This window comes from Fistularia commersonii, chromosome 10 (genome assembly GCF_037954325.1).
Source record: "Fistularia commersonii isolate RoL2024-O1a breed Wild chromosome 10, RoL_Fcom_v1.0, whole genome shotgun sequence".
Taxonomy (NCBI): Eukaryota; Metazoa; Chordata; class Actinopteri; order Syngnathiformes; family Fistulariidae; genus Fistularia; species Fistularia commersonii.
This window is the reverse complement of record NC_141293.1, coordinates 985,107-1,129,285: the sequence shown is the minus strand read 5'-3', so window position 1 is coordinate 1,129,285 and position 144,179 is coordinate 985,107. Positions and strand designations below refer to the sequence as shown.

Genomic DNA, 144,179 nt, shown 5'->3' with positions numbered 1-144,179 from the left:
AGCACTTATTACATGCCCAGATGAAAAAGTGGCGTGTATTTAACACCTCGTCAAAAGCCGCACGCTCGGACGCTGAAAAACAACACCTGCTGTCATAACCAGATCTGATCCGTGATCATTTCCACGTCGTTCGCTCGTTTATCCCTCGGCAGTCGGAGGCTCGTTTCATTTCCTGTTTATTGGATCTGGATCGTATACGAAGGCGGGGAAACGGCGATGCTCCGGCAAACGTCCGGCTGTCGTAGCGTCAACAAGCTGCATCGCCATCCGACACTTTATCTGCTTCGGGCGACGATTCCCGCCCTCTTAAGATGGTTATTTCATTTTTCTCCCGTAGCTCGGAGCCAAAATTTCACTCCGGTCTAACATAAGACTTCTGGAACATTTCATTTTGTTTACGTCCGGGCGTGTAGCATCCCTAATTGCATATCGGCCTCAGTGTGGGAGGAAACCAGACAGGAAGCGTCTTTGGACGAGGAAGAAGGCCGAGTCGTAAGCACATTTCATCACACCTTAGGCCAGATGGCCTATCGCTCGGTTTAAATGCGGGCCGTGTCTTTGCTGTTAATTTTACACACATCCAAGCTTCGGGGCGTTGGATATCAGGAATGGCAATGAGGTCTTTTTTTTTTTGCAATCACTTATTCCTTTGATGTTGCTTTTATGCTTCCACCGTCCAAAAACAGGCCAAGTTTGCTTGCGAGAAATAGTTGAAATAAATTGGGATTCATATGTATGTAAATGTAAATTTGAACTTATCTTGGCAAATCCAAAAAGTCCATCTGGGAACTGAGCTAAGTCATGTGAAAAAAAAAAAAAAAAAAAAAAAGGCAAATCTACAAGACTTCCCGGAGTTCAACCGCCGCCCGGATGCTCCTGCAATACCTCGAATGAGGAAACACCTGACGCATTAAACGCAGTAAAAGGAGAATTTGCGCAGACTTGCAGGTAAAACTGCGACTGAACATGAAAGTGAAGGCAGGCGAATGATGCTGTGCAGTCCATCCGAAAACACACGGGAAGACCAGTTTAAACCGTGACATTTGAGACGAATAGAGATGAAGAAATGTTTGGAAAGATATTCCTGAAGATCAGGTGGGAATCGATAAATGATTCGATTCAGGTGAATTAAAAAGAACCAGGATGACAAAAGTGTTTGTCGTTGTTGTGAAAATGACAAAGTTCATTACAGCTTCTTTTTTTGGACACAGAAGAGAAAAAACGTGGTCAGTCCATTCTATCCATCCATCCTTTTAGTTATCCATCCCTCCCTCCCTCCATATATTCATCCCTCCATCCATCCATCCATCTGTTCATCCATCCATCCATCCATCTAGCTGTTCATCCATCCCTCATCCATCCATCCATCCGTGCATCCATCCATCTTCTATCTATCCATCCATCCATTTAATTATCCATCCATCCATCTGTCCATCCGTCCATCCATCCATCCATCCACCCATCCATTTAGTTATCCCTCCCTCCCTCCCTCCATCCATCCATCAATACATCCATCCATATATTCATCCATCCATCCCTCCATCCGTCCATCCATCCATCTTAATATTCATCCATCCCTCCATCCATCCATCTGTTCATCCGTCCATCCATCCATCCATCCATCCATCTTGATATTCATCCATCCCTCCATCCCTCCATCCCTCCATCCATCCATGCATCTGTTCATCCGTCCATCCATCCATCCATCCATCCATCCATCTGTTCATCCATATATTCATCCATATATTCATCCATCCCTCCATCCATCCGTCCATCCATCCATCTTAATATTCATCCATCCCTCCATCCATCCATCTGTTCATCCATCCATCCATCCATATATTCATCCATCCATCCATCCATCCATCCATCCATGCATCTGTTCATCCGTCCATCCATCCATCCATCCATGCATCTGTTCATCCATCCATCCATCCATCCGTCCATCCATCCATCTTAATATTCATCCATCCCTCCCTCCATCCATCCATCCATCCATCTGTTCATCCATCCGTCCATCCATCCATCTTAATATTCATCCATCCCTCCATCCATCTTAATATTCATCCATCCATCCATCCATCCACTGCTTGCTTATAGTTCATCTAAGGTCAGCTCGGTCTCCAGCCTGGATCCTCCCTGGACCTCCATCCCCTCCAGGTCTCACTGTGGTTGCAGACGAGAACCCGACAGAACCAAGAATAACCTCTACAATTTCCCTCCAAGTAAAAAAAAAAATCCAGATTCAAAACAAGAAAATTACTGAATTTGCATTTTTACATACATCAGGAAAAGCCTTTCACATGCAATTTTATAACTGAATTAATGGTTTGTGTTTTCTGATTTTATAAACTGGGAATATTTTGCCACTAAGCAGTTAAATGTCAGCGACGGATCATTTTACCTTTAGTTAAGAAGTTGCATGACATTTTCTCCAGATATTAAAATAGTTTTGTGGAAAATAGCTGGAGGAATGACTTTAGAAGTCGATTGTCTATTCTGGTCACCTAACAGGCATTTCAAACTTTTCACTTCCCGTGTGGAAAAAAAAATGTGTCTTAACTAATATTTGATGGATTAACAACAGGAGACGATATCGCTTCCGAATCCCACTCGATCTGATCCGACGGCTTTTTTACCAAAAACAAGGAGATCCTTAGCGTCTTTGAATATTAATCATTTGTGTGCATTTGGGCTTTAAATGTTTATCCTTCCTTCCAGCAGTTAGGAAGCTGACTTTGACAAGAATCATGCAAGCTGTGCATCGCTATCGTGACCGTGAAGATTATCTATCTATCTATCGTCAATATTTGACCCCAATCACGGCGATCGATCGTTTTGCGACTCGACATGGTTCGCCCTGCATGACGTCGGGTGTTTCCGATGTTTCCGAAAACGTTTTCGCCGGCCGATCCCAGATCCGATCACGTTTAACCCGACGTTGCCGTGCTACGTTTCTTTGCTCGCCACTTTCGCACATGGGTTTCAATCGTTCAATCGAAAGTTAGCATGAATCTGTAGCAGCTTCAGGTCAGATCCAACTTTCTTAGCGGTGAAGAACAACTGCAGGGACGAAGCCTAAAAGTACTTTCCCAAATTCGGCATAATATATTCCCACTGGAAAGCGAACCATCCCCTGAAAGACAGATTTGAGCAGTTTCTTGCAGAACGTCTCCCGGACATCCAATTCATTTTGGTGAAAACCACAGGAAAGTTAAGAAATGTGTGTTAAATTTCCAAAACAATTGGTTCTGTCTGGCTCATTTCAGCAATTTTCCTCAGTCCGTGCTGGAATATGTGAATCATTTTATAACGTGTTAAATCATGCTGTGCATTCTGAATGAACGGGCCTCCGTGTATTTGTTTTTATTTCGTTTTCCCTCGTGCCTTTTTTCGACGTCGCGTCAGAATCTTTGCGCCGGATTGGTTGCGGTTGAGCATTTCCCACCATAATATCGGTTGATCTGAGCGAGCAGGCTTTGGCAAATCAAATGATAATTCAACCATGATTTCCCCGTTGCCCGGCTTGTTGCCTCTGGCTCCGAAGCTTCCTCTTAACTCGACTCGCAGCCAAAACGTGCCTTTCCATCTCATGCCAAAATCTTAACTAATCTCTCCAAACAAACAGAGCATCATATACTTAAACAAGTCTCCATTCAAACTCTGCCAGAATGGCAATATATTCTTCCCTATATTGAGATATCTCAAGTATCTTCTGTAAATTGGCCCTCGTGCTTGTGGATCCACTGGGAATCTTTTTCGATCTGCGACAAGGTTTTAGGAGATGTGAATCGGGCCGTGACGTACCGTTCCTGCCCGAGGTGTCACCAGTCCGGTGATCGGGATGCTTTGTTGAACAGAAATATTGAGAAGTTCTTCATTAAGTTAGTAAGTAAGGCCAAAACACAGCTGTTCCTCCAATCATGAGGTTCAAAGTCATTCTGAAATTATAAAATTGGACTAAAAGCTTCAATTATGGCTGCTTTAAAAGTCCTTGCAGACTGCTACTGGTACCATTTTCAATACATATTAGATTATAGATGATTTTAATCTACGTCTATCCTGTCCCTGAATAAAATTTGCACAAAAACACACCAGGTCCAAATTGATAAAAGCGTCTGCCACGATTTTTAGTCGGTACTTCACGTTCGTATTAATGGACAGGACATGAGCTACATCGGAATAATTTTCTTGCTGTATTATTGGGATTAGATCTCATTAAATGTACTATAACCTCTATCTGTCAAAGACTAATCCTCAATATGCTGGCATGACAGTACATGCTAGTACATTTAAGCTGGTTTTCTAATTCTCCACCCAGAAATCTAAACAGTAATATCTGTTTATTTAACTTCACTTCTCCTGAAGCGTTCTCCAATTTATCCAGATGATGTAAGTGAAGGCAACTCAAACGATATATTTGTTGGGGTGAAAAGGTGGAAGAATCATTTTCATTCTTCACTTGCTTGTTTTTGTTAACAAGTCAACGTATTTTGTAAGTAGTTGTACATCCATTCTTCTCTGAGTGCATCGATTTATTTCAGCCTTTTCTATTCAGGACAACATCCCCGAATTTGGTTCCTATGTTCTCATCAATAAGCCGAGAGCGTAAGTTTCGCACGGGTCCGATTTCATCCATTAGTTATGGCCTAAACAATCATTTTCATGTGAACCACAACTGCTAACCCGTTCCTACGACAACGGACTGTTTGTCAAACCCGACCCATTCATAAATTCAAATACCTTTGAAACGGCACGATAATACCCTCATATCTATGCAACATCAGCCGGCAGAGATTTCAGAACTAAATATCTCTTGGTATTTGTTGGATCTTCTACACCGATGATATTCCATGAATGTGCCCGCCTGCATAAATCTGCATATTTACATACTTCGCCGTAAGCCCTACCTTGCATATTTACCAAGACAAGTATATCTACTCTAATTTTTGCACTGTTGAATTAAAACCTGTGTCAAATCCCTTGCCAATTCAACGAGAGAAATGTAAACCCAATATTATAATACAATGTTCCGACAATGGCAAGACTTAAAAGTGAACAAGAAACTCCTCCCTATTCCCATCCCACTTTTCATTCTCCATTAATTTATCGTTCCCAAGGTTGCTCTTTTAGAAGAAGCTTTGTCTTGTCAAGTTCCACATTTGCAGAACACGACGCAATCGGGACCTCAAAGCACTTCGTTGTCCCAGCATCTGCCTTATCAATAAACAACGAGTAATGGCTTGCGCTTAGATTACAATGTTAATCATGATAATGACAATAAATGTCAGTCAGATACAAATCAGTTACAGCTGAAATACGTCTCTGCCCAAACTGGATTTGTAAAAAGTCCGCCTTTACGAATCTGCCTGCACAAAAGCTAATTTGAACTCTGTTGATCAGTCTCTTTTTACCTTCATGTCCATTTGTTCATAAGCACCATGTTGATGTTTATCATGGAACACCAGACTTTTTACCCACTTCTTTGACTCGTACTCATTGAAATGACGGCAGTGGAGCTGCTTCTGCTGCTGCTTCTGGGCTTTGGTGATTAGCTCTGCGAACGTCAAAGCTCACCTTGCAATCTTTCCAAGAAAAACATCGCAGCTTGGTATGCCAGCGTGAGGCACGAATCCGTCTTACTTATCATCTTCCTGATGGTTGTTAGTTATCGTCCGTTCTCCGCCTCCTCTATCGTCATATTAGGGAACAACAAACAAACCTGCATCGACACATTTTCTCCCGACCCTCTCTTCTTCGACATACGGTATATGCCAAACAGTTTATACATCGATTCCTGTCAAAATCTTCTCGTCGTGGTAACCGGATTTGACTTTCTTCACTCGAAGCCGTTTCACCCCTCATCCGAGAGGCTTCTTCGGTTCAAACGACTTGTAGGAAGTTTACAGTTCGAGAGAGAAGTCAAAGATCAGGAAAAACATCTCTGAACAGAGGAGGCCTCAGGCACAACGATTCACAAATGCCGTACTGGGATCGATACCAAGACCAGGACCATCTGCACCCTCCAAACAAGATTCACCACCAGAACCAGACCGCGTCCACATGAGCCTCCGTCCATGGGATCAGAAACTTACACTCCTTTGTTTCACTTTACCTTTTCACATTCCAATCCGGGTCATCCCACAAGAGTTGCTCTTTCAACAAATGAACAAACGACCCCTTTAGACCTAGTTTCTACATTTACATAACCAGCCACCGTTAACCTAGACACGCCCAAAACCCTGGCGGTTCTATCGGGAAACTCCCCACGGGTCATCAGAACTCAAGAAGCCTCTCAGCTGAGGGGCTGAAACGTCTCCAATTGAAGACATACAAGTCCAGTTCCTACGACAAGAACATTTCAACTAGAATTCACCGTGACCTGGATGACTGAGAACCTCAACAGACACGTAACACGCATTGGTGGGTGACCCTTTTATTGGGATGCAAAGAGCCAATCGAATCTCACAAGCTCTGTCTGGGCCCCGATTTCTATTTTCTCTCTACCAGCCACCAATAAGAACCACCGCTGTACGTGGGCAGCATCTTGCAGGTCCCTTGTGGGCCCTTTGCATTTTTATTCTTTGTATGTAAGACAGCTGCAGGTTGTCTATATTCACCTCCATGATTCACAAGTCAGCTTGATCAAGGCTTTCATAGATGGTGATACCGTTCATTTTAACCTCACACAACTTGATTGATGAAATATCAAGCGGCAGGTCCTTCAGGATCATGTAGCCTCGGAACAATTCATGCATTGCCTCTTGAAGAATGGCTTTAACCTCTGTTGCATTTGCAGCGATGGCGGGGTGGCCGTGTTCATTTGTAGAAGCGGGAAGCCAATTGCCAGTACACGGTTGCCGGGAAAATGCCTTTTCACTCTTGCACGAGCCCCGAAGTGGGTTCGTTTTCCATCAGTTTCGCTGAAATCATGGATATCTGAAGAGCTGGACTTTTCATCTGCCATATATGTCTTTTAATATGAAACTCACTGCGCTACGCTAATGGTAAACTCCGCAGCAGAATATGACCCGTGTGCTAATGACTGATAGATCGTGTTCTGTCTAGAGAATGAAGATGTTTGAAGTAAATCGATGCACTTCTTATCTGTATATTTGGAAATTAAACTACATTCCTGTGTCTTCTAGTTTTAAGTCATCAGAATCAAAAAAAAAAAGTATTTGTCCCCAACGGGCAATTGGGGGACGGATGGGGTGGCAGCATCAAATTGTGAACATCGAAAAATATATGAGTGAAAATGGGTATAATAAATAACCGTACAGAACTGTGCAAATGGTACAATTTGTAAGAGAATTTAATATGTGTTCTTTTGTACCTAGTCTGGTGTTTCTTTTGCAAAAATGAATTTAACTATAGCTTTATTAATAGATGGCCACCAAACATCCTCTTCACGGAAGGACTGCATCTCCCACTTTTCAAATCATTTCCTGGATTCCGCATCTTTTTCAACGGGATATGTGAGAGGGGAAACACATATTGACATCGCACCGCCTCGAAAATTACAAGATATGCTCAAAAGATAAATCTTTTAAGTATAAAAAATGTAAAAAAAAATCTAGCACATGCGCCGCTTAATGATTTCCTATAAAGACTGTCAGCCAGTGAAGACTCAGCTCTGAATGAAGACCCACTGTTGCACTTGACACTTCATTGAAAATGAACTCTCTTCTCACTCACTGTTTGGAGAGACAAGCAACTAAATGAAAAGTGTCCCCTGACATTTCAGCTCCTATATTTTCTCCACGAAGGTTGGAACAACATTCAAACTGGTCCAGCGGTCGGCAACCATCGTTCCATCTTTACACTGCGGCGCCGAGCGGCTTGGGAAGATAAATTATACATATTTACATTTGTGTTAATTCCTTTTTTTTTTTTTTACTTTTAGTTCTAAGTTTGAAGATAATTGTGGTCTTGAAATATTAAATAAAATCATATTTGTTATTTTTTGCCGCTCAAAATAAGCCGGTATACCCGCCAGCAGGTAAAGTCCCGATGTGCAGATGCTGTGCGCAGAAGTTCAGGAGCAGAAGCCCCATAAACCAGGTAAAATAAATATTTATGAAGATATTTTGCAAATATTTATTTTTTATTGTTTATTGACACAGTGATTTTTTTTCCCGATTTATTTTTAAAATTCAGGTCAAGGCTCCGCTACACACTCTGAAAGCCCAAAGCTCAAAATGGGTTCATTACATAAATAAAATGTAATTTTCTCCGTAATACTTTGTGAATTTCAGAAGCAACACACTTGTTTATACAAAGTGTAAAGGTAATAAAAAGCAATATACAAGATCTACAGCCTTTCCCAATAATCGTGTGTATGTCCTATGTCTTCTGTTAAAGCGTCGAGTACCTTGAAAAGCGCTATACAAATCTTATGTATTATTATTATTATTATTATATATACAGTGGTTCCTTTATTTTAGACATCAAAAAGTAATTGCGGCTCCCAGTGTTTTCTTCTCCGAGGAAACCGGGTCCAAATGGCTCTTTGGGTGTTACGGGTTGCCGACCCCTGGACTAGATAGTAGTATATCTCGCCACGTGGCGACTCAAAGCGCTTCGCTAAAAACACCGAGTTAACTAAAACATGGCGAGTACAGTGCAAGAAATGCATCATTTCTTGCTTTTGCACGGCCAGTCGGTGCTTGGAGGTACAGCAGCAGCAACATGAATCTCTATGGAAAGGAAGCCGGTGTCAAAAAGCCTCTTTGTGCTGAATCATCCTTGTTTGCGCAACATTGCTTGCTCATTATTCCATATCATCCAGAGTAAGTGAAACGTTTAATCTCACAGGTTTCTCCACAGCCTGATATCTTTTCAGTTCTTTTCTTTTTTCTTAGACTTCATCGAGTTCTCGGCGCCTTGGACTCCGGGCTGATCTCTCATTCAGCATCTCCACAGAGCTGTCATGATGTACTGTTTAATATGTCAGCCAAGACCACAAGTCCACTCCCACTCAGTCTTTATTAAGCGTCTCTCCGTCGCAGCAAACACTCGCTGCTTGTAATTAGAGCCCTATTTGGCAAAATGACGAGGAGAAGATCTTTCAGGCCTGATGTAAACGGTCCTAATGATGTGTAATACACAATTAATTAAGTTAAATGAGGTTCAGAGGAGGTTGGACTTTTGAAATGATGAAAGATGTTTTCCCATCTTTGGCAGTGGGGGTTGTGAATTCTTTGCAATTTTAGAGGTAAAAAAACTGGAGTTTTGAGATCACACACACACACACACACACGCAAAAGCTAAAACGCACACTGAAATCAATACAAGGGAAAAAAAAAAAGAAAGGAATATGTTACATATTTTTGAGGTAGGACCCAAACATCGGGAGCCACACAACCCTTTTTAAATTTAAAATAAATGAAAACAGATTTTTTTTATCTTTATGCTACAGTATGTAGAATCAAAATGTGATGTTTTTTTTTTTGTTTTTTAATCAATGAACAACTGCAGAGAAAACCAAATGACATTTCTACATGCAACAAAACATTTTGAACTCCGAAAAAAAAAAAGACACTGGGTTGAAGGTTACTTTTAAGCAAAATACTCAATGTCTATTTGAATCCATCTTGTATTTATAACAAAAATGGGATGGATGGATGGATGGATGGATGGATGGATGGATAGATGGATAGATGGATAGATAGATAGATAGATAGATAGATAGATAGATAGATAGATAGATAGATAGATAGATAGATAGATAGATAGATAGATAGATAGATAGATAGATAGATAGATAGATAGATAGATAGATAGATAGATAGATAGATAGATAGAAGCCCAGCTTAAATGATCCACCGTCAGAAAACCAAAAATGCCGTCCTCTCTCTGCCTGCTGTCATACTTTTACCGGCATGTGCAGAAAGAGTGTCAAAAATATTGTATTTAGATGTTACAAGATTATCATAATCTTACATTTTAAAAATGAACAAACTAAAATAAAATACAATCTAATTAAATACTCTATACGCTAGCATATACCAACAAGGCAGGAAGCGCCGGCGTACAAGGACAAGGGGAGGAACAGGCGACCCGATATAAACAACCCTATGACTTCTTTTCCTGCTTATTCAATTATATTTATACTTTATGACTGAAAGCATTTTCTCAGCCATCCAAATCATGGGGATCAGGTGTTCCATCACTTCCACGGCCACAGGCGTATCAAATATCAACAAGTGTCGGACAACGTAAACTGACACTTTGCTCAGCAGAAGCCGAGGCATTTGGTGCCGAGAGGCCGCCATCTTTCTGCAGTCGATCGCTACAGACCTCCAAAGTTCACGTGGCCTTCAGATGAGCTGAAGAACAGCAAAGAATGGGTTTTCACTGCATCCAAAGTGCAAAGCAAAGCGTGGGATGCGGCGCCGCAAAGCACTCCGAACGCGGTGGAGACGCTTCTCTGGAGTGACCAATCGGGTTTCGGTCGCCAGGAGAACGCTACTTGTCCGACCGCATTGTACCAAGTGTGAAGTTCGGTGGAGGGGGATTATGGTGTGGGCTTGTTTTTGGCCCCTTAGTTCCGGTGAAAGGAACCCCGAAAGCGTCAGCGTACCAAGACATTTTGGACAATTCCGTGGGAACAGTTTGGATTTGGACCCTTCCTGTGCACCAGCGTACAAAGCAAGATCCATAACAGAGTCCGACTGTCCTGCAAAGAGTCCTGACCTCAAACCCATAGAACACCTTTGGGAGCAATCATACGCCTTCTTGTCCAACCTCAGAGGAACCTCAGAAATGTTCATAAAGTCACTCCTGGATCTTCTGGACAGCCTTTCTAGAAGAAGCTGAAGCTGTTCTCGCTGCAAAGGCTGGACCCACGACATGTTGAACCCTACGGATCAGGAATGGGACGTCACTTCAGTTCATACGCGAGTCAAGGCTGGCGAGCCAATACTTTTGGCCGATACTTGTAGTGTATATACATTGTATTTGGCATTATGTATATATTAGAAATACTTTTAAATTTATTTAGAGACAAATGTCCGGATAGATGGGCAACTGGTGATCATTCAGTTGTGAAGAGAGAAGTTGTAAAACGAAACATTATCATAATGACGATTGATATCGTTTATTTATGCAGTATGTCAAATATTCTTCGACGCATCCATTAACAACGGAGCCAGTTTTGTGTTTTTACATTGGCTAATATTACTCAAGTTATATTTTGACATTATATTTTAAAATTGTTGCTTTGTATACAACTTGTTTCTTGATTCTGGCTTTCTGAACACCTTTTTATGTTGCAAAAGGCAACTTATTTTATCTTTGAGCTCTGCTAAAGATACGGTACGAAGCCTTGTTTACTCACCTCATGGCGTTTTATTTGCGGGAAGGTTTCTGATTTAAAAAAATCTACTTGTTTTATTGAATTTTTCAAAGAGAAAATGGATCGCAAATTGTCAGTCTGACCCGGCATCTCCAGCTCGGCTCAGCGTGCGGTTAAGATTCATGTTCTGACTTTTGAAACCCGTGTTAAATTTCAAGAGACAATCATATCAGTGCCTTCCCATCAACTGATTACACCGACCGCAGAGACGCTTTGCAGGCTCTGACTGCAAATGAATGAGAACTGCTTGAAGATAATCAATTCTGGAGATTGTTTATTTTCTACAGCTCTTTTGTCTCGGCGGTTTGGGTCACAACACTAATAATTCTATAACAAGGCCTGTTTTCTCGGGTCAAGAATTAAAAACCGGAGTCAGCTGTGATACAAACATCTTTGTAAGTTACTAGTTCCGATTCGAACAGCTTTCTTTCTCGCCTCTGACTCACTTAAACAGTCATGACACACTTTGTTACTCTTCTTTTTCATCCGTCAGGCGGTCGGCAAGTAAATCCAAGATGTGCATTTCCATCACAGTGACTGCAGCGCATTTTCAGACTGTATAAATGTGAATACCGGAGGAATCTCCCGCCTATCGCCGTGACAGGCTGTTGTTTTCTATCATTAGCCTGTAAATCAGAAGAAGAAGAAGAAAAAGGGAAATATCTGCACTTGAAGTGAAAACGCTCCGATCTCGCTCGGCCAATCCGAGGAGGTTTGGTCACCGGAGAACGTAAAGGCACTTAAGATCGATTAGTCAAGCCGAAGTGTAACGGGCGAGTGAGGAAGGACATGTAAAATTAAACAGTTGCCGTGAGAGGCGAACGCATGAATTAGCCTTTAAATGTAGGTCAAAACGGAAAGATTTCACATAGATAGCAGATCTGATACGGTTCTATTTAATATTACACATCGTTATAGCATCTACCTCGCTATTCGGTTCTCGCAATTTTTTTTTTTTTGCAGTATTTGGAAAAAAAATCAGTGATTGAAATAGCCACAAAAAAACAGTAAAAAAATATAGTAAAATTAAACTAAAATTCATTTTGGAAAATAAATCAAACGCAAGATCTGAAGATTTAAATAAAATCATTATAAAAATTGAAAATATTTTGGCCGCCGTTAAGAGAGGTGCAGTTCTCACTGAGTACAAGGCGATTTATTAAACATATCAAATCTGATTGCTTTCCATCAATCACTTTGTATGTAATATGATTTTTAATTTACTCATTCGCTGCACATTTTGTATTATATTTCAATGTCTATTGTATGTTATAATTATCCCAAAGTGTTTAGTATAAGAGTGTGGGAAGCAAAATCCACTGGATACCAGTTGATTGAGGGTTAAAATATCTGAAAATACCATTAAATTATCACGTCTCTATTATTTTACATTTAAACCAAAACCTGGATTTTTCTGATCCGACTGATCCGCCGGCATTTATATTCCATCAGTATAATAATATTCAAGCAGAATTAAGTTTACATCCCGCGCGCTAACCTGGAGATCAGATAACCGTCCGATGTTTGCCCTGCAGCCACTTTTCAATTTTTATAACAATCGCATCCTTGTTCATGGCAGGTTGTCAGCGGAGATCTTTGGTGAACTTAAAGGTGGGGACGTTCCCTGAACCCAAACACCCGCTGCAAGCAAACAGGAACTTCTCTTCATCCATTTACTCAATGCGCTAATTTATCGACTAAAGACAATTAATTCATACGTTCAGTCATTGCAGCTTCCTGGTTGTCACAACCGACAACGTGACTCTTTGGCTCTCTTATCGCGCCAATGTAGGGTTTTCTTATCAACACTTTCAGGGATTAAGGATTTATATTTCTTTTCTAGTGATTGATCATTTGGCTAATTAAGTAGTACCTACGAGCAGTACCTTCTGCTCGCTCTCAGCGATCTCAGGCAAAACTGTTCTCAGTTCTACTACCTCAGCGGTGGAACAAACTTCCGGAAGCAACAAGACGAGCATCATCTCTCTCAACCTTCAAGAAACAGGTAAAAACGTTTCTCTTTCAGGACTTTTTACTGCGCTGATGCCCCAGATCAGGTTAGGCAGCAAGTTAGGCTATGCAGTGTGTGTGTGTGTACGTTTGTGTATGTCTTTGTCAAAAAAACAAAACAAAAAAAAAACCTCACTAACCCAGCTTACTGTTCTGTATATTTCCTGTGCATCTTGTATTTGCAAGTGTATTTGCAGTCCCTATGTCCTCTATTGTAAGTCGCTTTGGATAGAAGCGTCTGCCAAATGCAAAGTAATATCTTAATTCTTGTCAAAATTTTCAGTTTCACCGCTCATCCGAAAGGCTTTTTCAGTTTGGAGAAGAAGATTTTGTGCGTGACCTGGATGACTGACAGCCTTCACACACATAGGTAATAAAATATTCCATTTTTTTCTTTTATCCAGATTTTTTTTTTTTTTTTTTTAATGGCTGAAAACCCTGTTTGCTTATCTGTTTTATTTAATCGCATTTTTATGAATACTATTGCACGGCAGTAACAAGCTGTGATGACGATCATCTGCACTGTGAAAACGTTTCCAGTTTGGCTTTTCTTCCCAAACTTATCATCACAGAACGTTGAACATGTTGCCTGTTGGGTTTGATCTCCCAATTTTCCTGTTGGCATCTTATAAATCATAAATCATTGTAATTAATACTCGTTGGCAGCGCCGCGTGGAATCTGCGCCTCGGGCCGAATGTCAAAACTAGACGGGAATTTGAAACAATCTGGGACGCGTTCCATGGCTACGCTGGGGTCAGCAGAGGGCCGGAGACGTCTATTAAACATCCGCATGTACGCGTACGGCTTGTTAAAAATCAAATCTCACTTGTTTTTTTTCTGACGTTTCCTCTGGCTGATGAGCGATTGTACGTGAGCAACACCAAAGAAATGCTTTTTTCAGGTTTCTGTGAGTTTCGATTAAATTCTCGCCACGCCAAAAATGTGATTAGGGGAATTAGCTTGAAAATATTTACTCAAAAGTGTAAACAACAGAAATTATATTATGGTACAATCCTGATGCTAATCTATTCTTAATGACAACAATTTCATGAACCAATAAAATCACATCTAAATTAAAACTCATATGAATATTGAGTATAATTTATACCAGTATATTATAAATATATAAGATAAGATAAGAACAACTTTATTTATCCCGAAGGAAATTGTTGTGCCAGAGTTTCAAGCAAAACATAACAATAATAGATAATAGCAGGAACGAGAGAGAAGAAAGAAATATTGTAAGAAATACAATAAAATATAAAGTGTCAAAGTTAAGGCTATCAAGTGTTTTAAGGTCTTTATATGTTATATTATATATAATATTGATGGAAAAAAATGAATCAATAAAAATATAATACAAATATTTATGACATCTAATTGTCTCTCTATTCATATTTATTGACATAACTGTTATTCTGCTGTGACAAAAGAATGTCCCCTATGGGACCAATAGCGTTTATCTTGTTACGTCTTATCTTCATAGGGCTGTAAAATCATTTCAGAGCGTGATAACATGTGGACCTGCTCCAGATGGAAAGTGTCACGACACAACAGTTTTGTTGGGAAATGATATGAAATTAAATCTAAAATCACGAAAAAGTATGACCTTCCTGCACAGTGTTCCTGTACTTACAACATTACAGAGTGACTTAAGGCCTTCTCCACTTTTATTTTTCAAAACTGTTGTTTTGTTTTGAATAATCTTCCCGTCCTCACAGGTTAACTGAAAAAAAAAAATCTTTGCATCAACAACAAAAAAAAAAAGCAGTAAACCCATTAAAATACTGTCATCGGTGCTCCTGATGAAATCCTGATACTTTGGTCTCCGCGACAGGAAGCTGTGTAAACAAGTCACATCTTGAATCACTTCAAAAGACTCGCCTTAATATTTCTCAAACAACTTATCTTCACAGTCTGAAGGCGTCCTACATCTCGTCTCTATTGTCAGTCAAAATATTGATACGCGCCGCGACGCCGCTATCATCGCGCCATCTTTGACGGAAACCAATCTTTGCCGTATCCGTCGTGTTTTCTCGACCTCCTTCGTCGGCGTTTTTGTCCAAAGCCGGTGTTTTCGGCCGCTCTGCATTTTCATTGCAACGCCGTGCATGTGGAGATCGGGATGTTAGTTGCTAATTCGTAAAAGTCGCTTCCGATCTGTGCTTCGTTTACTGCAGGTTTACTGCAGATCCTAAATTGTGGTTGCACGTCTCAGTATGCAGCCCTGTGATTGGCTCGTCCGGGATTTATGATTTCGTATGATTCTGTAAATATGTAAACTTCATCCATGAAACATGCAAACACATACAATACATACTGAAAATGTATGGAGTTGCATGAACAGTAGAATTCCAACATACTAGTTTGTACTGAAGCTGGTGACTAACATTAAATTGCACGTTTTCGCTAGCAATTAGCTAGCTGGCTTTTACCGCTGCTTCACTGATTTCTCAGCTATGGGTGAAAGTAGATGCTGTTTGGTTGATCTTATCTCTTCTCAGTTTCTTTGCAAGCTGTCACATTTTTCGCTCTGATGAGTCTCGTAGCCGCGCCGTATATTATATTCCTTAAATACCGAAACTTCTTGCAAACTCGCCGAGCACAAAGGTTTCTGTAGAATATTGACTGTGGACACAGTAATATTGAACAGTTAACCATATATGTTTACTTGCAATCTGCACATGCGCAGACTCTCTGTAGGCGGGGCTCATGTCTGTTGGTACGAATTGCTATCATAACCTGAGCTCTGCTCTTCAGTAAAATAACTAAGTGCTACTCTAATATCTCCGGTCGCCTCTTTTACGCAAAACACAACATGGTGTCAGAAGTTACGGACGCACATTTTTCACAGGAAACCTGTGTGTTGTAAGCGGCTTGTTCCTTATCGAGCGGGACCATCGCGCTACCACGCTACGTTTTTTTTTTTCCACCAACATGGCGGAGGGTTTCAGGCGACCCGACCCGCTGTTGTTTGAAGGCAACTCGGCAGAAAACCGGCGCATATTCGAGCAGGAGTATGACATTTTTATCGCTGCGGCGCACTCGGACAAGCCAGCGCGGACTCGAGCCTACATTCTCTTGAACCTAGCCGGACCCGAAGCCATCGAGCGGGAAAGGTCTTTCGTATACGCAGCGGAGGTGCGCGAAGGCGGCGCCGACGATGGACGTGTCCTCGTTCCCGCGGAGTCGAAGGAGGATCCTGAATGCCTCAAAAGAAAGTTGGGGAAATGTGCAATCCTCAGACAAACGTGACGATGGAACGGCACGAGTTTAACACGCGCAACCAAAAGGCTGTTGAGACTATTGAATCTTACATAAGTGATTTGAAAATGAAAGCTAGGAGCTGCAACTTTGGGGAGCTGAGCGAGGAACTTATCAGAGAAAGACTGGTGTGTGGTATAAATAACGACCATCTCAGGAAAAGTCTTTTGCGTGACAGTGGCTTAACTTTAGCCAAGGCAATTTCTGTGTGTCAAATACACGAAGTTACAGAGGAGCACAACATGATGCTAATGGCCCCAAGTAGCTCAGTTACATACGTGGATGCTGTGCAAAACAAATATAAGAGAAGAGTATGTGACAAGGCGAGGTTTAATGCTAAACCAGCTGCTTCTCAGCACATCTCTAACTGTAATATCGCAAAAAGAAATAAATGCCCAGCTTTTGGCCAGCAGTGTGATGCATGCAAGATGAACCACTTCAGAAAGTGCTGTAAATCCAGACCTCAGTTTGAGAGGCATAAACACAAGAAGGCAGTCCACCAGGTTGACATGGACCATAAGGAGGACAGTGACGGTGATACTTACTATGTAAATGGAATTACATTGGACAGCGTAGATTCGGATTATGCACAGACGCTGGAGAGGGAAGAAGCTCAAACCACATTACAGATTAATGGCAATCCGGTTTAAATGAAGGTGGACACTGGTGCTAAATGCAATGTTCTCTCAGTGAAGACTTTTGAGAAGATAAAAAGGAAGGAACAAATAAAGCCATGCAGTAAACCCACCAACCTCGTTGCATACGGTGGTAGTAAGATACAAACTCTAGGACTCGTTGAGATATGTTGCCATCTAGGAGTCAAACCTTATACTTTACCTTTCTTTGTTATAAATGAGAACGTGCTACCATTGCTAGGACTCAGTGCTTCACTCCAAATGGGACTTGTGTCTCTCAGCAGAGAAGTCCACCAAGTAAGTATTTCAACGGTTCAAGATTTTACGGGACAATTCGAAGGTGAATACAGTGACCTTTTTTCTAATGAGCTTGGAAAATTACCCGTCACATATTCAATGACCCTCGACCCAGAGATAAGACCCGTAGTTCGACCAGCACACCGCATTCCAGTTGCGATGAAGGACCAAGTCAAAGCTGAACTGGACAGAATGCAGGAGCTAGGTGTGATCACACCTGTCTCGGAGCCCACTGACTGGGTTTCCTCAATGGTCGCTACCAGAAAAAAGGACAATAAGGAAATTAGGATCTGTATCAATCCTAAAGACTTGAACGTTGCTTTGAAAAGACCACATCACCCAATGAGAACAGTAGATGAGGTTGCATCTCAAATGTCGAACGCGACAGTGTTCTCGGTCTTAGATGCAAAGAACTCGTTCTGGCAGATATCCCTCGACCAGAAATCCTCAATGTTAACCACTTTCAGTACTTGTTTTGGCCGTTACAGGTTCCTGCGGATGCCGTTTGGAATCAGCTCTGCCAGTGAGGTGTTCCAGCGCTCCATGGAGCAGATTTTCGCTGGTTATCCCTGCGCAATCATTGTGGACGATATACTGATTGGAGGCAAGGACATCGAGGAACATGATGCACATCTGAGAAAAGTACTCGACCGAGCTAGAGAGGTGAAGTTGAGACTCGACCCCCTCAAATGCAAGTTCAGGCTGAACCAGGTCAGTTACGTTGGTCATGTTTTCACTGCTCAGGGTCTAAAAGCTGACCCAGCTAAGACTAAAGCGATTAGAGACATGCCTGTGCCAACCGATGTAGCGGCCGTGCAACGATTTCTTGGTATGGTGAACTACCTTGGGAAATTTATCCCCAACTTCAGCCAAATCGCTGCTCCACTTCGACAACTCACCCACAAAGATACTGAGTGGTCATGGTATGAATAGCAGCAATGTGCTTTCGAAACTCTAAAGAAACACATGTCTAAGCCCCCTGTACTGTCATATTACGATGTTCATAAACCTGTGACACTGACATGTGACGCTTCGCAATTTGGACTTGGTGCAGCATGCCTGCAGGAAGGCAAACCTGTAGCTTATGCCTCGCGTACCCTCACGGACACAGAAACTCGATACGCACAGATAGAAAAAGAGCTGCTAGCAGTTGTCTTTGCATGCTCAGAATTTCATGATTATATTTATGGCAAACCAGTCACTATAGAGACTGACCATCAACCTCTGGTTACAATCATCAAAAAGCCTATTCATGCAACACCGGCAAGATTACAACGCATGATGTTGAGGCTCCAGAAGTATAACATCAAGCTCGTGTATAAAAGTGGAAAGCAAATGCACTTGGCTGATGCTTTATCACCGGCTCCCAGTAACACCAAAACTCAGCTGGCGGACGAAGTTGATGATTTTGATGTGATGTCAGTGAGTTACGTGTCTTCTGCTCGTTTACGGGAACTAAGAGAACACACTGCCACTGATCGACTCTCCAGATGCTCAGCAACTTTATAAGACATGGCTGGCCAGACAAGTTTCATAATCTCCCAGATGCGGTGCGTCCCTACTTTATTTTCAGGGACGAACTGGTCATTGAGGATGGCATCGTCATGAAAGGACAGAAAGCGGTTATTCCTCTAAGCTTACAAAAGCCGTACACTGGCATTTTACACAGAGGGCATCCAGGTACAGAGGCCACAAAACGGAGAGCCAGAGGAATAGTGTTTTGGCCGACAACGACTAGAGACATTGATGAGGAAGTGCGAGCATGCTCGGTGTGCAACAGCACAAAACCACACCAACAAAAAGAGCCGCTTCTTCTCCGCCCTATTCCGGAGATACCTTGGTCGACTATGGCGGCGGACATCTTTGACTGGCATAACCAACAATACTTGGTGCTTGTAGATTCCTTTTCAGGCTGGTTCAAGATTGACCTGCTGCGTAATCTCACATCAACAACAGTCATTGGTAAGTTGAAACGTCATTTCTCTGTCCACGGTACACCTCACACTCTCATCACCGACAACGGACGACAGTTCACGAGTCAGCGTTTCAAAGACTTTGCAAGGCAGTGGGACTTCACTCATGTGACAAGCAGCCCTGAGTATCCCCAATCAAATGGATTGGCGGAGAGAGCTGTCCGAAGTGCTAAAAGCCTCATGGAGACAAAACTGACATCTTTCTCACCCGACTCAATTTAAGAAACATTCCTCGTGACACTAAGCTTGGGTCTCCTGCACAAAGACTAATGTCGTGACAGACGAGCACTACTCTCCCTGTCTCCAAAAAGCTCCTTGAACCCGACACGTGCAAGCTAGAGGACGTACGTGCTCAACTTCTCAATAAAAGACTCGCGCAAAAAAGCTACTATGACAAAACGAGCCGACCTCTGAAACCTCTAACAGAAGGACAGGTAGTCAGGCTTCAAACGCCAAAAGGATTTGAACGCACAGGAGTTGCGAAAGAACCATGCAATGAGCCCAGATCATACCTGATTCAGTCGGAAGGACAAACATACAGGAGAAACAGAAAGCACATCTTAACTGTTCCTGAACCCGCACCGACTCAGGTCGACCCGAGAGACTCTTATCAGGACACTGGACCTGATCCGACAAGGCGTATGACAGTTACCGGACGTGGACATGCAGAACAGAATGCGGACTCTGAGAGCCCGGCGGATCGAGCCTCTGCTTCTGAACCGTCTGTAAACGTGGATGTTTATAGAACGCGCTCAGGTCGCATCAGTAAACCGAACCCCAAGTACAAAGAGCTATACTGCTAAGAGGGTATTTTGTTAATGTCTGACTAAGTTACATGATGACTTGTTGAATGGTTATCACAGTTATTTGCACACTTCTTTTCATTGTTTGGATATGTCATATTTCATGATTCAGTCACATAAGTATGGAATAAGTTTAACACTGTATTACTATTAAGATGTTGAGACTGTGTTCATGGTTAGAGGTTCCAACTAAGAAAAGGGGATGTAGAATATTGACTGTGGACACAGTAATATTGAACAGTTAACAGTTAACCATAAATGTTTACTTGCAATCTGCACATGCGCAGACTCTCTGTAGGCGGAGCTCATGTCTGTTGGTACGAATTGCTATCATCACCTGAGCTCTGCTCTTCAGTAAAATAACTAAGTGCTACTCTAATATCTCCGGTCGCCTCTTTTACGCAAAACACAACAGTTTCCCATCCGTCTCCATAAATAAATAGGACGTGGTCAATTTTTCTTTGAAAATTCTACACTTTTTAACTACTTTTCTCTATTTTGATAACGACATTTTGGCTAATGAGGGCGTAGCAGGAGGTGGAGAACAGGGTGGAAACAACATCATAACAAGCAGCAGGTGGTGCATTGATACCGTCTGCTGATTGGTCCGTCTCAGTGATGCGGATTGTCGTCTACTGTGATCAAAATAGAGCGCCTCCTAGCGGAAAATTCTCGAATTGCACTTCATTGAAAAAAATAAATCCTGGTCTTTTATGCATTTTTTCACTTTCAAATTATCCTGCGGGCCGGTTCTGGCCCGCGGGCCGTATGTTTGACACCCCCGGTTTACCAACACACAATGACTTCATAAAAAACTTGTTTCTGCGGGAGAAAAAAAAAAAAAAAAAAGTTACATGTTTATGTATGATAAAGCTTGACCTTCTGCCGGTGCATCTGTTTGTTTTCATAGCGGCGTTCGGAGCTATCTAGCGGTCCGACAAATCGGACGTCCCTTTTTAAAAGGGGGAGTTTTGTGTGTTGTTTGTGTGCATGATGAATGGGCAAAGTGCAGACATGCATCTCTAATCTGATTGCTGTGACCTTGCTGCTCCTCGCTAACCTGTAATGGATCACCTCCACGCTCAGAAAGCCATGAAAGAGAAATTAGACTCCAAGATCCAAGGCGTTTTAACTCCGCCATCTGCATAATGAACTTTAAGCTGTTGAACTTATCGGTGACTTTCCGCGTGACACTTTTCTGTTTTCTCTTTGTGATCCAAGGCGGCAGCTGGTTGATAGCGGGCCTTCAGTCAAAGCTAAAAAAAAAAAAGAATAGTTTCCTCCTCCTCTGCTATCTACCCTTCCCGACAACTTTGCTCTCAGACATTGTTTACTTTTTTGTGTATCGCTTCCCCCTGCTCTTATACGCCCTCCTGGCGGCACCTTGTCTCTTATTCCTGCAACCCACAATGTCAATGATGTGTTTATGCAAGCGTGAAACATTTACATTCACGTCGAGGCGGATCATTCGTCGCAGGTAGCGGCTTCTGGACGCGCGATACTGTTTGTATTCCGGCTGCGCTCGAGCACAGCGACGCTTCTGGGTGAAGCCGTGACTGTCGGGAAACTACTCGGCCGATAAATTACCTCTGTCTTTGCTTTGCGCAGAAAACGGCGGCGTTAAAAATATACAAATTTGCGTTAAACGACGGCATACCTGATGAAAAAATAATCCCTGATGAATTTGTTCATTTTTGCAGACAATATTTGCACTCGCTGGCCTTTAAGGTGCGGCGGTATTTAATATTCATATATAAAAATTCCCCTTTTTTTCTTTCCAAATACTCCAACGGCTTGTTATTTCATGCTCGGCGTCAAAGTGGCAAAGCCCTGTTGAGCCACATTTTGTAACAACGGTGCATTTTGTAATAAACGTCCAAAATGTAATCACTTTTTCATTTCATTTTGTAATAAAGCCGCATTTTGTAATAAACTGCCGCATATTGTAATAAACTGCCCCAACGCAATTTGTAATAAATTTTGCTAATAATAGGCCTAGCTTTTACAAGTACTTTTAAGTAAAATAAGATACAATTAACAAACTTATGCTTTAGAATTGTTATTACATAATGCACCAGGCTATTACATTTCCTAGAAAATAAAAAAGTTGCAAGTGCATTTTGTAATAATCTTCTCAATATGTAATAACTTATTACATAATGCGGCAAAATTTATTACAAAATGCGTTGGGGCAGTTTATTACAAAATGCGGCAGTTTATTAGAAAATGAAATTAAAAAATTATTCCATTTTGGACGTTTATTACAAAATGCACTGTTATTACAAAATGCGGCTCAACAGCCCTTTTCAAGGTTTCATTGACTCATGGGAAAGCGTGGGAATCACCTGTCGCCATAAATCCACATTTCAAGTGGTTTTCCTGTATTATCTGTTAAATGCAGCTTTCTTTTTCTGTCTCCTCGCCGGGAAACTGTCTGTTTTTTACTCATTTTGCGAGCTCGTGGGTTCAATAATAGCGTTAATGTATCACGTGACCGAAACAAGCATCTTGACATGCGTCATAAAAGGATCGAACGCAGAGAATTCGGTCATTTTTCAAAATAAAACATTGATCGGACTGGGATAATCAATAAAATGGAAATAAAGTAAGTTGCCGGTACCAAACCGCCCGGATACCAAACGCTAGCTACCTTCAAGCTATCAAAGCTCGCTAGCTTTCACAACTGCAATGATGAAAAATAAAGGAATAAATCAGCTACTCATCAGTTACTGATGTGGAGACTAAAAACTTTACAACTATTAAACAGATGAAATTGACTCCTGACAGCAAAGGTCATGGGCGTCTAAGATTTTCAAATTGTTTGGGATCAATTTAAGAATAAAATTAGAAGCAGTAATAATTGTTTCTTTCAAAAAGGAAAAGGTTACGTCCGGTTTGACTTTAAAATGTTAAGTTGAAGGCACTGTAGTGTGATGGGTCCAGAGATAAAGTGATTATTTTACATACTAAGAAATATAACTTCTTTTTTACTTGAAACCTTTTTTTGGAAGTTGAAGGTACAATTGTGTGGTGAATAAACCGTCACACACTGTTGAGACGCATTTTGTAATAACGGTGCATTTTGTAATAAACGTCCAAAATGTAATAACTTTTTCATTTCATTTTGTAATAAAGCCGCATTTTGTAATAAATTTTGCCGCATTATGTGATAAGTTATTACATTCTAAGAAGATTATTACAAAATGCACTTGCAACTTTTTTATTCACTAGGAAATGACCGGTAAACATGAAGCCGTGCTTTCCGGCAGAAGCTCCATATTCGCCACAAGACACCCGACGCAGTGACGTCTTCAGTGCCGCCGTCGGACCGATCCGTCACATTTTATGCTCCATCTTACTTTCACTTGTGAAAACGACCCCGAGACACAGGCCCTTACGGTGACCTTCACACCTGGTCCTTAAAAAGTCGAGATGAGATCCCGGGGACCCCGAAGTGGAGCCTCTTTCCGCCAACCCAGCCCACAAATCAAGTTCTTTAAGATCACGGAGGGAATCGTTGACAAAGAAGAGCACGTTGGAAGTGAGTGAGATATGTGGAGAAAATCTAAAGCAGTGGGTGTTTCTTAGCCTTGTTGGAGGTTCTGAACCCCAACGGTATCATACGCGCCTTCACCGAACCCTTATTTATTGGAAAAATAAAATGATTTTTTCAAATTCAAGACATAGGTATGTATCAGAACAAAACCAGCAAAACATGATTTTCACACAAAAACAAAAACATTATAATGAAACGCAAGGAATAAGGAAGCGTTTCCTTAGTTTTGCCGGAATCGCTCAACTTGGCATTGCAAATGATGCGGTTAGGACGCCGACTCCCATCACGTTCCAAATCCATAGTGTACGTGTTCGTCCGACCTCTTTCTGTTTTTGCACCAAGGGATTAAAATAATAAGAAAGAAATCACGGAGAGTCCGAGCTATGTAGCTTGATCACCGCCAGCCAGCGACAGCCAAGCGATTCATCACCGATTCTACGAGTCCTGGGGTTGGATCGAACCCGGGTTACGAGCCGCCGGTCTGGAGCGTCCCTCTGCGGACGGAGACCAGACGCCTCGTAAGAATAACTCCGCACCCCTCCGTCACACCCTGCTGCAGAAAAACCAGCGGGATCGAGGCTGTGCAACTTCTAGAAGTCCGTAAAGAACATGTAGACGGGACGAGTGTCATCCAGGACCGCTTTCACACGGCCCGGATGGAATCTGCGTTGTTCTTCGAGGACGAAAGGTTTGCAAATTCGTTCCTCCGATACAAACCTACTAGCAGTACCTTCTGCTCGCTCTCAGCGATCTCAGGCAAAACTGTTCTCAGTTCTACTACCTCAGTGGTGGAACAAACTTCCGGAAGCAACAAGACGAGCATCATCTCTCTCAACCTTCAAGAAACAGGTAAAAACTTTTCTCTTTCAGGACTTTTTACTGCGCTGGTGCCCCAGATCAGGTTAGGCAGCAAGTTAGGCTATGCAGTGTGTGTGTGTGTGTACGTTTGTGTATGTCTTTGTCAAAAAAAAAAAAAAAAAAAAACTCACTAACCCAAACTTACTGTTCTGTATATTTCCTGTGCATCTTGTATTTGCAAGTGTATTTGCAGTCCTTATGTCCTCTATTGTAAGTCGCTTTGGATAAAAGCGTCTGCCAAATGTAATGTAATGTAAATTCATCATAGTTTGTATTTTGGCCTCCTCGGTGATGGAAGCCGCCGTTACTTTGATTAACGTTGGGTTCTGCTGCCGACAGTGAGGACAAAAACATCCCCCGAGGAGAAGGAAATATAAGGCACGCAGAAGTCGAAATGTCACGTCCTCATACGAGGACCAGACGACCCTGCATTTTTATATAAAATTTGCTGTTTATGATAAAAGGGAGACAAAAGTAAAATTTAATTTTCTATCACGATTAGACAAAAGCGCGACTGGGAGAGGGTCATAGAACCCAAATGGCCAAGCAGGGTCTGGTGGAAATAGTAAAAGACTCAAAAACAGCACAGAGGAAAATATGTCAACAATGAATATGGCATAATAGTCCGGAATCAAAACGCAACAAGCCGAGACCATCCACCGCCTGGGAGAAACAGGACGTTACTTCCACCAACTCGCCAACTGATGGCTGCGTTTGCTCAAAATATCATTTTGATCCGCAAAAGTGCAGTATCTTATTCGGATCACTGTTTATTTCGAATGGCGTAACGGTGGCGGAGAGGATGTAGTGATGGGAATTAAAAGTAAGCAAGTGGTGTTGATGGAGGGAATTGTACTTTAGAGACAGAGGGAGGGGAAAAGCTTGCAGAAGTCTGGAAAATACCGTCAACACGAGCGAGGGGGAAAGGTTTCACTCTTTCTTTGTGAGATTCCCCTGAGGAGCTCCGTTTATCTCCCTTGCTAGCTCTCTTTTCTGTGCATCAAATAAAGATTCCCAGGTTTGGTCTGCAACTCCCGATTCCCTCCCTGTCGCGTGGCTTTCATTTCAAGCGAAGGAAATACTAGAAAGCGATGGATGCGCTAGCGTGTCCTTTCTGTTTGTCTTTCCTGTCATTATCTCTTCTCCCTTTGCTTTAAATCCCCCCCGTCTCTTTCAGGCATGTTCTTTTGACGTCCCCCGCTTGGTTTCCATCCAATCACGGGCACCAATCGGCAAATTTTAGCTCGATACGTCCACCTTCGGATCCACGGATGTTCTTTTCCTTTGCTTTTTTTTTTTTCTATGATCCAAATCTCTGGTGGTTTAAGAGCTACAAACAGTTTCCCCCTGCGAAACAGAAACGTCCTCAAGCTGTGTGACTTACCTGTCCATCATGGCAGACAGACAACTCTCCGACGTAAGAAATATAAAAAAAATGGTTTTGCTTGAGGGCAACAGATAAATGTACAAATCCTACACTATTTTTTTCAAACTCTCACCCCAAAGTTTAAAGTTTACTTCCCACTCCAAAACACAGAGGTGAAGCAAACTGAAAAACAAACAGAGGAAAAAGGTAAACTAACGGAGCTAACAATGCTAACGCGAAACCCCAAACAGGAAGTCATGGCACTTGGCAGGGCAACTTGTTGGGGTTTGGACTTGCTTTTGTCTCAGATGGAGGCGTGAGAATGAGCAAAGTAGAGTCTATAAGGCAAGTATAAAATATAGATGGTTTTACGTGTCCGGTCGAACTCATGTTTGTCATGTTTTAGCTTCCTGTTGTCTCTTTCTTGTGAGCTAAATCGCAGAAACGAAATCCCAAGGTTTAACCAGGAAGATACGGGGTTGCGCCTTCCTGAATAATAAGGCTGTTCGCAGAATTTCGGCTCCAGAGGCTTTGAGTTTCTGCACAGCGAGTTCAGTTGGCTGCAAACTAATTTGCTTGTTTGTAAGGTACACCTTGGACTCCTCCTTCTGAGGTTCTGCTCCTGACACCAGCGCTGCAGATGATGGATGTGGACATCAAGTGGGGTGAAATATTTATGACATAGACAAAGTGTGAGATGAATTGTCTTGAACCCCGGTGAAGCCCGGGATGCAAAAACACGCTTTCGGAACAGGGTGAACCCCCGCCTCCCCCCAAAAAAATAAATAAAAACAAACAGGATATTTACAATCATACGGACGTGTTGTGGATTATTTGTGAGGAGAAAGACATGGACGGTTTCTAATGGATGTAGACTTTTTGAGCCAAACCCTAAATATTGACCATTTATAACATTAATATTGTTACAGACAACAATCTTTTTTTTTTTTTTTTCCCATCAGCCCAATGTTACTCTGTATATCTAAATATCAAGTCAGGATTCCACAATACAAATCTTTCTGTTTGATCCGGTCACCGAAATATAGGTGTGATCACATTTTATGTTTAAAACTTTTTGTGCGCAATTAAATGGGTTTTTGAGCAATTCAACCACTCAAAGCAGAGAGTGTGTGAAGGTTCTCACACAGGTTTAAGTCACACAGCTTGAATTAACGGATCTAGACGTGCAAGAGACAGGAAGAAGGTAAAAGTTGCTTTGGATCATTCAGAGCAGACGTCTGCAGCCAATCCTTCATCTATTCTGATGAAAACATGCATGAAAGGACATTTATAACCTGCAAGATGAATATTTCTATTTTCTTTCCCATCAGCACGACTGCATTACTTTCATCAAGTGAGTCAACAGGCAATGGGTTGCAGAAAATAATAAAGAAAAAACAATCTTATAAGGTTATCATGGATTAGGGATCAGTGTCATTTTTTTCTTATTGTAATATTATATATACCGAACAACTTCCAAACTATAAATGTAGGGAAAGTATTAACAGATTTGATTGGGAGTTGAAAACACATATTTCTTCTTGACTAAATGTTGCCTGTCGGCAGGAAGCATTAATGTCTCAACAGTGTTTGAAACCCGCCATTAATGTCAGGACGAGACACAGTTTTTACATGAATAATTTATCCTTCAAGGCGAATCCTTCACGCTAACTCTCGATTCAACGGTCTGTCTGATACACTACGAAATAAAGAACTTAAAACATCCGTTGAGCTGATAATGTCCATTCATTGGCATAAAAATGGTCTCTGTCTGCCCCCTGACAGCAATATAATGGACCGCTGTTGCCATGGAAACATCACTGTGACATCTAGTAAGTGATCTTTGGACTACAAGACGCACTCGCTGCCTCGACGGGTCGGCAAGAAAGCCTCGATGTAACTTTCGCCGTTTCCACTCGTGGATATTTGTGATAGGACGCGCCGATAAGCAGGAAAACAGCGAAGATACAAGCGCGCTCCGTCGGAAAGGGTTTTACCGGCTTTTCGGGCGTAAGAGGGTCGAGAGGTCGTACGCCTGCTTCCGTTCGGACAATGCAACACACTCGGGGTAATCTTTGCCAAAGGTACGTTTCAAAGAGGTCATTTTAGACGACCTCCTCTCCCGGTGAGAAGCTCAAATCCGCTCGATTGGTAATTTGGCTGCGATCCGTCGCCGTGATTTGTTGTGCATTCAAATTAAGTCATTAAATAGAAAAGGTGCTTTTCGGTGGATGATGAACCACAACACGAAGCCCTCCCGCCGACACGGACAAAGACGCACCGGCGGCTGATTTCAAAAGACAAATATCCCACAGCACGACCTCTGTGACCGACCCACCTGACAGGGGTCGCTTGAAGAGATTTTTCATGTGTAAAACAGAATAAAATTAAAACCGGTTGTGCTTCCGGGGCCAAAGGCTGGATCCGGAGCCTGGTTGAAGATTCAGCCGACGGCTTCTTTCCATAGAAAACAGTCTTGTCAAGAATGTTCGTCGTCTAAATCGGGGGTGTCGCACTCGTTTCGGTCCAGGGGCCAAACAATTCGATGCCAAGGGGGCCGAACCAGTAAAATCATAGCCTCATTGCCTAGAAGTAAGTCCAATTTTTTCCTCAGTTTGAACTGTTCCTTTAAATACAACCTGCGATTCATGAAGAAAAGTAAGTGCAACGCCAACAACCCTTTGCCTCATTTTTTTTTATATTTTTGCCATGGCGATGCACGGCCATGCAAACACACCAAGCATACGGGTTTCTCATTAACCTCGACAAACAAAGGTGAACAAAGAGGTAAATTTTTCTTGGAAAGCCCGACCAACGTCCACTTTTCTCTTTTTCAACATCTTGCTGATGAGCGTGTGGGGTCCAACGGAAAAGCGGGTCCATTTCTAATCATAAATAAAAATGTTATTTACAGACATCTGCTGTAAGAGATGAAGATGTTGAGGTTCTCTTTGGGAGTGACCAGGATGGAGAGGATCAGGAATGAGTCTATCAGAGGAACAGCACATGTTAGATGTTTTGGAGAGAAGGTCAGAGAAGCCAGACTGAGATGGTTGGGTCATGGACAGAGGAGGGATAGTGAATATATTGGTAGACGGATGCTGGAATTGGAGCTGCCAGGCAAGAGGTCTGGAGGAAGACCAGAGAGAAGATTTATGGACGTAGTGAGAGAAGATATGAAGGTAGTTGGTGTGAGAGAGGAGGATCCAGAGAATAGGGTTAGATGGAGAAAGTGGACTCGCTGTGGCGACACCTGAAGGGAAAAGCCCAAAGGAGAAGAAGAATCTGTCAAAGGGGTGCAGGACATGTATGACCGAGACAAAGTGATGATTGAGATGTTTTGGACATGAACAAAGGAGTCTTCATGTCCAAACCATGGTGAAGATCTGGGTAGAAGGTTGCTGAAGGTGAAGCTGCCAGGCATGAGGTCTGGAGGAAGACCAAAGAGAAGATTTATGGACGTAGTGAGAGAAAATATGAAGGTAGTTGGTATGAGAGAGGAGGATCCAGAGAATAGGGTTAGATGGAGATAGTTGACTCGCTGTGGCGACACCTGAAGGGAAAAGCCCAAAGAAGAAGATTTACAGCTGTAAGTTGTGAGTCGCATCGCTAACACTGACAGCAGAAAATATAGGAACTGCATCTTCATTTTAAAAAAGTAGTTCATGGTTTTTATGTAATTTTTCAAATTTTAGATTTATCATAGGGACCGCATGGGATCCCCTGGCGGGCCGGTACTGGCCCGCGGGCCGTGCGTTTGCCACCTCTGGTCTAAATAGAGAAAAACATGGCGTTGCTGTGGCTCAGTTGGTAGCGCAAGTAGCCTCGGATCACAAGGTTGACGGTTTGATCCCTAATTCCTTCTGTCTGCATGAACAAGCGACCTCCGGTTGCTCACGAAGGCCCGGTTCGCGCCGTGCATTGCAGATCTGCCCGGTGGACGGGCGTAGATTATAACGGACCGAAGGTTCGGGCCGGTGGATATTTGTCGTATCCTCAATAAGGAGGAAAAGATTACTTGAGGAAAACAAATCCACGGCGTCCTGTCGTTCGTACACTGCAGCTTGAATAACAAAAAAACAAGGCCTCCAGGAGAGACATAAAAATCTCATTATGATGAATATAATGGAAAATCCCTTATAAGTAGTGTCAAAGTGAATTTGTAGACTTGTTTTAAATACAAAATCCACACATCCGGTCCTGTTTTTACTTTGCAGAACAAGCAAAGGCTTCGGCATTAAAGCGGTTCGCATCGTCTCAAAGCCCCGGGACTGTATTTTCTGTGTACATTTAGAGGAATCGTATACTTTTACCGATTTATCCTATTAGTCAGGCGAGCTTTACGACCTTTGAATAAGGAAAAACAACGCATTTTTTTTTAATACATATTTTTCAAGCTCTTTGAACGAACCTGCCGTGGAATGTAAAGTGCAAGGAAATGCTCGTGTTCCCGGTGAAATTCACCGCTTCCGCTTACCGAACGACCGATAACTTAAAATACATTAATATGTATGACAATAAAAGCTTCACTTTTCCCAAAGTTAGTTCCCCTTTCTGCCAAAATTAAATGCAGAAAAAATGATTGGGGGATTAAAAATGATTAATGCGGCACGCTACTTCCCAGAATTGCTATTATATATACTGAATATAAAGTGTTGTCACTTGAGTAATTGGAACGGGAGGCTGGTGATTAAAAGAGCACCAGAGTGTTCAACAACTAAAGTAATTAGCATAACCATATTTGTCTATGGCCACAGGGCAGACAGTAAAACACTTAAAAGTATACCTGCAGAAAATAAAATGTCAAAAAGGGAGAAATAAAATAAATAAAAAGCAGTTTATACGCCATCGGGGAAAATGCAATCTACCGACGATGAATGTTAAGTTGTATTTTAAATGTATTTTGCACCAATTTTTTTAAGATACGAAGCGCGATTCAAGCAAATTTTTCAGTCAAAATTTGAATTTTGCACCAAGCAAGCTCCGAAAACTCGAACGCGCTTCACGACATTGCCGAATCTTCTGAATCGGCGCCGCTCGCCGCGCTCACCTCGAAGAACGTCTCGGACACGTGGTTCTTACAGTGTTTCTTGTGTTGCTTAGATTAATGCTTATTTTGTGCATCTTTTTTAATAATCATGAGCTCTGAGCGAGCAAGCGCTGAACCAGGAAGGAAGATGCTTTCTATGGACATTAAGCACGAAATAATAGCGCGATTAATATACACTGCTCAAAAAAATAAAGGGAACACTTAAATAACACATCCTAGATCTAAATGAATGAAATATTCTTATGAAATACTTTGCTCTTTACACAGTTGAATGTGCTGACGACAAAATCACACAAAAATGATCCATGGAAATCAATTGTATCAACCCATGGAGGTCTGGATTAGGAATCACACTCCAAATTAAAGTGTAAAAACAAACTCCAGGCTGATCCAACTTTAATGTAATGTCCTTAAAACAAGTCCAAATGAATGTGTGTTGCTTCCTGAGTGGACACTATGATTTCACACAAGTGGGATTGACTTGGAGTTACATTGTGTTGTTCAAGTGTTCCCTTTATTTTTTTGAGCAGTATATTAAAAGCGGAAAATTCAGTTAAGATACGAAAAAAACCAACATACGAAGCCACTTCTGGAACAAATTAATTTCGCATGTCAATACAAACGGCGCCAACCGGAACGTTAGATTTCCAGTCGTAAGCGGTCGTCGGAAAAACGTCATCACGGAGAACCGAGCGACTTTACTTTCCGTTTTCTATTTTGTTTTTAACATTCAATATAGACGGAGTCCATCCTGACGGGAGGCTTTTCCGTGCGCATTTTCGGCGGAGGCTGGAAACTGCCCGGAACAAATGAAGCGATAAAGTCGACACTTTCCATGTGCTGAATTTGGAATCCATTACTGTTAATTAAATACACTCCTGATTTATTTATCTGGCTCGGAGAGGTCGCCGGGCCTCGGGCATCGGCCCGCGCTGCGCTTCGGGTTTTAGTATTTCAGCTCCGATACCGTCCGTGGCCATGCGGTGGTGTTCACTTTTAGACAGACAACAAGAAAAGCGTCACATCCCTCGCTTCTACGCCGCCGCCGCCGGTGAAAAAGCGTCCGGGATTATCCCAGCGAGCGGTTCTTCCTCTCTTGTTTCCTCTCACCTCGGGGCGACGTTGTAATATTCAACACAAAAAACCCAAACTTTGCCTCTGGTTACAAGACACACGCCATGTATGTTAATAATTTTAAAAAGTCAGCCGTTTCGGTAAAAGTTGTAAAACAGTTCCGTGCCGCATTTAATTTAATTCCAAATCGGTTTGGCAAACATCGGCGCGGGACATATTTACTCACAGCTGAAAAAAAGGGTCCGTGAATGAACGTCTGATAGTGTTTCACCGCAATGGATGCTGACGCTGCAGAGGTTACTCAGCGATACTTTATTGAACTGGAAGTCGGTCCACTAAAGAAAATGGGAGGCTCTCATTAAAATGGTAAGGAGGGAAGAGGAGTGGGAGGACATGAGGAAATGGAGGGAGGCGGCGAGTAAATGGAGGATAAAGAGAAAAGATTAGGGAGCTTAGAAGTACTGCTACAAATGGACTGTAACATAAGATAATTGCATCTCAGCTCAAGGTACCAGCTATGGGAAATTAATTTACATCTTCATCTGCTGATTCTCATCACATCTGGGGGGTTTTTATCATCAATGTAACAATGTGAAAAATTGAAATTGCTCGATAATCATACACTAAAAAGTGCGCCAGGCCATGTATATACTAACGTCCGGTCGTTTTTGCACGCAAAATTTATAAAAGCCATCATTTCCATATCTTCACAGCGGCTGCAGGATCACCTGGATAGCTTTCACGGGCCGGACAGTTAAGCAGAAGATGGCGGCGTTAAAAGCATTGAAGATATGTTATAGTTTTGCACAAGCTGCAACTCCGTTTCCACGGTGACAACCAAGAATGTAAACACATCGTCGGCATCCCATAGTGTCGCCACGCCTATGAAATGTCTATGAAATGTAAGCTAACGTCGTAGCACGCTTAAAAATCTCGGTTTCTTCTTCTTTTCCTCCTCGCTCCCAAAAAGAGCCGAAACATTTGCGAAGGTCTCTGGATCCGTCACCCGTTGTTGGAAGGCTGGCGGATTATATTATTTAAAAAAAAGCATGGTTGAATTTTGTTGTTTTTCGCCATCCTTGGTTTACTTAAGAAGACGTTAATGGAAACCAATGAAAAGCGTTTCATTGGTCGCTCTGGATTATAAGTGGCCAAAATGCATATTAAGAACGAAAAAAAAACTTATATAAGTCGCACTGGAGTATAAGTCGCATTTTTGGGGGGGAATTTATTTGATAAAATCCAACACCAAGAATAGACATTTCATCTTGAAAGGCAATTTAAAATGAAAATAGAATAGAGAACAACAGGCCAAACAAGTATAGCCAACATGACGCATAAACAACAAACTGAGAACGTGCCTGCTAGGCTATGCCAACGTAACATATTACGGTAAGAGTCATTTGAATAACGATAGCATGTAGCACATGCTACAACTAAACAATCGGCGTCACTCTTAATCACGAAATCCAACAAAATCTTCGTCTTCGGTGTCACTTCTGAACAACTCTGCCAACTCAGAAGGTAGATAATACACGCTTACGCATCTACCGGTACGTCGCTACGTCAGAGTCATCGTCACTTGCAGTTCCAATTATTCCAGCCTTTCTGGATCCCGACAGGACGGCGTCCTTGCTCTGATGGAGAGGCGATGGCGTCGCACGAAGCCGTAACACCAGGAAGGTCCTTCTGTAAACTCACTTATATTCATCTCCTTGGCAACTTCCTGGGTGTGAAGTCGCAACTGTCCTGTTGACAAGCCTCTCCCGGCAGCACCTTGTTCAAACACCGAGTATGAACTCGTTCCTCTCGCCGTGGCCAGCTAGCTTTTAGCACGCGATTAGCTTTTAGCCTGCGATTAGCTTTTTTAGCTTCCTTCATTTCAGTAAGAGTAACCTCCGCTTTTCTCCAGTCCCTTACAAGTTTCTCACTAACTTCAAACTTTCTTTCTGCTGCTCGATCCCCGTTTTCGGCTGCATATTTCACTCCTTCCGGCTTGTAACCTGCAGAATATGATTTTCTTTTCGTTGCCATTTTTGTTCAGCCCTTCTCAGTTGTTTTTATAAGTTAGCGCGAATGTTGAAATGATCCATTTTCATAAGTAAAGAAGTAGCATGTAGCATCTTTTTTCACCACGCACTTCTGCCATGACCCGCCCCCCCTGAATTTTGATTGGTTGGCGTGTGTGTGTGTGTGACGATCACTGTTATATTAAACACACACACACACATCAGAGCAAGAGCTCAATTATTTCACACATAAGTCGCATCCCCGGCCAAACTATGAAAAAAACTGCAACATATAGTCCGAAAAATACAGTAACTTACAGTGACTACTGCTTTGCCGAAAGCTGTAAAATGCCGGATGATCTGAACCACCAGGAGTGCTAAAAAAGTAATCAGACTACTTTTCAGGTAGGAAAGTGCCGCACATTAACATCAGCTTTCGTTTACTTCCAACAACATCGAACTACCACGCGGTGTTTTCTGCTTTCAATGCCTGTATAATGAACTTGCTTGCATATTCTGGCGTCACTCGTTTCCATCTTTTTCCCTTTTGGGTCGAAAGATGCTTCTATATTTGGTGATATTTGGTGGAACGCTTGATATTTCACCAAATGGCGGTTCCTCCGTGGAGCCATGTTTCCTTCTCAACATCTATTTGTTTAAGAACAAGCTTGAAACCCGTCTTTCTGAGCGAGCTCATAGTTAGCGCCAGGTTTTTTCTGCTACTTTTGCTTAGTTTTGACTTGATCGACCGCAGTGGTTTTGCCCGAACCAACCGTTGTCATTTCTTTCAGCGATATTGAAACAATGACAAGTCAGCTACAGCTACTTGGTTATTTGTGCTCTTCTGTCTTTCTTTCCCTTTTGCTTTCGAGTTTTCTTGCCTGGTAAAAGTCAGCATTTCCTCGCCACAATGGCGAAACTAGACCAGAATTTGAAACAGAGATGTTTATTAAACATGCGTCTGGCTTGTTCAAAATGAAATATCTTGCATGTGAGCAACTAAAGGCCTCTTTCAGGTTCCTGTGAGTTTCAATGAAATTCTCGCCACGCCAAAAAATGCGATTAGGCACATTAGTTTGAAAATATTTACTCAAAAGTGTATCAGCAGAAACGACAGTACGGTAGAATCCTGATGCTAATCTATTTTTAATGACTGAAGGAATGAAGGCCCGCTGGAAAAAATTTCATAAAGCAATGAAATCACATTGAAATAGAATCTAATATGAATATTAATTATAATATGTAGTATATGACTACATATGTGTAAAATATTCATCAATAAAAATATAAATATTTTTATTATATGTCAGCAATTATCCTATAACTTTACACTTGTCATTGTCAGAAATTTCCAAAAGCAATTCAATCACATTGAAATTGAATCTGAGTATTAAATATAATATATATTATATATGACTATATATGTGTAAAATATTCATAAATAAAATTATTAATATATCTATTATATGTCAGCTATTATTATCGGTGTCAGATCACTTTCAGAGAGTGTGTTAGCCTGTCGACCCGCTCGAGATGAAAAGTGTAATAAAACAACCGTGTTATGATTTAGCGCTATTTAAATAAAATGTGACTTTTACAACTTCCTGTTTCTTCACGCAAACACGGAGACCCGACCACGCTTGTTGTGAATAATAGTCGATAATAAAGTTGGATTCGTCACGTTTTCCGTTATGTGGCCACAACCCGCTATCACATTTCACCCAGACGCGACCTATTTAATGTTTTAATGTTAAAACCTGGAGGGAATTGATTTGAAATACACCGGTGCCATTTTTTTAAATTTTATTTTTTTTTAAAGGATGTCTCACTTCTCTCCTGGTAAATCCGTCCGCCTCTATTTTCCTATTTATTTACGGTTTCCCCGACTACTCCTAACTTGACGCTTCGATATTTCATCGAGCCTCACGGGAACCCGTTCATATACGTTATAAACTCCAAATATATCCCCGGATTATTCCTGATGACGGAGCCGCCTCTATCAAAGATCCGTCTCCTTCCCTTTTGAAATCCCCTCTTTTTCATCCCCGATGCATTCCTTCGCTAAAAATACAGAAAATGCCGTTTTTCACGGCACGTACGAACAGAACTCATATTTAACCTTCCTCCCGTGTTAGCTTTCTGGTAGCATCCCCGGTGCTAACGGGTCGGTTTCGACCCGTGTCTTAAATCAGCTTTAAAAAACACTAAATATAAAATTAAATTCCAATTCTTTTTCTCATCTCTTGGTTACCTCGTTAGGCTTCCTTATCCATGAAAATATTGGGTTTAAAAATTTTTGTTGTGGTTCTCTGGGCCTTTTTATCATTAGTATACCTCCCGGTTTCAATAAAAAATAGAAAAATTAACCTCGAGAGAATAATATAAATACGTGTCAGACGTGTCTGGACATGCTCAGTTTTGTTTTTTTTGCATCAATCCTGGACAAATGAGCATCTCCAGAAGCTCACATGAGTCGGGGAGGAGTTAGTTGTCATTGTGTTTGCTGACAATGCATTTAAGATTTAAATTTTGGCTCTAATTATTGCTTTGTAATCTTATTTTTATACCCGGGTCGAAACCGACCCTAACACTATAAAGGACATAATTTCAACCAGAGCATTTTATAATGCAGTGGAAAAAAAATGTTTTTGTTGAATTTTGTTTAAATCAAGGTTCCTGACAAAGTCAAGAAGCCTTGATGCAATAGAAAAAAAATTAAGTGATTATTTTATGCATTTAAAAACCAAAACGGGTCGGTAGCGACCCGAACACAAGAGGAAGGTTAAAGATGATTTAAGTCCCGTTCAGACATGACTTTCTCCCTTTAACTGTGCTAATAACCAGGCCAATCCTTCACAAAGGTAGCAGAAATACTTCAACGGTGAGTTTTGAAAAGACAAACCGACGCTGGCGTGATATTCCCGTATTTGCAGAGCTGCAGTTTTCGTCCGTCAACGATTGTTTCCCCGCCTGGAACGGGAGGAAAAAGCCGAAACGGCGCGTGTTTGTATAAAACGCTCCGCCGCTGATTTCATTTTGCGAAAAAAATCAGTTAACGCGACCGAACAATCGGGAGGTTGATGAGCTCGCCACAAAAAGAGACCGGCTTCTCGATCGCATCTCGTTTTGGAAAACGTGGATCGAGGGATTTTCCAGCGGAGGGGAAATAAGTCTGGACCGGCCCGTCATACGAGCCGGAAACAAAAAGTCTGGCCCTTTCTGATAACGCCGAATAACATTCATATGAATTAGCAGCGGCGGCGAAGATGCAAAGAAGCCGGCGTGTAAAACAACACCGGCTCGGGGAAAGCGGTGGATGTTATGATCACGTGACGCGGAGACTTTACTATCTACCGATTTGAATTGTGACTCTGGAAAGCACGCGGGAAATTTATACAGCAGCTTCCTGGCTTCCCTGCCAGAATGATTCATGGCAGTTGTAGAATGTTGTATTGTCTCGTGTCCTTTCGCTCCGGCAAAGGCCTAATAAATCAACGCTTTCCCTCGCTAGGATCCATATTCTTGTTGGCTGAGACGTGTCACTAGTTCGCACCGTCAGAGAATACCTGAAAAATGATATATTGTGGTTATATAATGCTTTACATTACGGGGTTACATTACGTGAGTTACTGCTTTTCAAATAATGATAAAAAATAATGTCTGTATGATTCGAAATATGTATATTTTGCATTCTTCTTTCACAAAAATTGCAGAGGCGCAATGACATGTTATCTGACTTTGCTTTTACGCACCGCCACTGTTTAAAAGGAGCACAAAAAAGGACACTTGGATAAATAAATCCCAGATTATTTAACTCACTTTGTTCAGGTACAGAAAAATGAACTTAAAATCTATAGAATATTCCCTTTCTATATAAGACCAGAGACAAACGTTGTGCATTGGACATTTTATTTGCACTTAAATATCGATACGCAACTCGTCTTGACCTTCTGAGCGGTCGGGAGGAAACGTGGCATCAAGGTTGGTCGGATGAATCAAAGAAAACACTTCTTCAGACATCAGCCGTTTGAATTTTGTTTAACATCCTCTTTCCTTCTACCTCCTTCTACCTCCTTCTACCTCCTTCTACCTCCTTCTACCTCGGGCCGGACCGGCTCGTTTTCTTGCTCATGGGACGATGTCGCGTTTCGGGATCAGGATGCATCTCGCTGCCCTGAGGCCTCGTGATTGAACCGGATTTGACGGGAGGGTCGGTACAGGGAGCGATTAAAGTACAGAAATATGATATACTCGCTGTTTATTATTTCTTTATTGTCTGCGTGCACACAAAAAAAAAATATTTTCAGTTTCAGTGAAGAATTCTCTTTGCAAATCATCTGAAAAATGTGTATTTCTGCGTGAGAAAAAGGGAATGGCGCTAAACGGGGCTGGACGTGATGGGTTTCTCCTGGTTTTCTCCCCACAATCAGTCACAAGATGAATGAATGAACATTCATATACCATAATTTCTGGAGTATAGAGCGCACCTCCATATAAGCCGCACCGGCTAGCTGCTAGCCGCTAGCCGCTAGCCGATCGCTATCTCGGTCTTCCTCCTGCACGCTAAAACCGTCAAAGTCGTCTTCTTCGGTGTCGGAGTTGAACAGACTCAGAATTTCCCGCTCATTTCATCGCTCCGATGTGACGAGCTAAACGTTTTAGCGGCGTGAAGCTCGTTAGCGTCCCCCACCCAAAAGAGTCCATATATTATTAGCCGCAGCGTTGTTTACGTGAAAAAAGTCTTCCGTAAATGACTGTAAATACAACCATTCGTTCACACATCCATATATAACGCAGACATTATTGGAGAAATCGCTGAACAAATAAAACGCAAGCATCAACCGGCAATATCTGATTTTCTTTGCCGACAACTGATCCTATTTTTTTAAAGGCTAACTTTTTTGACTTTCCGTTCAACCTTGCTTAGCAATCCATTAACTTCATCCAATTGTCACGACCTCCAACGGTCCCAACATAGCAATTAAACCCCCGCTCGTCATTCCGGGAGACAAATAGGCGTTGACATAATCCGACACTTTAAACCACTCGGCCGGGCGAAATAAATCATCCTATCAGTCGACGGTATGACAACAGATTGGAAGCGACGGCGCCGACTCATTTCACCCAAATACCACATTGGACTTGGATTTAAACAAAAAAAAAAAAAAAAAAACACCCCTCGGCTCTCAATATTCAAAATGATTCTGAAAATAAATGGAAAGGAAAAAAAATCCTTGCTCTCTTATATAACAAAGTAAGTTTTAAATATCCCGTGAGAAAAGTCTTTCCCTTTCCGTGCAAATCCTCGGAGCCCAAATGTAGATGGAGAGATTCTGTCTGGCCGGTGACGGCGACCGGAGAGACCGGACGAAGACAAATACAGACTGATATCGACACGGCAACCGGAGGAGGTGTTGAGCCGCATTTTGTAATAAACGTCCAAAATGTAATAACTTTTTCATTTCATTTTGTAGTAAAGCCGCATTTTGTAATAAACTGCCCCGACGCATTTTGTAATAAATTTTGCCGCATTGTGTAATAAGTTATTACATTTTGAGAAGATTATTACAAAATGCACTTGCAACTTTTTTATTCTCTAGGAAATGTAATAACATGGAATTTATAGAATATTCTCTGTTAATGCAACCTTTGAATAGTGTACTGATAGTAATTGCTAAGTGCTGCTACTAGGCTAATACAGTGATGCTAATAATAGGCCTAGCTTTTACAAATACTGTAAAGTAAAATAAAATACAATTAACAAACAAATAAACTATGCTTTAGAATTGTTATTACATAATGCACCATGTTATTACATTTCCTAGAGAATGTAATAACAAAATGTAATAACATATTACATAATGCGGCAAAATTTATTACAAAATGCGTTGGGGCAGTTTATTACAAAATGCGGCAGTTTATTACAAAATGCGGGTTTTTTACAAAATGAAATGAAAAATTTATTACATATTGAGAAGAGTATTTCAAAAATGCACTTGCAACTTTTTTATTCTCCAGGAAATGTAATATCATGGTGCATTATGTAATAACAATCCTAAAGCATAGTTTATTTGTTTGTTAATTGTCGTTTTGTCGTTTTACCGAAGCTAAAGGTCTGTTGAGCCGCATTTTGTAATAAACGTCCAAAATGTAATAACTTTTTCATTTCATCTTGTAAGAAAGACGAATTTTGTAATCAACTGCCCATTGATTACGCATAGTTTATTTGTTGAATTTATAGAATATTCTCTGTTCATGCAACCTTTGAGTAGTGTACTGATAGTAATTGCTAAGTACCGCTACTAGGCTAATACAGTGATACTAATAATAGGCCTGGCTTTTACAGATACTTTAAAGTAAAATGAAATACAATTAACAAACTTATGCTTTAGAATTGTTATTACATAATGCACCATGTTATTACATTTCCTAGAAAATAAAAAAGTTGCAAGTGCATTTTGTAATAATCTTCTCAATATGTAATAACTTATTACACAATGCGGCAAAATTTATTACAAAATGCGTCGGGGCAGTTTATTACAAAATGCGGCTTTATTACAACATGAAATGAAAAAGTTATTACATTTTGGACGTTTATTACAAAATGCACCGTTATTACAAAATGCGGCTCAACAGGAAGCCTGAACTTTGCCAGCGGCCGGCGCTTCCTCCTGCTTGGCTGCTTTAACAGCCGCCGCAAACTCATTCAGCCGGACAAACAAATCATTGCGAGTGTTTGCCGTTGCGCACGCTAACACTGCTCCCTGCTGGAAAAGTGCATTTTAATAAAAACAAAAAAAAAGGGGGGAACGCTTTCTTAAACCAAAAAGGATTGTCCATTTCTTAACACTTGTTGAAAGGTTTATTGGAGAAAAACAGAAAGTTGGGCCGCTCAACACAGTTTTCGCTCGGGGAAAAGATCCACTTTTTACGGTTGACGGAAGCCGATGGTGTTTTTTACCGACGCATTCTGTGTGAACCTGCTCGATATTTATCACGTTTTGTGTGGAGTCGGTTGTAATTACAGTGTACTTGTTAAGTTTTTGTCGTTCAAAAGCCGTGGTTTTGGTGAAGGTCAATCCTTTTGTCGCATATTGATTAAAAAAAAAAAAAAAATGCTATTTTAAAGTTGGAAAGAAATAAAATTTGTATGATTCGATGCTTCTTTCACATGAACTTTGACAGTTGCAAACATTCAAAGTCTTTTGAAGGCTATGAAAACATCTATTTTTGGCCTCTCACATGTTAATATTTTGCACTTTCAGCTCAAGTTTAATGAAATAAAGTCATCGCCTTGACGTAAACTGCGGTTATGTAAAATATAACGGGATCGTATTTGGTGAAATGAGGAAAAAAAGGGCTGCCGATTTAAGTACGACAAGGAATAATTTCATCAATTGATATCCAATATTCAGATTCTTTAGTGCTAATTTGGATGTCATTTTTGTTTTGCATCATTTAGGTATTTTCTATGAAATGTGGGAAAGGTAGGACAGGGATTTTCATTATTTCATGCTGTTTTTGATCATCTGATTAGATACAAGATATTACTTTAGGAAATCCTAGGAATATTCAATTTATTTCTGCAATTTCTTTTTTGGGGGGTGATTTTCTGCAGATTTAGGTGTGTTTTGTGTCAGAGATCACAGTTTTGAACATTTATTTCTGGCTGAATTTCTTATTCTGCACATTTTTTTCCATTCTCATATAATGTAGGGGCTATTTCAGGTATTTACTTACTCAAATACCGAAGAAAATCCGTTGGTCTTGCATCATTTTAAGGTAATTATTTGTCATATTTACACACAATTCTCTTTTTGTAACGGAAAGGAAATTTATCAGTAATTTACTCGAGGCTCTATATCCTAATTTCCTGCAAACAATTGTGTAATTACTTGTGAGAAGCCAATTAGCAATTTGCTAATTTAGTGTGGAAATGATAAAATTGAGATCCATAACAAGCGACCGGATAAGTCGTCCGCGACAAACACAAATATGGTCGACTCCGAGTGGATCGTCCATTTGGATAAGCAGTGTAATCACAGACGTTTTCATATTTAGGAAGTTATTTTCCCGTGTAACTGGCCTTGAAATGGACTGAATGGTTACATCCTGATTATTCATGATGCTCAAAGTTATGAATATTCATAAGAATAGATGAAAGAGCGCAGATGCCCAACACGTTTAATTTCAGGTTTTATTTTGCACTTGCTTGTTAAAGCAGCTGTGAGAAAACGCTACGTGTAATATTTCGCCGACTAATGACAGTAAAAAAAAAAAAAAAAGTATGAGTGAAGATGAACGAGTTGCCGGTCGTCTCCGCTGGTGTCATTGCCTCTCCCACCCCCCTCAGACTCATCTCCAGTTTTGGCTGTAATTACACATAATTAGTTTTCAGCACCAAAAATCATTCATGCAAATAATCTCTCATTTGTCTCTGAGAGAGGGGGGAAAAAAAAAAAATCATGTTATGATTAGATAGATTACAATTCAATGGAGCTTAAAAACGCTCATCGGGGTTGCCATCCTGCAAAATCGGTTTCAGTTTTGAAACGTGATCCCGCACACAAACGTGTGATAATACAGCGTACAAGGAAGTTACGTTCCAAGACGTTTGGACGAAAAGTTAATTCCCGCCAAGTAAAGACGTGATCGTTTCGATGTTATTTCCAGAGATATCAACCCTCAATCGACCCTTTACCAAACTCCCGCAAACCGTTAGCAACCCACCATCCCACGCTCTTCTACAGCACGCCAAACTCTTTCGGACGATTGCAACATGTAGTGTAACGTCTTTAGCAGACTTTTGTGGAGATGCTGGGCGTGAAGAAGGAATCGTCGAAAAATTCGACACTTTCACTCAATCGCACAAAGGGGACAGTAGTCACGCTTATGCGAAGTGGAGCAGGACATGTATGCTCGGGAGAAACCTACCAGGAGATTAAGCTGCTTCTCTCCATCAACCAATCAGCATGAGGAACAAAACAACAAGCTCAATCAGCCAATAGCATGCCAAGTACAGATCTACGTAGCCAATGATATTCCACGTGAGATCTGGAGTGGGTACGGCGGTAGGAGCCAGAGTTGCCCATGCTGGGTATCATAGTTTAGCAAAGGAGATCTCCTATTTTGGTTATTTTAGAAAATGAAGTTTACTCTATTTTCTACTGTATTTTACTCTATTTTTTTTTCTCCTGAGGATACAATATGGCCATTCCATTGTGAAAAAAAAAAATTCAAATACTGCAAAAAAACACTAAATTGCGAAATACAAAAAAAAAAAAATCACCAAGTAGCTATGGCGTGAAAGGTGAACCTTGAAGTAGCGAGGGTCCAAGCATGCGTCACGCTTTGTATATTTTGGATCGTTTATAGGTTTAATAACGACAACAACTGTATTTACGTTGTTCAAAAAATACATGCATGGAAGCCTGAAAAATAAGAGCCTGTACGCAGCAAAAATATTTAGAAAAAAATGGATGAAAAATCATTTACGAGGCTTGACCATGAGATAAGAGGAAAAATCACATAAAAGGTTTCAAGGGAAAAAAAAAAAAAGACAATTTTTAACAGCAACTATAACGCACTCCTATATGTGATGATAATTATTTCAATATCATCTGCAGCTTTAGCTTTAATTTAATGTGAGGAATAAGTTGGCGTTTACAATTTAGCAAATTCTTGGCTAATTAATTCTTTAGAAAATATGTGCATTTATTTGTCATATCTGAGGAGTGTGAGGAGGAAAAAATAAATAAATTTAAAAAAGTCAGCAGAGCGAGACGGCAAAGAGATGCATCGAATATCGGTTGAACTGCCGAGTCGAGTCACTCGAGTATAAAAGCGAGGAAAAGCGCTGTCAATCAGCCGAGGCGGTTAAAGCGACACGGCGGGTCACGGCGCCGCCGCCGCCGCCGGCCTCCACGGGCGCCGCCATCATGTATAATCGGTCTTCCGGTCTGTTTTTAACTTCCCAACATAACATCCCCGCCGGCGTCCCTGCCACCGCCAGGACGCACTCCTATGAGAGCTTTCTGAACACTGTCATGACCAAAAATGTCTAATTCATAAAGAGTTTTAGAGTCGGCGTATTCTTAAAAATGATTTATTCCTCAAACTGTCGGCGTGCTTCCTCTGGCTGGGACTCGCTGAGGGACGCCACATTCGTTACCAAGAAAAATGTCCGTTTGCTTTTCATCTCTATTTATACTGAATGTGGGGTGTCGTTTCTGTCAAGGTTTAAGGAAATTCCTGAAAAAAATGGTTGTAAAAATCAGAATAAATGTGTATGAATAATAACCGATGCATCGGGTCTGGAAAATATTGAGTTACTTCCTTCTTGATTTCAAGGGAATTTTTTTTTTTTTTTTAAGACCTTTAAAAACGGTGGCGCTGAAGAAAGATTGCAAAGTAATTTTATACAATTGTCTATAATAGACAATGACTGTGCAATATTTCATTTCGTAACAGCTACACTACAATTTTTCCTTTTATCATACTATTGTGCACTCCTTGCCTCACTCGTTACTAAGACACTTATAGTTTTATCACCTGTTTACTAAGACACTTTATAGTTTCACTGAGACACTTTATAGTTTATAGTTTATTTTTATTTCTAATTCTGCCATTTCTTTATATTATTTACTACTGTTGTATTTTCTGTAACTGTGGCACAACAATTTCCTTCGGGATTAATAAAGTTGTTCTTAGCTTATCTTATCTTATCTTATAATAGGATTTTTATTTTTAATCTATTTCTTTTAAATGTGTGGCTACCTTTTTTTTTTTTTTTTAAACAATATTTTTTCGGCCCCTTTTTAAAATTGGAATTCTGCATTTCTTCACCATTTATAAAATCTCCCGACACCTTTTTCCCTTCCAATCCCTTCAAAAGCAACGTAAACCCAGATTTCCTCCTGCAACCTCCAAACCACCCGGGATGAGTTATTCTTTCAGTATATCCGGCTCCGACTTTTTAAGATGACAGTTAGTTTACACAAAGATATGGTCTCTAAACTTTTAATCCCCGGTAAACTCCGTCCGTGGAACTTCACATGGTTTATTTGTGTGAAGCTCAAATGAGGAATTCTGGAAGAAATATGCGAGTGTCTTTGGAGCTATAAAGGGTTCAACTCCGGCGTATATCAGCGGCGTGAAACTGCCCGATAAGACTCTCCCGTTTCTCGCTCTCCCTCCCGACCAGTTGCAGGATGAAGGTCATGGCGGTTTTCCACTTTTGCATCACCGGGTTCTTCGGCCTTCGCCGTCTCATGTTTTAAATCAAGGCTTAAAACCTCACATATATTATCGGCGGCGAGGTTGTGGAATACAGCGTTTCTGCGACGCCCCTTGCAGCATTTTCAAGTATTTACAGCCGTGGTGATTTTTTTTAACTCCGGGGGGAAGTTTAAAGGGTAATTCTTCACGCCGTGCGCGGGCGGACCGTAATTCGTTGCGTTATTACGGCGCCGCTGATGCGTTCATTATTTTTGGGAGTAACGGCGAGCGCGACGCGGGGCTTAAGAGCGGGAGGGTTCGTCAAATTACAGAGAAGCGACGTAGATTCATCGTTTAGCTGCTCAGGATTATTATTTCACGGCGGTTATGACTTACCGCCTGCCGTTTCAGGGGGAGGGGGGTAAATATTCATTATTTTGTCTTTATTATAAAACCACTGCGTACCTACTGTGTTGTTACCAGGCGCGTAAGATTCAGACAAGAGTTTTTCTTCGTTTTAATCACGAGTCACGATTTCCTCGTCGCACGTCGAATCTTTCATCAGTTCATTAACGGCGATGAGGCGGTTTTCTCGTATCGGATTTTCTTTTTAAGTACTTCGCATATTCGCATTTGATAGCTTGCGGGAGCCGGATTGCAAAACGTTACACTCGTCGTCACGATTCCGAGCGTCGTCGCCGGGTTCACCCGCTCATTCACGCAAGATTTCCCCGTCTCAGATTGACCTTCCGAATATTTTTGGAAGCCGAAGGAAGCCAAGAACGTGCAAAGCCGAGAAAATCCAACCGCCTTCTCGCTGTGCCGTCCTGACCGATAAAACCAGGCCGTTTCGTGTCCAAATGAGACGTCCAACTGAAATAATTCTCTCACCAGGAACGTCAAAAAGTGAAGCAAAAAATGATTCGCCGAAACAAACCGGATCGTAACGTCCAAAACAACAGATTCGCAATTTCCACGACACCTTGGAGGTAAAAGCGAAGTTTATCGGTATCTCTTTATTTATAAACTAAACCGGTGTCGATAAATATAAACGACATGTTGTCCATTTCGATTTCTCTGTTTTTCTTGATGGTTCACTTTTTCTCCGGTCCGGTCTTGTCCTCTCCTTTTAAATCTTCTCCGGATCGTCCTTATTCACTTTGCATTTATTTAAAACGAGATACAAAACGCTCACTATTTATTTCTGTGTTTTGTGCTTTGGTGTAACTTCCTGCGAGAAGTGGAATAAAGGTTAAAAGTGAACGGGACGTATCGTACGACTTGAAACGTTAAAACAAATGAACAAACAGATTTTATTCATAACTGATTGCGCTGACCTTTGTCTGTTTTGTGATGATTAGTTATTTATTCATGCGCATTTTTAATTGCTTTTGGGTTTTAGAGGCTCAGCCCTTTTTTTTTTGAATGATGAGGTTTGGAAGTGTGTGGTGTTTTCTTGCTGTATGATGAACTTGAAAAATGAAGAAAACAATTATTCAGAAGCAGCCGCTTTTCTTATTCTGTTTGTATCCGACCTCCACAAAAATCCCTGCGTCCGCAACTTGAAAACAACACGTCGGCTTTCGGTCAAATTCAAATTCTTTCGCCAGCCTCCGTCAAAAATGACATTATTGATTATTGGCGGCAAAGAGATGATTGCTCAACCTCAGTTTGCTGAACTTCTCATACAAAATGATCCTGTGGCGATGCTTAACGCTATTCTGAACTAAACCATCTCTGCTTGATCCGGTCAAAACGGAAGCGGCGTGCAAACTTCGTCTAAAACTGTCCGATAGAGAGCTCAATGATGTTTATACTATTATTAATATGCCATAAAATCGTTGAAGATATTATCTCTATTTGACTGAGTTAGATGGTTTTTTTTTTGTTTTTTTTTTTATATGATTTATTTTTTTTATTTTTTTTTTTTTTCGCTTGCTAGTGAGGAAATAAGTGACCTATAAAGAATATTGTATAATGTGTCTCTTATTATGAGGTTTTGTAAGAATGTGTGTGACTCTGTCAAGGAACCTGTTCTAATAAATGTTCAAAAAGAAAAAATGCCATAAAGTCACCGGGGGAATCGAACAAAAATGTGCGTATGGCAGGATTGAGGACGAAAGCTCTAAATTGTGAGTATTTACTTTATCACAGCTGAATTGCCCCCATCATCTATATAACCCTAGACTTTAACTCGAGTCACATCGAGTATTTATACCCCATGAAAAAGTTATTATAGAAACAGCATGCGGAACGGAAAAGAAAAGTGAAATAACATTTCAAACTGTGAGAAAAAAAAAAAATAAACGTTTATTTTCTGGCTCAACAAGACTTTCAACTGGCACAGTTGGGAAATATCAAATTGTGACAGCAGGTCTAAGATGCATAGTTAGTAAGAGTAAACAATAGACTGTAAACAGAACCAAAGAAAAAAAACTCCACAGTGAGTGAAAACACATTACCTACCAGAGATTAATCCAAAAAAAAAAAAAAAGTCTGTAAAAGCTCTAAAACAAAGATTTAACTATCAGAAATACTTAACGACCTCAAACGTAAATTTCGTTTAACAGCTTGTGTGCAGATCTCTTTCTCCCCCCCGCTACCTGATGGACAAAAACAGATGAAAACAACAACTTTAGTCCAAAAACCAAAACCTTCCCAGCACACTGAAAATGACCCGTATTGACGAATCTTCTCTTAAACGTCATCGGAGTTCGCGAATTGATCGGAAACTTTCAAATTTGGTTCACGACGGCCTCGAGACAAAGAACGCGAGGTGCTATTTCATGCAGCTACACATGCGTTCATGCAACTCTTAGACTTCAGCGAACAGCTGCAAAGATCGATTCATTCAACCTCACAAATAAAGAACAGCAGGTTTTTTTCCCCGTCGCTGCGTCACCGTGCAAGCAGGGAACTGATTTTAAAACATCGGAAAAAGAAATATGGAGTCTATGAGCGTTCGATAAGAAGTTTTCTTCAGTCTCAGACTGAAGTCTACCCAACACACACACACACACACACACACACACACAGGAATGCAACCATGGTGTCCTCAGCTGTTCTAAGGAACGCTGATCGTACTGAAGCAAAATGGAAGGAATAATCCAAATGTTTTTGCGATGCCATTTGAAAGGAATTGAAGTCCTTGATCGGATTCCCGAACATTCGATGATCGGAGGTTCGAGGAAAAATTGTAAAGGCTTTGCGGTTCGTGTCAGCGGGAGGCGCCGTAGAGCCCAAGTTGTACAATTTACAATAACAACTCTCATTGTGAACCCGTTGTTTTCACACCGAAGGTCGAGCTGGAGTCAAAACACGACGCCTCGAGTTTTCCTTAAGAAATTTGCTAAGAATATTCCAGAAAAGTGCAAGCGCAACCGTCACAACCTGCCGGCTGGAAAAGGGGTAAAAGGGCTACATTTAAAGCGTGGCTCCCCTCGGACACCCCGAGCGCGGCGATATTTTCCAGAGGACATTTCAGATCTGCATAAACGCCCAGAAGAAGTGACGTCTCCTTTCATGGGTTCACTTCCAGAAATGATTTACCGAGATTCATTCACACAGACGGACGGACGGACGGGCAAAAGAAATGACAAATTGCGGCAGGATAAAAGAAGTAAACCGGCGACGGACTTGACTTAAAGGTCTCAACTTACCGTGTAGAAGAACGAGGACGACAACGTCAAAATATACATTTCTAGAATATATGGTTTTGACGAAGAGCTACGGAACTTGAAGTGATAAACGGAGTTCCTGTTCGGTGGCTGAGCGAACACACCAACCCTCGCGAGACACACCAGGAAGTGGAAAACACAAGGAGCGACTTCTGGACTCACCCCAGATCTAATCAGACACCGTCTTCTTTTTGGAGTTCTTCTTTTTCTGGAAAAATTGAATTCGCAAAACGTCAGGCGAGACACTCAGGAGCGGCTGGAACGTGGAATCAAATTGCTTTTTTTTCCCGTCCAATTTCCATCCCAATTACTGGATGGAGATGAAAAAAAAAACATGTTTACCTTGAATTAATTAGCTTTTTTTTTTGTTTTTTTTTTAGTTTCGTTTTTTCGTTCTGTCAAGGTAAAGATCATTCCTGGGTGTGGTTCCTCCTCACCTTGGCAGAAATATCTGGAGCAGCTTCCGTCTCTTCCAGCTTCTTCTCTTCTAGTTTGCTCTTTTCTGCAAACAGAAGATCAGCATGTTGAGATAAACTCTTTTCAAACGAGGTCCATATTTTCATCGGAGCTAAAACGTTTCATTAATTACCATCAACAAGATGTTTATCGCATTGAAAGTTGAGGTCCGTTGCTCAAGACCTCAACATCTCATTAAGTTTCCTCCTGGTGGAAGTTAGATGACGTTTTCCTCATCAGGGGAAAATCTCAAATCAACCACATCCTCTAGTTTCCACAAAGAAAAGTAAAAACGAGCAAGAAATCACCTCCGGAAAAGAAAGACATTCACCGCAAAACCAGGTATTTCCAAGAAGAAATTCCGTCTGATGCGGGTTTGCAAGAACGTCAAGAAGCTAATGCTCCAAACTTCGGACGACATTCACACAATTACTTGGCTCGTTTCTCCGATAACAGCGAAAACGTATCCAAACTTGATTTATTGTCATCGTCCGCCGCTGTTTTAGACGAAACGCCGCTCGCCGGACGACCGTTGAGGAGTCACGTTTCACAAAACCTCCCGAGAGTCTTCGCTAGCTTCTTTTAGCGCGACAAAACGTCGAGCTACCGCTAAGAGCGCGTTCAAACCATCCATCGGATACCCGATGATATAAATAAATCTAACTTGTAAAATATACATATTTAAAGCGCCTTACTGTTTTTCTTGGCTGCTACATCAAGCTGACAGCTTTCCGTCACCTCTCCGTCTTCGGCAGCCGTCGCTTTTTTCCGTTTTTTCTTCTCCTTTGAAAGCGAAGTCGGCGCCGCGACGGGAGGCCCGGCGTTCCGGAGGCTCTCGGTGATTTCCTCCCTCTGCTCTGCAGCGACGCTCTTCTTTTTCTTTTTCGCTTTCTTGGTCTGCGGTGGTTGGTTTTCTTTTGAGGAATTCTCTTCTTGATCAGGGTTGGCTCTTCTTATCTTTTTCTTCTTCTTCTTCTTCTTCGGCTCCTCGTCCCCTCGGGCGTCAGAACCGGTTCTTTTGGAGGGTTTTTGCGGAGAAATCACCGACGGTCTCGGCTTTTGTCTGAAAAATGTTAAAAAAAATGGTGATACTTTCAGAAAAAAAGAAAAATACAAGTATCGTGTTTGATACGGCAAGTACAGTTTTCGCTGATACTCTGTATCTTTTATTGGTTTCACTCAATTCTAAGAATTCCAGATGGTATTTTGTGATCTCTTAATGATTTCCATGAGATAAGAGTTGAAATGGTGGTTTAACCTTTAACCCATTTCATTTCTTTTGACTCTAAATCAGAAAAACAAGTCGCTAGCGACACCGGCGCCGCGTCCATTTATTCCCCGCTCCAGTCAACGACGACATTCTTTCCGAAAACATAATCCGGTAATTTCGTTTCGCCGTCCGAACCGAATCACACTCTTAACCTGAGAATTAACAAACCGTAAAACGCGTCTCTGTCGCCGGCGGTCTAATCGACCGAGGACGATTCGTGACGGAATGAGTCGCCGTCCCTCGTTCGGCGGGTTATCCACGGACGCCAATATTACTCGCCGCTCGCTAACGGCGAATCCTTCACACTGTCACGGTCGCTCCTTTTTTTTCGTCGAGTGACGGCGGAATGCCGACGTCTACTTTTACGGCAGCGAGGAATTAAGCGCTTGGTGTCGCCGTGAGTGCGAGAAACACCCTTGCGGTTTCCGGCGTGCGGCCGCTAAATGCTTAAAAGCTCTCTTGGACCAACATTCAGTCACTTTCTACACACTTAGAACACACACCGGCGGCGACGGAAGTACATTTCCGTCTTTGTCGCTCGTATTTTATTTGAAATTCGATTCAAGGCGACGTCAAAATGAGCCGTCACACCTTGAACCAGAGGAAATGCGGCTTTTTAAGAATTCTTACGCCGATCAACAAAAATGTCTTTTTCATTATTTGATCTAATGACTGCCCGGGTCTGGGAATATATGCTATTTTCCAGTCGATGAATTCCACTCCCTTTCGAACGCTCCCGACCGGCGGCAATTCAGCTGCCGAAGAAATTTGGAGGTGTCCAAGAAATGGTCCGATTCGGTAACTTTTGTGACGTGGAACTAAAAGCCAAAAAGGTGGTCGAGGTCGATCCCGTCGTCACGCAACATCCTGACTTTTTATTCTTTGAGCGCGTCAGGTTTAATTGACTTCATCTTTGCAGCGGGTCGACCGTGCATAGAAAGTAAGAAGGGGAAACGCACAAAGTGTTTAAAAAGGGACTTGAATATTAGCCGTTTGGCGACGAGTATTCCTGGTCGCTGTTAAATGTCAAGTAGGGATTCGAGTTTTAAACAAACAAATGACAAAAGAAAAACTCCACTGACGTTTTCCTTCCTGAGAGCTCTTTCTTCTTCAGCTGGAATCTCTTCTTGATGCTGAGTTTCCTCCTGGGACGCCGTTTCTTCTTGGCTGAGGAAGGCAGAGAAGAGTCGCCGTCCTTTTTTTTGAAGATCTGACATTTTCCATGAAAGAGGCGGCGGAGAAACAAAACGGCCAGAACTTGAAGTGGAAGCGAAAGTCTTACCTGGATTCTCCGGCTCTTTCTCCGGGTCTCCGTCACCCCCTGCTGGCGGATCCTCAGACTGCGACCCGACGTCCACCTTCTTCTTTTTCTTCTTCTTCTTCTTCTTCGTCTCCGCCGCCGCCGCCGGACTCTCGGGTTCTTGAAGCGTCTCCTCCTCGTCGGCGCCTCCGAGCCTCTTCTTCTTCTTGCTTAAAGGCGGCGTCGCCGGTGTTTCCTCATCTTCCTCTTCCGTTTCTCCTTTTTCTCGCTTTCTCTTTTTGGCTTTCTTCTTCTTGGATGGCGTTGCAGAAACGCCTTCGCCCTCCTCGATCTTCTGCTCCTCCACCACCTCCCCCTTTCTTTTCTTATCTTTCTTCTTTTTAAAAGAGGCCTGAGAGGAGGCCGGACTTTCGCCGGATGTTTCCGCGACCGTCGATCCCGGCGTTTCCGAGTCTCTTCTGCTTTTCTTTTTCTTCCTCTTGGGAGTTTTGTCTTCGCCGTCGCGCGACTCACCGGTTTCCTGATCGTTCTTCGTGAGGTTGAGGACGATGGCGGCGTCGCACTCGAGCGCTTCCCCTCCAGCTCCCAACGCCGTCTCTGCTTTAACAGATGATATAAAACGAATGCGTGAATAAGGTTCGGTGTCGCCGGTCCACTACGGAGCAAACACACGGATCATGAAAACAAGCAGCGGAAATAGCCGGATGTATCAATCCAACCATAAACAAGTGCAGATATTTTCGTTTTTTAACCTTCCTCCCGTGTTAGCTTTCTGGTAGCATCCCCGGTGCTAACGGGTCGGTTTCGACCCGTGTCTTAAATCGGCTTTAAAAAACACTGAATATAAAATTAAATTCCAATTCTTTTTCTCATCTCTTGGTTACCTCGTTAGGCTTCCTTATCCATGAAAATATTGGGTTTAAAAATTTTTGTTGTGGTTCTCCGGGCCTTTTTATCATTAGTATACCTCTCGATTTCAATAAAAAATAGAAAAATTAACCTCGAGAGAATAATATAAATACGTGTCAGACGTGTCTGGACATGCTCATTTTTGTTTTTTTTGCATCAATCCTGGACAAATGAGCATCTCCAGAAGCTCACATGAGTCGGGGAGGAGTTGGTTGTCATTGTGTTTGCTGACAATGCATTTAAGATTTAAATTTTGGCTCTAATTATTGCTTTGTAATCTTATCTTTATACCCGGGTCGAAACCGACCCTAACACTACAAACGACATAATTTCAACTAGAGCATTTTATAATGCAGTGGAAAAAAATGTTTTTGTTGAATTTTGTTGAAATCAAGGTTCCTGACAAAGTCAAGAAGAAGCCTTGATGCAATAAAAAAAAATTTAAGTGATTATTTTATGCATTTAAAAACTAAAACGGGTCAGTGGCGACCCGAACACAAGAGGAAAGTTAAACTAAATTAGACATTTTGGCTGATCTGGGAGTTTCGGAGCAAGAACGGAGCCTCGATTAAATGTTCTCGACCAAACCGTTGAACCGGCAACGCTGTTTTTACGATCAGCTGCCCTCGCGTGAAAGAGAAAACAAGATATTTTCGTTTGGATTGATGAAGACAAATACGTGTACCGTAGAAGCCTTTCATTTTCTCTAAAACCGACAGTGCGCCTTATAATCCAATGCGCCTTATATAAGGATCAATATTGGTTAATTATGACTACCATAGTCGGGGGACGACGGTTGGAGGACAAACTGGAGCAGTGGGTTGTTGAACCGAGAGCAGCAAGTAGAAGCGTCACTAGTCACTATTCTAACTAAGGCAAGAGCGCTAGCTAGTTAGCAACATGAACATCTGTCTCAGAAAATTAGAATATTGTGATAAATTTCTTTACACAAAACAAAAATGTCATACATTCTGGATTCATTACAAATCCGCTGAAATACTGCAAGCCTTTTATTATTTTAATATTGCTGATTATGGCTTACGTCTTAAGAAAACTCAAAAATCCTATCTCAAAATATTAGTTTATCATGAAAAAGTATTTTTTGTTTTTTTTGTTGCTTCTGAGCGCAGTGGAGGGTGTTTTATGTAAAGGCAAAAGAAAGTGCTGGGTTTGATTGTTTCCTGCAGAAGAACTAAAAGCAGATTTCAATACAAGCACATTGAAATGAGGTTAAGTTGTACAGAAGCCAATTCCATCTAATGAATAATAAAGGAGCAAGACAAACAGCCAATCAATTACCAAGTGTGTTGACAACACAAAAAGTATTCGGGTGAGACAGCGAGTGAAGAAGATAACAAGTGACCATTAAAAAGTAGAAAAGGCCAGCTAAGCCAAAAAAATGTTTTTTTTTGTCTTTTTTAGATAGAACACGGCATCCAAATTAAAACGGTGGTTGGAACAAATAAGAACCAGAGCAAAATCTGCTTTCATGAGGTATTTATGATCAGATCAATTGGCGTCACTGTCCATCCCACCTTAATAACCGAGTGTCTTCAAGCGTCTTTGTGTACCTTGAAAAGCGCTGTACAAATCGTATGTATTATTATTATTATTATCATACCGTTAAGTCTTTTCTTTGGACGAGAACAAACCAATCGCACGACGGGAAAACAAACCAGTTATTCACACGATATTTCAATGCCTTTTCTGATGTTACTGGTTTTTAGTCCTTGGTTCCTCTGACCTGCGTTCCTCCGACCAGAAGACAAATTGAAGAAACCACAATTACAGAAAATTAACTCTGAAAACACGAAACCAGGGGTCGGAAACCTTTAACACCCAAAGAGCCATTCGGATCCGGTTTCCACGGAAAAGAAAACGCCTGGAGTCGCAATTACTTTTTGACGTCTAAAATAAAGGCACAGCTGTTCATACAGGACTGTCTCAGAAAATTAGAATATTGTGATAAAGTTCTTTATTTTCTGTAATGCAATTACAAAAACAAAATCACTTTTCATGATATTCTAATATTTTGAGATAGGATTTTTGAGTTTTCTTAAGATGTAAGCCATAATCAGCAATATTAAAATAATAAAAGGCTTGCAATATTTCAGTTGATCTGTAATGAATCCAGAAAGTAGGACATTTTTGTTTTTTTAATTGCATTACAGAAGATAAATAACTTTATCACAATATTCTAATTTTCTGAGACAGTCCTGTACTGCTTTTTCTTATCGTTACACATTATGACATTTTATTAATATAATGAACACATTTTGAACATTTTGGGCTTTCAGAGTGTGTAGCAGAGCTTTGATCTGAATTTTAGAAATAAATTGGGGGAAAAAAAAAAAAAAATACTGTGTCAGTAAACAATGAAAAATAAATATTTGCACAATATCTTCATAAATATTTATTTTACCTGGTTAATGGGACTTCTGCTCCTGAACTTCGGCGCACAGCATCTGCAAATCAGGACTTTACCAGCTTCCGCGAGTGAAACGTTTATTTTGAGCGTCGAAAAGCAATAAATATAATTCTATTTTAATATTTCAAGATCACAACAACCTTCCAATTTAGAACTAAAATTTTAAAAAAGCAACTAACAAAAATAAAGTACATGTCAATTAAATCATAATTATAATAAATAATAATTTAACAGAAATAATATTTTAGATTTATTAATAATTAAGAAAAATAAATAAAATACACTTCAATTAAATCATAATTATAATAAATAATAATTTAACAGAAATAATATTTTAGATTTATTAATAATTAAGAAATAATTAAATTAATTAATGATTAACTTTCAAAAGCCGCGGGTTTCCGACCCCTGATCTAAACGAATAGTTCAGTTCTGATCCATCAGGTCCCCTGCAATCATCCAAAAACATGGAGATGCATCTGAACTTAGCAGGAAACCAATCTGGAGAAACAACCACATCTCCAGGAGTTTGCATTTTCACGACAGGAAGAAAAAAAACGCAGACGACGGCAAGAAAACTTGATCAGGCCGAATGATCAAACATCAAGTCGAAGCGATGACCTTCTCATTAGCACGAAAGACACGGAAGAAAACACCACAACTGGACTTTAAATTAACAAACAAACAGTGGGAAACTTAATATATTCATTAGCAGAGGGGAAAAAAAACAGCCAGAGGACATAGCTCAACTATAAAGTGATTATTAATGCAAACTTATAATTCAGGACACTGACACTTCACTCCCTGTAGGTGCAGGAAAAAAAGATAAATCTACAAGGGGGAGATGAATTTGCATAAACAATAAATAAACAATGTTTTTGTCAATAACCTCTTATTCAAAGTGAACACAGATGACAAAGCTGAACTTGTAGACGGATTTATTCCAAATTAGCTCCAATACAGTCGAATTTAGTTCAACTTTAACTTCTAATTTCACTGCGAATAAAGATTCACTGAAAATACAGATAGAGGGTTTTGATATAAAAAAAAAAACAGCAGCCTGGAGACGAAACTATTTAATCATGTTAAATTACATGTGCTCAAGTAACAAGGTAGATTATCTTCCCCTGAACACCACTGAGGTTTTTAGTTGCTGGTTTAAACTGACCTTCCTCAGCAGCTTCCTGATCTTCTGCACTCGTCTGCATCTCCACTGCATCTTCAGCCTTCAGGTCTCCGTCCTCCATCTTTCAATTCAACATTCAGTCATTTTGTTTACAACGGTGTTACTACTGATTACGGGAGGGTTCTTTTTCCTTTGTTTTGCCAAAAAAACAGGCTGGGAAGTAAACAAAATCTGTTTGTACCTTGGAATTTTCCTCTCTTTCTGCTTCTTCCTCTTCATTTTGAGACGCGACGTCTCCATCAGGTTCTCCGCAAAAATGAAAAAAAAAAAGAGGTGATTCATTCTGGGAGATCGAATCGAATTCTGAGATACGTCATCATCTGCCGTGTCAGCAAACATGAGGCCATTAAAACGCTTCTTCACCACACGTTGCACGACGAAATGTCCACGTCTTTTCCTCAACAGGCATTAATGCGTATTTAAACACTTTGAAATAAGGTTACATTCGTGTTGTTAGCTTAGCGTGTAGAAAGTTATGTGGACTTGCAATACTTTCAAAAGCAAAACTGCCAGAATTGCTTTCACGGGTCACATGGAACGCCGCATTTATGGATTAAAACATCATCTCAGTTTGTTTTTTCCATCACTAGAAATGGATCGTGAATAATTTTGAATTAACAGCGAGTCGACGCCGATCCCCGTAAAGGACGAATCCCTGCTTTATCACAAACGATGACATTTGTTTGCTTGTTTTCTGAATGGAGTTTGTTTACTTTCAGCAGAGCTTCGTTCCAAAATATCTTGAAACGTTTCCTTATTAAAGCCAAATAATTGTATCATTATAATTGTATAATAACTGTAGCGACAAAGGCTGTACAAAATGAATTGAACAATTAAAAAAAAAAAAAAAAGGGAAAAATACCTGCAGAAGTCGGGTTGTGGCTCTCCGGCTGCTCATCGGTCTCCTGAGCGGTTTGGGGGGTTTCGGGTAAAACGCCCAAATCTGCCTGGCTGATTTTCTAAAGTAAAGCAACATAAACCCACATTAAGTTTGGAAGTTGATCGTTTCGGGGTAAATCGGGGTTTTTTGTTTGTCTTGCTTTTTAAACGATACCTCGGCGTCGTCTTCGCGCTCCGAGTCTCCGCCGGGTTCTTCAGTTGGACAAGACGTTGCGTTTACTTGACTGACAGTCGTGTTTTCTGGTTCAGGGGTTTCATGTGGTTTCACTGGAGCCTCCAGGGAAGAGTTTGGGTCCTGGAAAGAAAAAGCAGACGTTGCGCGGGAAAAAAAATGGAGGTAATGGATCATGCAAACATTTTTCTTGTTTTTCCCCCTGAGTGTGTCACAGAATGGCAGCCGAATGGGAAGAATGTCAAAAATCTGGCCAGTCGTCCGTTTAGCCGCCATTTGCTAAAGACCGACAACTACAAAAGCTGCCAAAAAAATACAACTTTAATTCACAAAAATCAAATGTCAGTTATTCAATCTAACCAGCCAACAAATCTCTTCTATATCACAATCCAACTTGGGTACGGTAATGTACAACAGCGCAACTTGACTCATTATTCAACCGAGCTATCAAATAAACAATATTCATTGTATTTTAATTATATTACTTCAAAGTAAAAATAAAAAATAAAAAAAATAAATATATATATATATATATAGGGGCAAATATAACTTTATTGATCCCCATTGGGGAAAATCCATAAAACTTGTGTCAGAGAAAAAAAAAAGAAATAATATCAATAAAATGATATATATATATATAAGGGCAGAAGACAGGATATAGCAAGACAACCAACAACAACAACATCTGGGATGGCAAACATCTCTGCAGGGGTTCTCAGACAAAATCTTCTTGTCTCAGCAAGTGGACTTGAATTCCTTCCCTTGCAGACGTTTCACCCGTCATCCAAGAGGCAAACGTTTGAAAAATAAAAAGCGCGAACACTGAAACTTCCAGAAGTCGATTCTGGCCTTTTAATGTCACTAAAAAACATTTATCTCAATTAGAAGCCTCTCATTTTCGGACTGTTTTAAAGCTGTTTGAACGCCTTGTCATTCACTGCTCATGGCACGTGGTCTATAAAAAAAAAATAGTATTAAAACACTGCAGTGATTTTGTTAACTTGACTGACAGTCTGATCTTTTAAAAGGTTATGACTTTGCATTGAAAAATAATGTTCTTAGCGCAGCCTTATGGAAATAAAAAGAGCACAAACATCCAACTCAGCCAGTGACTTAATACGATTCAGATGTGTTGTAGTCAAAGGGAGAAAGAAGAAAAATATGGAGATACTTGGGTTTTTATAGCTTAAAAACGGACAAATAAATGATCTAAATTATGATGTGAGTACATCAATGATATCCTTATTTATGAAAAAGCTCAGTGTTAATACAGAAACCCAGTAAAAGTAGAGACACTTTTGCACATCTATTTTGGTGACTTAATTATTGATCTAAAATGCAATATTATATGATTTATTGTAATTTATCACTGTATTCATCTTTTGTTTTTCTTTTATTGCTGTTGCTGAAATATTAACCTTCCTTTATTTTTATTCATTTGTATGTGAGAGTAATAAACAGCACTCATTCTCCAGTAAATGTGTCAATTCTGTTGTTCCAGCCAATGAAATGTCTCATTTCATACATAAACATTAAGATAGAAAGAGAACGATAAAAGCAAACAGTAAGAAACCAAAAAAAATAATAATAAAACCTGAGAACATGTGGCTGTTGTTTTTTATTATTATTTTTTTTTTTTTTTATTTTATGTGACGTGAGGATGGAACTTATAAAAATGTGATATTTGGGATTAAGCCTGGGATCACTGACCGCCTCCGTCTCTTCGGACGCTTCGGGCAGATGCTCCTCCTGGTCGGGTTGACCTTTGACCTCCGGGTCCTCCTTCTCAGAAGGGGAGCTTTCTACCTTGTTGGACTCCTCAGTGGAGACTTCAGCTCCAGCTGTCTGCAAAACACAAGTCGGAGGTTAACAGCTAATAATATTTTGCTAACCACGTGAAAATTGGACGATCCAGACTATATTCCATAGATTTGATAAAAAGTAAACAACACGTGTCTTAGGAGGTTAACTCACCCTGTGTGATGTCCTCCTGCCTCCTACTAAACATGACACTTGTATAGAGTGTCTATTGCATGAATCAGAGCAGCGGTGACTAGAAACATGACATCATTATAATGTGTCTAATTTATGGCACAAAAGCACATAGGTGTTAAAAAAATGATAATTTGGAAGGTGTTTTTAATTTTCTCCTTGAGGACTGAAGGATAAATCAAGATATCAAGATAAATCAAGTGTCAGATAATTATCTCTGCTCACAAACACACAAGGTTATTCAGGAACCTACTCATTTGCTATTATCATTATTCTTTTCACATATAAATAATCCAAACATCCGTTTTTATTCAGAATATCTCTGGGATGTTTTGTTTCTTAGAACAACAATAGACATGGTTGCCATAAAAAGGTCAATGTGCAGAAAATGTTGCATGCTTAAGTATTTTAATCAGCTCAGGTCAAATTATTTTGTCTTGATTTGTTGTTAGAGCCCTGCAAAGTAATTTAAAATAAATCTATACTAGTATTAAATGTATGTAAAATATCCCCAATATAGTAACATAGGACCGTTTAAAAAAAAAAAAAAACATTGTGAAAATACAGAAAATGGAAACGTAGATCTTGTTTGGTCTGAATAAACAAAAATAAAATAAAATAAAAATAGATAAAAAACAGCTTCTCCCAATGTACACCAGACATTACAAAGACAGCAATTTAAATTCAGAATAATGTTTGACAAGTCAACGGAGAAATTTTATTCTTTTATTTTTTTTGATAAAAATGAGGCTGACTTCATAAACACCTCATCTGACGTTCTTAAAAAAAAAAAAAAAAAAAAAAAGTAATATAAATAAGAATGTGAGGACAAGCCTGGCAGTTTCATCCTGAATGAGCACCATTTCTTCCAAGGATATCCATTTATTCTTTGCCATGGCCCGGAGCCTTTTTTCTTTCCCGTTTCTGCATAAGCTCACTATTATAAATTAGCGCTGCATTAAAAAAACTATTACAGTAGGTTATCAAAGCATTCAGGGAGAAAACTGGACACTTGGAAAGAACTCTTCAGCGGAATAACAGAGGTCACGGATCAATGTGATTAATGTACCTTGAAATACGGCAGGGACGACATGTTTGCTGCTAAATGCTCCGTTCTAAATCAAGATTCATCTTGACGTGATGAGCTACATTCAACCAAATAAGAGACGCTGCGATAGAACTCGACAATTACCACGAGCCATCCAAAAATGGAAAAAGCGGCTTAATTTATTTACAAAAAAAATGAGAGGCCAAATTGATCCATTTGTATTTCTCAAATAGTTTTCTCGATAGCTTACGTCAAGTCTTGGGGAATAATTCGGGATCTTATTTTTCATCATTTTCCCATTGGATTATCTTTCAATTCAGACGCAAAAATTGCTGAAGTAAGCAACGGCTAACTGAAGTGTTAAATTAACTGTATCTCTTCATCAGTCACAAAAAAAAAAAAAACAAACCTCGCCTGGCGTGTGGTGACTCAACGTACCATCGATTAAATACGGCACAAAACTAGTTTCACAAAGTTGAGACGTTTTTAACAGTTGGAGGCATTTCAGAGTGGTTACCTGCAGGCCACCGCAGGTCTTACACTATGAAAACTAAATTCTGGAGCGGCGTGGCTCGGATGCTAATAGCGGCTGACCCTGGAACCAAACTCTCCCTGATTTCCCCCGAATCCCGAGCTCCTCCCGGCCGGACCAGGTGACGCTGAGCTGGACGTTCGGCAACGAGCCGCTTTCCAGGCGCCGCTTAGCGTTAGCCTCTTCCAGAGTGAGCTAAACACAAGAGGACAAGTTTAGCAGATGTTTTGTTGGTTGTTGCTGCATCGAGGGAGTCTTTCAGATGAGCTTTTTCCAACTTTGAACCAACGGGACAATAAATCTAAAGAAATATATCCGAAAGGGTGCATGAATAACGGCCTTTGCAGATGTACGTCGACTCGCTGGAGCTTGAAAATAACAAAAAAAAAAAAAAAACAGCGATGCAGTCTGTTTTAAATTCGGTCCAACGTCTGTGATCAACAATAAACGGGAATGGCATTACAAAGTTCTAAAACTGTTAAGTTGCTTACGTATAAAAATACAGTGTTTGACACACAGATCGTGTCAAAAGATTATCTTTCAGTCCACTTGCTCTGCATCAATTGGTGGATATAAAAGAGTCAGACAATCACACACTTGAAACAACGAGCACAAAGTAACACAAGCTGACAGAGACGGGACAGAAAAGTAGACAAGAATTGTGTGTGTGTGTGTGTTTCACAGGCGTATAACAACACTGGAGTTAATGTCTGCATTATTTCAGTGACTGAACAGCAGTTATTTGAGTGTGTGTGTGTGTGTGTGTGTCCATGAGAGTGATGTCCCACGACAGTAAAAGCGGCGTTCCCCCCCCAGGATGTATAGCAAGAAAAAAAAATCCAAGTATAAGCTGACAAATATCAAAGTTATCCAGCTGATCTGCAAAGTTTTTAAATAGAGGTGAACTTTCCGGTGGTTCATTCATGTCGATTTCACCTAAAATTTGTTTCACACCAAAAATATTACACAGAATACTGACATGTGTTGCTAAATGTTCTGAAGCCAAAACTTATTCAGTGTAAATTCTGCTTCCTATCCACATGGTAGCATGCTAACTGCACATGCTGAAGCTCTTGAAAATTAAGAGTACATAGATTGCGCTTCATAATAAAGTTCATATATTCCGCTCGCTTCTAGCGGCAACACTATCTTAGCATGTTAGCGAAGTTAAAAAAGCAAGCTATTCTTTCAACCATCTATATTCAATGTTTTTAAGCACTTGTGCGATCAGACAACCGAGCTACTAAAGCAGTTTAGGGAAGCTACGGCTCTTCTGGTGACGACATACGGCTCCCAGACAAATTTTGGATTGAAAAAGTAAAAATCAGTTTGTAACTCATTTTAAAATACTTGTGATATTTCTTCATAATACTGTGTCATTTTAAAGTAAACAGAAATCAGTTTCGAAGATTAATTTCACGGGTCGGGAACCATTGGCTTCCGAGCACGTCCGGGTCATTGTAAAGGTGAAGAAATCAATTTTATCAGATAGTCAAATAGTTTATCCGCGTAAACCCTCGTAACGGAAAAGACGGCAAAAAGAGAAAAAAAAAGACGATGATTAGCGTGCGTTCCAGGCTACGTGGACAGAGAAATTAGCCTTTGGATCTGCGGTACGTCTAATATGCTATGATAAAAAATGAACAAATCCATGCAGTACCAGAGGTTGCATAAAAAGTAAGACATTTAATTTATTAGATGTTAAAAATACTATATGGCTCTCGATTAAATATATTTAGAAATATTTGGCTTTTCTCTCCGAGTCAAAAAGCTTCCCGACCCCTGTGCTAAAGACATACAAAAGGTACAATTTGGACATTTTGGCCTCGGTATCCCATAAATGACGGCACCAAAGGCCGGTTTCTTTCCTGCTGAGACGAACTCGTACGAGACGGACCCGACATCAAACCATGGAACTCGAAAGCATCGGTGGCTTGAGATTGTTTTTAAAATCGAGCACGGATAGATAGGTTCGCTCTCGTTTCAGACGATGCTGTCAAATGCAAAAGCTGTTCCACCTCGATTGTTTCTTACAAACATAATTCCAGATAATAATTCCATTTGGCTCGGCAGCGCCGATCTGTCCGCACAGGACTTTTTGGTGTATTTTAACAATAATATTGAGTATTTCAGAGGTCGGATCAATGAATCTCTCAGTGATGAGGAGCGGTGCTCTGTTGCCGAGCCTGGTTTTCATGATTTTCAACATCTCTCTCTGACAGCTGTTACTTATTTTCTTATGGCAGCCCAAAGTAGTATCTTTTCACGGGATCCTTTGCCGGCTCAGGTTGTTAAAGAATTATGGGTAACATTCGGGCCTGATGTCTTACGTCTCACTTACTTTCAGCGTTTTCCCCGTTTCAAAACCGCAGTGGTTAAAGCCTTATTAAAACGCTGGCTTGGACGCTGACGTGCTGACAAACTGCAGACCCGTCTCAAACCTGGACGTTCAGTCAGAGGTTTTTCAGCCTCAAATCAGTTTTTCAGTATCTATGAGCAAATATTCTTCGAGGCGGTTCAGTCTGCTTTTGGAGAAATGATTTGTTACGTACAGTCGACTCGGTCGTCATCGGTCTTATTTTAGCGATACCCAAGGGCTGCTCTTGATACCGTGGATCATTGTATATTGTTGGACAGGCAGGAGAAGTTTTTGCCATCCCAGGTCTGGTCCTCAAGCGGTTTAACTCCTACCTGTCTCAGAGACCTCACAGTGTTCTGTTAAACAATACTTTCCGAGCCCTGTGCTGTGGGGAATGGGGTTCCCCAAGGTTCTGTTCTAGGTCTTCTTCTGGTTTCATTATATATAAATATAGTACATTTGAGCCAGATTCTGCACCCATTTCAAATCGACTTCCAGTGCTGCACATGCCATTAAACGTTGATGGATTGGATACATTTAAACGTGCCGCCTTTCTGGCTACTATTAAGAGCTGATTATTAACTTTTTCAACCTGTTTTTTTTTTTTTTGCGGCCGAACTAAGACAAGACAGAAATGAAAATCACCGGACCAGCAAGGCTTCATCACCTCTACGATAATTCCCCTCTGTTCTTGGATGGCGGCGTTGAGTCGAGGAACCTCGATATGTTCCTCGACAGGATGCTTTCTTTCAAGCTTCACATTGAAGAGCTCATCACAGATGCCTTCTTCCATCTTAGAAACATCACCAAGACTAATGGCAAGAGAGACTTGTCTTTTCAGCAACATTGTTTAACGGTTTGCCTCTTGACATCAGGCAGGCCTACTATAAATATATATGCATACATATACTCTATTATTTTTATACACTGATCCCTCGCTATAACGCGGTTTACTTTTCACGGTTTCGCTACTTCCTGGATTTGCATGGTGCATTGTGTTCTGCATTCTGATTGGCTAAAAAGTCACTCCGCTTCTTCTCTACCTGTGCGTCAATAACGTTGCAGTTTAATATGTACACGTACGTAAAACAGCTTGACAAATTTGCATGACGTACGTGCAAATTCTCTTGCGATTTCGAGAAACCCATAATGTTGACAAAACGCTCTGGAGCGACAAAAGGGCCCAAAAGGCAGCGGAAGATAGTATCTATGGCAGATAAAGTTAAACTTCTGGACATGCTAAGGGAAGCTAAAAGCTATGCGGCTGGAGGTCGGCATTACGGAATTAATGCCTCTTCCGTTCGTTCCATAAAGAAGGAAGAAAAAAAACATAAGGACGACAGCAGCGATAAGTTTCACAGCAGCAATAAGGTGGCGGTGGGCGGAGCTAATCTGCTAATTTGAAACCTTCTGTTCACATTGATGATTAAAACTATTATTTGACAGTACAGTACAGAAGTTATTTGTTGAAAAAAACGTTTCTAAAGTGCAGTACTTTTATTTGTGAAACAAATGATTGAGCCTGTAAGATGGTTTGTTCTTTCTTTTCAATGTATAATAGAGTATTTAATTGGAGAATAATTGTAAAAAAAAAGATAAAGGTTTATACTTCACGGATGGGTTCTTTTTGGGTTCTTTTTGGAACGTAACCCCCAGCGAAAAACAAGGGTTTACTGTAAATAAAAGTAAAAGACTAAAAACCTGCTCTGGCCAGTGATGGTGATACTCTAGGAATGAATCTAACGGTGAGGGAAGGAGACCTGCTCCGTCCAACGGCAATCATGTGGAAACATCTTTGCCGATCATCATCCGGCACAAGAGCTCCTAAATTGTTGCCCTCGTAGAAGCTTGCACATATGGAATGGAAATGTACACGTACCTCAGTATTACCACAAGAAGCTTTTGTTGTATCGCAAAATCAAGGTTAACTGGCGCCGAAACCAAATATGGAACTGTGTCCTCCCTGTTCGAATCAGCCGGTTTTACAGCGACGTCCGAATCATGAGGAATAAACGCACATCCGGGATGGGTTCCAGAAATAGGAAACCGCTCGGTCCAATAAAACTTCCGATTTTATATTACGAAGCAGAATTCACAACAACAGTCTGACAGCACCTCCTCACCATCCCAAACCCAGGAGGACGACGAGAAGGATGCAGCTTCACGGTGCCCAAGATGGGTCTCTCCATCAACCCTGCATGGAGGTATGGCCTAGAGCAAGTGTGAAACTAGCTTCACGGCACCACATGATCAACAAGGGTGGTCATTGAAGAAGCTTCCAGAAAGGAATTAAGACGACCTGACAACCCTCCGCACACAGGTCGGTCTCACCTGTCCAGAACTTCGACGCCTGCTGGGCTTGAAACCAACCCCACTGGACTTGACCAGTTTCTGCACGGAACAGCTTCGGTTTTGTCATCCCGGGTCGGAACAACCAGGAGTACAGAGTTGCAGTTCCAGAGCTGCGTGACCGAGGCGGAGTGGCCTTTCTGCCCAAAATGGACACCGCCGAGGTCCGATCTCGCGAGCAGGAACCAGGAGGGTCCCCTTCAGCTTTCCCTGCCTGACCTCGCCTGCCTCTTCAACCAACACGGAAGCCCTTGGAGGTCCACCTTGCAAACATGTTCTTGGCAGGTCTTCAACTGGAAGTTTAGGATGTGACAAAAGGAACTTGGGTGTCTTATGGTAGCGCATGCCTTGAAGAGCTGCAGAGATACACTGGCCACACCCAAAAACCGATTCAAATCAAATCATACGACGCGATGGTGAGCAGAGGTCCGAGCCACTACACCGGGACACTCTTTCCCTGATCCAACAAGGAGCATCTCAACACGCAGTCGCAGAGGGCAACACCTCCTACATGACACTGACCGGGTTTCCGTTGCCGTGGACGTGGACACCGGCCGGCTTTTTGCCGAGCGAGCGCAGACCGACCAGAGGACGAAGACCCTGTTCACACCCAAACACATTTTCACCTATGAGTGGTCGCTTGCGGACAAGATGCAGAGCCGATCTCTTTGACACTGCGTGCCCTGCAAGTGATGCATCCATGGCAACACACAAGATGCAGCGGTTGCTCGGTTTCATCCACATTCGCAGAATTCCGGTTGCAAATTTTAATAAAGTTGTAAAGCTGCTTCGAAAGTTAGACTATCACTTGTATCTTGTCTACATTCCTAAATGAGATAGCTAGTTGTTCACTCCATCTAGTTCAGGGGTGTCAAACTCATTTCTCATCGCGGGCCACATACGGCCTGGGTCGATGTCAAGTGGGCCGGACAATTAAAATAATAGCATATTCAACAATAAATAACCAAAATATCATGTCTTTCCTCTTTTTTGGTGTAAAGAAGTACAAGGACATTAGAAAATCTTGGAATTTAATGACCAACCCTTTACAAAACATGTCATGAAACACCTCATATTTCCTGCGACAAAAGTGCAATTTACTTCTATCATTCACATGTTTGCATTGCAATCATGTGATCATGTGATCCCACTGATCGTACAAAGGCACAAAACTTTAACAAGTAATTGGTATTGAAAAATATAGTAATGCACTTTAAGATTAAATGAGACTTATAAAGAAAGGGATTTTTAAACTATTTCCACATGTGCATATAAAATCTAAATTGAATCCCTGCCTTCACCCTACAAACTAAAAAGAGTGCTATTAAATGTGTAAAGAAGAAAGTATTCACCTGTAAATGTGTAAACTTCATCCATGAAACATGCAAACACACACAATACACACTGAAAACGCATGGAGTTGCATGAACAGTAGAATTCCAACATACTCGTTTGTAGTGAAGCTGCTGACTAACATTAAATTGCACATTTTCACTAGCAATTAGCTAGCTGGCTTTTACCGCTGCTTCACTGATTTCTCAGCTCTGGGTGAAAGTGGACTTCTGTTTCCTCAGACCTGCCAACAATTCGTTGATCTTATCTCTTCTCAGTTTCTTTGCAAGCTGTCATATTTTTCGCTCTGATGAGTCTCGTAGTGGCGCCGTAAATTATATTCCTAAAATACCGAAACTTGTTGCAAACACGCCGAGCACAAAGGTTGACGTAGTCAATTTTTCTTTGAAAATTCTACACTTTTTAACTACTTTTCTCTGTTTTGATAACGACATTTTGGCTAATGTGGGCGTAGCAGGAGGTGGAGAACAGGGTAGAAACGACGTCATAACAAGCAGCAGGTGGTGCATCGGTAACGTCTGCTGATTGGTCCGTCTCAGTGATGCGGTTTGTCTTCTACTCTGACCAAAATAGTGCGCCTCCTAGCGGAAAATTCTCGAATTGCACTTAATAAAAAATAAAAAAAATCCTTGTCTTTTATGCATTTTTTCACTTTCAAATTATCCTGCGGGCCTGGTTGAATCCCCTTGCGGGCCGGTTCTGGCTGCCCGACATAATTAGTATGAAGGGATTCAAATATGAAGAAAGAAATCACATGACATACCATCACGACAGTCACAAGTTACAACAACCGATCGCGCCAAAATCCCCGCAGCACGGATAGGCCGAGCTATGTAGCGTGATCACCTGCGGCCGGTGATGTCATCACCAATGTGTGTCTTGACCTCCGCCGAACCCCTGAGACTGACACGCCGAACCCCTGGGGTTCGATCGAACCCAGGTTAAGAACCACTGTTTTAAGGTCAGTAGGAAAGTGAAGGCGGGGTTGAGTTTCTTCAGATCCGAACTGAAACGTCTTCAAGCGAAGATACTCAAGTCCGGTTACCAAGACGAGAAGGTTTCGTCAAGAATTCGCCGTGACCTTGATGACGGAGAACCTTCACGAACCAGGTGAGGTTCACCTCAAATATGATGCAAGTGAAAACACTGATATTTAATACAAGTCTTGAAGGCAAGAAAATCATGATAACATGAAACAGCATAAAACCTATTTCACCAAATAACAAATCTGCCATTTAATCAATGACATACGTGGAACTGTTTTTATTCTACCCTGAACCGAGTCCTCCTGCCTGATCTTTGCCTACCTTTTCTCCCGCCTCCATCACAATGAGAGCCATCGTATATCCCTGCAACACCTGACAAAGCACACAAAAGGCCCCGAAGAGCAATAAAGTCGGGTGAGAACGAGCCAGATTGGGGAAAGAAAGTGCTGCTTCTTATAAACCTGAACCAAGGCTGAGTTCAACTGGATGAACGAAATCTCCAGCTGAGCAGCTGCAAAGCAACATGTGTTTTTCAATATGGGGAGAGAAAAAATACATTTTCTTTCATCCAGTACCATTTTCTCAGACTGGCAAGCACCCAGTTGTAACGCCAAAATGTCTCTTTACAAAACAATTAAAGGGGGAAAAAAAAATAATCTAATAATGTGTTGAGCAGGATTTGCCACTGGAATCCACACACCTCTTGCTGTGTTTTCATTTCCAATTCTTCATCCTTGTCTTTTTCCTCTTCTCTTTTAGAAGGGCTGGAGCAGTTGCTATCCAAGACTGGTGTTTTCATTGGATCTTTAACCTCGAGCAGCTGCTCAGAGAAGGTCTCAGCATCTGCTTCAAGTGACTCATCTGCCCTGGACTCTGGAGCACAAACTGTAGAGGGATGTAGAAATGCTTAAACAGCCAAAATAAGTCTGGAAGACTGAAAGAAACAAGTAAAACAGACAAATAAGAACTAACTGAGAAAGTCCCTTGGGCTAACCACCCATAGGAGGTGCGATGCGAGCTGGGTGGCGGCCAGAGCCAGGGACCTCGGCAGTCCGATCCGTGGCTGCAGAAGCTCTAGGAACATGGAACTTCACCTCTGAGAGGTTCCGACTAGATGTAGTCGGACTCACCTCGACACACAGCTCGGGTTCTGGAACCAGGCCTCCCGAGGGGGGTCGGACTCTTTTCCACTCTGGAGATGCTCCCCGGTGAGAGGCCACCCATCTTGGCGCCTGAAAATTGGGGATCAAGCCGGTGGACGAGAAGGTAGCCTCCCTCGGCCTTCGGGTTTGGGTTCGGGTTCTGACTGTTGAATGCGCCCGACAGCAGTTCACAGTTAGTTGACTACCTACCCATTTTAGGGTTGATGGAGGTGCTGCGAGAGAGCACTGCTGTCGGGGACTACCTCATCTTATTGGGGGACTTCAACACTCACATGGGTAGTGACAGCGCGATCTGGAAAGGCATGACGGGGAGGAACAGTCCCTCCGAACGGTGTTCTGTAACTGGACTTCTGTGCTCGTCACAAACGATAACGAGGCGCGACCAGGCTGCGGATCCAGGATCCAGTTTGGTGACCTCGGGATCGGGTCTTTTTGGAGATGACTTGTTTCTGTTGGCTTCATCTGACCGTGATCTCCAGCTCTCGCTTGTGCAGCCAAATGTGAAGCGGACCAGCACCTCATAACCCGAGACCAGGATTCTCAGACGGAAATAGGTGGAGAGCCCACTCCGGGTCGGGGACAATGGTGGAGAAGGAGAAGGAGCTTCTCATGGTGGAGAAGGAGCAGAGCCAAAAGGCAAAGCTGCCAATTAACCGGTCGATCTACCGTCCTACCCTCACCTGTGGTCACAAGTAGTTGGTCATTACCGAAAAAGCAAAGTCGCGGATCCAGGAGGCTAAAATGAGCTTTCTCCACAGGGTTTCAGGGCTCTCCCTTAGTGATGAGCTAAACCATCCGAAGGGGCTCAAAGAGGAGTCGCCGCTCCTCCACGTGGAGGAGTCAGAGGAGGTGACTCGGACATCCGGTTAGGGCAACTCCTGGACGCCTCCCTAGCGAGATGTTCTGGGGGTGTCCAACATGGAGGAGACCCAAGGGAAGCCCCTGGACAAGCTGGAAGGGACTGTGTCTCTGTTGGCCTGGGAACGCTTCCAGAACCCCCAGAGGGGTTGAACCGAGAGGCCAAGGAGAGTCCGGGCCTCTGCTTCGGCTGCCGCCCTGCGACCCAATCCCAGATGGGTGGTTGACAACGGATGGAAACGTTAAGAGACCGAGAAGGATGTGACTGTAGGGAGGAAATAACGCCTGTTAAAAGTTAAAATAGTTGCAAAATGGTCAGGGAGAAGAGGTTCACTTGGGCTTAGGGCACGTCGTTTTAGGATCTGAAGTCAAGGTAAAATTTAGGATGGTCATCAACAAAATCAGAACAAACATTTGAGTCACTCATCAAACTTTTGATTGAATTACACTTTTTATAACAGGTAACTAAACCTATGTCATTCATTAGGCCACAGTTGGTGTTATTACTTGGTGGATTTTTAGCAGTACATTGGAATTAAGGCCTGACTTTTAGATTCACGACACTTAAAATGTGTAGAAAGCAAACAACTCACTTGGTTTGGCGTCCACGTGATCCTCGTCATTGGTCCCAGAGAGCTTTTGGTCGACACCTTCTTCTTCACTGGAAGCAGGTTCTGGTTTGATGGTCTTCTCCTTCAAGGTGTTTGGATTATCGGTCTCCTGTTTGGCCTCCTGGGCAAGTGAGCACAGCCTGCACAAACGCAGTATCCCGAGCTATAAACCCGTATCAAAGTGGCTGTATTTTCATAATCACGTATTTGTCTGCAGAAAGGGAAGGTTTTAGAGCCATACAGCACACTGTGACATGTATGCACAGTCAAAACCAATATTATCCCCACCTCGGGGTTGTGAATAACTTCAATTTTGACTGAATTTGGTTTCCAAGATAAAGCAGGATTGAGTTGTTTTGATCGTCAGATGCTCAATTTCACTCTTCTATGTTTTAGTCGAGTTCGGCGCTTTTGAATATGATCCTAAAAACCCGATACTGGGCACAATTTACCAAAAAACAAAAAGAAAACGTCATTGCAAAGTTGTTATTTTTGAGCGTTTGCTTTGGTAAATAGAAAACCATGAAGTACTAAGATCAACTAATATTGGGATCAGGGGCCATGAAAAAAAAAAAAACCTCAAAATTAGCATTCTGTTGAAAACTCTATCAAAAAATAACTTTCAATTAATCATCAGGGTTTAATGTTTGTGCTTCGCCAAGCAGAACCGCCACCACCATTTGAGTAGTTTGACATGTTAAAACCATTTTTATTCAACTATAAACAGTAAAAATCTCTGGGCTAACCTATAATTTGTCTTTAAAATTAAAATTCCTGGCTTCAAAATCACTTGCGAGCTATTTTTTGATTAGATAATTATGGAAACGCTGAACCCGGAGAACAAAAATCCTGGACTTACGAGCAGGTTCGGATCACGCGGAGGGTAAATTTGTTAATATGAAAAGTATTTTCCGGTACAACAAAGGGTAGTGAAAGTGAAAAAGTGAGGCAAAACTATTAACGGGATGTAATAGAGACAAATTAGCACAGCGCTAACACAATCACTGCCAGCAAACTCAAACTTAATTTTGCATCCGCATGCGAGAAAATCACCTTTTTTATATCGGAGGATTTACACATTATAAGCTAATTGAGAGTTTTGTCAACGGCGTGCAAACAGTTTGGTCGCTTCAATCCGGTTTGTTTGGATTGTAGAAGAAAACATGTTGACGGAGCCGATCGTGTCGAATCATCCAAGTGCAAAGAAGTTACTTGCAATGTATTTTTGTTTCTTCTTGATTAAAAAGAATAGATGCTAAAGGTGTTGCTATAGCACATTTTTTTTCGCACGCATCGTCGTGAGCCTATACATTATAAATAAGGCAGAGCCTGAATTAGTCAATAATGCATAACACATTCACAGCCTGTCAAATGAAGAAGCCTTTATTGAAATGCGACTCGACGGTGTCGAAAAAGTGATTTAAACACAAGAAAAAAAACGTAAAGAGTGCATATAAAAAGGGAATTATTCCGTCCCACCTCGCTTATTCAATGTGACAAATTTAAAATGATTTAAATAGCATTGGTAGAGCCAAGAGGTCAAGACCTTGACCTGAACACCAAAACATCTTATTTACATTTCCTGTTCTACCGTTCATATTATAGTATAATAATAGTATTATTGTAGAAGTCTGACATCTCATGTTGGAAATCCAGGACATGGGCTGATGTCATCATTCAACCGCTGCCCATTTAATCCTGAACCGGGTGGCAGGGATTTGACGCCAGAGCCAGAATGCACCAGGCAGAGAGCCAGGCAATGCATTCACACACACGCACACACACACACACACACACACACTAAGAGTTGTCACCCATTCATTTGACGGTTCCACCCCGACCTTTCTGAGCTTCTGTGCTTCCACTTGTGCAAGGCTGACATATTCGCTGCTCATCCATATTAAGTTTGCAACCAACCCTTCTTTTTGACGATACGATCAAAACTATACGGTTTAAAAACAAAACGCCGTGTCTGGTCGAATCCGATGGTGTCAAATGGCCATTTATCTCGTATCATCCGGATTTGTGAGATGAATCGTGCTGAAATGCGACCATGCCCGACTCGGTGATGAAGCCAATAACCGATGCTCGCCCGCGTATTTGTTTCGATACCAAAACGTGAACATGAGAATAAAAATGACACAAAAACACAACATATTCATGTTTTTGTGTGTCATCCAGAGAAACTCCACCCGATCCATCAAGGTTTGTTGAATTACAATATCAGCTTCCGAAAGCTAACGCTCAAGCAGATGATATTTGCTGCATTCCATTTTACTCCAGCGATCATGTTTAATGTTGGAGTTTAAATGCAGGGTGACACTTTTCTGCCCCTCCTGAAAGAACATGGTGTCGTTCGCCCCGAAGGATAAGACAGTATTTTGCTTGATAATTAAGTTTCGATTCATTTGGAGTTGAATTGTTCACAGACACATAAGTTGAATAGTTTCATCACTGAATGCTGAACAAAACTGTTTCGTTTTTTTTTGTTGAAATCGGTTCAATCAGAGTGTAAATAAGATACGTAACATTCTCAAATGTATTGTTTTTTTTCTGGTAGGCTCTTTTTTTTTTTTCTTGAAAAAATTCACCATTTTTTAAAATTATGTTTTGAGGAAAAAAAAAAAAAAAATGCAAATTGCTAAGCATGGCTTGTGCACATTGGGTGTCTCACACACCTTCAGGACATTAAAACTATCAGAAGTCAGAGTTGTCTGACTTGTTTTTAGGAGCACAACGGAATTGTGCGACACTTTGGTGTGCATTATGTCCACTTTCAGACAACAATCCTACAAATATTGTACAGAGACTGACTTACTTCATCCAGCCTGAATAAATGTCATGCAGATTGGAGCTTTCCTTTGGCGTCTCCACCTGGAAACACAGAAAAAACACTTCAGCACCGAGGAAGCACGACGTGAAGAGCAGATATTTGAAAGGACGCGCATTTTAAATCACGTTTAACTGTTGTACACCACTTTAATATACTTTTACTTTGCTGAAAACCTCCCCAGGGAAGAAAAACAAAACTCCCGGTCTGAAGGGAAACAAGAAAAAACCCCGTGGCGCACGTGCTACCGTCTCCCGGAAATGAATATATGCAGCAGGAAATTGGATATAAGGATAAAATGAAAATGACGGCAAAGCGGTTTCACGAAGCAACGTTCGGAGCAGACGCCGGCTCATCGGTTCTTTGCTAGATATTTGGGTTTCACCGTCAAAATCGGTCAATGTTAACATGATTACACAATCATTTTTTTGGAAAATCTTTGCATTGCATGGAACATCTTCAGTTGCTGTGACTTGTTTTTAATGTCAACCTGAATTTAATTTCCAAAGCCCGTCTTTCTGAAGAGAACTTGACGTCCCTGTTTTATCAATAAACGTCTTCTGGACGATAAACCGACGTCAGTCTAACATGTTGCTTTATGGACTCCTGACAGAACAAGGTTAACGTCACAATAAATATCATTAAAATATGCCAGTTTAGCAATAATGAAAAGTTATAGTCACAAAAGAGGTTTGATATTATCTCCAACTATTTAAAACAAGAAAGAAAACAACTGCTGAAAAAGTGGTGTTAAAGACACTCCGACTTTTCTTCAGTCAGCAAAACTTTACATGGTTCAACCTGTCCAAGAATTAGATTTTAATTGTTGTTTTCTATTTGGAAAGATCATATGTAACCAAATTACAACCGTTAAACAACCGGCTGGCTCATATTTGACATGTATTGTTTTAAACATCTGAGAAACGGCTGACATTGCATTCCCGAGAACTTAGCAGCGAAGTTTGCTGCACAACTTTAACCCCAGTTTACATCCTAAAATCAAATACTACTACACATCTAAAAAAAAACATACATATATATCTAGTAAAACAGGTATACATATATAAAACATGAAAATAAGAGTATTTTTAAGATTTAAAAAAATTGAATGAATAAAGGATAAATTATTATATTTTTTACAACATGATGTTTATTTGCTTTTATTAAAAAATTCAATAAAAATCAAAAAAAATATATTAATCCATACATCTATACACACACACACACACAAAACACAATGTAAATTCAAGTCAATCACACTTGTGTGAAATCAAAGTGTCCACTTGGGAATTCATTTGGATTGTTTTAATGACGTTACATGGACGTGTGATCAAACTGGGGTGTTTTTACTTTCATTCAGACTCCAGACCTCCACGGGTTCAAACATTTGATTCCCACTCATCATTTTGGTGTGATTTTGTTGTTTCCACATTCAACGATGTAAAGAACAAACTATTTCACAAGATTATTTCATTTATTCACATCCAGGATGCGTTATTTTAGTGTTCCCTTTATTATTTGAGCAGTGTATATATGTATATATATAAATGCATTTACATATCAAAAAAAGTGGGAAAAAAAAACGGAGCGTTTTTAATATTAAAAAAAAAAAAAAAAACATGCAAATGAATAAGGATAAATGATATTTTGTTACAACAAAAAACTATTTGAAACACTGATTTCCCGAAGGAAAGAACATGAATACACGCGTGGATCCGTTTTCCGTGGGCTCTCTGGACTCCGTGCGCATAAAACTCCAGATATTTGTGTTTATTTCTGTGCAGAATAAAATCCTAGAATAAAATCTGTGCGGAATAAAATCCATCTCCGCCTCCGCCGTGCAGCTCGGAACCCGGTGTCCCTCCGTGCGTTACATCGTGTTCTTTTTTTCTCAACCGGAGGCCAGAAGAGACTCTGCAAGCGGCCGACCGTTCATAATTCACATTTCTCATCCATTCGTGGGCTTATATAACCGAACACACACTTTCCACGCGGCGGTGACGCAGCAACAAAAAAAAAAAAAAACGCGTTTCGCAGGAGAACAAGACCAACTTCTCACCTGAGTCACATATTTCTCCAAGACTTTTGCAGCTTTCTGGTAACCGTGCACCTTCAGGTGCTGGAAGATGAGGAACAGCAGCGTGGAATCGTCCTCCGTGGACATCGCGTCCCGTCCGGCCGCCGTGCACGCCGTGCACACACGCAGAAGGTAAGAAGGTGATCGTCGACTTGTTGGCACTTCGGCTGACGGACGGACGCGGGTCGGTTCTGCACGTGTTGTTCCGCGCTTCTCTGGCCACGCCCCTTTTTGGTTACGTCACAGGAAGTGGGGTTTCCACGGAAACGGAAAAAAAGGGGGAAATAAGAATAAGAAAAACTTTATTTATATCGAAGGAAATTGTTGTGCCAGAGTTTCAAGTAGAACATAACAATAATAAATAATAGTAGGAAATTGTTTAAACAGTAAAAAAAAAAGGGGGGAGAATAAGAAATACAAATAAAACTATAAAGTGTCAAAATCAAGGCTATAAAGTGTTTTAAGGGTTAAGATTTTGAGATTTCCTGCAGCTTAAGAAGAGGAATTAAAAAGTCTGATAGCCCTCATGCACGAACACTCTGTTTTGTTTTATTTTTATAATCTTTCTTGGTCTCAGCCCACTCGCTTCCTGCCTATTTTTATTTCTTTAATTCTTATATTTGCCAGGTCACTCTTTATGTTGTTGTTTAGTTCAGGTTGTCTATTGCACGTTTTACCCGGTGAAGGTAAAATATCTGTTTAATGAGCAATAAGTGTTGTTGGCCACAGTCTGCAATACAACTCACTGTTTCAGCTTAATTCCAGGTAAAAATAAAACAAAAAAAACAAAAAAAAAAGAATTCCTTGCAAAATTCCCAGCAACCCCCAAAATCACACAGAAAACAAGCACCGGCGTGAAACCCAACATTCATGACATTATTTTCACCCCTATTTTTCTCATTCTGTTGTCCACTCTTATCCTCCATGTCCTCGTTCTCTCCGCTTCCTATTTAGTCATTTGGGTTTTTCTAATTTACATTCATATTTATGTGGCACTTTTAACAATTTCCCCCACGAGGTTCAACAAAGTTAATATCTGTGATTTACCCTTTTCACCTCCGGAAGTTCTTCCATGACTCTTCCAGAAGTCCAGCACCGCCTCCTCGGCCCGGAGATGTTGCTGCTCCACTCAGCAAAACTGACCTTCAGAATCAGGTGCTAAAACAGAAAAGTAATCATTAAAAAAAAACGGAAATTATTCTAATGATCACATATAAAGCTTCTACGATTAAAGGATCCCTTTGAATTTATGCTGATTGTTATCCAGTGGTTTGATGAGATGGTATGAGGTGATTTAAGAATAAGAACAACTTTATTGATCCCGAAGGAAATTGCTGTGCCAGAGTTACAGAAAATATAACAGTAATAAATGATATAAGAAAAGGCAGAATTAGAAATAAAAATAAACTATAAACTATAAAGTGTCTCAGTGAAATGAGAATATGAGATGATTTGAGAAGGTATGAGAAGATATGAGATGATATTAGATGATATGAGATATGAGATGATATGAGATGATATGAGAAGATATGAGATGATTTGAGAAGATATGAGATGATATGAGAAGATATGAGAAGATATGAGATGATATGAGATGATATGAGATATTAGATGATATGAGAAGATATGAGATGATATTAGATGATATGAGATGATATGAGATGATATTAGATGATATTAGATGATATGAGATGATATGAGAAGATAGTAGAAGATATGAGATGATATGAGATGATATGAGATGATATTAGATGATATGAGATGATATGAGAAGATAGTAGAAGATATGAGATGATATGAGATGATATTAGATGATATGAGATATGAGATGATATGAGATGATATGAGATATTAGATAATATGAGAAGATATGAGATGATATTAGATGATATGAGAAGATATGAGAAGATATGAGATGATATGAGATGATATTAGATGATATGAGATGATATGAGATGATATGAGATGATATGAGATGATATGAGATATTAGATGATATGAGAAGATATGAGATGATTTGAGAAGATATGAGATGATATGAGATGATATGAGATGATATGAGATGATATGAGAAGATATGAGATGATATGAGATGATATGAGATGATATGAGATGATATGAGATATTAGATGATATGAGAAGATATGAGATGATTTGAGAAGATATGAGATGATATGAGATGATATGAGATGATATGAGATGATATGAGATGATATGAGATGATATGAGAAGATATGAGATGATATGAGATGGTCCCACCTGAGACCAGGCCAGACTGCAGCGTCTCATCCGCTCTGCATGGAGGGTGACGGCCGCAATCTACACACTCTTTTCCTTTTCACTTATTTTAAAAATAAGAATAACTTTATTTATCCCGAAGGAAATTGTTGTGCCAGAGTTTCAAGTAAAACATAACAATAATAAATAATAGTAGGAAGGAGGGGAATAAGAAATAAAACTATAAAGTGTCAAAGTCAAGGCTATAAAGTGTTTTAAGGTCTTAAAAAGTACAAAGATTTGAATATTCCCTTCGGCTGAAGGAAGAGGAGTTAAACAGTTACATGTCGTCTGTTTTGCATCGTCGACCAAAACAAAGTTGGTTGAAGTTGCAACATGACTTGGTGAATAAAGCAAATCTGATGGTCTTCAATGATCCCATGTTTGGGAAATTGTTTTGCAGCAGCAGCTCAACACGCAGGGAAAAGACAAGCTGAATATTCGTGCAAAAAAAAAGGAATAAAATAAACTTAAGTGTAAAAGTATAAAAGTATACTCTTAAAAAAAAAAGAAAAAAAAAGTCTCATATTTACCAATATTCTTCTTCTCCTTCGGGTTTTTCCCTTCAGGGGAATCAACCTTCTCCATCTCACCTTCTCTGGATCTTCTTCACTCTTTCGCCTCATCCATCCATCTTCTCTCTGGTCTTCTTCTAGACCTCCAGTTCCAGCATCCGTCTACCAATATATCCTCTCTCTGACCTTCTGTCCAAACATCTACCACGTGCCGTCCCTCTGATGGACTCATTCCTGATCCTCTCCATCCTGGTCAGAGAACATCTCCATCTCTGCCTCCTGTCTTTTGGTGGTTGTCTCTGTTTCTGGTCCATCTGCTCTTCCATCTGATTATACGGGAATAAATAATGAGCAAAGTAGCGCAGTAACTGGTGAGCGCGAGTTTCTGTGCAGAGTTATGGCACGAGGTAGGAAAGATCTTTCTGTTGGACAGCCAGCTGCAACCGTCTGCTGGAGAAGCTTCTCCGCTGTCCATCCAGTGTGAGGAGCAGGAGGTGCAGGAGGTGTAGGAGGTGCAGGAGGTTCAGGAGGTTCAGGAGGTGCAGGAGGTGTAGAAGGTGCAGGAGGTGCAGAAGGTACAGGAGGTGCAGGAGGTGCAGGGGGTCCAGGGGTTTGCAGGAGGTGTAGAAGGTGCAGGAGGTGCAGGGGATGAAGGAAGTGCAGGAGGTACAAGAGGTGCAGGAGGTGCAGAAGGTGCAGGAGGTGCAGAAGGTGCAGGAGGTGTTGGAGGTGTAGAAGGGACAGGAGGTGCAGGAGATGAAGGAAGTGCAAGAGGTACAAGAGGTGCAGGAGGTGCAGAAGGTGCAGGAGGTGTAGGAGGTGCAGGAGGTGTTGGAGGTGTAGAAGGGACAGGAGGTGCAGGGGATGAAGGCAGTGCAGGAGGTACAAGAGGTGCAGGAGGTGCAGAAGGTGCAGGAGGTGTAGGAGGTGCAGGAGGTGTTGGAGGTGTAGAAGGTACAGGAGGTGCAGGGGATGAAGGAAGTGCAGGAGGTGCAAGAGGTGCAGGAGGTGCAGAAGGTGCAGGAGGTGTAGGAAGTGCAGGAGGTGTTGGAGGTGTAGAAGGTACAGGAGGTGCAGGGGATGAAGGAAGTGCAGGAGGTACAAGAGGTGCAGGAGGTGCAGGAGGTGTAGGAAATGCAGAAGGTGCAGAAGGTGCAGGAGGTGCAGAAGGTGCAGGAGGTGCAGGATGTGGTCCAGGCTGCCCATGCTGGACCACAGTTTCTTCAGTGTCCTCCTTCCCACCACCATCTAAAAGTTCTCAAAGTTTGTTTTTAAGAGTGTCACAGTCACTGATCCTTTCATTAAAGAATCCCATGATTTTACTGTTATTCAGGTTCTGGGGTTTGTTTTTGTCGTCGTCGTCGTAAATCTGTCATTTTTGAAAGGTTTGTTTATAAATAGAGCGTTCTTCAACTGACTTGGATGGCAAAAAGAAGGAGCCTTTATTAGCTTTGTTGGCTTTATCTAATTGGTTTTCAGTGGCACTAAAAGTATTTTTATTTAATAGATATTTAGCAATAAAAATCAAGTGTAAGTCTAAGAATGTTCAATTAAGAGCAAATAATTCTGTTTTGCTGAACCGTTTCCTCACGAAAATACGAGTGAATGAGAAGATTCCCGTCACACAGAACGATGGGAAAATGTGCAAAAATATTATACATTATGTAACTCTCAGCTTTTTGTTTCTCCTGTATCTGCATTTCAGGCAAAAAAAACTTAACTTACAAGAAAATAATCCTTTACACCACAGAATGCGATATTATTTAAATAAATCTGTCATCTTAAAGAGAGAGCAGGTGGGAAATAAGTGCAGAATATTTGAGAATGCATGATTCTCAGCAATGTAATGGAGCAAATTGCTGTTAAATTTTAAATAATAATAATACATAAGATTTGTATAGCGCTTTTCATGGCACTCAAAGACGCTTCACAAGTAAAAAAACCAGAAGACACAGAACATCTTCTTCTTCTTTGGGCTTTTCCCTTCAGGTGTCACCACAGCGATCAACTTTCTCCATCTAACCCTATTCTCTGGATCCTCCTCTCTCACACCAACTACCTTCATATCTTCTCTCACTACGTCCATAAATCTTCTCTCTGGTCTTCCTCCAGACCTCTTGCCTGGCAGCTCCAATTCCAGCATCCGTCTACCAATATATTCACTATCCCTCCTCTGTCCATGACCCAACCATCTCAGTCTGGCTTCTCTGACCTTCTCTCCAAAACATCTAACATGTGCTGTTCCTCTGATGGACTCATTCCTGATCCTCTCCATCCTGGTCACTCCCAAAGAGAACCTCAACATCTTCATCTCTGCAACGTCTAGTTCTGCCTGCTGTCTTTTGGTCATTGGAACAGTTTCTAGTCCAAACATCATCGCTGGTCTCACCACTGTCTTGGACACCTTTCCTTTTATTCTGGCTGATGTTCTTCTATCTCTTCGTACCCCTGACACTTTTCTCCACCCATTCCAACCTGCTTGGACCGTCTCTTCACCTCTTTTCCGCACTCTCCGTTGCTCTGGACTGTTGACCCTAAGTACCTGAAATCCTCCAGCTTCTTGATCTCCACTCCCTGTAGCCTCACCGCTCCACCCGAGTTCCTCTCGTTCACACACATATATTCTGTCTTGCTGCGACTAACTTTCATTCCTCTCCTTTCCAGAGCATACCTCCACCTCTCTAGATTTTCCTCTACCTGTTGTCTGCTCTCACTACAGATCGCAATGTCATCCGCAAACATCATGGTCCATGGGGATTCCTGTCTAACCTCATCTGTCAGCCTATCCATCACCATTGCAAACAAGAAGGGGCTCAGAGCTGATCCCTGATGGAGTCCCACCTCCACCTTGAACTTCTCGGTTACCCCTACAGCACACCGTACCAGTGTCTCACAGCGTGCATACATGTCCTGCACCAGTCTAACATACTTCTCTGCCACTCCAGACTTCCTCATACAATACCAGAGCTCCCCTCTTGGCACCCTGTCATATGCTTTTTCTAGGTCTACAAAAACGCAATGCAACTCCCTCTGACCTTCTCTGTACTTTTCTATTAGCATTCTCAAAGCAAATACTGCATCTGTAGTACCTTCCTAGGCATGAAGCCATACTGCTGTTCACAAATGCTGACTTCTGCTCTCAGTCTAGTTTCCACTACTCTTTCCCATAACTTCATTGTATGGCTCATCAACTTTATCCCTCTGTAGTTGCCACAATTCTGCACATCCCCTTTATTCTTAAAAATAGGCACCATCACACTGTCTCCATTCTTCAGGCATCTTCTCACTCTCTAAGATCCTGTTGAATAATCTAGTCAGAAAATCTACGGCTGCCTCTCCTAGACACTTCCCCACCTCCACAGGTATATCATCAGGACCAACTGCTTTTCCACTCTTCATCCTCTTCAATGCCTTCCTCACTTCACTTTTACTAATTTTTGCTACTTTGTGGTCTACGATAATCACCTCTTCTACCCTTGCCTCTCTTTCATTTTCCACATTCATCAGCTCTTCAAAGTACTCTTTCCATCTTCCCATCACTCTTCTAGCATCTGTCAATACATTTCCCTCTCTGTCCTTAATCACCCGGACCTGTTGTACATCCTTTCCATCTTTATCTCTCTGTTTCGCCAACCTGTATAGCTCATTCTCACCCTCCTTACTATCCAACCGAGCATACAAGTCATCATAAGCCCTTTTTTTTGCCTTTGCTACCTCTATCTTTACCTTTCGCCGCACCTCCCTGAACTTCTGTCTGTTCTCTTCAGTCCTCTCAGTATCCCACTTCTTCGCTAACCGCTTTCTCTGTATACACTCCTGCACTTCCTCATTCCACCACCAAGTCTCCTTATCTACTTTCCTTCCAGATGACACACCAAGTACTCTTCTACCTGTCTCCCTGATAACACTAGCTGTTGTTGTCCAATCATCTGGAAGCTCTCCCTGACCACCCAGACCCTTTCTCAACTCCTCCCTGAAAACCATGCAACACTCCTCCCTTTTCAGCTTCCACCACTTTGTCCTCTGCTCTGCCTTTGTCCTCTTCATCTTCCTTGTCACCAGAGTCATCCTACAAACCACCATCCTATGCTGTCTGGCTACACTCTCACCTACAACTACTTTGCAGTCACTGATCTCTTTCAGTTTACCTCGTCTATACAAGATGTAGTCTACCTGCGTGCTCCTACCTCCGCTCTTATAAGTTACCCTATGTTCCTGTTTTTTCTGGAAAAAGGTGTTCACTACAGCCATTTCCATCCTTTTTGCAAAATCTACCACCATCTGTCCCTCTGCATTCCTATCCTGGATACCAAATCTGCCCATCACTTCTTCATCCCCTCTATTGCCTTCACCGACATGTCCATTGAAGTCTGCACCAATGACCACTCTCTCATTTCTGGGAATATTCTGCATCACTTCATCTAACTCATTCCAGAACTTCTCCTTCTCTTCAGATTCACATCCCACCTGCGGGGCATAGCCACTAACAACATTGAGCATCACACCTTCAATTTCCAGTTTCAGACTCATGAGTCTATCTGACTTTCTTTTCACCTCTAGGACGTTCCTAACAAACTCCTCCTTCAAGATAACTCCTACTCCATTTCTCTTCTTGTCAGTACCATAATAGTACAACTTAAAGCTGCTCCTAAGCTTCTAGCCTTATTACCTTTCCACCTGGTCTCCTGGACACACAGTATATCCACCTTTCTTCTCTGCATCATGTCCACCAACTCTCTACCTTTTCCTGTCATAGTCCCAACATTCAAAGTCCCTACTCTCAGTCCCAGACTCTTTCCTTTCCTCCTCTCTCTCTGCTTCCGAACACGCACTCCTCCTCTTCTTCTTCTTCTTGTTCTTCGACCCACAGTAGCCCAATTTCCATTAGTACCCTGTAGGTCATCAGTACCAATGGCGGTCGTTGTTAACCCGGTCCGCGACCAATCCGGTATGGTATAGTTTTGGTTGTCTCGCATATTTGGTTTTGGCAAAAGTTTTACGCCGGATGCCCTTCCTGACGCAACCCTCTGCATTTATCCGGGCTTGGGACCGGCACAGGGAGACACTGCTCCGTGTCCCCCCAAGGCAGGCTTGGAGAGGCACGGGCCAGTGCCGCCCTGAGGCTGCATTAGAAGGCACAGAACATACACACAATAAATACACAATACACAAAATAAAGTTAAAAAAAATCAAATTGTTCTTAAATGCACTTCAAGCACATTTTCTCAGAGGACAAATATAATATGACAGATCACTAATAAAACTTAAACGACATTTACTATATATATCAAATAGAGCAGAATGTTCTTATCAGTGAAATGTCATTAATTTGCATGTTAATAGTAATCTATTAAAAAGATATGTTACTGAACAAGGAACGGAACTGCTGATGTGCATATCTTTGTTCTCAAAAATCAACAGTTCATGCATCTATTATAAATTTAATTCATCTCATGTATAAACAAAAACATAGTTGTCAGGAAGACTCCCTCCCCGGTGCTAAAATTATAATGGAATCAAAATAAACAAATATAGGGTATTCCCCAAGAGTTCAAACAAGTAACTTTAAGATCATTTTTGAAGAGTAAGTAAAGAATGACAAGCCTGCCATAAAACAATATGCATGAGTATTTACATAAATTCTTTGTAAAGTGGAAGGATTTGTACTATAGTTTCTTTTTGTTTGATTCTTTTTAATTACCGTAATTTCCGGACTATTGAGCGCACCTACATTTAAGCCGCACCGGCTAGCTGCTAGCCGCTAGCCGCTAGCTGATCGCTATCTCGGGCTTCCTCCTGCGCACTAAAACCGTCAAAGTCGTCATTTCATCGGTCCGATTTGACGAAGATAAATGTTTTGTTAGTTGCTTTGGACAAAAGCGTCTGCCAAAGGACTGTAATGTAATGTAATGTCATGTCATGTCATTTTGGTAATTATTATCATTATGATGTCATTTGGTATGACTTTGGGCCCAAGGATTCACTCCTACTTTTGGAAATGACTGATAAGCCAAATATTGTCTTAGGGTACAATTTTGGTCCCTTGAAAGGACCTGGGCTGAAGCACAAAATAATCAGAAATTGACTAAAAACATAATTGCACTCCTTAATCGTGCCCAGATATTCTCTTGGCGACACAGAACGCATTGGAGATGACATGGACTGTACGGATTTAAACAAAAACAAGTTGCATTTCCTATTTGACTTTTGCTGTCATCGTTTTGACAACCCGTGAAATGCTAATTATTATCCTTAGTATAGGAAATAAACGTACGAGTTAATTCAATCAAAAAAGAATCCAAATGATAAACTCAAGAAATGTTGTTTAAACATTGAACCCAAAATAAATAACACACATGTGACATGGAAAACCAAAAGAAATGTAAAACCGAAATAGATGTGCTTTTTTTGGCGGGCGAATGTTTGTCCTGCGACCGCGTCGCTCGACGAAGACTTTCAAACAGATGATCGGTTAGAACACACACACACACACCTGAAATATCACGCAGTGTGTTTTCACAAGAAAAGTGAATATTTTCACACTCGCCTCTGTGTATTAAAGTATCTCCCTCTCCTTTGTTGAGACAATAAATCTATATATATGTTTACATATATATATATATATCCATATATATAGATATATATATTGCCTTACTCTCTGATGCAACTTATAATCTTTCAACTTGTGTTCAATAGTTCAATTTTTATGGTTTCTACCAACCCCTCTTTTTTTTTTTTGGTTTCTTTTTCTTTTTCGTTAGACCTCTGGAAGAAGCAGGCTTCACTACAAGTGATGAATAAATCCCCAGAAGGGAAGATAATAACCCTGCATTAAGTTATTTGATTAAACAGAGAAACTGGGGACATTTGTTGGCCAGAGTTGTGATTTTAAAAGTGTGTTTGAACAACGACTTCCCTGCTGAGGGAGCGTCGAGATCTGGCGACATTCCTGCGTACGTTCCTCGCTGCCAGCGACTCCGGCTTTTAATAAATCACACACCACCTCTTTCGCCGTATTTGTTGGAAACTTGGAGCGGGTCGAGCGACGGGCCGGCCGGCCGGCGGGCCGTCCTGCCCGTTACAGTATCCAGATTGTTTGGATGATTCCAATAGAGAGAAAATTGTTTAGAATAATGCGACTGAGGAAATGTGGATAGCAGGAAACCTCCTTGCACAAACTCACGGAGACCAATTGGAAATAATAGTTGCCGCACTTTTAAAATACTCAATTGCATCAATACAGGACTGTCTCAGAAAATTAGAATATTGTGATAAAGTTCTTTATCTTCTGTAATGCAATTAAAAAAACAAAAAATTACTTTTTCATGATATTCTAATATTTTGAGATAGGATTTTTGAGTTTTCTTAAGATGGAAGCCATAATCAGCAATATTAAAATAATAAAAAGCTTGCAATAGTTCAGTTGTAATGAATCCAGAATGTATGACATTTTTGTTTTTGTAATTGCATTACAGAAGATAAAGAACTTTATCATAATTTTCTAACTTTCTGAGACACTCCTGTACATACGCACTGTCCAGACTGTAGCGCAGCACGCTAGCACAGCACGCTAGCACAGCACGCTAGCGCAGCATGCTAGCGCAGCATGCTAGCCCAGCACGCTAGCACAGCGGTTAGCGCTCGTGCTTCACAGCTAGAAGGTCCCGGTGTGATTCCCTAGCTGACAAAGCCTTTCTGTGTGGAGTTTGCATGTTTCTCCCCATGTCTGCGTAGGTTTCCTGACGATACCCCGGTTTCCCCGACCACTAAAAACATGTACAATTGGTCAGGAAGAACGAGAGTGTGTTTGTAGGACAACGGATGCAAATTAGCCCATGGCTACAATCCGGAGTGGTGTGTTTCCATGCATGTGTGTTCATTAACATGCATCATTAACATAAATAAACATCCCCGCCGCCCCTGACTCACCAACCCATGCATTCATGCATCATCATCCGTAGATGCAAACATTCATCCAAACATCAGCCCTCCGTTCATCATCCAGCCATCTCTTCATGCGCACTTAAAAAAACATCTCCATCCATCACGAATATAATATTCTTCAATCCGTCTCGTCGTCCTCCCTTTATACATCAACCGGACAGCAATCCGTCATATCCACTGCACACACACACACACACACACACACGCATGCATATACACACACGTCCTGTGAAAAACATTTCTTGGAGGATTTCAAATAAGCTAAACTGTGACTAAGGAAATATTTAAAATATATAAATGCAATCATGAACGCGGTGATAGACGAGGCCTGATTATTGTCACGTATGTTACTTGAAATGTTGACTGCAATTAATGAAACACTAACAAATGGGTTTTATATGTATATATATATATATATATATATATATATATATATATATACATATATATAAATCTGATCACTGCTACTTTTGTGAATTTTAACGTTGTTATTTTATTATTGTAGCTATTACCATGTGTCCGTCAGCAGTGCTGGTGTTGGTAGTGATCAGTGAGCTGCGCTCAGGGGAGGCAGCAGAGGCCCTGCCTCACTTGCCAATCTGGCAAAGAAAAATGTAAAATGAAAAAAAGGATTAAATGGTTATATTTATCAGTGATTTGTACAGTAAAGGTATTTTTATTTACCTTCACTAGTTTTAGGTTTTTTATTCATAATCACTGGACTTTCACATTTGCTGTTCAGCAGGTGAGAAGAGACGTGCGGTGAGGCTGCAGACCGTTGTGCCTCAATGACGGCTGACCGCTAGCATGCGCTGCATGAACACCGGATTGCCGTCTCTCTGTACGTCGCTATAAAAATGTTGAAACACTTTTGCGACATGAACTGCATTTCCAATGTACAGTGTTCATTGTGTAGTATGTGTGTTACCAGTTTCTTGTGCTGAGCGATCATAAAAGGGCTGCCAAAAGCCATGAAGTGAGGCACGCGGTTCTCCTGCCTCACGGTAGGGGGCGCTCGTGATTCCAGGGATTCTTCTCGCGACTCCTCGGCTGCAGAACACAGCGATGGCAAGCTGCAGTTAGCAAGTCAAGTGCAGGCAGCAGATCTGTTCCCGGTGAAAAACAGTGTTTCGTCACCAATTGTTTGGTCATGGGGCGGATATTGGATTTCTGCCACTCATTTTAAGGGTGTGCTCTTCATATAAAGTCCAATGGGACAACTGGATTGTGATTTGGCGCTTTAGTAAACAATCTGATGTGTTTTCTGAGCAATTCATATCTGTATGCGAATGAAAATCGACATTTTCCGAAACATGTCACAGAATAATCATAATGGAATTTAATCTGTTTCTGGTCGTTGCCAACAACCATGTGAATTTTCTAATGAATAAGACAATTGTCCACCTCGTCCCCGGTTGTCAAACTGAGATTTTCACCGCCTTGTGGCATCAGGAGAAAAATCCGAGATCCAACACGGCCACCAAGAGAAGGGTTTGTCAAACGTACGGCCCGCGGGCGGCTACCGGCCCGCCAGGGGGTCCGGTCTGGCCCGGAGAGATACATCTACAATTTGAAAAAAAATACATAAAAATCATAAACTACTTTTGTAAAAATAATAACGCAAATCCGATATTGTCTGCGTGAGCAACACGGCACAACACGATGTGACTCATAACTTCCAGCAGATGGCAGCATCGCGGCTTCCGGGTCTGTAAATAGCATTTTTACTTCTTGTTAGAAATGCATTTTCCGTCGGCAAGATGTCAAAAAGAGAAAAGCGGACATGTAGTTTCGGGTTTTCCGAGAAAAATGGACCGCTTCTTATTTGTTTATTGAGGTTAATAAGAAACCCGTACGCTCGGCGTGGATGCGGCAAGTCGAGGTGCCACGATGAGACCGGCAATGGCCAAAAATACAACGAATGCACGGAAAACTGAGAAAGAAAGCGCGGAGGCGCAGCGTTGCTGACATTGCAGTTACTTTTAAAGGAACAGTTTTTATCATCTACCTGCCCTCCTTTGCACTAAAGCAAAGGAAACATTTGGACTCAGTGTTACTTCTAGGTAACGACGCTTTGATTTTACCGGTCATTAAATCAGGTCGAATGCTTCCCCCGGACTTAAATGAGTTTGACGGCCGAGACCTGGAGGTTCTGGTTGCGTTGGTGGCAACGAGTCTGTTCTTATGTCAGTGAGAAGCCCAGGGCTTTTTGGTTGAGGGGTAGTAGGGTGGTAAACCTCTCTTTTCCCCTGGGTCAAGTTTCTTAGGTCAAGTTTTCAAGTTAATGTCAAAAATGAAGAATGCGGTGAAAATCTCCCTTCAAAATAAAATAGAAAGCATCACCAGTCACTACCACCAGGAGTTGTGTTGTTAGATTTTTTGGAATAAACATCGAGTATTAGTAGTTTCACTGAGACACTTTATAGTTTATAGTTTATTTTATGTCTAATTCTGCCTTTTCTTTTTATTATTTATTACTGTTATATTTTCTGTAACTCTGGCACAACAATTTCCTTTGGGATTAATAAAGTTGTTCTTATCTTATCTTATTATCGCAGCCAGTGTCCCCAGTTTGGCAGCGGGATTTCATTAGCAACAGCTCCTATTTATTTTATTGCGTACGTGCACGTGCGTGTATTTTGAACCTGCGTGTAACGCCGACAGAGCGCTGAATTCATAAACTATGTAACTTGACTGACCTTAACCGCAGCTAGTTAATCTGTGTTCGTCAGGCCTGGACATGCTTTAGCTTGTAACCATAACACTGGAATGCCCATGACTAGACTTTAACATACCGACGAGTCTGAAACAGCTTGCGGTTGCTTAATAATAATAATCATAATAACAATGTCAGTTTGAATAGCTCGTCTGCATGGATATCATGCAATTTGCTCAGTATCAGCTGACAAGGCATGGTTATAAACGCTGGTGCGGCCGCCCTTTTTACCTTGCACATATTTATAATAAAGATATTTTACAACTCCTGTGTGTTATCTAAACTCATCATTTCCATTTCTGCAGCGTTTACACTTCCCCTGTATCTCACATGACGCCTTTTGTTGTGAATTATTTTACGCGCGCTACTATCCGCCGTTCGCCGTGGACGGCAAAAATAACATCTTTATCCGGGGAAGCACATATCCTCACGCAGATGACAGTAAACACAATTTAATGCAATAAATGTATATTTAGAAACCTGAAGAGCCGCGGTGAAGACAGTGAAGAAACAACGATAACGACTGTCTTTTATTTTGACAGGTCAAACCGGAAGTGCCACCGTGTAAATATTGCGAGCTTGACGCCGGCTGTGCGCTCGGGAGTGTGAAGGCGCGGAGCGAAGGAAGGGGAAGGGTGTGTGGAAACTTGAGGACATGCGGCGTCTTCTCTCCGAACTTTCCACAAACACGCTCAGAACTGAAGAAAGAGCCGCGGGAAGGAGAATGAAGTGAAGCGGGGAGAAGAGAGAGGAGCCGATCGGCCGGAAGGATTCCAGATCGAGGTATTGATTTTAAGGCCTTGACACAAGACAGCTGTGAGGAACAGATGTGCATTCATTTAGAAATACACTCATCATTTTACACGGCCGACGAGGAATTCTGCATGTTTTTGTCTAAAATTCTAAAATTATTATTCAAAATGTGTCTTGTGCGTCTTTTTGTTTCATTGCAATGCAGACATGTGGAACATTTTTTTGGCCTCAGGTTTTAATCACAAAGAATTTTTTGCAGTTTGATCAGCTTTCTAACACACACACACACACACACACACACACACACACACACACACACACACACACTTGAAGATGCATGCATAGGTTGCTCACCAGTGTCATCTAATGAGACGCAGTCCTGGAGCGGCTGCAGAGTCATGAGTAAGTTATGGAAGAAATACTTCTTGTGATGTTTATAAAGGTGTCAAAATTATTCAGCGCAGTGAAATCTGTGAGTTATTTTTGGAAATAATAATCCGCAGTCCCTTTTCGGTCATGAGGTGTCCAACCTGAGTAACTTTATTTTTCTATTTTTTTTTATTTATTTTTATTTTTTGCATTTATTCAAATTAATTGTCAGACTAAAACAGGAGCTGGTGGCAATTGAGGGGAATTAAAATACATCTAAAAACAAATATGTGAATAAATAGCACTACTATTAAATAAAGTGGTTGCATTAGACATTTGATTTAATCAATATATATATTTATTATATGGCTCGAACAGTCTGGTCGAACTGTGGTATTTGAGCTCAGTTATGTACTTTGTTCCTATATTTATGACAACTGAAGTTGTAAACTTTTTTTTTTTTTTAAATATTTGCTTCTGCAACAACTGCAAAAAGACTCCAATTACGCTTCGTCTAACTTTTTAATTGAAGATTTGATATTTTTCAAATCCAGTCTCAGGACATCCAAAGATAAACTCAATGAGGTTTGATTAAATTGTTATCCCGACCTGCTTTTGTTTAAGTGAAATTTTAAACGGAGAAGCCGCTTGTCAGACTATTTAACATGATCACGGCGGTAAGACTTATTTCTAAATGCTACTTCATTTTCAATCAAATAACATTTCGTGATATAAAGAAATGTGGGACATTTTGCAAACCCAGCAAACTTTTAGTTTGAAGTGCATTTTCATGGCAGAATGTAATGAACATAAAGATTAATAACTGACATTTCTATTGTACTTTGACATGTCTTGGTGTGAAAAGACATGTTAGAAATCAAGCCTTTTTTAGTCAAACCTGAAAATGAACAAAAAGTCCAATAAAATGTTTGAATCTTAAAATCTTTGTCGTGACTCACAGCAAGAAGCGCCTCCGTTTGATTCCAGCTTTCTGCGTGAAGTTTGCATCTTGTCTCCGTGGGGTTTTTCTGCCGGTTCGACCGTTTCCTCCCGAAAGTCCAAAATCCTGCAGCAGGTTCACCAGAAACCCTAAAATAGCAAGAAGTGTGAACGCTTGTACGTCTTTATATGCCATCGAAATTCCCCTCTCGCCCAATGACAGCAACAGTGCAGGACACACTTTAAATAATGAATATATGATATATTTTTATTTGTATTTTTACGTACAGTATTTTACATGTATTTTTTTATATACAATATTTTATCAGAATTTTTTTTAATATATAACACATTTTATATCATTTATATATTTTTATACATTTTTTATATTATTATTTTTTTAATTTTTTTTTTAAGATGGCGCTGGAAGACAGCAGCCTGTCACAGCGGCTCCTATTGTGTTTTTTATCTCTCTCTTCACTTTTTAGACTGATTTTATTCATTTATCCGCTCCTCTTTTTGCAGGCTTTAGAATGTTGCTTTAGAATTTCAAAGAATTTCCCTTATGGGGATTGATATGAAATGACTTAAAAGTTGCATGAAAATGATCAGGAATGCATTCGATTTCCGTCTGAGATTCCCTTTGACGTTTTCTTCGCTGCACGATCCGCAGCCACGACGTGAAATAATAAACCAGGGTAAAGGATTAACCAGCCGTTGGACGGTTCAGCAGAAAGCCAAGGTACTGCATCCTGGACGTTTATATAACCGCCCCGTCTCGTGTTGTGATCACGGTTTCATCGGGGCTTTTCTGTTCCAAAGCTTGTTAATGCTTTAAAAGCCCTCCTCGAAGTTTCGTCCTCGCGCAGGATGGAAGCGTTTCAGTTCGGAGCTCCGGCCAAGTTGGCGTTTCCATCTCAAATGTGGTTTTATGATCCACGGTCCGTCCTGCAGCCATGGCATACTTGTGTGAATTTGTACTGACTCATGCCGACATTTTTCAGCTCCGCTTCCCTGGAATTTTTCTCCAGAAAAGATGTTGCTGTTGGGAAATGTTTGTGTTTTTTCGGCTTCTGCAGGAGAGATGCAGGCGGCGGCGGCGGCGGCGGCGGCGGCGCTGGCGGTGTTGAGCTGCGTCTGCAGCCTGAGCGCGTCCAAGCTGAACCAGATCCAACGGCAGGAGGAAGGAAACGCTGGCTACGAGTCGACGGCGGCCAAGAAGAAGAACCAGCCGCACATCATCTTCATCCTCATAGATGATCAGGTGTTTGTCCGAAACGCCAGTTTCTCCTAAACTTCTCGGTCATTCGGATTTGGATTAATTTTTGTTTGTTTTCTGTGACTCTTGAACGCGGCCATTTTTCAATTTAACTGAAATGAGTCATTGAAGTCTTGTAAAATCTTACCGTGGCATCTTTTTTTTCCTTTCAACGTTTCACCTCTTCTTCAACTCCCTTCAGCGTTATGTACGTGTGTGTGTCTGCAAGACAAATGCAATATTTGGTTTAGACACAAGAATAGAAACGTAAACGTGATAAGCAATTTTTTTTTCTCAATTTCCAGGACAAATTTGAACCCGTTTCTGTCGGTTTGTTTGTTTTTGGCGTAATTCAACCGCTCGTATCATAGAAGGAATTCTCTAATGTCAGTAAGCGTCGCCACCATCCAGACAACTGAAGAACCCTCAGAATAAGCCTTGAAACCTCACTCTCCCCAAACCGCAAATACAAACAGCAGCTTTTTGACCCCCATGTCAAATGAGGGGACTGGATTACTTCTGTTTTAGGTACTCGTCATCTGGGCTACCGGACTTTGACGTCACACCGCTCCGTCATATTCAGAAAGCGACGCCGCGTAACCTCGCTTTCTTATCTCTGAACGCATCAAGTTTAGGGTTCTAGTAATCCCCTCAAGGGTTGTACGTCACCTCCCGTTCCTGTTTGGATGTGATCGGTTACCCGTCTGTCCCCGTTCCTCTGATTCTTCAACCTTGTACCGTATTTCTTTTGTCCAAAAGTTGCTTTTTCTGACACCACAGTGCTCGAAAGCCCACTCGCCCTTTGGCCTTTCCCCTTCAGGGGTCTCCACCTTCTCCATCTAACTCTATTCTCTGGATCCTCCTCTCTCACAATGTCCATCAAGCTTCTCTTTAGTCTTCCTCTAGACCTCCTGCCTGGCAGCTCCATCTTCAGCAACCTTCTACCCAGATCTTCGCTATGGTTTGAACATGAATAGAGGAGTGCTCATGTCGAAACCATCTCAGTCGTCACGTTGTCTAAGTCATACATGTCCTGCACCCCATAACAAACGTTTCTTTTCCCTTCAGGAGGTTCCACCTTCTCCTTCTCACCCTATTCTCTGTATCCTCTCTCACACCAACTACCTTCATATCCTCCCTCACCACGTCCATCAATCTTCTCTTTGGTCTTCTTCTAGACCTCCAATTCCAGCATCCGTCTGCCAATGTATACACGATCTCTTCTATTGCATGGTAATAGTTTTCTCCTTCATAATGTTCAAATAATCTACATAAAATCCATTCCATAATAAAGGCTGTAATGCATGGTTGACTCACCGAGTGCTCCAATGTAGTGTTATGTAATCAAATATCCATCCATAATTGGAGCAGCGATGCTGTGCTCCAAAAAATAAAAGGGAACACTAAAACAACACAATGGAACTCCAAGTCAATCACTCTTGTGTGAAATCAAAGTGTCCACTTAGGAAGCAACACGGATTGATTTGGACTTGTTTTAAGGACATTACATCGACGTTGGATCAGCCCGGAGTGTGTTTTTACACTTTCATCCAAATCCAGACCTGCATGGGTTCTTACGTTTGACTCCCATCGGTCATTCTTGTGTGATTTTGTGGTCAGCACATTCAACGATGAAAAGAACAACCTATTTAAGAAGAATATATCATTCATTCAGATCTAGGATGGGTTATTTTAGTGTTCCCTTTATTTTTTGGAGCATTACATATTCATATATGGTTAAAAAAAAAAATCTAACAATGTACAAATAACTATAACAGGGGTTCAATGACATCGGTTACCACAACCCCAACATCAAGACCCCGACACTGGACAAGCTGGCAGCAGAAGGCGTGAAGCTGGAGAACTACTATGTCCAGCCCATCTGCACACCGTCTCGCAGCCAGCTGATCACCGGCAGGTACCGACCGTCTTCCATGTTAAAAAAAAAACAAAAACAAAACCTTAAAAGCCGCGGTCACAACCACTGTGTTCTGTTGGAGTTTTTATCGTCTGAGCGACTGGTAAGATGGGTATGCAATATTTAACTTTAGGACCTGAAGGGAACTTGAGAACGGCCATGATAAGGACCAGCTGTGCTGTGAAACACATGTCCAAGACAGGCCTTTATGATTAATTCTTTCCTGTATATTTCTCTCGAGGGTCTCGGATCGCTGCTTTTTGAAAACTCCCTTTCGTGTTTGCTAAGGCATTAAATGCAACATGTGGTGTTTACTTTGTACATTTCACTCCGAGGTCATGTTGCTTTTTGGAACAGCACCAACGCTCTATCACCTTGCCATTTTTTGAATATTTATTTCATTCATTTTGTTCCCCAGTTTATTATATTCTCCATGGCTCAGATTCCACTCTTAAAGTTTTGTTTCTTTTCAAGACAAAAGTTTGTCCATTTGACGAAAACTTGATTAGAAAGTTAATTCATTCGATGAGACTCATCCCCTCCAAAAAAATGGTTAAATTCAAACATTTACAAGGAATAAACAGTTCCAGTATAAAAGATGAATTTGTTATTTCCCTCATCCTTTCCCATTATTTTCCACTTACTTAATCTTCAGTTTAAAATACTTGTTTTCTGTCCTTTTCCAAATCTGAGAAAGTAAAGATCGATTCCTAATCTTGTGATTCATTCGCTCAGTGTCCTAGAGGATATTAATAGTGTTTGGGTCACATCTTGGAAAACATCTCGCCCAGGAGGCCTCTTTATTTCTAGTAGACTCTGGAGCTTCTCGAGCTCATGATGCTACTGAGATGCTAATTTGAGTTTGGCAGGTCCAGTTACTTTGACAAAAATTGACAACTGAGAACCTTCATCTTCTTTTCTTCTGGTCTTTTCCCTTCAGTGGAATCCACCTTCTCCATCCAACCCTGTTCTCTGGACCCTCCTCTCTCACACCAACTACCTTCATATCCTCTCTCACCACGTCCATCAAGCTTCTCTCTGGTCGTCCTCTAGACCTCCAATTCCAGCATCCGTGTACCAATAAATTCACTGTCCGTGACCCAACCATCTTTGACCTTCTCCAAAACATCTTCCGTGTGCCGTCCCTCTGATGGACTCACTTCTGATCCTATGTCATCGTACTCCTGACACTTTTCTCCACCCGTTCCAACCTGCTGAACCCATTTCTTTATCTCATTTCCACGCTCTCCATTGCTCTGGACCGTTGAGCACCTGAAATCCAGCTTCTTGATCTCCACTCCCTGTATCCTCAGCATTCCACCCGGGTTCTTCTCATTCACACACACATTCTGCCTTGCTGCAACCAGAGCATACCTCCACCTCTCCAGATGTTCCTCCACCTGTTCTCTGCTCTCACTACAGATCACAATGTCATCTGCAAACATCATGGTCCAGGGAGATTCCTCTCTAACCTCATCTGTCAGCTTGTCCATCAGCAAACCTTCATCGACATACATAAACAGTGTTCCTCTGTTTCCTCAGCCTTTGTGCTTGTGCATGTTTTGACTATTGTCCACATTGTTACGGACCTCCAGACACTCAGAACAGCTCCGATCTTTACATCCATTCAACAAAAACAACTCCTTGGACATCAAACGTTGAACTGTAGCTTGAGTCTTTAAACTACAGTGCCCGTGGGTTCAAAACAGCGAGAGCCCAAGGGAACCCAGGAGGACACAAGAATCACCGTAGGCCTATGGTCAACAAGACCAGACAACTCCTGCCTGGTCAAAGGGGTCCTTTTAAGGAAGCTCACTGGAGCCTGCCGAGGGCGTGACACGTACACTATTTGGCCAAAAGTATTTGCTCACCTGCCTTGACTGGCATATGAACTGAAGTGACATCCCATTCCTAATCCATAGGGTTCAATATGACGTGGGTCCACCCTTTGCAGCTAGAACAGCTTCAGCTCTTCTGGGAAGGATGCACACAAGCTTCAGGAGTGTGTTGATGGCAATTTTGGACCATTCTTCCTGTGATGTTGGACAAGAAGGCCTGGCCTCTCATTCACCCCAAATGTGCTCTATGGGGTTGAGGTCAGGACTCTTTATGGAGCTTGCTTAGTGCACTGGTGCAGAGTCATGTTGGAAAAGGAAGGGTCCAGCTCCAAACTGTTCCCAAAAAGTTGGGAGCATCCAATTGTCCAAAATCTCTTGAAGCTTTCAGAGTTCCTTTCATTACGGAGACGGCGTCTCCAACGCTCCAGAGTCCAGTGTTGGTATGCTTTACACTCCTGCACCCCACGCTTTGCATTGCACTTCGGTTGCACTTCGGTTGCACTTCGGTTGCACTTCGGTTGCGGCCGCTCAGCCTTGGAAAGCCATTCTGTGAAGGCCACATGAAGTTTGGAGGTCTGTAGCAATCCACTCTGCAGAAAGTCGGCGACATTTCGGCAGTACGCGTCTCCGCGTCCGCCGATCCCACCCCGTCACTTTACTTGGCGGGTGAGTTGCTGTCGTTCCTGAACACCTCCATGTTCTACTAATCCAGCTGACCCTCAACTGTAGAATACTTAAGAGCGACTGGATTTGTTGCACATCCTATCACAGCTCCACGCTTGAATTCACTGAGAGCAACCCGTACTTTCACAAATGTTTTAAAGTATGCATAGGTGCTGGATTTGCTACACCTGTGGCCGTGGAAGTGATTGGAACACCTGGTTCCAATCATTTGGACGGGTGAGCCAATACTTTTGGCCATGTAGTGCATTCAGCAGAGCTTATGAAGCTATTTGCAGCACAAACACTTGGAAATCTGCAGTGATATTTATCAAGACTCGTGCAGCGGATGCTTGGAATAGTCAATTGAAGGACCAACTGGAGAATCTGACCAGATTTCTTGTGCAGTCATTGGCAGAGTGTCCCTTTTGGGTACCTTAGGATATGCTCTCTGCTTATAGTGGACCACACTGGGCCTCTTTAGCAATAGACCTTTACAGCGTCAGAGATCATGGTTCTGTTCCCAAAAAACACTCGTTCAGCCCAGGTTGGAATGGAGGAATGACAACAAGTCTTGGGGTCTTCTCGAAACTTAGAGTAAGACGGAGCACCGACTGGAGAGGAAAGTCAGTACAACATTAGCGGTGATGCAGCCATGAAGGAGTGAGCCAGAGAGGAAAATTCTCAATTTCCCCATCCATTCACGCTCCCCTCTCATTTCTGCTCACCCGCTTGGAGTCAATCCAATGGACAAAACCAACAGGCATCTCCTGGTGGAGACCTCAAGGTGGATCCAGGGAGGGACTATGAATCCCATCCGGCCTTGGAAAACCTCGATGCTTCTAGGAAGAGCTAGAAAGGGTTACTGGGCTCGAGAACACCTAAATCAGCCCGCTTGATCTGCTCGCATCATGAAGTGGCTCCAGACAAACAGTGGAACTTTGACGACGAACGAAGATGATGAGCAACCACTTGGCTTGTCGGGTCAAACTCCTTTGAGATGAAAAACACTTTGGTTTGCCTCTCGGCCAAGCCGTGAATAAATACACTCTTGTTTTTCAGTGGGAAAGTGTGCTTTGGACCCATCTTTTGTTGTTCTGTAACCATTTATAACATTTGTTTCAACACAAGGAAGACGTTTTTTTTTTGTTTTTTTTTGTCATTCGAGCTTTAATTGACTGCATCTGGTTGTTTGTTCTCTGTTTTCAGAATCATATCTCAGGAGAAAATCCTTTCGTGTCTTTTTACAGCGGGATGTGATTATGTTACAGTAGCTCCAGAAACATGCTAGAATGATTGAAAATGTTACAGGAGACGGAAAATCCTGCTTTTCTACTTTTACCCAAGTGGTTTCAAGTTGTGGTATCGCTTTGAGCGGAGATGCTTCGGTGCCAGTCGTTCCTTTAAACGTGCAGACATTGACGATACATCTAACATCCAAATGTTAGCAACATTATTTAACCAAGACATGACATCAGTTAAGGACGTTTGGTTGAATCCGGAATGTAAAATTTTCGCCGTTCCTGCTCAGTAATGAACATTACATGTATAGTCATTAAAGTCACCGGTAGTTTTTTTCCAATATTCTCAATGAATGAACTGATCATTTTTGACCATTTCTTAAGTCATTTCTTGTATTTTCGGGGGTCATTTTTAAATGTCTTTTCAGGTTAAATTAATCCCAGATATCAGTACAAATCCAAATAAATCCAGACTTATGACTGCGAGGGTCAAAAACAGATGGCAATTCTACCGCGCTCTCTGCCGTTCTTGGGTCACAATTTAATCGTCTGTAATCGATTTGATACCGTGATATCGTTTTTTGTCTCACGGCGGCGTTACTATTGAAGCCACATGGCTGCATGGCGCTACATCTGCTACATCCAGTTTGTTTGTCCCGCAAATAGTTCAATCTCCTCTGAAAGTCTGATTTTACAAAGGCTTTTGGATAATCCCACACCAGATTTGTCACTCCAGTTTTGTCTAGACTAGCGGTCGGCAACCTCTTCCATCTTTACACTGCGGCTCCGAGCGGCTTGGGAAAATAAATTATAAATATTTAATTGAAGTGTATTTCATTTGCGTTAATTCCTTTTTTTAACTTTTAGTTCTAAGTTGGAAGATTATTGTGATCTTGAAATATTAAATAAAATAATATTCATTATTTTATGGTGCTCAAAATAAGCCGGTATACCCGCCAGCCGGTAAAGTCCCGATTTGCAGAGGCTGTGCGCAGAAGTTCAGTAGCAGAAGTCCCATAAACCAGGTAAAATCAATATTTATGAAGATATTTTGCAAATGATTATTTTTTATTGTTTACTGACACGGTGATTTTTTTCCCGATTTATTTTTAAAATTCAGGTCAAGGCTCCGCTACACGCTCTGAAAGCCCAAAGCTCAAAATGAGTTCATTACATTAATTAAATTTAATATTTTTCCGTAATAGTTTGTGAATTTCAGAAGCAACACACGACACACTTGTTTATAAAAAATGTAAAGGTAATAAAAAGCAACATATACAGCGATACCTTTATTTTAGACGTCAAAAAGTAATTGCGGCTCCCAGAGTTTTCTTTTCCGAGGAAACCGGGTCCAAATGTCTCTTTGGGTGCTGAGGGTTGCCGACCCCTGGACTAGACATTTGGATGCCGACCTCATCGCTGCCGTGGATAAAAAGTCATTCGGCAAAAGATCCGCTTCGCGTTGAGCGCATTCAACCCCCATCTTTCCATTCCCTGCGTTCAAAACGACCCCTGGAGTCCGAACGCGAGGCTCGGCGGGCGATCGAACGACCCAAAGAAACCAGCGAAAGGCTTTTTTTTTCTTCCAGATATCAGATCCACACGGGACTGCAGCACTCCATCATCAGACCCAGCCAGCCCAGCTGCTTGCCTCTGCACATGGACACGCTGCCCGAGAGGCTCCAGCAGGCCGGATACTCCACGCACATGGTGGGCAAATGGCACCTGGGCTTCTACAGGTGAGGCGGGGAAGCGCTTTTCTTTGCTCGTGATCCCCCGATGGTGAAAACTGGGTGTCGGTTTCCTCCAGGAAAGCGTGCCTGCCAACCAGGAAGGGGTTCCACACTTTCTTCGGTTCGTTAACCGGAAGCGTGGATTACTACAGGTAGGTTTTGAGAAGCGCGGACTCTTAGTTTACGGTCGAAATATAACATAGCGCAATGTCATGACTCGTTCCAGATGACCTCTGATTGGTCAGCCATCCTTTTTTTTTTTTTTTCTTTTACATCCACTTCGGTTCTGACCCCAACACGAGTCAAAAATGTGCTCAAGCTGTAAGTAATAAGAGCAGCTAGAAAGCATCTCCACCCAGATAAGGCATTTTCACCGGGCCGCCTCTCAGGCCGTCAACCATCTGAGTCCGACTTTGCAGCTGGATTGTAAACGGGTCGTCCAAAAAGACATTTGCGTGTATAATCGGTTGTCGTCGCAGCGGCGTGGAGAGTGGCAGATGTGAAGAGGCCATGTATCTGTTTTTTTCGGGACGGAAGAACGCGTTCGGCGGCCCACGCTTGAATATTTGTCTTTTTCCTCTGCCATCCTGATCCTAGTAAAAAGACCCGCGGACAAAGGAATCTCTGTGATCTGTCGGGATCCAGATGTGTAACAGTGCGTCCATTTAAAAAGTATGCAGACACTGGAATTTATATTAAAGAACGTATATCAACATCAAAGTAAGAAAATACGACAAAATCTAGGAGATTCTTAGATCTGCGTGGGATCACGATGTATCGAGTAGAAAGAGGAATTTCGACCTTTCGGTGCCGATAAATGTTCCTTCGAGTGACTTCAACATTTAAAAATACAGGTTAAAACCTCGTGAATGTCTCTTTTCGAGGCGTTACGATGAGACGTGCATGAGGAACTCCTTTATTTTTCCCATCGGAGGAAAATTGGCGAAAAATAGGGCACCATTAAACATCTGTCAAATCTAGAAGCGCTACTCGCTTCGGGAAAATCTGCTCCTCGATAAGCAGAAGCTTCCGAATTGGTTTCAGCAGTTTTGTTTGGCGCCAAACGTCGACCCGATCGGATTCCTGTTTTACAACTGAGCCTGGCAAACACCTTTTTCAAATTTAGGGTCGATCTGGAAGGGATGTTAAGCATCGCTCTCCTCCACGCTGATCCGATACGTTCAAACAGGTCGAAATAGTTTGGAGCTCAAGCTAACGGCGTGTTCCCGAATCCAGTGCCAGCGGACCAATCAAAAGTCTATAAAAGTGTCGGTCAGCTTCGTCGACAGTGTTTCCACCGACGTTAAAAAGACCCAACGTTGATCGATAAGCTTTGCCAACAATCGACCAAATCAATCAAAAACAACCAAAACTGCAGACCTTTTATCCATGAATCCTTTCTTAATTAGTTTAAATCCAGACTTTTGGACAAAAGTCCAGCAACCGCTGTGGCAGAAGATGTTTCACTCACACTGGGTTGTCTTGTTTTTTTTGGCCGCCTCTTCATTTAACTGCAGCTGTTTCAATGCATCTTGAGAGCCTCGTCAGTCCTCAGGGGTTGGAACCGTCTTGTTTCTGATCATAGCTGAGGAAGACGATACACAAATGTCAAAATAGTAGCCTGACGTCTTGCTGCTTTCAGTTATTATAGAATTCAACTTACCCGATGGGTCATTTAGCGAGGTTGCAATTTTTTTTAGCCACTTCTTCCGTCAAAGTTACACATTCTTATTTGGCCCGAGAGAAGGAGAATCTGGATTCCACTGAAGGGAAAAGCGCAAAGGAAAAGAAGAAGCAGCGAGCGCTATGATCAAATGCAGGGATCTGGATTTTGTCCTTATTTGTTGTAAAACCATCTGCAAAATCCATCTTTTTTAGCGACTGAATGCCCACCTCCCTCCCAAATGACATTTGCCTTGTTGGATATCTTTGGTTGAAGATGTGAGTCTTCTGTCAAAGCCTCACATCAAGATACTTTTAACAAACTGTGCAATAAAATTGTCCAAACACACCCATTTTTATCAAATTCCGATTTCGCGATCCCTTTATTTCCCGTCTGGCATCGAGAACATCGAGCGCGTTTCAAAATCGTCTTTCTGATTTTTTTTTCGAAGTGCACTTTGAAGAGAGTTGAAGCGGCGAAGTGGAAAACAAAATGGAATCGACAATGAAGTCAAACAAAAACGAATAAATGAATAATTATAAAGCGGTAGGAATTACGAGCCGGAGAATAAAAGAAAATGTAGCGGATGTGAAGACGAGCCCTTAAACAGCCACAAAAGATCCATGATTAATACTATTAATGTACATAGTTTATATTGTGTACTTTATATGTCATTTCCTTGAGAGAAAACTATTTTTAAAAACATCCTCTACTTTATATTCAGTGGACAAAATATATGCATTACAATGTTTCCCATTTTTCCCATTATTTTTTTTTGTACAGAGCTCAGAACTGATAGGAGGAAGTTCCATGAATAAATTAACAGGACATCACCTCTGAAATAAAGATTACTTAAAAACAAACTAACAATTATTTCTCTAAAAAGCTCATAAAGCAATTACTTTTTAATAACCGCGAAGAAATTAAACAAAAAAAAAATCTTTACTAACCAATTAATGTTGGATTATTGGTCTGGAAAATTCACACCATTAAAAAAAACAAATTGGCAAGCAGGAAAACTACTGGATCTATGGAGAGGAAAAAAAAAAAAAAAAAACAGGACGTCGTGAGAAAATTTGCTGAAAACTCCCCCAACAATTACATCGCATTTTTAATTAAAATATTATTAAAATATATTAAGACTTTCACCGGCTGAATTGGAAATTGTCAGATTTCGCTTAGTTGGCTCAAAAATGTTTTATTCAGCGAGTGCAAAAACAATTTGTCATTAAGTGTCTGCGCCTGCGATGCAGCGACAAGCACAGCAATTAAATTCTCTGGAATCCACAAAAAGTCATTTCTAATCTTTTGATCGCTGGTGTGTCGCCAGATTTTTTATTATTTTTATTTTTTTGTGCCCCAAAAGGTTCAAAGAACACCGCTGGAAGTCACGATTATAAGAAAGCTATTCATATATCATTTGCCAACCAGTAATGCTGTCGTCATTTTTTAAGTTATGTATTCACACATCTGTCACAAACATTTAAATCAAAGAAAAAAATGAAATTACTCTTTAAATGGGGAAAACATTTAAATCTGACGCATGAGTTTCATTCCTAAGCGTTTATCGGGAGATTCGCGGGATAAAAGTCACCTTTTTAAATGGTTTTAAATGTATTTGTCAGCTCGAATTGCTATGTTTTATTGTTAAATCTTGATATTTTCTTTTCCACTGCTTTCTTTTCATTTCTCTGTTTAAGGATTAAACCAACATCAGCCGCTTTATCGACCTCTTGCGCACTTCCTGTTTTGCTATAATGCGTAATCGTATAATGATTAGTATTCATGAATTGAATTTCTAAAAATGATCTCTTAAAAAATAAAGTCTTTAGAAATAATAACAAATAATAATGATGTTTCACATGCATGAGAGCAGGATAAGCGGTGTAGATAATGAAAGAATCATCGTTGATGACGACGAACTTCATTTAGCTGCTATTTTTCTTCACACTTCACAAAACCCGCCTTCATGCCGAGGTCGGCTTTAACCACAAAGGACAAGAGGCGCGTTTGTCATCGTGACAATCAATCATTCGAAAACACAAATTGTTGAATAAATACGAAGTTAATGTAGCGGTTATAACTTTATCCAAAGCAGACGGCGTTTGCGGAATCACGCGTAGCTATAAATGCAGCCTCGCTATCGTTTGCTTTATTTGCCTGGTCTTTTCTGCAGCTACGGATCGTGCGACGGCCCCGGCCTGTGTGGTTACGACCTCCACGATAATGAAAGTGTGGCGTGGGGGCAGGAAGGAAAGTATTCAACTATGCTGTTCACGCAGCGAGCCCGCAAGATCCTGGAGAGTCACCACCCGGCAGAGCGGCCGCTCTTCCTGCTGCTCTCCCTGCAGGTACGCAAACATTAGCGTCAAAAACGTCTTAAGCGCAACTTGGAAAATCGGTCTCATGGATAAAACTAGATATGGACACCAGATGGGTGCATATAGAGCGAGGTTCAGTTCAAAATGTGTCGCTTTCAACTCTTCCCTTTCTAAATTCAAAAGTAAGACGTGGACTTAAGATACAAAATGAATATGTCAACCGTACGCTAAAGGTTTGGGAAAAGACAAGACGATTCCCGAATCGACCTCCGTCTCTATCGAGGGCAGTGAAAATAACAGCAGCAGGTGATTTTCTGCCTGCAAAGATGGACGGTGGTTTCATTCGATGGGCAGGGAAAGGTTTAATCACAATAAATCACTTATTTGAAGGAAGAACTCTGAAGGCTTTTTCACAACTTCAGGCAAAATACGACATTGACTCTAAGGATTTATTTAGATGTTTTCAAATTCGACATTATTTGATGACACACAAAGAACGGGACAACATTAAAGAAGCTTCGACTCATTTTGAACAATATTGGATTGAGATAGTTGAGAACAAAATGAACATTAAAAATACAACATCAGATATATATGGCAGGATACGTATGGACACTTCAGTGGACACACTGGATGTGAAAGCGAAGTGGGAACTGGAATCTAATGCCGTGATTGCTGATGGAGAATGGGAGAGTTCTTGGTTGCCCTGGCAACAATGTTTAAGCAGCCCAACATGGAGGGACTTCAGCTGGAAGTTAAGAATAAGGTCTTTTAAAACTCCCTTGATAATAGCTTCTTATGATAATAACTGTTCTCCCCTGTGTCGGAGGGGCTGTGGCATAATTTTTTGGGACGGCCCTAAACTGATGAAATTCTGGGAAGAGGTAAAAAAAAACAAATAAGTGAGATTTTAAAATTAAACAGACCAATTGATCCACAGCAAGTTATTATGGGTACGGCATCAACAAGCGACTTAAGGAAAAACCAGGTGTTTTCGCTTAGAGTTCTTCTATTAATTGCACATAAAATGATCCCAATAAACTGGCTCAAACCCCACAAACCTACTGGACCAGCGGCGTCCGAGGCTTCAGGATGGAAACTCCATGGACTTCAGACAGACCTGTATCTTGACAAATGGACATCCATCAAAAAATATTTGGAGAGTTGAAGATATTATCTCTATTTGACTAAAAACGTCTTAGCGCGGGGTTTTTTTTAGCCGTAGCCCGTCGGAAACATCAAGAACAAGTGTTCCCTTTTTTTTTTTTTTGTTGCAAAATATGCAAAAAAAAACGGTATTCAAAGCCGGCTGAAAAATGTGTTTTCATGTTTTGTTTTTTTTTCGTCTGGTCGCTGGAGCAAAGAGCTTGAAAGAAACACCGGAGCCACATGAAAGAGTCGCCTATTTACAGGCGCTGAGGCCGAAGTGAAAGACGCTGTTTGGCTCATTTAGCTGAGCTGTTTCATGTCAAAAAAAAAAACAAAAATAAACACGGAATATTTGAATTCGAGGTCAAAAGTGTATCAACCTAAAAGGGTGTGTTTTTGCAGGGCGACCCTGCCTCGTGCACGGTAAGTAGTTTTTAAACTGCCGTCGGAATTCACCTTCCATCAAGACATATTATGAATCAAAGCACGTGCACGTGATAAAATCGCAGACCTTTTCCGATGTTAACAGTTTCCTGGAATAATTGCACAGAAATGAAGCCAGAATAGACAAACGTGTAAAGAACTGCACGTCTAAATAGGAAGGAGTCAAAAAAGACAGGATATGGTGTTCTGAGTTAACTTGGAAATTAAGAGGAGGTTTTGGACAACAAACTAGAAAGAAGGTTAAGGAATTAAGGAATTTTACTTTGTTTGTTTGTTACTTTGTTTACTTTGTTTCTACAAGTCGTCTTTTGCAAATTATCTTTCTTATATCATTTCCAAGAAAACGGTTGCCTCTTTTTTTCTGCGCTCATGCATTCATTTTCTATACCTGACTTTATCTCCAAATCATCAATGTGTTGTCATGTGCTGTCCCTCTAGTGGACTTCCTGATCCAGCTTGGTCCCTTCCAAAGAGAACCTCAGCATCTTAATCTCTGCGACCTCCACCTCTGCTCCACCTTCTCTTCAATGCTACCGTCTCTGATAATAAACCAAAATATCACTTACAGATGGATTTTTGTCCATGAAGATCTTCCGTTGTTGTTCCAGGTCTCCGTTCTGCAGGTGAAAGCTGCACCGTGCGTCCTGAATCTTTTCCTCCAGAGTGTTGTATGGCGTTCTAGGTATCCATCGTTGAGCTTCCAAATGGGCTCGCCTTGGCGTGTCCACCTCTTCTGGTCAAGTCAGATGTTTGTCCTTCTTGCTGACCCCGGTCAGGAAGCTGCTGAGATCGTTGTAGAAGGGTTCTTTGGAACTCAGTGATGCCTTGGGGAAGGCTCTCCAGTTGTCTTGCTTGGCCGGTGCACATGCTAAAACCAACTCCAGAGGTTCTCATATCATCTTCAGGTCTGCAGTGAAAGGTGTTGCCTCCTCCGACCTCCTCAAACTGGGTCTTACCGGCTACTCTGGTCTCACTGGAGACAGCTGTAGCGATCCGCAAGGGTCCTGGCAATGAAGGCTGAGCGGCAAATTGGTCAATTGCCCGTCAAGCAGGATGCAGACTTTCCACTCTGCAAGGATTAAGAGTCTCTTGTTCTGACTGGCTGGGGCAAATGTTGCCTACCAAGCTGTCTGGAGCAGGTTTTGTTTAGGGTATGCTTTCTATTCCCCTTGTGGGGAGACCAGTGGCATCCCTAAAAATGGCTGCTCTGTGTCCGAGGGAGGACACCGGTGAACAGTAAATGGCCATCACCCTACAGCCACCAGCATGCAGAGTAATGACTAGGAGCTCAAGCAGCATCCTTTCCCTGCTCCCGTTGTCACTGCTCCGTTGCCACGGGACTTACGGGTACAAGCTGGTATGGTTGTTTGTTGTCTCTGAACAGGATACCTGTCTTAGCGGCGTACAGAAGTTTTAAGTGTTGTGCAGTCCTCTCACCACCCTCTCACTTTGGAAGGGTCATTGCTACACAGATGCAGGAACTGCCACATGTATGGCAGCTCAGGAAGGTGCAGCTTTGTTTTTTGGGGTATGCACCGCCCAGCCTTTGCCTAAGGAGGTATAGTTTGCAAGGAAGGTCAGAGTTGCCTTCTCCTAGCTTGTTCCTGAAGAGGAATGACCTTCCAGGCAGCAGGTGGTTTGAGTTTCCCCTCTCCTAGGCTGTGTGTTGACTAGAATAGGTACTACCGGACATACCTTTCGGGCATGTGGGTGGACCAGGTCTGTCAGTAAGGGCTTTTCCTGAGCCAAGACCCTTTGCTGAGGTAAGGTTCTACCCCTGCAGGCTACGGTTGCAGTTTAAAGTGATTCATGATCTGTACCACTTACCTTGTCTCTTGTCTGGACTCTGACTTTATCTCCAAAACATCTGTGCTGTCCCTCACCTCTGATCCCATCAGTCTTGGTCAACTTGGTCTCTTTGTACTGTGAAGCATACTTTTCGTTATTAATCTCAAAATCTAGACGTAAATAAATAAATGAACATAAATGTATACCCAACAGGCAGTTCACACTCCTCTGCAGCCTCCCAAGTCCTTTATCTACCCGTACCGAGACATGGCGAACGTCGCGAGGAGGAAGTTTGCCGCCATGGTTACCACAGTGGACGAGGCGGTCCGCAACGTCACGTACGCCCTCCGAAAGTACGGCTACTACAAGAACAGCGTCATCATCTACTCCACAGACAACGGCGCCCAGCCTTTTACGGGCGGGAGTAACTGGCCCCTGAGGGGCCGCAAGGTAACGTCTTTGCATTCTGGGAAATGTCTGGAAGGCACAAGCTTTGTTTATTCCAAAAATACTATTTTATGCTGGTTTCAGGATATTATTTCAAAGAAACATTTCATTGATTCCAGACATTTAGTCCCATCTGATGTGCTTTGGATTTTCAGGAAAATTGGATCCAGAAACTCTAAACTTTTGGATTATTCCATCTGAAATGATTATTTTCTCAATATTAGATAATATTTCCCTGAAACAAAACTAACGGGAAACCTTGGAAGAAACCTCGTATTGTTGAAGAACTGATAAAGAATGCAAATGCCAAACTCATTTGAGGTCAACAAGCTGAATTTTCTAGTTTTTGTCATAGTTTTAGAATTATACAAACATTCTTACGGTGTATAACCACCACACTGTCTCATCAGCTCCCTGTTTCCTCAGAGTGGAAACAGCTGGTCATCTTTTCTGTTGGAAGCAAAGGCCAAAATAGGCTAAAATACAAATCAACAGCAACTACGTTAAATTGTAAAACGGCCCAAATACGCCCGCATCAGAGAAACTGCGGACGGTGCAAAGTCGAGTCACTTCAGATGTTGTTCCTCTTCTTCCAAATCACAACACGGTTGTCTTGTGGTATTTTAACATGTAGAGCAGGTCTGGAGCGCCAAGCTCAGGGGATTTACAGGAACCAAACACTCCCCCAGCGAGCAAGCGCTTGGTGGCGGTTGGGAGGAAACACTTTAGCCTCCCTGAAACACTTCAGCTTCGCTGAAACACTTTAACCTCGCTGGAACACTTTAGCTTCACAGAAACACTTTAACTTTGTTGAAACACTTTAGCCTCCCTGAAACACTTCAGCTTCGCTGAAACACTTTAACCTTGCTGGAACACTTTAGCCAAGCAGAAACACTTTAGCTTCACAGAAACACTTTAGCTTCATTGAAACACTTTAGCTTCACTGAAACACTTTAGCTTCATTGAAACACTTTAGCATCGCTGGATTACTTCAGCCTCGCAAAAACACTTTACCTTCGCTGAATCACTTTAGCTTCACTGAACCACTTTAGCCTAGCAGAAACACTTTAGCTTCGCCGAAATACTTCAGCTTTGCAGAAACACTTTAGCCTCTAAGAAAAACTTTAGCCTCACGGAACCATTTTAGCCTCGCAGAAACACTTTAGCCTCAAAGAAACACTTTAGCCTCTCTGAAACATTTTAGCTTCGCTGAAACACTTTAGCTTCACAGAAATACTTTAGCTTCACTGAAACACTTTACCCTCGCTGAAACACTTTAGCATCGCTGAAACACTTGAGCTTCCGTGAAACACTTTAGCATTGCTGGATTACCTCAGCCTCGCAGAAACACTTTAGCTTTGCCGAAGTACTTCAGCTTTGCTGAAACACTTTAGCCTCAAAGAAACACTTTAGCCTCTCTGAAACATCTTAGCTTCACTGAAACACTTTCGCCTCTCTGAAACCTCGGACGGGTCTGAGTTCAATGCGGGCGGCTTTCTGTCTCGACCGGTTGATGTAGGAAGAGCGAGAGAGAGCGAAGGTTAGCAAGAGTGTGTGAGAGGCTCGGCCACAAATGGTGTCTCCCTAATAATAACATTAGCACTGACACGTACATGACGATAGCGGACGTGAAAAGGAAAAAACACACACATCCGCTGCCCAGTTAGAGAGCTGGATCCAAGAAGCCAAACTGAATGAGATTTGAAAAAAACCTGCACCGCATAAGTCCTCCAAAATAAATACACTGCTCAAAAAAATAAAGGGAACACTTAAAAAACACATCCTAGATCTAAATGAATGAAATATTCTTATGAAATACTTTGCTCTTTACACAGTTGAATGTGCTGACAACAAAATCACACAAAAATGATCCATGGAAATCAATTGTATCAACCCATGGAGGTCTGGATTAGGAATCACACTCCAAATTAAAGTGTAAAAACAAACTCCAGGCTGATCCAACTTTGATGTAATGTCTTTAAAACAAGTCCAAATGAATGTGTGTTGCTTCCTGAGTGGACACTATGATTTTACACAAGTGGGATTGACTTGGAGTTACATTGTGTTGTTCAAGTGTTCCCTTTATTTTTTTGAGCAGTACATTTATGTTCCATATAGCACAGAAAACGTAGTTTCCGATGACGTTTGGAGCAAACACAGGCTCTTCCTCCGACGCTTTCCAGAGATGTGTGTAAGCAAGCAAAAATAATTATTTTTGGAGCCCTTTTGGTGTGTTTTCAAGCCTCTACTCAGATAGCTGACAGGACACAATAGTTTTAATGGTGTAAATAATGGTAAGACAGACGCAGAAGATCCAGCGAAGCCTCCCTGAACCCTGCAAAGCCATGGATGACGGCACCCGAGTGCAGACAGGATGGGAAGAGTGGGCGGACGACCAGAGAAGTGCATCACAGTCTAAATATTTGCATCTTCCTTTGGCCAGTTTTCAAGCGAAAATCCACCCCCTTAAAAAAAAGAAAAAAAAAAAATCCCCATTCCAACACACTCATAATGTGGAGGTTGTAGAAATATTTGCCCTCCGTGTCAAATCCCGCTAATGTTGTGAAATGTGTTGCTTTCAGGGAACCTACTGGGAGGGTGGAATCCGCGGGGTGGCGTTTGTTCACAGTCCCTTGCTGAGGCGCCGGAGGAGGATCTCCAACGCTCTTCTTCATATCACAGACTGGTTCCCCACGCTGGTGGGCCTGGCAGGGGGAAACATCAGCCAGGTCAGTGGAACAACATTCCCTCTCTCTCTGGTTTACTCTTTCATCAGCTCATTACGCCGTGAACCTTTTCATTTTCGGGTTTCGGGGACTCATTGAACCCCCTGACCCAGGGGTCGGCAACCCGCGGCTCCTCCATCTTTACACCGCGGCTCCGAGCGGCTTGGGGAAATAAATTATAAATATTTAATTGAAGTGTATTTCATTTGTGTTCATTCCTTTTTTTAACTTTTAGTTCTAAGTCTATTAAATAAAATGATATTTATTATTTTTCGCCGCTCAAAATAACGTCACACTCGCCGGTATACCCGCCGATTTGCGGATGCTGTGCGCAGAAGTTCAGGAGCAGAAGTCCCATAAACCAGGTAAAATAAATATTTATGAAGATATTTTGCCAATATTTATTTTTTATTGTTTACTGACACAGTGATTTTTTTCCCGATTTATTTTTAAAATTCAGGTCAAGGCTCCGCTACACGCTCTGAAAGCCCAAAGCTCAAAATGAGTTCATTACATAAATAAAATTTAATTTTCTCCCTAATATTTTGTGAATTTCAGAAGCAACACACTTGTTTATACAAAGTGTAAAGGTAATAAAAAGCAATATACACAGCGGTACCTTTATTTTAGACGTCAAAAAGTAATTGCGGCTCCCAGTGTTTTCTTTTCTGAGGAAACCGGGTCCAAATGTCTCTTTGGGTGTTTGGGGTTGCCGACCCCTGGACTAACCTGCTGCCAGAAATCCCTGTCAGGATTTGAAATAAATGTCCTGGAAGTGACTTTACTTGCAAATGATGTGATTAATTCATATTTTCAAGAAAAAAAAAAATAACACACTTCACGTTGCATTTCCTTCCAAGATGTCTGCGCTGCAATACTGGAACAGTTGGCTTTTTCTAATTGTTTGTGTTGTGTGTGTGTGTGTGTGTTCCAGCTGTATTTGCGTGTGGTCTCGGTCTCCCGCCGATTTTATTTTCTCTCCCGGGGTTTCACAGCCTTCATATATTTAGATAACATCTCCGGCCTTTAAGTTGGAGGAAACGTGCTTTTGTGTGTTTTTTTTGTTTTTTTTTTGACACTGACCTCATTGTTGCTTTGTTTTTTTGCTTTTTTTTTTTTGCAGCTCAGACATAAATTGCTTCCACCGGTGAGTCAGTGCCATCTGTGCACGGCTCCCGATCAGCTCCGCCGGCTCCGTGCGCTCGCAACTTTCCGTCGTTTGACGAGATGAGCGAATCCGCCTCGGCTCGAAAAATAAGACGTCTTCAAATTCGTTCTGGAAAGAAACTCCCGCCTCCCCTTTCACCAAAACCAAAGTTATTTGTTTTTTGTTTTTCAGCAATCAGAGTGGATGCACATGTGGATTTCAGCGCTTAAGACGTGGCCTCCTATCATCCTTCATATCATTGTACTTTTCACATTAGTCTCGGTCTTTGTTTTGGACTTCAAAGATGCGTTTTGCGACGGTTCGGAGGCTCGGAGCAAATAAATATCCGCCATAGCTTCGCTTGTCATCAAAGGGGAAAATAAAGGGATTTTTTTTTGATGAAATTTACTTGAAAACAGCAGCACTAAACCCCCCTGCCCTTAAAATATCAAAGAAATGAGCCCGGTATTAGTTGAAATATTACAAAAGGGTATGAGAACCTTTTTTTAATACTTTTATAATTATTAAAAGTCTTGTAAAGTTGGGATATCCTTTTCATGAATATCTATTTAAGACAAAATAAACTTCATTGATCCCTGTGGGGGCAGCAAAACAGTTCTAGGGTCAACAAATATGAATATAAATATAAATAGAGAAAATTAGAACAACAACATTAAGGATAGGAATGGACAGTTCTAGTGTCAATAAATATGAATATATTTATTAATATATATCAATATATCATTATATTTCTTATTCTTCCTCCTTTCTACTATTATCTATTACTGTTATGTTTTTTACTTCAAACTCTGGCACAACAATTTCCTTTGGGATTAATAAAGTTGTTCTCATCTCATCTCATCTCAATATAAATATAAATAGACAATTAGAACAACAATATTAAGGATAGGAATGGACAGTTCTAGTGTCAATAAATATGAATATAAATATAAATAGAGAGACAATTAGAACAACAATATTAAGGATAGGAATGGACAGTTCTAGTGTCAATAAATATGAATATAAATATAAATAGAGAGACAATTAGAACAACAATATTAAGGATAGGAATGGACAGTTCTAGTGTCAATAAATATGAATATAAATATAAACAGAGAGACAATTAGAACAACAATATTAAGGATAGGAATGGACAACAGGATGGAAAAAAAAAAAAGAAGGTGAAAACAGGCAACCAAAACAACAGCAATGATAGGAATTTGGGGGATTTTGGGGCCGATATCTCCAAAAACAGCTGGTGTGTGAATGAATGAGCGAGTGGTTTAATGTCTGGAGACAGAAAATGCTTGAATGTGTCTTGGTGTGACCCCACCGCGACCCCGCCGTGACCCCACCGCGACCCCACCGCGACCCCACCGCGACCCCTTATAAGCTGCACCCAGAATGAATGAAAGGATTCTGTTGTTAAAAAAACAAACATTTTCTCCGGAGGTCAACCTGAAGTTCTGCTCCGCTGGTCCTCAGAGCCGAGGCCTGGACGGGTTCGACGTTTGGCCGTCCATCAGCGAGGGGAAGGAGTCGCCGCGGCAGGAGATCCTCCACAACATCGACCCGCTGCACAAACCCTCGGCTCCGACCTCCACCTGGGACTCCGGCGCCGAGAGAGCGGCCGGTAAAACGCCTTTCTGAAAACACACGACGCCTCGTCAAGATAGTGGTTTTGTGACATCGCGTGAGGTGGATGGAGAAGTTCAGATGAAACCGTTTATCCCTGCGATCCGTCTTGAAAAGTGTTTCATTCTGAGGTATTTTAGTTTAGTTCATTTTTTTAAAAGGTCATTTTAAATTTTGAAGATCTTGGAACATCTAAATAAAACATTGGTTTTTTTAAAGGATGACAGCAAACGGAGAGGGAGGACGTTTTTGGATCATTTAAACTCGCCTTTTTTTTTTTTTTTTTTTTGATAATGCGAGGACTCAAATAGACGTGGAATATTTTGCTTCAAAGTAAACTTTCAACCCGACGTCTTCAAAACCAGGTCAAAATGTTTTGTTGCGTGCAGAAATGTCATTTTGTCACTAAAAAAAAAAGATGACATATTTCGTTCATAGATAAAATAACGTCATACCTCGTGTTAATTCATTTTAAATTTCAAAGTTAAATCTTGAATGGTAAAGGTTGCCGACCTCTGACCCCGACCAAGACCAGTTAGGACTCAGTATTTAGCAATTCCAGACTCCAGACCAGCTGTGCCCAAAATATTGATCGCGATCTACCGATCGATCACACAGGTAGTGTGTGTAAATCGCCTGGCGTTAAAAGGTAGACGTCACAATCTGACCTTTTCTGACACCGGCGTCACTGCGCACGTGCACATAACGGCGCGTTCTAGCAAGCTAGCGCGTTAGCCTCCAATTTATGTCTTCGAAACTTATGGGTATAAAAATGAGTTTGGGATCCGGACCCAGTAAAGAAACTAAAATATATCACTTCAGAATGGGAGGTGGACTTTTTTTAATTTTTTTTTATTACTACGTCATTGCCGAAAAAGGGAAATTTGGCGCGGCGTTTTCAGAGCGTTCATAAAAACGACGACGCCGACTTCCCTCCGAAGGGAGCCGAGAAGGAAAAAGATAGGTAGATCATTTTCACCTGGTCGTTTGAAAAGTAGACTGACTGCATCTTTAGTCCGAACCTGTTATTGTTTTAGAAATCTTGAAGAATCTGATCTTGAAGAAATCCGCTTCCTTCTGCAGCGTCCTTTTCTTACCGATGTGTTTTTAGCAGGTGACCCGCGATGAACACACCTTCCGTGACGGGGAACGGGGATAAAAAAAACAAAAAAACAAAGATTACGTTTCGCCTCTCGTTACCGTTTGTCGCCGAAATCCGCGAAATGCCTCTTCCAACACGTCGGAGAAAAACAAAAACTGCCAAAAACGATTATTTGGGTTCAGGTGGAGAGGATTAAAATTCCGCGTGACGCGTCTAAGAGAAGACGAACAAGGAAGATATTCCGTCCAAGTGATTTGATGCGTTTTCCATCAGGCGTCTTTCAGCCCGACAGCCATTGATTGCCAATATATTAAGCAGAGCGCTGATGCATTCAGGGAGTCTCAAGGAGACGCCGTCCCTCTTTTTCGCGCGATCGTTCACCTCGAGGGAGCGAAAGACCAGGAACCGACGGCGTCGCTCACCTTCACGCTTCCCGAGACGCCGAGAAGTCTGACTTTCACGCCGCTTTGTTTCCTTTGCTTTGACCGCAGGGCCGGCGAAAGGTGCGACCTTTCAGAAGAAAAAGAAGAAAAAGAAGCTGCTGAAGCAGAAACCGAAGCAAAAATCGGCTTTTAAATTAAAGAAGAAACCCCGGATGTTTCCCGATCCGGCTCCCGAATCCCGGCTCCCGCCCAAAGCCGGCTCTCGGCCGAAGCCGAGCCTCAAATCCGAAGGTTTCTCTCGGAAGAAGTTCAAACACCGGCTGAAGCGTCAGTTCGGCGGAGGTTCGCCGGTTCGCCGGAACCGTTCGGTATCTCCGGCGCTTCGGTCCGAACCCGGGAGGCCAGTTTCCCGGAATCACGCGTTCCCTCCTCAGCCGGGATACGAGACGTCGTTCCGGCGACGAGCGAAGGCGTCCAGGAGGACGCCGGAGTACAAGAACGCGTCCCGGTTCCACGCGGCGCCCGGTTTCGGCCGGGATTCGTCCTCGCCGCCGTGGGACACGTCGATCCAGGCCGCCATCAGGGTGGGAGACTGGAAGCTGCTGACGGGAGACCCCGGCCACGGAGAGTGGGTCCCTCCGCAGGTAAAGTCGCATCGCAAACGAACGCTCCGAGTCGCTCCTTTCTCGGTGAAAAATCCCGAATTTCCCCCCCTCAGGTTCTTCCCACGCTCCCCGGACGCTGGTGGAACCTGGAACGGGCGTTTCTGACGCCGCACGAGACCTCCGGACGCAAAAACATCTGGCTCTTCAACATCACCGCCGACCCGTTCGAGCGGCGCGACCTGGCGGACCGGAGGCCCGACGTGGTGAAGCTGCTTCTGGACCGACTGGCCTTCTACAACCGGACCGCCGTGCCGGTGTACTTCCCGCCCGATGACCCCGGCGCCGACCCCGACCGCCACGACGGAGCCTGGGTGCCCTGGGTGGGCGAGGAGGAGGACAGGGAGGGAGAATATCGGGGCGTCTATAAGAAAATGAACAGCGGCGGCAGGAAGAGGAAGAAGAACAAGTGCTGGCTTTGCAAACTCAAGTCGTTTTTTCTCAAACTCAACACCAGGATGATGTCCAATCGCATATAAGCGGCGAACGAAGCCATTTAAAATTCGGCGGTGTCGGGAAAACGACAGGAAGTTCGATTCCACCCTCCTCCTTCTTCTCCTCCTCAGGGTCCGAACCTGCGTCGCTACGATCGAGTCTCGCTTTAAGACGACATGATCGTTTTTACTGTCCAGGTGGGAAAGTAAACGTCCGCTCGCACGCGTGCAAAAACTCCCTTCAAGACAGATTTGTATTCCTTCGTTTTCCACGTCGCTCGTCCTGCACCGGGAGATTTAGGAAAACCGGAAAACTCACGCAGGCGCGAGGAGGAAACGCGCAGGAAGACCATCGGAATCCAACGCTTTTCTCCTGCTTTAAGGTGATTTACGCAAATCCAAAAAAAAAAAAACGGCCTTTCGCCTCGACCGGGAAGAAGGAACGTGAGATAGAAAGCAAACGAAATAAAAGAAGTAACGGCGTGCAAAATGCAGAAGCTGCAAAAAGAAAGAGTCCAGAGAGAAGAAGATGCGAGGTTTTACCATCACGCCTGGATGAAGAACACAGAAAAACGATGTGCAGGGTTTCTCAAAATGGGGTTTTCACTTCAACTCTATCAAATCCAGCCGTCAACAAACTAAAGGGAACTGAAATGTCCACTTAGGAAGCAACGCCGTTTGATTTGGACTCGTTTTAAGGACGTTTTATCCACGTCCGATCGGCCCGGAGTGAGTTTTCACACTTTCATTTCGATTTGTCGCATTTAAGGATATGATATTTTTGTGTTCCCTTTATTTTTAGGAGCAGCGTTGATCAAATATATAGAAGATCATTTCTACCATTTGCTGCCAAAGACAGAAATTCAAGAAAAAGGTCACCGGACAAACGACGAAGGCGAGAACACAAAAAAAAAAAAAAGCTGCGGTTGCTCTTATAAAAATTGGCGTGACAATAAACACAGATCCAGATCCAGGCGGTTTTTCGTTCCCACACATCTCACGCTTCGAAACGGGAATCGCACTCGTCCGGTGGCGAAAAATCTGCGTAAAGCATTAAACTCTTTTGTCTGGAAAGTAAAGTTTGCCAGATACCGAACTTGTGGCGGTTTTCTGGAGCGACGCTGGTTTTTCAGACGCCTGTTTGAGCGCTCGTATTTTTTGACGTTATTGCCGGATTTATGAAACGTCCTCACACTAATTCTATTTTTTTTTTTTTTTTTTTTTGGCATTTTGTTTAAGAATTGTGGAATATTTCACCCGGGTCGATTTGGACGGGCTGGAAATGTTTTTCGGTCATTTTACTTCACCGTGTCTTAATGTGCAAAGACACGATATAAATAAAGGACCATTTAAAACTATTAAAGCTATTTCTTTAAAACCGCATAAACTCGGTCTCTATCGTCCACACTTTCTTTTTCTATTCCCACAAATAAAAAAAATGGTATTTAATTGAAAAAAAAAAAAAAAAAAAAAAGCGCGTTCAAACTTTGTATATAGTCACGATTAAAAACATGGAGTTATATTTAGCGTGTTGTTTCTTGGGTGTTTTTTGTTTTTTCTTTATTCTTGGCGATGCGTTAATGTGAAAAAAAAAACGTTTGGCATCTGGTTCATCCTCCAAAGACTTGACGGCAGCCGACAGTTCTTGGAGCTTTCACCTTTTTTAGTTTCAGGGTTCAATTCTGCACTAACTTATATGAATATATAATATTGTAATTATAGAATATAAGCGGCTCAAAGGCCTACATGGACGCTCGTCAACGTCTCAGTGTTTATTGTTAGAATGAAGGACATCGATGAGGAGAAATTGTACAACGTTTACGTTTTGAATTCTTTAAATAACCCGCCTTTATGCTGTTATTTGTTGATTGAGTGTATTTGCTGCTTTGTGGAGATAAATAAATGAATGGGATTTTATGAATGATTGTGTTACATTTTGATCTTCTGTGATTGTTTACTGATATTTTGGGATCGTTTTTCCGGATTTGAAGTAACAACAGTGTATTTTTTTGTAAAATGTGCCTATATTAGACACGGACGTGTCTAAACTTATAGTGTTAACAACTAGAAAGCAACAATTTACTTGATTCAACAATGACATTGAAAACAATGCAGCAAAATTAAATCTCATTAAAAAAACGTTTGAGCATAAAGCTGGTCATTAATTCATGTACTTGTTGATGTAAACAAGCTAACAATAAACATGCATTTGTTTAGATTATATTGACCTTGAATAATCATTTTATTACTTGTTTTACTTGCTCAAGTGTTATTTATGTTTTTGTGTTGCATATTATAATGTGATATTGATTTGAAAGCTACCATTTTGAAAGTACCAAAATAATGAAGATTAACATGGTTTAATTAAGATTAAGTAATGTAATAACCTTAATAGAAACAATCCGACACCTCAACCTTTTTCCAAGTAACATTTTAACATTTATTTTAGCACTTTTTTTTTTTCTTTTAGTTACTAAACTTTTGCAGGTTTTCCTCTCCTGACAGTCTGTTTTGCAGCGCAACAATTTGCAGTTACTGTGTGAAATTAATTGATCGATTAATTGATCGAGTCAGGATTATTTTGTCATAACAACAAACAAATTGATACATAGATATAGATATGATCAAATAGTTGACTGAAAATGTGAGGTTGTCAATGTGTTTTTTACCTAATTTAATTGTATTTTATTTTACTGAAACTGCCTCCCTTCTGCTGTATCGGACCCTCGTCACCACTAGATGGCGATAAATATCAATATAAGCAAGAGTTCACTGGAAATCTGCAAATTCAGGATTTGTGAGTCCCTCCATCCCAGCCCACCTCAGCTTCCTCACAAGAATAATTGAATAGTGGGTTTATTTCCAGCAGAGTGGGACGCTTTTAATCCGACGGGATTTAAATCCTTTGATTCGGCTGATGCTGCCGGTTTGATTTTGTGTGAACATTGTTTTCCGGATTTAGTTCGGAAGCCGAAAAGAGGAGATTCGACATGAATCCAGATAAGGTTTCTTGTCGGCCCTCTCGGGAGAGAAAGAAGCTCCCCGGGATGTTCAGGAAAATATTCACGGTTTAGCGCCGCGTCCACAATAGCAAATGTTAAAACGGCCAAAATGAATGAAATACATCGATCCAAAGACATCCATTGGAAATATTACTTAGAGGAAAAAGGAAGTCTCAGTAGAAATGGCACTCTGTGTGGGCTTTTTATGACAGGAAACTAAAAAAATAGCAGTTATAACGCTGTTCCAAACATCTGATTTTCCCCAAGGGTTTCCTCCTGCTTCCTGGAGCTCAGAGATACACTTTAATGACATACGACTTAAAATATCTGCTTGGAATAAACGGTTCAGGTTTGCTGCGCTCCAATATTACGCTTATTTTAAATCAATCCCAGGCGATCGTTCATTTATTTCATTGGATTTTAGATTCATGAGCTTATTTTTAGGTCACACATTCATTTTGCAAGATTTCTGTGATGATAAAGTTTGCTCATGGAGGGAAGGCGAGCGAATGGAAAAGGCGGTCGACAGTAAAAACAACTAGTCACGGTAACCCGCCTGAACCCGAAGGGAAGAGTAAGTGGTGGAAATGCACTCACAGATGGACGGCGGCGTGATGGGATTTGAATTTGCCGCCAGGCTCGTCGGCCAATCGGCTCCATCCTGGCCGGAGCTGCTGCAGCTGAAGATGGAGCTGAAGAAGAGGCTGAACGGACACCGTTTAGATGAAATCCTGCAACGCTTGAATTCACAAAAACCATATTCGCGCTCCCACAAACCATCGCCGGCGTCTTGATTTTACTTTTCTTTTTTTGGAGCGCCAGGCAAACATCGGACACGTGTTAGAGGTCAGAGGTCAACGAAGGCCGTCCCTCTCCGGGGTCAGAGCGGCCCTGCTCGCTCGCCTCCCGCCGCCTGCACCAAACAACACTTTAAAACCCATTTCCTGTTAAATTCATGTCTTATTTATCTTTTCTTGTGAACAAAGAAGTAAACGCCGCATGTCGGCGAGCCTATTTTTCTCTGGGGCTGAAAAGTAACGGGAACATTTTGTGCTTTCTCTCAGCTTAATGAAGTTGAGATCGCGCTGCAACACCAGAGAACTCTCTGGATCGTCTTCAGATAAAAAACACCGCGGAGCTCCAGCATTTAAACACGGCTCATCTCGGAATCATGCATAACGTACGACTACCGTTTATTCATTTAACCTAAAACCGGATGTCCGGTACGAATCTGCACCCCGAAGTTTAGCCGTGATGTCATAACAGACATCTGCCTCATTTGTGATGTCATTCTGACACCACAAAAGTCCAAATTAAAAGATTAAAAGAGCTAAACGAGGCCGCCGACCGACAAAAAAGGGGACGGACGGGATCCGGAGTGTGACGTCACCGCCTGCTCTGCAGAAGAAAGACATTTGGAGAGAGAAACCGACGCCAACTGTTGTGAAATCTCACCCGCGGCCTCCAACAATGACGAGGACAAATAACAACAACTCAAGGATTCTCATACGGAGGCAACAAAAGCTCTACTTGTCATCCATCACTATCAGTGCACGGCATGTGACAAAAGAGTGTGTGTGTGTGTGTGTGTGTGTGTGAAGACGATTGAGTGTGACTGGAGTGAACAGGACGCTGCGATGCCTAAATGTGCACACAAGCATGGAAACGGTGCATTCAAGGACCGTGGAGATTCTGATGGATGAGCTTGAGTTAACCGACTCGAGTTGTGTCTGAACAGCTTTCACTCGTGGGTTCCAGCACATTCTGACATCATCTGAAATGAAAGAGCAAAGTAAAAAAAGAGGTGTGTGTGTGTGTGTGTGTGTGTGTGGAGGGGTGCTGGAGTGACAGGCAGTTAAAACAAGATGAGGGTATCGAAGCAGGGAAGTGAATTTGCAGGATTTGGCGATAAAACTCAAGACTTATGAAAACATTCATCATGGAAAAAATGTTAAAAAAGGCTCAATTGCACCTGAAAATGATTAAACTTTGTGACTCCAAAAGTCAAATTTACAAAAAAAAAAAAAAAAAGCATGAGAAAAAAAATAGTTGAAATAAAAGGTTTGAATTTAAGGAGTAGAATGTGGGTAAAGAAACTGACATTTATCAGATAAAAGTCAGGAGTTTGACGATAAAACGTGTCAACGCTGACAGATGAAAGCAGAATTTAGAAAATGACAGTTAGGAGATAAAAGTTGTGGCGATGAAGTCATTCTGACACAAAGTCCAAACATGCAGGAGTTTGATTGCTTTATGATAAAATTTTAAATGTATGTAATAGATGAAATTGATCAAATAAAGTCAACCGATCCTGGCAGCAACAATATCGCTAACAACAGCTGGAAGAGCATTTCCTGTGGAAAAAAAACTAAATATTTTCACTGATCGGGAGGAAGATCAGTGAAGATCTCAGCCTTCCAGAAGAATCCTGACCGAGGTCCCATCCTGGATCTTTCTTTCTACTGTGTTCAGAGAAGCTTCACACAGCGACTTCAGAAAACAGATTCCTGCCTGAACAAGCTGAAGGCCAAATAAACACGTTTTGTCTCAAACGTACCGATGTGTGTGTTTCTGAATACAGATGCGGTGAAATAAAGGTGCAAAGTAGCACGTTTTCCCACTGAGGAACGACTCCTTTTTGCAGCTTTGGATCAAATATTACAATTATGAACTACGAAGCTGCGACTCTAGATATGCATCAAAACGCCGCTTGCAGTTTTAGATAAGATTATAAAATGTCACCAGAGTCCATGCAATTTCTTGCATCAATTCACTTTCCATTGATCTGTCTTTGTGCCAAGACATTGACAGAGTAAAAATCAATAGTCCTCTTCCTCATTATGCATTTCTTGTTTTGCTGTTCATTTTAAAAATGTTTTATCAATTGCAATACTTTGATTTTAATTTGTTCTACACCAGTGGGTACACACGCCTAGTCTAGCAGTGAATTTTTCCCTCCATTTTAATCTGAGACCTTATTTTTTTTAGGAATTTTTGTTTTACTTATCAGTAAAACATCACATCCATCTGGTTTCTGCAAAAACAAAGTAAAATATCACAAATTTGATTCATTTACCAACTTTTAAAGGCTGTTTAAAGGCTGCAGTTTGGAGTGTAAAAAGTGAAGACTGTTTTAATGTCCATCTGATGGCTTCATAAGAACCGAGCTATAAAAACCCCTCTCATTCGCTGTGCTAAGCTAACTAGCAGGAAGTGGATGCTCCGAGTGCTCCAGGCAGAATTCCCTAAAAGTGAAATAAAAAAAAAAAAAAAAAAAAAAAATCCCCATGAGGTCACTGCCGTGTCGGGAGAAGCGATGATGCAGAAAGATGTAATGTTTCATCCCATGTTAGTCATTACGACTCACTTTTCACAAGGGGACTCATTTTAACCCGGAGAAGAAGCAAACTAATTGGCCAAGACTGTAGATTATCATTGAATATTTAATAGAGATTTGTCTAGAATGCACTGATGAGTCATTTGCACCTTTTTAAGCATTTCAGTCTTTTTTAAAAAGGGGCTTGAGCTGTCACAGTGGTTGGCAGGGTTTGTATTTTCCTGAAAACACACATGAAAAAACGATGAGACAAAACAACACTCGGCTGCCGGTCGTCCTAACACACATTTATCACTCGACTCCTTATTAAAAACAAAAGACAACACAAAAAAAAAAAAAAAAAAAAAAAAAAAAAAGACATGCTGATCAGAACACATAATGCCCTGGATTTTTTTATTTCATATTGTGACAATTCATGAGGATTCGTAGTCTTTCCCGTGTGGTGGAGGTGTCTACAAAAACAAATCAATTCATGAATCAACTGGGCCATTGGAATGGGCGTTGGGACTGCGGTACAGACAAAGAAAAACTACAAGTAGCCTTGTTCAGTACCAAACTCTTCACAGAAGAGAGCGAGATTAATTTTTTTTTTCCTTTTTCCCCCCCAGCGAAGGCACCCGATAAGTTTGTAGTTCATGGCATCGAAGCCTCCTGGAGTCTTAGACGTCGAGAAAACGATCGTTATTTTATTCTAGTTTCAATTCATACGTTTCGTTCTTGTTATGTAGAAGCTGGAATGATAATGTGAGTTACTGCATTTTACTCCCTCGTAAGTTTTTTTGTTTTGTTTTTTTGGGGGGGGTGGGGGTGGGGGGGTTGAACAAGTAACAAAAAAATGAAGTGTTTTTTTTTGAAATTTTAAAACATGGGGGGGGGATATACAAAAATATTTATTTTAAAAAACAATTAAGGGGAAGGTGGGTGGATTATCATTGAAAGAAAACAAAAAAGTCCTTCTGGTGCAAAGCAGAGGGAAAAAAAAAATAGAAAAGCAGCATCAATTAAGAAAAAAATATATAGTGCTTAAATACGTCAGAAGCAGCAAAGTCTTCTGGGAGAGTCTTCATCCCCATTGTTTTGTTACTTGTCTCAGGAATAATAAATGTATGGAAGAGCTTTGTGGAAACTGACAAACTGATGCCAACAACAAACAAAATCACACCTGTGTTTTTTCCTCATTACGGCCCTGCGCCTGAAAGGAGATGGTTTCAATATGACACATGGAAGAACACCCACAAAAAAGTATTTAAAAAAAAAACAAAAAAAAAAAAAAAAAAAACAACTCTAAGCCATGTTCACAACATCCAAAAACCATTGAACAAAAACCAAAAAAAAAAAAAAAAAAAAAAAAGAATCTAGTTAAACACTGACTACAGTACGGGAAACTGGTGAAGGGTACAGTGTATAAAATTAAAAAAAGAAAAAAAAATGGTTTGGGGGGAAAACAATGTAAACACGGCACAATAAATAGAGCAAACAGCAGGTTCCGCACCATGCATGTGATGACATACATCTTCTGTGGTACAACTTTCACACCTCATACTCGCACCAGTTGCAGTTTGTCGTTTTCTTTAATCTGATTTTCTTTTTTTTCTTTTTTATATCTTGAGTGCAAAACATCACAAATGAACAATTCTGTATTCAAGTAATGTTATATACAAGAAGAGGGACTTGGGATGGGGGGTATTACAAATATGCAGTACTGTACATATAATTGCCATATTAAGAATTTACAGACAATCTCTTATTAACAGTAACAAATAGGGAAATCGGGGGAAAAATATATATACCAGACGAGCACTGAGATCGAGTCTCAAAACGGTTGCCATGAAAACCCGGCCTCGCTCAGTCCGCCACCGCTTGCATTCACGACTCACAGACGATGCATAGCACCTAAAAAAACCAACAGTGGATGAGTTGGGCGTCCCGTGCTGCCGATGGAGGCTACGTGACTTCCATGGCCACTGTGTTCTCTGACAGACTGTTGAGCGCCGGCTTGTCTTGTTCGTGGTTCTCCCTGAGAACGACAACACACACACCAGGAAGCGTTAAAATCACGTGCCGTGACACTTTACACGCCATAAAGGAAACTCGATTCATTGAAAAAAATGGATGGACTTGAGTTTAAACCCAGTGGGGACCCTTGGAAATCCTGTTTTCTTTCCATGCATTTAAGATATCACAGATCGGATTCCAAAAAGAGGAATTAGATGATACTATGCACAATTTCACATGAAAATTAACACGATATTCGAGTTTTATAATAGGCTGCCTTCATACCGTATGAAGGAACCATGCGCTGGTACAGGAGTTAACAAAAATGATTAGTTATCGCGACGTTTAATCATTATTTCAATGATTTGAAATATGTGAAAAAATAATTTCAACGTAACGACTTAATATAAAAATCATATGCACATGGATACTCAGGGAACGATAGATGCGTAAATAAATGATACCCAAATTTCAAATATGAAATAGTACAGGCTGACTTGTCGGGCAGGAAGACAGTCGGAAAATTGCTGCCTTGAATTTGGTAATGATTAAAATTCCCGCGTCAAACTACAGGACAGTTTCACCGACAGGCTTGCAGAATGAAGCGGGGAAAGTTTCATGACATCACCATCATCATTTCAATTCGCCGTGGTTCAAACTCAGAGGGAAAAGAAAAACGAGGCGGCAATATAAGAAGCCGCTAGTTAACCACTGCGGGTTATTTTTTTGTACTGCAAACAAAAGCACTTTGAGTTCTAGAAAGTAACCGGTACCTAGTTGTCTGTTTACACAGAACAAGGTAGATTCACGATAATTAAAAGGTCCTTCCAAAATGGATTTACGTGCCGTTTCTAGATGTTTTTTCAAATGAATTTTTTGGGGGCGTCAAAAACCGGGACTCCGTCCCGCTCGTAGCGAGCCAAGCACAGTTCAGAGACAGACCGCTGTCAGCGACGTGAAACAAAAAAGAAAAAAGAAAAAGCAAAAATGCAAAACTGCACCTAGAGGAGGACTTCTCATCAATGGAGGATCATCTCCTCAATGGCAGGACTGTGATGCTGGTTTGTGACAAAGAAGGATAGTTTGAATGATTACAAATATCAACACTAACCATCGCAATGTGTTTTTTTCTACCCATGAGTTTCCTCACTCGTCTCCGTAAAGCTTAACTATCTTTTCCCCCGTGAAAAGGTCCGGCGCCCGTTCGCGCCCGTCTCACCTCGGCACGATGTCCAAGGCCGACGCCGAGGCCGGGGTGACCTTGGGCTTCTGACAGTTGGCGGTTGCAGCGGCTGTGTGGGCGAGCTTTAAGGCGGATGTTGACATGGTGGTGCTCAACGTCCGGGGGGCGTGGACGCGCTTGCCGGTCGGGACGCTCAGACGGAGGCTGTTGTTTCCCAGCAAGACCTGAGTGGTGGCGGTGTTAGTGGCGGTGGTGCCGGCGGGGTGGGATGTGCCGTTATTGTTACTGGCGGTGGAGGTGGTGCAGGGGTGGAGCAGAGCGCCGCTCGGCGTGGCGGGGGAAGGGGCCGGGGCCGCCAGGGAGGGGGAGACTGTGCTCGAGTGGTGCAAGCCCTTGTAGACACCTGGAGACGCCACAGCGGTCGTCATTAACGAGTGATCTGACATCATAACATGATGGGAAAAGGCCAGTTTAACTTATCGATGCGGAACTTCTTTTCTCGTTCGAATTCCGAGTCTCCGCTGGAATTGCTGGCCGCTTTACCGCAGACGTTTCATCTCATATCAAATTTCCTTCATGCTCTTGGCTTGTTGTATTAGAATATTAATTAGGAGGAGATTTAGTGCACGAGAAATTCTGATTTAGTCTATAAAAAGGAGGAGAGTCTCCTTGGAACTAGTTTCTGCCCAAACAAGAATTGCATTTGTTACTTTTCCATTATCTCTCAACTCCCACGCAGGTTTTGTTCTGTGTGTTCTGCTCCATGATCGGGGTGAAGGCTATAATTACTTCAGTCATTGTCACATCAATGTGTTGGAATACTTGCTGAAGTGCACTTTATATTTCAAGAGCTTTTAGTTTCTACAAAGCGCCGCAGCATTATCCGTCTCTGCAAGTTCACGTTTCGAGAGCCGCTAAACACAATAATAGTGTTATCGGTCAGCAAGACGCCCGACGACCGGGACAAATTTATCAGCGCCACCACTTAGCGGCGTCTTCATACCTGAGGGGGAGAGGACGCCATTCACTCCACCTCCCAGGCCGAGCTCCTCCTTTGTTTTTAGGGACAGGATTTGGTCGGCGGTGACGAGGGCCGAGGCGGCGAACTGAGCGCCGGCCTGGTCCAGAGTGTTGGCCAGGCTCTGTCGGGAGAGAGGAGGACACCGTCAGTGGGATGGAGGCGGCAGGACGACGGCGGCGAGCGCGCCCAACGAACCGCCCGGATGCCGACCTGTGTGCTGTTGGCAGTGGGGGTGCTGTTGGCTTGCTGCTGCTGCTGAATCTGCTCAAGCTGCTGTTTCTGCATCAGGGCCAGCTGCTCCTGATGCTGCTGGTACTGTTCCGCTGTGAAAGCTGCGAGGGACAGGAGTTTGTTACCATCTGAAAGCGGACAAACTCAAATATTTGTTCTTAACGCAGCCACGGCTTAAAACATTCGTCCGACATTAGATACTTTTATTTCTTTTTCTCCACTCTGACTAGATAAGGGTCAACAGGCATAGCTTTGCAGAATTATCCTCAAAGCTTCCCTACTGGCACTAGAAACACAAATATCGACATGCATCAGGCTTGTAGTCATTAGACAGTTTCTTACAAGCACTACTGGTTTAAAAAACATAAAACAATAAGAGTGTAAAGGTTTAGCTAGCTTTCTTTGCAAAGTCAAACATCCCATTCAAGGATTTTAAGAAGGACCTTCAAAAGCTATGTCCGTGCTCCTTCGAGGTAAAACGTTTAAAATAATCAAGAAAAAAAACTTGATTCCATTTATCTACTGTTGCAACAACATCCTTCTTCCATAATGTTTTTAATCCTTTATTGCTACGTAAACCTCTAAGTAAATACCTAGAATGCTCGCACAAACACACACGCGATATGACGCAACTTTAATTGTTGTGACTCATCTTATTTTGAAAATTACAAATATACAAATTACAAGCAATATTTTATCACATTGCTTTCAAGGTTTTCCTGTGCAAACAACTAAAAAAGCCAAAGTCACTGATACTAAAAAGGGAAGAAATAATACTGGTTAGGAGCATCTGACAGTGTTCCTGATACGAGTCCATCTTCTGCTGCTCCAGAGGATCAGAGGTGATTTGTAAAAAAAAAAAAAAACCCAACCATTATTTTCATGATGCTTCTAACAACCACACAGTTGCCTGACTTGTTTCTGTGGGCTTTTGTCTGCCATGAAAACATTGCGTATTCTTCCCTCTACACCTCGGTGTCCAAACATCAACAAATCCTGAGCCTCCCGACTCATTCAAACGGTTTCAGTTGACTGGCTGCCGAGCAACAGCTCCTGTAAAAGACTTCATTAAGCAGCTCTGTGGGCGGGACAGTCAACACACCGCCAACCAGCAAACCCAGTACTTGAAGTACATACGTGAATAAAAATAATCATCATAATGCAGGTAAATATGGTCAGGGATGAAGCAAAACAACCTCATCCTGACAAAGTATCTCCGATACATTTCTTTTCAAGGCTTAAATCCAGCACTAACACAGATTGAGATTTACCGTCAAGCTAAACGCTTAGTTTCCAATGCACAAATAACACGCGATTGCACAAGCGAGCTGTTCGTCGCACCAGTTAAAATGGCTACGACGCGGCGACGCCAGGCCGTCGACAGACTTACCAGCGATGGGCGCGGGCGGCGGAACGACCCTTCCGGAGCGATGGGAGGCCGGACCCCCGGCGTTGGAGGCCGAGACCGGCTGCTTCAGGCCTCGACTCAGCCTCCTGAACAGAGGATGGGCGTTGTCCAGCTCGTGTAGTGGTAGTGTCCGCGGTCTAAAGTGCCGCCATCGGCACGCTTTTATATTCAACAGTATCTGACTGAGGTCCGTGGAAGAGGGAGGAGGAGGGGACAGGGGGGAGTTGGAGAAGGAAGTTCTGTCTGAGGTATTTGTTTCTGAGGTACTGGCAAACTTGTTGGAGGCCGGTGGACGAGAAGAAATGGGAGGAGGAGAACAGGAGGGGAGAGGAAGGTCAAGCGTTTCTGGATCCAGTCCGTGGAAAACATTGTCATAATCTGAGTAGGCCCTGTCCAGCAGCACCCTGCCAGGAGATAAGAGGACAACGTTAGTCAACCTTCAAAATTGTTGAGGAATAAAGGCCTGAGTCAAAGCTCTGGTTGAGGAGAGATAAATCAGTGTTGCGAGTTGTGACGAGGGAAATGTTGGAAATTGTTCAGTTAATTCATGTTAAAGTTATGTTCTTTCCTCTTTTCTAAAGATCGCTTCAACCTGGGTCTTGAATGGAATTGTCTGTGCTGAACGAAAAGCGAAAGGTATAAATGGAAGGTACTGACCTGCCACCTCGTCCCACGCGTCGCCGAGCGAGACCCAGACAGCGGCGGGGCACGGTGAGTGTGGTGAGACTGTATCGGTAGCGAGCTTCAGCCAGACCCCCCTCCCAGGCGCCACACCAAGGCCAGCTACCCACGCGATCTGGACGAGCCTATCGAGCACAGGGACACCTTTCACTCTGAGGCAGAGACTTCGAATGCATCTGAGAGACAACTGGAAGACTGTTTCAGCCAAATGAAATGCTTCATTGCAGATTTTTTACAGTGTGTGTTTCCGGGGACTGATTTCAAAGTGTGAAAAAAAAAAACATCTGGGAACAATGGGCCCTTATTGCACAAACATTGCAGCCCATTTAATGGCTGGTGAAACGTGTGGCTGTTAGGTCTTGTCATAAACGGAGGATGATAACTGCACTTACAGCATAGTACTGGCAGCCGGCCTTCCTGCGAAAGGCATAGGCACCATCTGGGTCGTTTTCCTCCTCTGCTTCTGACGAGCCTGAGTGCAGCTGTGGGAACAAAAGGTAGGAGTCACTGCAGGTACAGTTTTTCCACTGACTCACATTGATCCGTCTTTAAAATTACCAAAGCAGATAAATCAGCGGAAAAAGACCCTGCTTTTAAGAGGACACGTACAGTTTTACATATTTTAAAGTAGAATATTAAGGTTAGAGGGGCTGCTGACCAATGGGACCTGTTAAAAAGTTTGAAAGGGACGCTACTGATGTTTTGCTGTCATTTTAAGACTGTTTCCTTTCCAAAAGTGCCTTGGAAAGAATATTTAGCCATGCCAGCGACGGCTGCAAAATCCATCACCATCATTCTGATCTCATTTTAAAACTTTGCAACCTTGACTGCGCCTTTTGATTTGGGCTCTTTGTTGAGCTTGTAATGCGTTAATTATTAGACCTGGATTCAATGAACCCAAAATGAGAAGCACAATGTATAAAGACCACTTTCACCACTATTTGCCATTACATGTAGAATTTCTGCAGACAAGGATCACACCTTTCATTGAGTGTTAGAAATCTAACATTTGTTGACAAAGTTGGATAACTGCTTTACTGGCTGCTAACCACATTTCTAGATAAAAGCAACAGATGAAAACGGAACAAAAGAGCTGCGACGAACATAAACGTGAGAGATAAAGAAGCAGTTGTGAGTCTGTACTCGGGGGTTGCATGTACCTGGGACAGGGGCTCTTCATCGGAGCTGGGGAAGTCATACTGGTTGAGGTCCTTTGCATTGAAGACAGCGGGACCCTGATGGTGGGGGGTGCCTGATGACAGAGGCAACACCTTCTGCTTCTTCTCATACTTCCTCTTCTGCCGGGGAACGTCAGTCTTTTCAGGCTGTGAGGGAACAACAGAATGATACAATTCTGCAAAACACTCCTTCATTCCAGTTCAAAATGCACTTATAATTCACAATATTTTAGGATTCCATTTCGACACTAAGATTGGATCAGCACCAACAGGTTCTAGTGTTGAACTGAAGAGGTTCCCTCACCTTGGATTTGTAGTCCTTGAGGTCCATGTGATACTGGTTGGTGAGTGGGACCAGGGGAATGATCTGTGGCCTCACCAGCGCCCGTTCAGCCAGCACCTCCGCCATCACCTCTCCACCAAAGTCCGACATGACATTTCTAGGTGAAAACGGGGATTTGCAAATTGAAACCGCTTTCTAGTTGTGATACAAGGAAACAGCATACTGACATTCGCACCAGCAAAAAGACTGTGCGTTTTAATCTACGTTCGATGTTCTGCGCCTCCCTGAGGCAAACCCACCTCTTCTCAAAGATCTCCAACGTGAGGTGCAGCAGCTCTCTCTTGCTCTTCTCTCTCCTCTTGATCATCTCGAGGATGGTCACAGCTCGGCTCAGATCCCTGCGCAGTTTCAGCATCTTCTCATAGGACGCCTCGTCATTCTTACGGTTCTGTTGAGTCAAAGTACGAGCGACGTTAAACCAAGACAAACAGAGGGAAGATCTTTTTCCGCTTGATTACTCATTTATTCGGAAAACATAAACGTGCATCAAATGACCGCCTCATAGTTGCATGACCTTCCCTTCTGAAAGTAAACCACAACTGCGCTCTGTCAACTTGTCAGATCAGTAAGATTCAATGTCAAGTGTGGAAAAACCAGATCGGACCAGTCTTACACGTTCAGTGTCACATTACTGCTATCGTGCGACGGTTAACATCATTGCCCGATCGCACGGTTCCTGGATCAAAAATGTCGGTCACCCGGAGGCTTCCAGGGTGGAATTTGCATGTTCTCCCTGTGTTTACAACTCACAGGCTTCCTTCAAAGGAACAAAAACCACACAGCTTGCAAATAATTTGACAGGCCATAGTTTTATTCAGATGGGTGGGTCATGGGAGGTGAAAAATGAGTGTACCACATGAAAGAGCAACCCCCTAGAATTCCCATTTCCTTATACCCAAGTTTCAGAATGTAAAACTGATACGAGCAAATTATACGTCCTTTGCTGGTGTTCTTTGAAGAAAAACAAAACAATTTATATGTGCACATATCCAAAATTCAAAAAAACAATGGTTCGCGCCAAAGCGGCGACAAGCATTCACATGCAAATGAAGAGCTTGAGTGTGATTACAGACCTTCCTGGTTTGCATCTTTTCTGTGCGACGTCGAAAGGCCACGTATGGGTCACTGGTACTGGAGCCGTCCCGCTTTTCCTGCTTGACGTTGGGGATGAGGCAGTTGGCCTTGCTGTTTTTCCTCTTGCGACTCCAGTAGTCAAAGACCTCCTTGATGAGCTCGTCGTCCTCCTTCAGAAGGAGTTTGGCCTCCGGAAGGCTCACCAGCTGGGAACGGGAGTAACATTTCAATAGGAGCCACTGACGGAGGAACGAGGATCTCGAGAGAACTTCGTTTCGCTCGTGCCGTCTTACACCGGGATGGACGTACTTCTGATTTTTCATTAGCGTTGTTGTCGAGCATTTATCAAAATGATACGACAGCGGATCTTACAAAGTGAACAAACTCGTTGAACTCTGGTCCAAGTTATTTATTTATTTAGCAGATGGCCTTTGAGATGTAAGAGAGAGAAACTGTGCAGACCTGCTGTCCACTGCCTTTCTCTAGTCGGTCAATCATCTCTTCAAACTGCAAGAAGCTGATCTCCATCTTCTTTTTCAACTTGTTTACGAAGGAATCGTCATCCGAGTCCAGATCGTAGTCTGGCTGCTCTGTGTCCAAGCTAAAAGCTGGGGGGAGGACAGAAAAACTTCAGATGTGCAAGACAGACAATGTTTTACTTATGACTTTTGAGACAAGTATTCTCTTAGCGGGTTTTAGCAACTGATGAAAACTATTCTTGAAATTCTGAATACTTTTGCCGCTTCTCCACTAGTTCCAGCACAGCTCATTTTGGATGGGTTTCCATGCTATCAAAGCACCTCATCATCGTGGGCAGGTCATCATAGCACAGCGGCCATACTGCCATGACACTGTTTACATGCAACACCAAACCAAACACGATGGTGGAGGATGTACTTGCTGCTTTTATCGCACAAGAGAAGGGAACCAGTGAGGGCTACAGATGCCAAGAGGCGTCAGCAGCAGCTATGCGAACATATTACACCCTTGCAGTTTTGTTAATGTTTTTTCTAAAAGGCCGGTTTGATTCTTGTACTGAATGTACAGTCTGCAACATTCTCTTCTGACTCTGTGGCCGGGAGCCTGTCGGCATCATATTTTTAGTGTTGGCTCAGCTTGCTTGGAACAGCATCAGAGAAGGTACTTGAAAAAGTACCAGGTACTATCCCTTATGGAAACACAATAAGAACAGTCATGCTGGAACCATTTGTCTTATTTCTGGTACATCCCCTTGTAACACACCAAAAAACTGGTGAACCCTGCTAATGTACACTGTTACTTAAGATGACGACTAGAAAATTCTCAAACAAAATTACGCCGTCCACTTTGGATATGCTGATGGTCACTTGCGATGAATAATTCGACTGATGACAAACCTATAGTTATTGTACAATTATTTACGATCCAAACATGCATATGGCCTAACTTGTCAGGTGAGACAATGGAATTCAACTTTTACCTTAATTTGACCTCATCTGTACTTTCCAGTCTGATACTCAAAGATACTCGGTGCTCCCAAGGGGGAGGGAAATCAATTTACTCACTTAACCTCTAAACTCCTTTCAGTGACATGCCTAAATCTATTTCCCGCGTTTGACTAAATCCCAGCTTGTAGTTTTGTTTGGTTAAGCTGTGATACGGCTCCTCAGAAAGAGCACCGCCACATCTGGTGACATTCAATTAAACTCAGTGCTACCACGTGCACACATGCTCTGTGTTTAATATCATCAGCCAAAGTAGTTACAACTCCACCTCCAATCAAAGTTAATTATGGTTAAAAGGGCGTTGGCGTTTATGCTGCCTATGAGACAACGGAATACAACATACGGAATGTGGCTGCTTATTAAATTAAATATAGCAATTTCATTCTTAGAAGAATAGCTGCTGTTTATAAGTTTCACCTTTTTTATGAAGCTTAGGTCCTCTATTAGTTTTAATTTTTGGTTTAACAGAATGGGGGGGGGGGGGAACAACTTAGAAAATAAAATTCAATAATTACGGCCTGCCCACAATCTCACGTAGGAAACTTAAGGGCGTCACAAGAAAACAGCTTTAGCAGCTTCATCAAAACATCTGAACATTCACAAAATTTCAACCCTGCCATTCTGGTGTGCTTCACATCTCTGAATCCCATCTATTTTTTCTTTTTAACCAACACTAAACTTTCAAACTTGAAAGGGATCTGAAGGGACCATTTTCAACTTTTAAAAACACCCAGTTGGCAAGGTGTAAAATACTGATTTTAAACAAATTGTTTCCATCCAGCTTTCAACAAGTTCGGTTTAAGAGACAGTAAAATCCTTCTCTTCAAGAAAAGGAAACTGCTTGGTGTGAGCAAAAAAAAAAAACTTGCTAATTTAATAATTGTGTCACATACATGTGAATATTCTTTGTTGTGGGAAAGACGATACATTTGAAACATTCTTCAAACGTGCCTGATTTTATTCATACAATAAATAGTCATCTTGGTCTGGAGACAGTTTTAAGTTTTGCTTTTACATCATGAGGGTTCAAATGCGGTTTTGATTTTTGATCGCACAACATTGAATTAGGTTTAAAAATCTAAATTTAATCTGAAAGTTCCATTAAAAAAAAAAAAAAAAATGGGGTGACTATATTCCTAATATTTTGAGCCGCCTTCAAGTGCGGCTCAAAGTGTCCATGGGAAAGGGGAATTGAGACAACATGAAATTTCAAGGCCCTAAATCTGATTAATGAAGATGCTGCTTTGCTTTCTCTGGGACACAGTTGACACTAGAAAAAAACACTTACGCTGTATGTGAATTAGCTGCTTTGGCATCTTGTAATCCCCGGGGTAGAGGGAGTCATAGTAGGTAATATTGCTCTCTGCCTCGGGGACCGGGATGACCATGTTGTCCCTCTTCTCACCATAAACCTGTTGTGCCGAGATGGCCCGCTGGAGATGGTGTTCCTGCAAAGAGATGGATGAAGTTCAGGAACTGTGGGTACATTTTTGTCCTCAGAAAGCACAACAATTATTCAATCCAACAACTTGCAGAAAACTTGACATAAAACCTGGAGCCACAAAACTGACAGATGACTGGTGATGGATTTAGTTATAAATATACTTATTGTTGAAAGGGAAGCAGATCCCTCTGAAAACACATTACAAATCAGTGTAGTTATTTCTTACTGCAGGGTTATAAGCCTAGTAGAAGACAATTTTATGACACATTTGTGCAGAAATGTAGGATGAAAGGCTAAACTGTAAATTCTAAGTAAGAGTCAATGGTCAAAAATATGGTAGATGAAGAAAACATGGCTTAGCAGTTGTTGCTACACTTCTTTAAAAAATGGGACAAGGATTCAACAGTTCTATATTTAAAAAGGAGTTGGTTTTATAGAATAAAGTGAACACAGATGTAACAGTGTCCACTAAAAAAAAAAAAAAAACACAACCACCACCATATAGCTACAAGAAACTGCAAATGGCTGCAGTGAAATGTCTTAATTTCATATAAATGTGTGTGTGTTTGAATACAAAAGCACTGATACAGCCTGAACAACCCATCCTACTCAAGAACTCATTTCACAGGTAATCTTCTCAAAGCTTTCGAGGAAATTTCAAGGTGTGAATTGTTGAATCTGTTTAATCTAGCCAATTGTGTAATCTCTGACGGATTATTAAAAAAAATTAAGTTATTAAATTAAACTAATTAAAAGTAGGGATTAAAAACATTTAATTAAGAATCTGTATTTTTCATATTTGAAAAAGCCGATAAGATCTTACATATAGATGAGATAACCTTATTTTCTACAAGCAACATTTGATTCAAGCTACAAAGTGTTTGCCGCTTATTTGATATTTGTCGTTTATTTGATGATGTCACTGCCAAGGACTCACCATCAATTAGTAATATATTTTTTTTGTACATAAACACTGAATTTCCAGAGGGCTCAACATTTTTTTATTTGCCCAAAAGTAGGACTTCCTGAGTTATCAAGCAGAATAAACCTTTCTAAGCGCAGAGTACTGTGACACAGGTTATTTGTACACCTGGAAATTCAATCCAAGAGCCTTAATATCAATACAAGATGCACTATTTGGCAAGGACTTTACGAACATCTGAGTACCACTATGTTGACATGAAAGCAACTACCACAATAAATACAAAAAAATAATGTGAATTATTTTGGATATGGATATGCGATGGATGGAATGGTTAATGAATAACAGTTATTAAAAAAAAAAAAAGACAACTGTTACAGTCTTTGCACCAACCAAGCAGCCTCAATGGCTGTGAAACACACATGAAGGATCTGAGGCGTCTACACTGTGACAAAATGATCCAGAATTCTCTTAAGAGAAAAAACAGCAGGAAGACGTCAGGCATACATATAAAATCAGCACGATGAAAACAAAACAAGTGACGAAACACTAATCAGCCATTGTTGTTGTTAGCGAATGCTGTCTGAGGGAGAGGCAGGGCTATGGCGCCACCGGTTCAGAAGAGATGCACATCAGTTGTAAACATGGAAACAAAGGGAATTTTATTTATCTATTTTTTTTAAGCCTTATACACTCGGATCTATTTTCTAAAATTAGCATTTCCTTGCAGATGAAATGCATTACGATAAAAAAAGCTTTTGTGTATATTCCCGAGCTAATCTCCATGTGAACAGCCCCTTACTGAAAGTGAAAGCACCCAAAGCAAATGACAAACATGTATAAGAAACTGTTGGAAATTGTGTCTTGTTTCTTTGAACTGAACCACTCACGACCTGACAAACACAATCTCCACTTAAAAGTGCAAGAAAATGTCAATTTGGCCAGGAATAAAAACAACCATCAAGTTCCCAACATAGAATTATTAATACAAGCAGGATTTCCCCCATACAAGGATATTTTCTGCTGCAAAATGAAGTTAATGTGGTATAATACTGATCATGGACACATTAACCCGGAATCAGGATTTAAACAAGCAATACATTTCAAGTTGTTTGAATAAGAACAAAGATTTTCCAATTAAAGCGCAGTTCCGTGCACATTATCAAACAAGCCCACACTCTGCTGGTTTTCCCTGTTATATCAAACTTTGCAATAACCCCATGGGGATGTGTACTGACAGAGTAAGTAAAACTTTCCTTCATATCCCACAGTTTAAAGGGGGTATTTGAGGGGGAACCGGACACGAGTATTATGGGAAAAAAAAAAAAAAAAATCACCATTTAATTCTCAGGTCCCATTGGTCAGTTTTCCAAATTTCAGCACCGGAAACAGAACTCTGAACAACTTTTTAATACGACAGAACGTGTTGGCGATACTTCGAAATAACAGAATCCCACAAACCAAAAAGGCTGGTTATTACTTAAATGTTTCTGAAAGATGCAACACACAAGACTTCAACCACAGGCTGTGTGCAATAACACAATGCACAGCAGCAGCATCCACTTTGCTGCTGTAAATCAGTGATTGGCATAGATAAGTGATGACAGATATTGTAATGTAGCCCTGAGCTGACTGACAGCGTTGCTACAATACAGTACTCCATTAGGTGCCTGATAAACCCTGTCCGCTGCCAAGCCTGTAAAGGGGGAAAATGAGCCCAGAGGCAGGCAGACAGACCGGGTGGTTGACTAACTGATTTGTTGGCAGTTATTTGTCTGAACAGTCCCATTCAGACATAGTAGTAGAGCTTGTAGCCCAGAGCTGGGCAGTGAGCCACTGGCAGGCAGTCTATCAACAATGCAGCATGTTGCAGGCCTCACACAGCAGCTCCCTGGAGAGAAGGTGTGTGTTTATTGTTCTCCCTATGGCTGCAAGACACAAGGGTATTTTTGGAGTACGTGCGTGTGTGTGGGTGTATATATATGTGTGCTGGGAGGATAAAGCTTGCATCTGAGGCAGGGTGTATGAATGATTCACCAAAGTGTGTGTGAAAGTCAAGTATGAGTGGTATGATTCTGTTGCAGCACATCAGCTATGTTCAATGACAACACATATTGATAATGTTGTATCTTATGTGTACTGCAATCACTTGCAGTACACACAAGGGATGAAATAATCTTAAAAAAAATCTTGCCTGCATGAACTCCTAATACTGCTACTACTACTAATAGAAATAAAAATTGACATTTCACTATCTATATTATACTGAAGAACTTGATCTAACAGATATTTTGTAAGATACCTGGCAGGAAGATCACATCAGAATAATGAAGTTTAAATATTCCATTAATCTAATGAAAGTAGATCCAAACAGGTCAGATTTTAACAAAAAGTTGAGCTTGGAGTATTCTTTCAGTCAACAACCTTTGTGGCTAACACAAAAAATAAGGCTTCATTTTCAAAGTTGGAACCCTTTCTGGAGACCAGATTTCTCCCTATTGTGTAAGAGTCTGTCCTTGAGTTTGAACATTTGATTACATACAAAAATCTTTTTGCCTGTTGAAAAATAATCACAAAACTCAAATTAAAATAGTGAAGTTTTTAATCCAAGAATGTGCTGCTCTTTATGGCCTGAACTTTTTCCTTGTCTTGATTGGATAAAAATGTTTTGAGCTTGGTTCTGGCAGCACACAGTCCCAGAACACTACCGACACCTTGGAAGGTCTGCAGAACAGACCAAAACACCTAAATCAACTATCTTGTGCAATAACAAGATTTAAATTTTCTTTCAAAAAGCTATGTTTCCATTCAGTTATATATCTGTATATAGCAGTTAGAAAGGCCGGGCATTAACAAAAGTGGGGTTCAAAAGTCCCGACCTGGAACAAAATCACAATTAAGATGACCCTTTCCAGGTTCTGTATGTAAACTAAGATATGAACATACACTGAAACAACATCTAGTAATTTTCTATGGGGTGTGTTAATAAAATGTTAGCTATCAGAAGAGGACGTTCCCAATGAAGCGGTTTGCAACGGCACAGATGATTAATTTGTCATGTTTAGGTTTAATTTGTCTTTTATCAAATAACTCACTGAAATCAACGACTATTCAAAAACATGCAAGACTTTCCAACTCAAAATCCATTAATAGCTGGAAAAAAGAAGAGAACGTCTTTAGCACTCTCCAAACAAAGAGTAAGGTATGTAACTCAATTCAACTCGCAGGATTCTAAGAAAGCCAAGTAAAATTCTAAATACAGCAGGAAGGAGATTAACAACTTTAACTCTTGATTGTAGTTTTTTTTTTTTTTTTTTTTATTATTAACTGTCAATTTGGGACTGATTTCAACAATTAATGGAATTACCTTTTTCCCTGAATGGGGGAATACACTGTTACTTCACCAATAAAATATTAAAGATCAAGTATTAAGCATGCCCAACGTGCTCTCATTAAGACTTCTAATGCTACGATTATGACTTTATAACACTTTTGCAATTATGAAATGTCAGCCATAACTGTTTAAATGTCTTCAACTTTCCTACTGTGAGCTGTAGATGATAAAACTGATTGCAGATACAGCATAGGATGAAATGGAAAAAGGTGGGATGTCTGAAAGAACTGCACTGCATCTTAATTCGGAAGAATCAAGTGTATGAAAAAAAAAAAAAAAGCCAAACACATTAAACCACCAAATACTTAAGATTAAAGGGAAAACAGACCACTGTGTGTCTTTGGAAAAACCCATTTGCTAAATTCCACAAAATTTATATGCAGATTGTTCTTGACAGTTTTCCAAAGTGCACTGAGTCTATACCAATCTCATCCAACCTCTGGAGTCCACGATTACATAGAATCACCTCCATTCAGATGAAGGGGAGTCGCTGGCGAGCTGCATTATCAGGGCCAAAGAACTTGTTTGGAAACACTGAGCCCAGAACTGAAGTTCATCGGTCGACAACTTCATACATCATTCAAACTAAAGAAAGCAACAGCAAACCAAGAAGGACTTTCAAATAGAAAGTTTGCATGTGCTCGGTCTGACAATGAAAAAATAAATAAACTCGATGGGATCACCATGATGCATGCCTCAAGAGTTTAATTTTTTCCATAAATAGGGCGAGACTCTGCAATGGCCAACTCTTGCCATTCTTTCTCCATTTTCCAACAGAGCAGATAATAAACACTCCAGCCATATCATGTATTTTGTCAGGCCTTTCCACCATGAGGATGAAACGCAAAACCAAAAAGAGGTGAGCAGAAACACGTTTGCTGCCAAATCTATTGAAAACAGTGGATATATTTAGCCAATTCCTGGCTACTTGCTTCAGAATAAATAGAAATAGATTGAAAGAAGTGAACACACACACCACAGATCATTAGATGCTACATGTATTTTGTGGTCTCTCGCCTTTTCACACGCACACAGAGTAGACCAGAAATAGCTCTTCTAAAATGACCAAATCGATCACTGTCGGCTCTGCTAAGGCAGCCACAGGCTGCTGCACCTTCTCCAGTGTCGCCTCTGACAGCTACTGTCCCACACACTGTAAATGCCTCTTTACATGATGGACAGCCACGAGGGATGGTCTGGTAGAACTGCAGGTCTACAGCACTTTTAAAAGTAGTGTCAGGCAATACAAGCATCAATTCCCCCCCCCAAAAACAGAGAAAGTGGAGTGGGAATTAATGGTAGCCATCAGGCTGCCCCTCCAGCGATTCAGCTTGCCAGGTGGTTTGTAAAGTAAGTGGCCATGAATTTATTAACCTTTTTCACAGATTAGTATGCGTGTGCAGAGACTATAACGAGGACTACACACAAAACAAGTTTTAGACTTCAGCCCTCTCCTGCACACTGATCACAGTGAATTTAAATGGTTTCAAACAGGGAATGTACACAGGCATCCTTAGACCGGAGTCTGAGACATAAAATGCAGAGGCAATTCACTACTTGTGAATGTGTTGAAGGAAGAGTATCTACTTCAAATATGGGCGAAGGCTACGGTTACATAACAGTGAAACCAATTAATTACAAACCAGGATTACACAATCTTCCACCCATGGGCCGAGTACGGGAAAAGTCTTTCAAACGTGTCTAGAGCAAATGGTGTGAAGAACCAACTGATGGCTATAAACAAAACATTGTCGCCAACTGTCAAATAGCCGGACTTCCCTAAATGCAAGCAGCGGGGACAGGTGACGTGCCCCACATTCCGACTTAAGCAAGGTCACTCTGGGAGAAACCGGTGGCTTGCCAAAGCAAGTGTGTGAGCACAAGAACTGTGTCTGGCAAAAAGGCAAACACAACAGATGCCTGTGGATTCCCACCAGGGCCACAGACACTGACCTCACTTTCACCCACACGTAAATACAAGACAAAGTGTCTGGCCCAAAACAAACATCGCACGTGCTCAGGGTGTTTCGGTGACGAAAGCCATTTAGTCAACACACACACACACACACACACACACACACACACACACACACACACACACACACACACACACACACACACACACACACACACACACACACACACAGACTTCTGAAAATAATCCAACAAAACTTTGACTACTTTTCAACCGCAGGTTCAAGTATGATGCCTGTTAAAATCTTGATAAGAAATGTGTAGTTCTAGTTGAATAGTTCACTGTAAAAAAGCTTCCAATAAACAGACTGTTAGAAGTTCGGAGACAACACACAATCAATCTCCAGAATAATGAAAAAGATGCTTGTGGCCACAGGAGGTTTGAGGTGTAGACAGACAGACCACTTCAAGAGAATGTAGGAAAAAAAAAAAAAAACGGGAATGGCTTGTGTTGTATTTCAAGTTAACTCAATAATAATGCTTACGCTTTTTACAAACAGTACATTTGCTTTCAAATGAATTTAAAAAAAAAAGTAATTTCTCTGAACAAAATTGTATAAATTGTTTAATGTAATTCCAACCTGAAACCATACGAATGAGCCGACATACAGGACACACTATATTTACCCTTTTTCAGACAAGAACTATTTTTTGCTCCTAAACAGTCGAGCTCACAGATGTCAACTTACTCGGCATTCGGCGGGACTCGGTCGGCTTCCCGTTATAACATGACCGTTACATAACCGGGCACTCAGCTGAGTGGAGAAGACTTTCAAGTGACAGCAGCCCCTTCCTTCGCCCACTGCCTTGATTTCCTAAGTGCCACGTGCCGCTGGTCTACCAACCTGCTGTGCCATCTGACACACTGAACCCCTGACACCAAGCCTCCACACGAGCCAGAAGGCAGAGCAGCTTCACCATGCAGCGCACAGTCCTGCTATCCTCACATACTGATCTGCCTGTCAAACTTGACATTGGCCTTTCAGAGAGAAGAAATTGACATGACCGAAGAGACCAGAAATGACGCCTCGGCCTGTCACAATGTCCAAAACGTTAGGAGAAAAATATAACACATGGGACAAAATTAACAAACCGTCTAAATCCAGCCAATTTCTCACCCATAATAAAGGGACCCAGTCAGCTCTCTAACCCTGTCTGTGGCAGGTGTATCACTAGATATCACTTCACCTCACATAAACAAGTGTGTCAGAAGACTGCAGAAGATCCATTTTAAAAATCCATAACAAATGTGGTATTTTAGCCACAGTTACCACCAGGGACAAACAGTAGGTCCCATTAAACGAAAATCTAAGGTCTTATTTAATAAGAAAGTGGCAGAGGACACCTTAATCAGGTCACATGGTGGGGAGTTTAAAAACAACAAGACAGCTTTTTAGGAAGCTATATTGCAAGTGGACAAGGCCAACAGAGGCGCAATCATTTGGTGTTTGGGCCACATTTGACACACAGAGGCACCCCGGGTGACCAACTTTGCGTCCATCACTCGGGTTTGCGCCGGTGCATTTTACGCACGTCCAAACAAACGCGCACGATCGATGAGCTTTTCTCGATCGGCGGTCTTGGGTCACCGCAGGAGAGGATTCTCCTGCACAAAACCATCCAAAACAGAGCTCCCGGACAACTCTACGATCTCATGTGACAGTTACCGGACGTGCGTTAGCGACACGCAACCTCTCAACCGTGAGCGTAGGGCGACCGCAATCCGTCGGAATTGGATTTTAAGCATTGTCAAGCATCGTGCACGTATGAACCGGGCATCTATTGAATTGACGGCGGCTGTGTTGACATTCGCGTCCCGTCGTGGCCGCACTACGAGACCACGGGCTCCCCCTTGCCTCGGTCCTTTGCAATTACGCCAACACACAAGGCCCCATCCTGACAGACAAGAAGACAAAATGTCGGAATTGCCGAAGTCACATGACTCCTTTGTACTCAGAAAACCACCTCGCACGTTAATAAACACACCGAACGAGTCGATTTTGTCCGAAAAGGACACAACGCGTTCCAGTTTAACTCAAGCGGGGCTCCGGGGCTTCCATAGGCGACATTTACCAACGAAAATCAACGGGTTTCAGTTGAAAAAAAATGGCGGCCATTTTGTGACTGCTTGCGCAGAAAAAAAGGGGTACGCCTCGGAACAAGACAAAATAAAAATCACATTTCGAACGATTAAAGCATACCGATTCCTCTTCTTTCTCCATCCCCGTCGGCATCTGCGGCACTGCCCGGTTAATGGATGCATATTCGTGTAGGTCGGGTAAATCCTCACAACGGAAGACGGGTAGCGGCTTGGTAGCGTCCAGCGCCCGTGCCCGAAACGACAATTTACTCATTTTTCACAATTCGAAATGCAATATAAATCTATCCGAGCTCCTAATATTCACCACGGTAACGAGTGAACCTTTCATTGATGTTTCTGTGCGGTTAATCTCTATTCTAACGTTCGAATGATTGTAGCTTGTATTTAGGGCGTCGCCAACGGAGCCGGGGGAAGGCCCGGATCTTGGTCGCTCTCTCTCGGACTGTTTTTTTCCGACGCTCCGCTCCCTACCGTTGGTTCAGTGCGCCATGGACAACATGGCGGACATTTAAAACTCTTTTGCTGTGTTTAGCTCGCAGCGGCCCAGCCCCCTGCACGCCGGCTGACCTATCACACGCCTTCCTGTGCGCTTGCGCGTTACGGGTCTGGAGCGGGGGGGGGGGTGAGAGGGCATTTGTGGCAAACTTACTCCTCAGCCCGCATGCAGCTTGAAATATACATATACACTGAAGTAAATTGTTTTTTAAAAAGTCATTATATATTAATATGCACCACACAAGCTGGATTTTCAAACAACTAAACACAAATGAAGGAATTTAAAAAAAATAAAAAGGCTCATCCAATTTTTAGTTGTTTATTTCTGTTTTTCGGGCTGAAAACGATGCACTTTCAAAGACTGGATGAGTAACGAATAGAAACATTTTAACAATAATTTGAAGGTGCAGAAATCAAGTTTTTTTCTATTATTTCTAAATGATAAGCACTGACCGACTGACTGTTGTGATATTTCCTGCCAGTTTTAAGGCACAAAATAGTATAAACATTTTGACCATGATGGTTATCGTAAAGAAGTATTTACAATTATACTAAACTACAACGGTCTTCAAAGACTATTTTTAATTACACAAAAACATGAAAACAAGGTAAAAGGCATATTTTTATGATTTTGATCACCCCTTATGATCAATCATTATATGCACATGCACAAAGTGTATTTGGACGCTTGAAGAAAAAAAAAAAACAGTTAGATTTAAATCTAATTCTTCAATATTTTAAAACGGTCTCCGGGTAAGTTCACCTGTCTGAGGTAACGAACAGGGGTGAAAATGTAGGATGAAAGATGGAAAATGCGACTATCCTAAAATGCAACCCACGCAAGACTTAAAAAGACCACTTGAGCACACTGTATCCTTGAAGCTTCTCTTTGTCGTTTAATTATCCGGTGCAAAAGTTTTCACGGTTTCTAACTGTATCATCGGACGAACCGCTCACAAAT

General features: G+C 41.6%; 3 protein-coding genes across 8 annotated transcripts in view; 1 reads left to right on the top strand and 2 right to left on the bottom strand.

The window, feature by feature from the left end:
• Positions 1-44,736: 44,736 nt before the first annotated feature.
• LOC147230050 (uncharacterized) lies at positions 44,737-78,860 on the bottom strand. 3 transcript variants are annotated; one of them, XM_086153171.1, is made up of 16 exons: positions 76,937-78,860; positions 75,872-76,116; positions 73,801-73,856; positions 70,965-71,122; positions 69,051-69,235; positions 59,442-59,576; positions 57,714-57,854; positions 57,522-57,618; positions 56,841-56,905; positions 56,642-56,720; positions 52,158-52,736; positions 51,958-52,042; positions 50,301-50,668; positions 49,587-49,651; positions 49,312-49,357; positions 44,737-48,075 (listed from the first exon to the last, which is right to left on the bottom strand). In XM_086153171.1, the coding sequence occupies exons 2-15, from the start codon at positions 75,974-75,976 to the stop codon at positions 49,319-49,321; spliced, it is 2,157 nt and encodes a 718-aa protein (XP_086009297.1). In that variant the 5' UTR covers positions 75,977-76,116; positions 76,937-78,860; the 3' UTR covers positions 44,737-48,075; positions 49,312-49,318. The 3 variants fall into 3 exon arrangements, with proteins under 3 accessions (XP_086009297.1, XP_086009298.1, XP_086009299.1); XM_086153172.1 differs by lacking the exon at positions 76,937-78,860 and having other exon boundaries at positions 52,158-52,733; positions 75,872-76,096; XM_086153173.1 differs by lacking the exons at positions 44,737-48,075; positions 76,937-78,860 and having other exon boundaries at positions 49,339-49,459; positions 75,872-76,098.
• On the top strand, positions 75,917-118,103 carry LOC147230049 (arylsulfatase I-like). Of its 2 annotated transcripts, XM_086153169.1 has the most exons (12): positions 75,917-76,021; positions 89,884-90,124; positions 92,482-92,666; positions 94,439-94,578; positions 99,907-100,056; positions 100,128-100,202; positions 103,890-104,064; positions 107,629-107,865; positions 110,445-110,591; positions 113,221-113,368; positions 114,964-115,499; positions 115,574-118,103. In XM_086153169.1, the coding sequence occupies exons 3-12, from the start codon at positions 92,487-92,489 to the stop codon at positions 115,994-115,996; spliced, it is 2,211 nt and encodes a 736-aa protein (XP_086009295.1). In that variant the 5' UTR covers positions 75,917-76,021; positions 89,884-90,124; positions 92,482-92,486; the 3' UTR covers positions 115,997-118,103. The 2 variants fall into 2 exon arrangements, with proteins under 2 accessions (XP_086009295.1, XP_086009296.1); XM_086153170.1 differs by lacking the exons at positions 75,917-76,021; positions 89,884-90,124 and adding an exon at positions 93,839-93,893 and having other exon boundaries at positions 92,538-92,666.
• A 4,566-nt stretch (positions 118,104-122,669) lies between these two features.
• epc1b (enhancer of polycomb 1b) overlaps positions 122,670-144,179 on the bottom strand; it is a 26,563-nt gene continuing 5,053 nt past the window's right edge. Inside the window, exons 1-15 of one of the 3 annotated variants that reach the window (XM_086153164.1) lie at positions 142,824-143,195; positions 134,177-134,336; positions 131,867-132,012; positions 131,404-131,610; positions 130,570-130,718; positions 130,292-130,427; positions 129,970-130,134; positions 129,202-129,291; positions 128,786-128,934; positions 128,111-128,532; positions 126,700-126,821; positions 126,472-126,610; positions 125,505-125,871; positions 125,287-125,343; positions 122,670-124,307 (exon numbers count right to left, since the gene is read on the bottom strand). In XM_086153164.1, the coding sequence (XP_086009290.1) occupies positions 125,316-125,343; positions 125,505-125,871; positions 126,472-126,610; positions 126,700-126,821; positions 128,111-128,532; positions 128,786-128,934; positions 129,202-129,291; positions 129,970-130,134; positions 130,292-130,427; positions 130,570-130,718; positions 131,404-131,610; positions 131,867-132,012; positions 134,177-134,336; positions 142,824-142,976 (2,433 nt within the window). In that variant the 5' untranslated portion in view covers positions 142,977-143,195 and the 3' untranslated portion in view covers positions 122,670-124,307; positions 125,287-125,315. Of the gene's footprint in view, positions 124,308-125,286; positions 125,344-125,504; positions 125,872-126,471; positions 126,611-126,699; positions 126,822-128,110; positions 128,533-128,785; positions 128,935-129,201; positions 129,292-129,969; positions 130,135-130,291; positions 130,428-130,569; positions 130,719-131,403; positions 131,611-131,866; positions 132,013-134,176; positions 134,337-142,823; positions 143,196-144,179 lie in introns of those variants that run through there. The other 2 variants (XM_086153163.1, XM_086153165.1) reach the window with 2 other exon arrangements.

What these genes read in the sequence shown, in the direction of transcription:
- LOC147230049 (XM_086153169.1), top strand. Translation starts at nt 92,487, where the DNA reads ATGCAGGCGGCGGCGGCGGCGGCGGCGGCGGCGCTGGCGGTGTTGAGC. An exon ending in AGCCAGCTGATCACCGGCAG is followed by an intron (nt 94,579 to 99,906) that starts GTACCGACCGTC and finishes TTTTTCTTCCAG; the next exon opens with ATATCAGATCCACACGGGAC. An exon ending in CAGGGGGAAACATCAGCCAG is followed by an intron (nt 110,592 to 113,220) that starts GTCAGTGGAACA and finishes GCTGGTCCTCAG; the next exon opens with AGCCGAGGCCTGGACGGGTT.
- LOC147230050 (XM_086153171.1), bottom strand. Translation starts at nt 75,976, where the DNA reads ATGTCCACGGAGGACGATTCCACGCTGCTGTTCCTCATCTTCCAGCAC. An exon ending in TGGAGAAATATGTGACTCAG is followed by an intron (nt 73,857 to 75,871) that starts GTGAGAAGTTGG and finishes CTGTGTTTCCAG; the next exon opens with GTGGAGACGCCAAAGGAAAG. An exon ending in AAATGAAAACACAGCAAGAG is followed by an intron (nt 59,577 to 69,050) that starts GTGTGTGGATTC and finishes TGTGTTTTGCAG; the next exon opens with ACAGCTGGAGCTGAAGTCTC.